This window comes from Mobula hypostoma, chromosome 2, assembly GCF_963921235.1.
Source record: "Mobula hypostoma chromosome 2, sMobHyp1.1, whole genome shotgun sequence".
NCBI classification, from domain to species: Eukaryota; Metazoa; Chordata; class Chondrichthyes; order Myliobatiformes; family Myliobatidae; genus Mobula; species Mobula hypostoma.
Genome location: NC_086098.1, coordinates 133317233 through 133440652, shown reverse-complemented (window position 1 = coordinate 133440652; position 123420 = coordinate 133317233). Strand labels below are relative to the sequence as shown.

The window sequence follows — 123420 nt, the reverse complement described above, 5'->3', positions numbered from 1 at the left end:
CTGGAGGAGAAGGCTCCGAGTCCTCAGCTTTGCTTGTTGCTCGGCGGCTGGGGCAAGGTCGAAGCGTTTGGCAGAGGATGGTTCTCAGGAGGCTGTATCGGAGGGGCTGGTCGGAGGCACAAAGTTTTTGGACGGACTTAGAGTCAGCTGTGGTCGGGTGCTTCTAATGTATCGGCAGTTCTCGGTGCCTGGAGGTTTATGGCAGGGAGAGTTTCTCCCTTTTGCCGCCTGCTATCGGGACTATCAGGAGTCGATCGGAACTTTGAGACTTCTTTTTACCATGCCCATGGTCTGCTCTTTATCAAATTATAGTATTGCTTTGCACTGCTGTACCTATATGTTATAATTATGTGGTCTTGTCAGTATTAGTCTTTGGTTTGTCCCTTTTTTTGTGATATCACTCTGGAGGAACATTGTATCATTTCTTAATGCATGCATTTCTAAATGACAATAAATGAAGACTGAGTGTCCTCATAATCTAATAATTTAATCTAATACTCCGTGAATCTCTGACTCTACATCAAGTTATCCCCAAATGTACTCATCACAGAAAAGCATGTTTCAGGCAGGACTTATAACTGTAATTTGCCTGGACTGGAGAGTTTCAGCTGTGAGTAAAAATAATGGAAACATCAGCGTTGTTTCCCCAAGGTTAGGCTGAAGAGAGTTTTAATGGAAGTTTTCTTCTTAGCCAGTCCGTCCAGGTAGACAATATCCTCTTCCACTCCAGTGTCATAAATTCCCCCGAGATACTCATGATGTTTTTCAACTTTACGAATAAGGAATCTTTTTGGAAATCCCTGAATCATCTCACTGGCCCTCTTCTGAATCTCTTATCACAACAAGGCTTTAAATAGTTACCTGTTAGCAAGCTGATGTTAGTTATGCCAAGCATACCATACCATAGAAAGTCTCCTATATCGATACATCACAATTTATTATGGCAAATGCTCTACTCAAGAGCACAAGTAGTTGCAGAATCTGAATATAGCCCAACATGAAAACCAGCCTCCCCTCCATTGACTCAATTTGCACTCTCTGATGCCTCTGGAAACCATCAAATACATACAAAGGGCCCCTTCACCCTGGCCATTCCCTTTTCTCCCTTTTCCTGTGGGGCAGGAGATATGGAAGCCTTAGAGAACAAACCATCAGACTCAAAAACAGCTTCCATCCCACAACAAGATTTTGAACAGACCTCCATACGCTAAAAAATTTAACTCTTGATCTCTCAATCTACCTCATGCTGGCTATTGCACTTTCTGTGTCTACCTACACCGCCCTTGTTCTGTAACATGATATTCTGCATTGTTTTCTTTTACTCCCTTGATACAAAACAAATCCTTTTCACTGTATGTCTTGAGATATGACAATCGTAAACCAATTCCAATAGCAATGCAACTGACAAACTAGTTGACAATAGAACCATAGAACCATAGAAACATTTCACAATAAAACCATCAAATCCCGTTTTATTCCACTAAGTAACGATACTGTATTTCCAAAGATCTTGGTTCTGGTCTGCTGAGGTACAAGGCGCCAGATCCGTTTGAATCTCATTGCCACAGAAACAGTTCTAACACTTCAGAAATCTAAAGCTGTTACCATTCACTGGTTTGCCATCAATGTATTCATCTGTTCCATCCTTCCCTTGCACATCAGCACATGGCAATAAGTGTAATCCCGAGATTATTACCTGTGAGACCTTCCTTTTCTAACCACTTCCCTGGTTCTCCAAATGGTCCTGCTGCACCTCATTTTACTTTTCTCTGCCCACTTCCCACCTGGCCAGGTTGGCCCCACCCCTTCCTCAGCAGGTTGTCATGGCAGCCCTCCACGCCCACGAGCTTCGGTAGGTGGGGCCAGTGACGTCACTTGCCGCCAGGTGAGCTGGGGCCTCCCGCCCCAGCCGCGCGTCGCGGGGCGGAGTCGTGTGAGACGGGGAATATGGCTGCGGGCGGTTGGTTGGATGTGGAGGAAGGCCGGTGGAGTCCACGGTGGTTGTGGTTGTTCGCGGGTCTGTACTTCCAGGCTGCTTTCTTCTGTGGCTGCGTACAGGCCGTGCCGGAGCCCGGGTTGTGGAAGGGGACGGTGGGGCCGGTGAGTTGCTGGGAGGCGACGGGGGCTGTTGATGCGGTGCGGGTCGGGTCCGGTCGGTGCCGAGCGCTGACGGTGGAAGCGGGCCGTGGGCCGCGCTCAGCCCTCGGAGCTACCGGGTAAAGTAGACAGCTAGACGCAGCCCTCTCGCTCACAGTTTAACCCCAGGCTCCAGAGGCTTTGCTACTTCCATCTGCGTTTAATCACCTAAATCAAGCTCGTTAGGAGGGCTACAACACAGTTTGTTCAATTGGCTCTTTATTAGAACCACGCACTATTTCTACTCCCTCATAGCCTTTCCCCGCCAAATATTTATTTCCCTAAAAACAGCGTTGCAGGGAGAAAAGCGCAGTGAGGTAGGCATTCGGCAAGAAGTTGCCCATCTGTCAGTGCAGAGTACTTAAGTTGGGAGGCGATGTTGCGGCTGTGCAAGATATTGCTGAGACTGCACTTGGAGCACTTTATTCATTTTTGACCACCTTACTGAAGGAAAGGTGCCATTAAACTAGAAGAGAACGGTAGAGCTTTGACAATGTTGCTGGGACTTGAGGCACTGAGTTAGTTATAAGAAGCTGAGCCGGTTATTGAAGCCTCGGCAAATGAGGTGTAATCTGATAGTGATATAAAAGATATGAGGGACATTGGTCGGCTGAGTGCACTAGAATCATGACTAGAGGACATAAATTTAAGGTGAGAGGAGAAAGATTTCATAGGAACGAGGTCCAACATTTTCCACACAGGGTTGTACATGAATATAATATGAGCTGCCAGAGGAAATGATTGAGGTGGGTATAATAGCAGCACCTTTATTTATTTGGCCAGGCAGCATCTATGGAAAAGAGTACAGTCAACATTTTGGGCTGAGACTCTTAAGCAGGACCTGTAAAAATTACTTCCCTGTTCTGCTGTGCGATGGGATCAACTTACCCCTCACTATCTGTCTTCCCTCTTGAATAATTTTTACATGTTCATTTTTCAGAATCTATTTTACCTGGCAAGGTCATCCTTTATTGCCCACCTGCACTCAAAGGCCACTTTATGAGGTACATCTGTACACTGCTCATTAATGCAAATACCTAATCAATCATGTGGCAGCAACTGGATGCATAAAAGCATGCAGACACTGTCAGGAGGTTCAGTTGTTGTTCAGAGCAGCCATCAGAATGGCAAAGAGATGTGATATAAGTGACTGACAAGATGGTTTGAGTTTCTCAGAATTTGCTGATCTGGTATATTAATGCACAACAGTCTCCAGAGTTTCAGAGAGTGGTGTGGGGGAGGGGGGGTATAGTCCAGTGAGTGGCAGTTCTGTGGGCAAAATATGCCTTGTTAATGAGAGAGGTCAGAGGAAAATGGCCAGACTGGTTTAAGTTGACAAGGCGTCAGTGATTAAAATAATTGCCCATTACAACAGCAGAATAGCATCTAACCTTGAAGATGATAAGCTGCAGCAGCAGAAGACTGAACGTATTCAGTGGCCACTTTATTAAGGGTAGAGGTCCCTGATTAGGTGGCCACTGAGTGTGTAATTGTCCATGAAGTTGCTGAGCCACCTTGAGCTGTTGTAGTTGCTTTGGTAAAGGAACTCTCACAGTTGTAGGATTTGGAGCTCCAAGATTTGGATCCAGGAGTAATAACAGAATAGTGATATTTTTCAAAGTGAGGATGGTATGAACATGGAGGGGAGTGCATAATTGCTGGTATACTTGTGTGCCTTCTGCCTATTTGTTAGGTAGAGTTTGAGGGTTTGGGAGTTTAAAGTAACCTAAGTAACTGCAGTGCATTTCGTATTTGATCCTGTGTTCTAATGATAATGGAACAGTGAACAGGGTGCCCATCAAATGACCTACTTTATCCTAGATGGTGCTGAGGTTTTTGCACAGTATTGGAGCTGCACTCTTCCGGGAATGCAGAGTATCACATCGTGCTTCCAGTGTGACTTTAGGATGGTGGAACTGTTCTATGACTTTAGCAGGTGATTCAAATACTGCAAGGTGCATATAGTCTGACCTGCTCTTGTATCTATGTAACTGGTCGAGTTGGTTTCTGGACATTAGAGGTTCTCAGAGTATTAATGTTGGAAACTGAGCAATAGTATTTATTGTTATTGAATTCGAAGGTTAGGTTTTTAGATACTGCCTTGTGGAAGCTGGTCAGTGCCTGGCACATTAGTGAAATCGGTGTTACATGCCTGAATTTTATTTAGGTCATGTTGCATGCAGGTATATGCTATTTCATTTGATGAGAGGCTACAAGTGGTATTAAGCATTTTGCAGTCATCACTGAAATAGATAGATATACTTTATTGATCCCGAGGGAAATTGGGTTTCATTACAGCCGCACTACCCAAGAAGAGAGCATAAATATAGCAATACAAAAACCACAAACAATCAAACAACAATATGCAAACTATGCCAGATGGAAATAAGTCCAGGACCAGCCTATTGGCTCAGGGTGTCTGACCCTCCACGGGAGGAGCTGCAAAGTTCGATAGCAACCTCCCATGACGCCCGGTGTTGTATCTCGGTGGAATATGGCCGGAGTCCAACAGCAAAAAGTTCAGTATCCGGTCTACAAACACGTTCCTCGATCGTAATATGACCAGCATTGCACTATTCCGTTGTTAACCAGAACAGCAAGCCAACTCCTTTACGCTTACCGCTCTCAGTGCACTTCTGGTCAGCCCAAACGGTCTGGAAGCCATCCTTGGAAAAGTTTTGATCGGGTTGGACATTCCATTTCTGGCTTAAAGGAAAGAAGAATATTGATTCAGCAATTGAAGGTGATTTTGCAAGGACACTGTCCCCTGATTGACTACTGCAGAGCAGTCCTGAGAGTGGAATACTTGATTACCGGCATCAACAACAACCTGACTGTTTTGTATTTTAGACCAGTAAACATTTCTGAAGTGCCTTCAATAAATTAGCATTGGTATGGTGTTGTGTACACCCTCTTTCCTCCATAAATTTTTTGGACTGGCTTTTTTTTGGCCATCAGTAGTGATTAAGTGTCATTGGAGACAAGGAAACCATTCAATCCATCATGCCTGCTTCTGCCACTCTGAAAGAGTTATTCATTTATTCTTACTTCTGCTCTTACCCTGGAATTTTTATCTAATTTCCTTTTTGAAGTTGTAGTTAGATTTTTGTGAAAGTGGGATAATGTTGGCTGTGGTTTGTTCACCTGACTGATATAAGTAAAATTGAAATGTTTTTCCATCTAGTTGCCTTGTGCACACATTTTTGTGCTGATTTTTGTATTCATCCATTATCATAGAATTGTTACAACACAGGAGGAGTCTATTCAAACCAGCAAGTAGATATCTGTTGGAGGTTTACATTTTTTTTTAAATACCATGGACCCAAGGTTGGGAACCCCTCCCTGAAATCAAATTGCTGGAAATGTAAAGTAGAAACTGAAAACTAAAAGTAGCTCAGCAGGTTAGACAGCAAATGTGGAAATTTGAAGAATCAATGCTTCATGCTAATGCTGACCTTTATGCAGAACTTGGAAAAGGAAAAAGCAAGTTAATTTTGAACAGCTGAGATTGTGGAGTTAATGTTAATGAAAGAAATCTTGATGATAGAACAAATACCTTGATGCAGCAGTTACGAGCTCTTTGTATTTTGTAATTTGTCATTTCTAACAAGACTGGGGCATGCTGAGCAGGTTAGACTAAACTTGTAGATATAGAAGTCAAAATGATAACACAACTGGCTACTTCTGTGTGATACATGCAGAATTCAATATTGAGGTCAGACAGTGGTTCTCTGATAAATATCTGTGACTTAGAAAATAGAAGTACACTGGCTTGTTCACATTATTAAAGTAAAAATAATGTTTATTGCACCAAGTTTAAAAAAAATTACTGTTGCTCTCAATTATATTTCTGTTCTTGTCCTTGGTAATTTCAAAACATGATTACCTGATCAGCAAGCTTGATTGCATTTCGGCTGATGTTTACCAGGGATCTGTGCTAGTTTCTGAATGAAATGCTGTGGTAGGTTAGCAACACTATTACAGATTGGGGTATTGGAGTGGGAGTGCAGTTCGGGCGTCATCCGTAATGAATGTGTATGTTCTCCCCATGAGTGCATGGGTTTCCTCTGGGTTCTCTAGTTTGCAACCAGAGTCCAAAGAGCTGCTGGTTAATTGGTCATTGTAAATTGTCCTGTGTCTAGACTAGAGTTAAATAGGTGGATTTTTGTGCAGCACGATTTGTTGGGCTGGAAGGGCCGAGTCTGTGTTGTATCTTTAAATTTAAAAAAAAAATGTGTAAAGAAGCAATGTCCACCATGAAAGAGCAGAATTATTTAGGGAATTTTCTTTTGGGGCAATGTCAAGTGTCATCACTTCACTAATGACAGCATACAGTTGCAAAAAAAAAGTTTGAGAACCCTTTGCAATTAGGTGATTTTCTGCATTCATTAGATGTGGTCTGATCTTCATCCAAGTCACATTAATAGAGCAAAACAATATTTCTAAACTAATAATACACAAACAATTTTGCTTCTCAACAATACTGAGTACACCATTTAAACAATCGCAGTCTAGGTTCAAAAAATGTATGTGAACCTCCGGGGTAATGCCTTCTACAAAAGCTATTTGGAGTCAGGTGTTCTAATCAATGAGATGTGATCGACGGTGTGAGTTGTAGAGGAGCCCTGCCATCCCTGTATGTGTGTGTATATATATATATATATATATATATTTAAAAAAAATATATGACACAAAGTCAGATTACTGATAAAGCCTGTTGTTCTCAGGAAAGATCTGTTTATGTGCACCATACTTCAATCAAAACAACTTTCAGAGGATCTTGGAAGTATTGTAGAGATGCATGAGGCTGGAAAAGGCTACAGAAGCATTTCTAAAGATCTGAACGCTCATCAGTCCAAAGTAAGAGAAATTTCCTACAGATAAAGGAAACAGTATTGTTGCTGCTCTCCCAAGGGGTGGGTATTCTGCAAAGATCACACCAAGAGCACAATGTGCAATGCTGAATGAAGTGAAAAAGAACCCAAAGGTAACAGGAAAAGACCTGCAGAAATCTCCAGAACTTGCTAAAGGCTCTGTTCATGTGTCCAATATAAGAAAAGCACTGAATAAGAATGGTGTTCATGGAAGGAAACCACTGCTCTCCAAAAAAGAGCATTGTTGCAAGTTTGCCAAAGACCACTTGGATGTTCTGTAGCACTTCTGGGACAATGTTCTGTGGACAGATGAGAGAAAAGTTGAACTTTTTGGCAGAAATGTACCTTGCTGTGTTTAGAGGAAAAGGTTGCATGGCACAACACCAAAACCTCATCCCAGCTGTGAAGCATGGTGGAAGGAGTGTCAGTGGTGCTGTTTTGCTCTCCCAGGGCCTTGACAGCTTACAATCATTGAGGGAACAATGAATGAAAATTGTATCAAGACATTTTACAGGAGAATGTCAGGATAGCGGTTCGTTACCTGAAGTTTAAAGGATGATGCAACAAGACAATAATCCGAAACAAGTAAATCAACAAGTGAATTGTTTAAAAATAATTTTTTTTGGAATAGTTAAGTCAGAGTCCAGATGTTAACCCAATTGAGATGCTGTTGCATGACCTGAAGAAGGCTGTTCATGCAAGGTATCACAGAAATATTGAACTGAAACAGTTTTGTGTGGAGGAGTAGTCTCAGATTTCTCCTTGCCATTGTGGAAGTCAGATCAGCAGCTACAGGAATGTTTGGTGAAGGTTAAAGGAGGTTTTACCAGTTATTAATTACAGGGGTTCCAGCCTGGACTGTGAATGACTATACAGTTTATTCAATAAAGACATGAAAAGTACAATTGTTAGCGTGTTATTAGTTTGGGCAGATTCTGTTTGTCTATTATTGTGACTTGGATGAAGATCAGACCACATTTTGAGTAATTAATGCAGAAAATTGGGTAATTGCAAGGAGTTCACACTTCTTGCAACTATATGTCTCTATACCCATTGGATGAAATGCATTTACCAAGTTTGCCTTGATTAGCCTCGACTCTCATTCCAGAGTCTGATATGGTTGCAAGTTTTTGTCATAGTTCTGCCAAGATGTAGGACAGCAGTTACTCCTGCATCTTCTTTTGAGTGTTTGCACAATTAAAAATGCTTGGTGAATATCCACAACTGAGGATATCCGTTCACATTGAAATACATCTGAAGGTAATACATTAACGTCAGAAATGTATCCTAATTCTGCTCCTATGTCTCATGGTCTGGGACAGGTTTTAAATTATTTACAAGGGTAAATAATTGTGGTGGGATGGAGATGCATCTCCACCAAAGGAGGTGTAAGGCACTCCTGTCTACCAGCCTGTGGATCACCATTGGGTAGGACATAGCACCTGCTTAGCTCCCCGATCAGAATTGCATGAAGCCATGGGAGCAGGTGGTGTATGCTCTTTTGAGTTGGTGTATATCAAGCAAAATCTCTAAAGGGTGTTGATGATGGCTGGAGTCACTCGGCTTGTAAAGGTGCTGCTTAGAAGATGGCAATAGCAAACCAGTTCTGTAGGAAAAAATTTGCCAAGAACAATCACGGTCATGAAAAGGACATGGTCACCCACGGCATATAGCGATGACAAGATAATGCTGTAAATTTAACTTATTTTAAAATATTGGTAGTAACTTTGATTTCATGTTGCTGAGATTTTGAGATCCACTGTTGCTAGTTTGAAAAAAGCAGGATTATGTGCTGAATGAGATTAGCTGACTGCTGTTTTACTGAGTGTGTGAATTCTGCAGTTGATATTCTACCTTTTTAATGGTGGAATCAATACCTAAAGGGAGGAGTAAAAGTTTGACTAGTTTCATAGTATTGACAGTGCCTTAAGATTGAATGAGCAGTGGACTAGAGGGATATCTGATTCCTAATGAAAAAGTACACAAATATTTGAATTTAAGTCATCACTATACCAAGTTAAGGTTCATGAGAAAAAGCTGAAATATTTAAAGTTCTAAAATGTCTTGGATCCTTGCAGTTGTTGAATAATTGTGTACATCAAAAATATCTTGTGATCAACATGGGTTTGCAATTGTTGGTTTTGTTTTTCAATTTTGTACAAGCTCCAGGCTAAAATGATATGTCTTCAAAGTTATATTATTTTTATAAAGTATTAATGAAGAACTTGCTGGAAAAGGAGCAATCAAAACAATCTCCTTGTGTCAAACAGTATCTTAACCAACAACAGATGGCACCTTTTCCTCTGAGTCAGTAAATTATGGGTTTAAGTGTCAAGGTGGTGCATTTTGGAGAGTGTAGGTATATAGAACAAGCTGCCAGAAGAATTGGTAGAGGTGGGAAAGAATTACAAAGATTGAAAGAAATTTGGACAGATACATGGATAGAAAAGATTTAGAAGGACATGAGCCAAATGCAGGCAAATTGAACTAGCTCAGGGAGGCAATTTGCTTGGCTTGGATAGGTTGAGCTGAAGGGCGTTTTTTTGTACTTAATGACTTTGAGGCATTGAGCATTTAATCTTGGGCTGATTGAGAAGTGCAGCACTATTGGAAGTGTGGTCTTTTGGATGAAATGTATGTCCTTCTCAGGTGCTTATTAAAATATACAATGAAATTATAAAAGCAAAGAGGTTATTTCTTGTTTTGGCCGATAGTTATCCCTCAATTGCCATTGCTAAAGTAAATTATCTCAGTGTAGTTTTGTGGGAGCTGCTGTGCAAATTAACAATTGTTTGGAAATTCTTCATTGGCTGCAGAATGCTTTACATATTCTAAGATCATGAAAGATGGTCTGTAATTCATAATTTTATAAATGCTTAAGGTTCTGAATTTTTAAAACTCATCGAAGTTATAGTTCATAATTTCAGATGGAGGACATAGTTCAATGTAAATTTATTAATGTACATATGTCACAATATACAATCCTGAGATTCATTTTCTTGTGGGTATTTATAGTAAGTACAAAAGCAAGCAAAAAATTCGTAAATAAATATTGAAAATGTGCGATGAAGAGTTGTTGAAAGTGAATCCTTAAGTTGTGGGAACAATTCAGTGTTGTGGTGTGAAGTTATCCCCTCTGGTTCCTCAGCCTGATACTTGAGGGATAATAACTGTTCCAGAAGATTTGGAGTGGGTCCTGAGGTTCTTGTACCTCCTTCCCTGCTGGCAACAGCAAGAGGGCATGACCTAGATGGTGGAGATCTCCTATCACAGCGCTGCATGTAGTAAGTTTGCTCAATGGTAGGGAGGGGTTTACCTATGTTGGACTCTGCTATATCCACTACTTTTTGTATGCTTTTCCTTTCAAGGGCATTGGTATTTCTATACTGAGCTGTGATGCAACTAGTTAACGGCAGTTGTGTGCTGGACCCAGGACAGATCCCCTGAACTGATGAAACTCAGGAATTTAAAGTTAATCACCCTCTCCACCTCTGATCCCCTGATAAGGACTGGCTCATAGACTTGTGGTTTCCTCCTTCTGTTGTTAATAATCAGCTCTTTGATTTTACTGACATAAAGTGAGAAGTTATTTTTTTTTATTTCAAAATATACTTTATTCAAAAATAAATATATACAATAAACCATTCAATAACTTTTCATCCTTTACATACGTTTGCATTATACACAGTACATATCCGTATTTATACCACATCATTTCATTGTTGAGGGGTATACTCCCCGCCCTCCGACCCCTCCCACTCCCACGGGTGGAGAAACCTATACTGTGGTCCTTCCCCACCGGGCCCTTGCGGTGGCTGCACCAAGTTTCAGTGCGTCCCTCAGCACGTACTCCTGCAGTCGAGAATGTGCCAGTCGGCAGCATTCTCCCACGGACATCTCCATGTGCTGGTAGATCATCAAGTTACGGGCCGACCAAATAGCATCTTTCACCGAGTTGATGATCTGCCAGCAGCACCGGACGTTGGTCTCCGTGTGTGTCCCCGGGAACAGCCTGTAGATCAGAGAGTCCTCTGTTACGCAGCTGCTGGGGATAAACTGTGACACTAGCCCATCCATCCTCCTCCACACCCTCTTTGCGAACTGGCAGTGTGCAAAGAGGTGGGTCACAGACTCCTCCTCACTGCAGTCCTCCCGTGGGCAATGGGGTGCGGAGACGACGTTCCGGGCGTACAGGAGGGCTCTGACTGGGAGGGCCCCTCTCACCGCCAGCCAGGCGAGGTCTTGGTGCCTGTTGGTTAGATCTGGCGATGAGGCATTTTGCCAGATGAACTGGACAGTCTGCTCCGGGAACCACCCCACTGTGTCCATCACGTCCTTCTCCTGCAGTGCCTGCAGGACACTACGTGCCGACCACTGCCTGATGGCCCTGTGGTCAAAGGCGTTCTCCTGGAAGAACTTTGCTACGTAGGACAGGTATGCCGGCAACGACCAGCTGACTGGGGCGTTGCGCGGGAGTGGGGCCAGACCCATCCTTCGTAGCCAGGGCGACAAGTAGAACCTGGGCACGTAGCGGTACTTGGTGCCCACATACCTGGGCTCTACACACAACCTGATGCAGCCACATACGAAGCTGGCCATCAGGGTGAGGGCGACATTGGGGACGTTCTTGCCCCCGTTGTCCAGGGACTTGTGCATGGCGGTCCGTCCCACCCGCTCCATCTTGGATCCCCAGACGAATCTGAAGACAGCCCGGGTGATTTCCGAGCTGTAGGAGCGGGGGACGGGCCAGACCTGCGCCAAGTACAGCAGCCCTGAGAGCACCTCACACCTGATGACCAGGTTCTTGCCCGTTATCGACAGGGAGCGCCCTCCCCACAGTCCCAGTTTCTGTTTCACCTTGGCAGTCCGCTCCTGCCAGTTCTTGTTGCACGCCTCCGCCCCTCCGAACCATATCCCCAACACCTTCACGTGGTCAGACCTGATGTTGAAGGGGACGCTGGATCGGTCGGGCCAGTTGCCGAAGAGCATGGCTTCGCTCTTCGTGCGGTTGACCCTGGCCCCCGACGCTAGCTCGAACTGTTCGCAGGTGCCAATCAACCTGCGAACTGACCTCGGATCAGAGCAGAAGACGGTGACGTCGTCCATGTACAGGGAGGTTTTCACTTGGGTCCCTCCACTGCCTGGCAGCGTCACCCCTCTTATGCCCTCATCCCTCCTAATGGCTTCCGCAAAGGGTTCTATGCAGCAGACAAACAAGACAGGGGAGAGGGGACAGCCCTGCCTGACTCCAGACCTGATGGGGAAGCTGTCTGTTTCCCACCCGTTGACCTGGACTGCACTACGGATGTCTGTGTAGAGCAGTCTGATCCAATTCCGGATTCCCTCCCCAAATCCCATTTTGGAGAGCACGTCCGCCATGTACGTGTGCGATATCCTGTCGAAGGCTTTCTCCTGGTCCAAGCTGACCAGGCAGGCGTCCACCCTCCTGTCCTGCACGTAGGCGATGGTGTCCCTCAGCAGCGCGAGGCTGTCTGAGATCTTCCTGCCTGGTACAGCACAGGTTTGGTCTGGGTGGATCACCTGTCCCAGAGCAGACTTGAGTGAGAAGTTATTGTTCCACTCAGCCAAATTTTCAACCTCCCTCCTCTATGCTGATTCATTTGATTTGGCCTATGACAATGGTGTCGCCAGCAGCATTAAATTTGGCATTGGAACTGTGCTTAGCTTCATTGTCATAAGTATAAAGAGAGTAGAGCAGGGGGCTAAGCATAGCAATGGTGCTGATGGTGATTGTGGTAGAGATATTGCCGATATGAACTGACTGGGGTCTGCAAGTGAGGAAATGAAGTTTTCAGTTGTATAAGGAGGTATTGAGGCCAAGGTCTTGGAGCTTATTGATTAGATTTGAGGGGGTAATAGTATTGAATGAAAAGCATCCTGATATCTGCATCTTCACTATCCAGATGTCCAGCTTTGAGAAAAGAGCCAATGAAATGGCATCTGCTGTTGATCTGTTGTGATGGTAGGCAGATGTAAGTCAATTCTTAAGCACGAGTTGATACGTTTCATCACCAACCTCTCAAAGATCTTATCACAGTGAATATAAGTGTTACTGGAAGATGGTGAGAGTGTTGAGTCTGGCAATGGGCCACAGTCTCAAATACGGAGGCTATTTGTGTCTGAAATAAGAGAAATATCTTTAGGCAAAAGGAATTAATCAAACAGGGCTATGAGATTTATCCTTTGTTTACGTCAAAGCCAGCAGTGATAAATTTCGTAAGGAATATTGACCTCAGCACCATTTTTGTGCTCTAAGATCAGGAATGATCTTGCTGAATGACAGTATTTTTGAGGAGCTGAATAGCTTCCTATTTGTCATGCCATGCATATTCTTCAGGTAAGTGAACACCAATTTATTATTACGTCTGAACTTAGATCAATTTTTTTGGCAAGTACTTGTTTGTCATGGAACAATGAACAAATGTTGGCACTACAAAAAAAAACACCAAATATTTTGGCTCTATATATTAGGTTTGTATCTGGACATGGAGGAAAGAAAGTTTTAATGTTTCGTTGTTTTCATTTAGGAAGAACTCACCAAGTTGGAAGTAGGTTGACATGTACAAATGGATCTGTCATATTTTCTTTATCAACACCCAATGTCACACTGCTGCTTGCTTCAACTGGTTATTGAATTGTGGGTAACTGTGAGATAACACTTGTTAAATAATTTTCCTTGAAGATAAATGATAGCAAAATGTTCTTCTATTTATGTGGTTGTTCAGTTGAGTCCAACTCTTACTGATCTCATGGATCATAGGGTCCATAGGGTTTTCATGGCAAGATGTGGAAGTAGTTTGTCAGGCCTTTCTTGCGCGCAGATACTGCTGCTACCCAGGTTGGGACCTGGCTGGGCTTGTACTCGGGATCACCTGCCTTGAAGTTGAATGCTGATGCCACCACACCACCAGTTGGCCTCCTATTTGTACAACTCCTTAAATGCATTTTTGAATCTCTTTTAGAATTGGTAAAATTACCACTCTATTTGTATGTTTTATTGATTTAATAAGAAACAAGAGCAGAAGTAGGCCATTTGGTTTTTCAAGCCTGCTCCATTGTTCAATAAGATCATGGCTGACCTGGCCATGTACTCGGCCCCATTACCCTTAATTCGTCTAATATGCAAAAATTCATCTAACTGTTTTAAACATGTTAAATAATGTGGTTTCTACTGCTTCCTTGGAAAGGGAATTCCATGGATTCACTACTGTCTTGGAGGGGGGAGAGAGCGAGAAGTTCCTCGTGCGTCCCAAATCTGCTCCACTAATCTTGAAGCTTTATCCTCTAGTTCTAGTCTCACCCACCAGTGGAAACAACTTTTGGGTCTCTGTTTTCTGTATCCCTTTTGTAATTTTATGTTTCTATAAGATTTCTTCATTATTCTCAGTTCCAGTGAGTATAATCCCAGGAACTTGATCTCCTGATCTCTCTTCATAGGTTAGCCCCCCCCCACCCCCCCCATTTCTTGAATAAACCTGGTAAACCTGCTTTGCAACACCTCTAATCCCAGAATATCTTTTCTCAAGTAAGAAACCAGAACTACACACAGTACTGCAGATATTGTCTCACCAGTACCCTATACGGTTGCAGCATAACCTCACTGCTCTTAAATTTAATCCTCTGGCAATGAAGGCCAACATTCCATTTACTACTTGACAGATCATTCCACTTGCAAACCAATCTTTTGCGATTCATGCACCAGCATTCCCAAATCTCTTTGCACAATAACAAGCTGCATCCTTTCACTATTTAGACAATCTGATTTTCTCTTTTTCCTTCCAAAGTGAATGGCCTTGTTTATGAATATTATACTCCACCTGACAGGTCTTTGTCCACTCACCTAACCTCTGTTTCTGTCTGAAGACTCTCTGAATACTCTGCACAATTTGCTATTCCAATTAAATTTAGTGTCATCAACAAACTTGAATATGTTACACATGGTCCTCTCTTTCCAATTGTTAATGTATGCTGTGTATATTTGTGGGTTGAGCAGCACTGGCATTAATCATCAATATTAATATTCAAGCAACTCTTGGATTACAAATCAAAATAGTTTGCAACATCAGTGATCCAAGTAATTGACTGTTATTCGATTTTTAAAAAAAAAACAGACGTTAAATCTGGCTACAATGCATTTAGTGATGGAGTCCAAAAAAGTTTGGTTTGGAATGTTAGAACTTGAGTGATTTTAATAAGAAGAGTAATGTCTGCAGGTTTAAGTGCTTGTACGCTTTGGCGTGTTGATAACTACTTGGTTCTTGAATGGGCATACAAATTGTATTTTCTCACCAGTGCTTCTTCATTTCCTTTACAGAACCATAAACCTCTAGTGTTTACAAAAACAATGTTTAACAAAACAGATATAGCACTTCAAGGTAAGTTTGTTTTAAAATACATAGTTAGAAGTTGACCACAGTTAATTATGTCTGATGTTGCAATACTTGTTTTTTCTATTTTAAAAATGAATACCTTGAATTCTGTACAACAGTACAAAACCCACTCTCCAACCCCTTTTAGTTTTCTTCAGTATTTTCAATAGCTCTTATAAACAAATCTTTATAAATTAAATCTTTTATGGAATTAATATTGTATTGCAAAATAATTTTCAATTAGTTTTAATTATCACTTCATTTATCAAAGAAAACAATTACTTTTTTTGATCTAGTGAGTACCCAAAACAAGTCCACACTGAGAAATTTTGGCTCTTTTTAACATAACTTGAAGCTTTTTAACCACTCAGAAGAGTGGTTTCTTTTTTCAAAGTGTTGAGAGATCAGAATGAATATTTATAAGAAATTGTACAGTTCCAAGGCTAATATGGTAGAACAGATATGATGGGCTAAATGACCTAGTCATAGCTACTCTATATAATGCGGGAGCAGTATAAATTCTTAGGTTTTCCATCCTGAACAATGTATTTTGTAATAAATTTTCTATTTTTCCCATCTGGATCTTTATTGAAACAAGCTAGATAGCACAAAAGCAAAATACTTCCGTTGTGAGAAACCTGAAGCAAAAAAAAGGGAATTTTGCCTGATGCTCCATATTCTCGTAGGTAAAGCATTCCAAATATTAACCGCCTTGTCAAAAATATTTTTCTCATCTCAGTTCTGAATGCACAATCCCTTATTTGAGATTGTGATCCTTTATTACAGAAAGATGAGTGAGGGGCATATATTATATCAACAACAACCACCTTATTCTACTTAATTCAACCAGCCCAATTTCTCTTTGGAGGTCAGTTGATTGCCAACCTGCCATCCCAGGAATCAGCCTGATGAGCCTTCATTGCACTACTGTCCATTGCAAGAGAGGGGAAACAGAGCTCCAAAAACTGTGGCTATCTTTGCGAGGGTTTTTTTTTTGCCTCATCTATCTTAAATGGATGACTCTGATTTGTAAACTGTGTTACTCAGTTGTTTCCATACTGGCTGTAAATGTCATTGATATTAAGAAGCCAAAAAGTAAATACTTGGAGACAAAATACAGAGCAGATTACTGTAACCAATTGGTTACCTCTTTCAAAAACTCTTGAGGGATAAATAATCTTTACCATGCTCCAGAAGTCTATAATTGAGCTGTAAATGCTTCTGTCATTGCAGTTTTCTGTTATCTATTCAACTTGGTAAAGCTTGGACTGGCAGTGAAGTCAGTTCTCATCACCAGACAGCAATGGCAGCAAAGCCTTATAGAATTGTCTAGTATTAACTTGTCTATGCATGGGGACCATTAAAAATACTTTTACATATCACAAACTTGCTACCTCAGCTGGTGCCGTCATCTCCCTCATTGATTGTCCTTTCCAACTCGCAACTGGGCTTCAAAATCACCCTAGACCACATCTCCAATTTTCACCTACTATGATGTCAACTTACTAGACTCTTTAATTACTCCAATTTGATTACTCTCTGGCAGTTTTCAGACTGGTCTTTGACCTCTGTTTTCCACCTTTTTTTTTTCTTATTGTTACCAAACCTCAGGTTTGTTTTTGTGAGATTATAAGATAACTCTTTATATGAATGGCTAGAAAACTGTTTTGTTTTATTCCTGTATTAGTCCTGCTGAAGAAATACAAAATGAGAGAACTTCAGTTGCTGGAAAACTGAAATAAAATGTAAAATGCTGGATATGTTTGGCAGGTCAAGCACCATCTGTAGAAAGAAACAGTTGAAGAGCTTCAGAGCTGGGAAGGTGTGCATGTTTCACTTTGCAAGAAGAGGGAGGGGAGGACAGAATTAAGGAAATAAGGAAAGCAAAAGAGGATGAATATTACAGATTTGTGTTGATGTGGAGAAGCTGAAACACTGGCTGATCTGAGGGAATTCTATGTGGCTGAATGAGTTCTAAATTATTTTGACAGGACAGTATCATTTGACCTAGGTGCATATCTCAGTTAGATAATCAGCTAATTCTAACTGAATGCCGATTCATTTTTACACTTATTTCAATTTGGGAATTGATATTAATGTCAGTGTAATTTTCTTGTTTCCTTGTTACTTAATTTCCTGAATATTTGTTTTACTTTGCATACACCTGTAACATTTTAGTTAATCTTTCAGTATTCTCATGTCTTTTTTTTCCAATTTTTTAAAATTATAGTTGTTTCATTCAAGTGTGAAGAAGTATCACTAATTGTTGAATGGTACCTCAGATATTACCCCTGCCACAATGAATTTAATATTAAAGTGAGTATTCTTAGAAAATACTTTTGTATGGACCTGGAGTGTAGTAAACTTTAGGAACTATTGGATAATCTATTACATGCAGCGATGTTAAATTCCAAAGTACAAAATTATACTTTTAATTTAGATATTAAATTTAGAAAAGGAATGTCTGATCTGTGTGAGTTACTAATACATTCATCTGGATCAATATTGCATGAAATATTTTTGATAATTTTTAGAAATTGAAATTAAAACAGGCAGTCTGGCTAAAGGGGCGTGGCCTTTTGTACTTCACCATCTTCACTGGCCTCAGGAATAGTACCAGACAATTGGAGGCTGGCAAAAGTTGTTCAAGAAAGTTAACGGGGATAATCCTAGGAATTGTATTGCAATCAATTTTCCATCAGTGGTGGGAAAACTCAGGGAGAGAATTCTTGGGGACAGGATTTACTAGAATTTGGAGAAGCATAGTCTGATTAGAGATGGTTAGCATAGCTTTGTCAGGGGTAGGTTGTGCCTCATGAACCTGATTGACTTTTAAAGGAAGTGACAAAGAAAGTTCATTGGTTGTGGTGTATATGGATTTTGTAAGGTGTTTGACATGGTTTCCCATGTAGGCTAATGTAGGGTCATGAGGCATTGCATGGAAACTTGGCTGTGTGGATTTAGAATTGGCTTGCCGAGAAAAGACAGAGGGTGGTGGTTAATGGAGGATATTTTGCCTGGAGGTCAGTGACTAGTAGAGTTCTGTTCTGGGACCCCTACTCTGATTTTCTTAAATAATGATTTGAATGATTATGTTTGCAGATGGCACGAATGTTGGTAGTATTGTGGATAGTATAGAAGGTTGTCATAGGTTACAAAGGGGTTTGGGTTGAATGCATAGCTGGGCAGACAAATGGGAGATTGAGTTCAATCTGGAAAAGTGTGAAGCGATAGACCTTGGAAGATCAAACTTGAAGGTAGAGTACATGGTTTATGGAAGGATTCCTAGCAGTATGGAGAACAGATTAATCTTGTGGTTTGAGTCCTCAGTTCCCTTGAAGTTGGTAGGATCGTTCACAAGGCAAATGGTGTGTTGGTCTTCATTACTCAGGGTATTGAGTTCAAGACCCACAATGTAATGTTGCAGATCTATTGAGTCCTAGTCAGACCACATTTGTAGTATTGTGCTTAGTTCTGGTGGCTTCATGATAGGAAGCAAGGAGGTTGAAGAATTGGAGGAGGTGCAGAGGAGATTAACCAAGATGCTGCCTGGATTAGAGAGAATGCCTTGTCATGAGAGGTTGAGCAAGATTGGGCTTTTCTCTTTGGAGTGAGGGAGGATGAGAGGCATAGTGCACAGCTAGCATCTCTATCCCATTGCTGCAATGGCCAATACCAGAGGATAGAAACATGGCTCAACCACCCGAACCCCCCCCACCACCACAAACACACATTCCAAACGCTGTGCTCCAGCCCAAGGGCTTCTAAATCCATTAGATGGTGGCATCAGGGAAAAACTGGTGAGCAAAAGTGGCATTATCTGCTTCATGATAATCTCATCAGGGTGTTTTGACATAGGAGTCTTGTCTAACTCATGTTCTCTCAACCTGGAAACGTCTAATGATAAAGTGCTGACTGTTCTTACTGAGAGTTATCCACTGTGACAGTAACTGCTGTTTATATACCACCAAAGGCAGATGTCAAGCAAGCACTTGATATATTGAGTGCCATGGTTTTTTTTAAAAAAAAGCAATTACCGACCCTGACACCTTTTGCATCCTTACAGGGGTCAGGCTAGCTTGAAAAAATCTGTCCAACTACCAACAGCACATCACCTGTAGCACCAGAAGGCCCAATACCCTTAACCACTGTTGTGATGGATGCTATCATCAAAGATGCCTACCACTTCATACCTGGATGCACTTTGGGAAATAGCACCATCTGGCTGTCTTCCTCCTTCCTGCATCTAGGCAGAGACTGAAGAGCAAAGAACCAAAGGTGAGGTGGTCATGGGAGGCAGAGGAACAGCTGTGGGATGGCTTCAAGTTGGACTCGATCACGTTCAAGCATTCATCAGTGGACCTGAATGGATATGTAATGGCTCTTGCGTACTTTATAAAGATACTTGTGAACAAGTGTATCCCTTAAAATCATTGGCTTCCCCTGGATTGGTGGTGTTCAGGACTGGTAATTCAGGAAAGTATAAGAGGTCAGATATGATCTCTGGAAAGCCATCTCACATTAAAACTATCAATTCTGGATTAAACTTGAATCCCTTATGGATGCTCAACAGCTCCTACAAAGCAAAGCCAAGCGATATAAGTAACAAGGTTTCGATCCCAGATGAACTGGATGCCTTTTGTGGTCACTGTACAATAGAATGTGGAGGTATCTTTACAAACCCCCACAGCCCCTGACAACCCTATGCTTTCAGTCTCTGAGGCTGACATACTGGCATCCTTCAGGAGGTTGAATCTACAGAAAACATCTGACCCAGCTGATATACCTGTGTTAATCAACTGGCTGGAATATTTATGGACATTTCCAACCTTTTGCTTTGACAGTGGGGTACCACCTGCTTCAATCATACAGTTGCTTAAGAAGGACATGCTAACCTGCCTTGATGACTATCGTTCAGTAACACTTACATCCTCTGTGATGAAGTACTTCCAGAGGTTGGTCATGAAGCAGACCATAAGACATGGAGCAGAATTAGGCCGTTCAGCCCATCGAGTCTGCTCCGCCATTCCATCATGGCTGATCCCAGATCCTACTCAACCCCATGCACCTGCCTTAACTCCTGCCTGTGTCATCTACTCCAGTCTGTCTACTGTCACAACAGGTGCCATTTCGTTGGCCATTCAGTCAGCTTTGGAACACATGGACAGTGAAGATGTATGCATTTGGATGCTCATCATAGTGTTCAACTATCATTCCTTCAATTCGTTACTCAGCTTCAAGACCTCTGCCTCAATACCCCCTTGTGCATCTAGATTCCCAATTTCCTCACTTGCAAACCCCAGTTCATACAGATTGGCAAAATCTTCACATCACTGTCAGCACAGGTGCACCACAAAGTTGTGCACTTGGCCCCCTGCTTTCATCACTTTATACCTGTGTGCATAAATTGGGTAAAATCATATGAATACCTATGCATGTATAAGTATAGCTCCAATGCCATATTCAAGTTTGTTGAGGCCATTACTGTTGGGCGAAGCAAAGGTGGTGATGAATCGACGCATAGGAGAGAGATTGAAAATCTGGTTGAGTGGTGCCATAACAAAACTTATCACCCAACATCAGCAAAACCAAGGAGCTGATTATTGACTACAGGAGGAAGATTCCAACAGTCCATGAGCCAATCCTCATTAGGGCATCAGAGGTGGACAAGGATCAGCAGCTTTAAATTCCTGTTGTTATCACGTGTTCTGGGACCAGCATCTAAATGCTATCACAAAAAAGGTACAACTGTACCTTTGCTTTCTTAGAAATTTGTATAGATTTGGCATATCACCAAAAATTTTGAACTTCTGTGGATCTACAGTGGAGAGTGTCCTAAACTGGTTGCATATCACCCTATATGGAAACACTAATGTACAGGAATGGAGAAGTCTACAGAAAGTGGTGGATACACCCCAGTAGAACTCGGGCAAAGCCCTTCCCACCATTGAGCACATTTACATAGTGCTGCCACAAGAAAGCAGAATCCATCATAAAGTATCCGCACCATGCAGGCAGTCCTCACTTCTCACTGCTGCCATCAGACAGGAGAAGCCCTTGGGTCCCACACCATGAGGTCCAGGAATAGTTATTGCCCTACACCATCGGGCTCCTGAACTAGCGTGACCTTCAATCACCACAACTCTAATCTGATTCTACAACCTACAGACTTGCTTTCATGTACTTGACAACTCGTATTCTCCGTTTTGTTTTTTGCACAATTTGTCTTGTTTTGCACAATGGTTGTTTGTCAGTCTTTGTTTTTTAAGCAATATTATATTTCTTTCTGTAAATGCCTGCAATAAAGTGAATCTCAAGGTAGCATATGGTAACACGTGTAATTTGCTGATAAATGTTGCTTGACTTTTGAGGTCTTGAGATGACTGTAGGAAAGTTTAGAGGAGATGTCAGAAGTAGGCTTTTTTAAAAGTGAAATGTGCCTGGAATGCACTGCTGGGAGTGGTGAAGGAGGCTGATACAATAGGAACATCTAAAAGACTCTTGGATATGCAAACAGATTTAAGAAAAATGGAGAATTAGGATGGAAGGGTTAGATTGATCATGGCATAGGTTTGTGTGGTTTGGCACAACATCATAGGCTAAATGGCCAGTGCTGTACTGTTCTGTGTTCAGCTATACAACTGCTTCTGGTCTTCATATTATTTGTTAAACCACTTCAGATCAGTGAAATCTGTGTGTAATGTAAAGTGCTCATATTATAACCAGATTGATAGCTTAACTGTACTTTCTTTTTATCAGGATATATATGACAAAAGATTTTCCGATAATGGTGATACCCATAGCCTTGAGCCTCACCCATTCAGCAGTGGGCAATATATTGAATACAAATCTGATAGCATTGTTTGCGATGAAAAAATTCAAGTCTTCCCTAAGTTTAATGTGAGTATATTGAAGAAATATTAAACTTTATTAATGTACATTGTGTTATGTCCTTCAGTCAGCATTTTACCCTTCTCTTTTAGATGAGCAAAAATCTTCCAAAACCTGTTGTGGTACAGACACCAAATGCAATTAAGGTAACAAATAAAACAACTTTTGTTAACCAATTATTTTCTATTGTTTTCAACTAACTCAAGTACTAAAAAGATGTCATAGTTTGGATTTTTGAATAATTTTGAGTTAACAGACTATTGTCTGTCACTGTTACATCAGTATATTGTCTTCAATTACTGACATTGGCATCTTTTCAGTTAAGTGCAAAAATCCAGAAGATATTTACCAGAAATTTTTTTCTTCCACCTCAGCATCTAATTTTTGTTCAATCTATATTTACATTTACAGTATTTGCATAACTTGAATCTCATAGTTTATATTGAACTGTGTCTTCAGTCTAATTAAGTCTCATTTATTTTGTCTGTTCCAGTATTCCTTGGAAATGTCACTTTGTGACAAAAAATCTGTCCGGTGGGGGGGGGGGGGGGCACGGGGAGATAAATAGTGAGCACTGTACCCATGGTGCCTGAGGCAAGCAGTGTTTTAAACCTTATCTCCCTGCTTATCCTTGGTATCCTCAGTTTATTATCCAGCTTCTATAAAACAGTCAAACTATCTAAAACTCATAAAATGAATTTATATCAAAAGAGGCTGCTGTCCTATAAATAGTACTCAGGTTTGGTTTGCTCTCTGGAGACTCTTGGGACTGTAGATAGTAGAATCTGGAAGAGGAACAAGCCAGGGACTTGCAGGCTAGTTTACCTTGTGTCAGTAGTGGGGAAGTTATTGGAGTGGAGTTCTGAGGGACAGGATCTATCAGCATTGCATTAGACAGTCTGATTAGGAGGAGTCAGCATGGCTTTGTCCATGGGAAGTCATGCTTGATGACCCTTTAAGGTTTTGAAGAAGTAATGAGAAAGGGCAGTGAATGTTGTCTATTTGGACTTCAGCTAGGCCTTTGATAAGGTCCTGCATGGTAGGCTCACCTGGAAGGTGAGATGCCATGGAATCCAGAAGGAGCCAGATAGGTGGGTTTAAAATTGGCTTGGAGGTAGGAAGCAGAGGGTGGTGGTGAAGGTTTTTTTTGCTGAATGAAGGCCAAAAACTGGCGGTATCCCACAAGGGTCAGTGTTTTGACCCTTTTTGACACATTATTTGTATTTATCTGAAAGACTTGGATGTGAAGCACAAGATGTGATCACTATGGATGACACAAACAAGGAAGTTTTGTTGATTATGAAGAATGTTATTCTTGATTAGTTGGGTATATGTTGAGTGGCAAATGGAGTTCAATGAAGATAGGTTTGAAGTGATATATTTTTTACAAAGTCAAACCAGTATAGGAATGAATAGTAAGGAATGTGGTAGTGTATTGGAAGAGGAGTACCTGGGAGTAAAGTTCATAGTTCATTTAAAGCAGCGTCACGGGTAGATGATGAAAAAGGTGTTTAGTATACTGACCTCTATCAATCAGGCTGTTAGGACATTATGTCACAGTTGCATCAGTCATTGGTGATGTTGTGTTTGGAATACTGTGTATACTGTACCCTGTTTATAGGGGAGATGTGCTTAAACAGGTAAGAGTACAGGAAGTGGTTATGACAATATTGCCAGGACTAGAGGGCCTGAGTTATAGGGAGAAATTATCCAGGCTAGGGCTTTATTCCTTGGAAATTAGGAGGATGAGAAGTGACCTTATAGAAATGTTTAAAATTATGAGGCATAAATAAGATGAATTTTTTTTTTCTTCCATAGTAGGGGAGCCCAAAACTCTGTGATAGATTTAAGAAGAGAGGGGTAAAATTTTAAAGGAGCATGTGGGACAACATTTTCATGCAGCAGGTAACGAGTAGCAGGAGGAACAAGCTGCCAGAAGTGGCTGAGGCAGATAAAACAATACGGAGGGGCAGCCTAGAGATGGGCCAAATGCAGGAAATTGTGACCAGCTAGATAGGCATCATGTTTGGCATGTACTCCTTGAGCTGAAGGGCCTGTAACACTGGTGTATTGCTCTAACTCTTTTATTCTAACACAGAGCACTGGAAGAACCTGGCAAGTCAGGTACATCTACGTAAGGAAGTGGGCAGTCAAAGTTTTGGGTCAAGACCCTTCATTTGGACTGCTCTTTTTTACAAGAGGACACTTTTTTTTAGGAAACTAAAAATTGATACTGAAACACTTTTTCTTGCAGGGCTTAACATGTAAATGCAGGGTTTATCTTTCTGCTGGCTAAGGTACCTAGACCAGGGAGTACAGGATAAAAGTAAGGAATCAGTTATTCAGGGGAAGAAATGACCAAGATGGTAGGTAATCTTTGGAATGCTGTACCTGAGGGCTGTGAGGCTCGCTTGCTGAGTATATTCAAGAGAAGTTGTTTTTTGGATTTTAAGGTAATAAAATTGTATGAGGCAGAAAGGTGACACTGAGCCAAAATATGAACCTTGATCTTACAACATGGCAAATGTAAGCCCAGTAAGCTGAATTTCCTACTGCTTACTCTTCTTTAGTTATTGGATTATGTTTTATTAGTCTCTGCTACGCTACTTCACTGAAGCCCTGCTGAAAATTCAAATGGATCACATCAATTGGTTTGACTCATACCTATTCTGCCAGTTGTAACCACAATAACTAATAAAAACAGAATTGTCAGCCAAGGTTCCCCTTTCACAAATCCACGGCAAGTCAACCCATACTATTATTTTCTAACTCATCTAACCACTAAATCCTGAATTCTGAATTCCCTTTGACTGCAGTTAGATTACCTGGTCTATGGTTTTCCTTACCCCCGCCCCCCAAACAGTGGAATAATCTGTTGCCTTCCAGAGCTTGGGAGTAGTTCTTGCAAATGAGCTATTGTTTATTGTCAGAACTTTAACAGCAGTTTGCAGATCTCTGACGGTCACTTCACTCATGCACTCGGTGTCTCTAAAGAAATGTAGTCATAATGAAAAGAAACATAAGGTTTAGTTCAACATGAAATGGTCTTAAATCTGAATAAAAGCAATGAGTGAGATGGTCATCAAAGACTGGCAAACGAAAATAACAATTAGTGCTTTCTCATCATACATTACCAGATCTAAAATAACTTGTTTCCCTCAAATGTTTATTTTGATTAAGTTTCTCATCTTCTATGAATTTATCCTCTTGATGTTTGCATAATTCTAAAAGGAAGTACCACTATAACAGATTTTACACTTGTATTACCCAAGATATTCCGAGGTAGTTTCTTTGTTCCATATACCAATTGACAAAATAAGTCAATTATAGTTATAGTTTTTGATTTTGTTCTGCTGCTCTAGTCTTGAAAAATAAATACATTAAGCACCTTTCATCCAACATCTAGTTGTATCAATTGATCATGAGCTGTATTTCAAGCTAACCAGATAACATTGATATTTTATTTCAAGAATGCAGAGGTAAATACCAACACTGATGTCAAGGTCACTGCAAGTCTTCATTTATCTGAAGGCAAAAAGGTATTGTATTTTTTCTATTTGTTGTACTGTTATAGGATATTGTCTCCTGATTTTAATGTGTCAACAATTTGTTCAATGATTATAGTTACTGATCTATGTGCACAATTCTATCTTAACTGATCAGTTCAAATTAGTTTATTTCAACTTAAACAAAAATATATTTTTCTCTAGGCTATTCGTTCCTTATGGAAAAGAGACATTACAACAAAAAAGGTACAGAACTATTGCTGTTAGTCTTTTCAAATCCTAATGGATGATGACCAAATTCGCACCTACAGTAACAACATATTGCATAAGCTAGGAATATGTAGTAACAGCAGAAACAACCAGAAGTAATGGATGTCTTGAAACAACCTAGATTGAACTGAAACTTTTCTCTTGATTTTTGGCTTCAAACAAATTGAGCCTTTTTTTTATTGTACTTCATGATGAAATTGTCAAACCCTGCAGTTACTAGATAGTATTTACCCTTAAGGTTTTCACTGGGGCATCTGCATGTAAGGAATTCTTGGTGAAATTTGATTGTCATTTATTCGGAGTCTTGAAGCTGAGTCTCATATTCTTTCTCAACATCTACTTGCACTTTGTCATAAGATAATTTTGGATAAAAATTCAACAGAACCTGTGGATTTTCTGACAGCTAGCCAATGATCATTGGTATGGCAAAGATTAGTAAACTGATCTCAATGTATTTCAAGTTGTATTTGGAAATGTTTACTAAAAAGCTAGTCCTACTAACAGATAACTAAACTTTTCTTTTTTTTTTGTTCCGTAGTATGATATTGTGGCGCAGACCTGGAGGGATGGTCCTTATCTATTTATTCTTTCCATCAAACCTCTCAATGAAAGAATTAAAAGTAACTGGAATTTAACAGGTGAATTCCAAACATCTTTTATTTACTAAAAGAATTGGATTTTATAACTTACCAGAATCAGTTTTAATATCACTAGCATATGTCACAAAATGTGTTGTTTTGTAGCAGCGGTACATTGTAGTACATAATAAAAATATAATTTACAATAGTATGTATAAAAATGAAATTAAATAAGTAATGCAATAAGAGGAGAAAAACTGAGGTAGTGTTTCATGGGTTCATTGTCCGTTCAGAAATCTGATGGCAGAGGGAAAGAAGCTGTGCCAGAAATATTGCAGTGGTTTCAGGCTCCTGTGCCAACTCCTTGCTGGTAGCAATGAGAAGAGGGCACATCCTGGGTGATGGGGGTCCTTAATGATGCCTGCTGCCTTACTGAGGCATCTCCTCTTAAAGGTGCCCTCGATGCTGGAAAGGCTATTGTTCAGGATGGGGTTGGCAGACTTTTCAACTTTCTGCAGCATTTTCCCAATCCTGTGCAGTGGCCCCTCCGTACCAAGTGGTGATGTAACCAGTTAGAATATTCTCCACATTATATCTGTCTAAACTTGCAAGTGTCTTTGATAACATACCAATTCTCAAACTCCCAATGAATATAGCCACTGCCATGTTGCCCTTGTAATTACATCAATATGTTGGGCCCAAATAGATTCTCCGATGTTGACACCAGGAACTAGAAACTGCTCACCTTTTCCACTTCTGATTCCTGAGGATTGATGTGTGTTCTCTCTACCTCCCTTCCTGAAGTCCACAATTAATTCCTTGATTTTACTGATGTTGAGTGCAAGACTGTTGCTGCGACACCATTCAACCAGCTGATCTGTCTCTGTCGTGTACACCCCCTTGTTCCCATCTGAAATTGCCAACAATAGCTGTGTCATTGGCAAATTTATAGATTGCGTTTGAGCTGTGCCTAGCTACGCATTTGTGGGCATAGAGAGAGAGGAGAGCAGTGAGCTAAGCGTGCATCTTGAGGTGTGCCTGTGTTGATTGTCAGGGAGGAGGAGATGTTATTTCTAATGTGTACACTTTGATCTACTGGTGGGGAAGTCAAGGACCCAGTTGAGTGGTGTACAGAGGCCAGGTTTTGTAGCTTGTTGATTAGAACTGAATGCTGAGCTGTAATCAATAAACAGCAGCCTGGTGTAGTTAATACTATTATCCAGGTTATCAAAGGCAAAGTGGAGAGCCAGTGAGATCGGCTATAGACCCATTGTGGCAACAGGCAAATGGCAGCAGGTCCAGGTCCTTGGACAGGTGTTGACCAACCCCTCAAAGAATTTGATCACAGGAGATGAGTGCCACTGTGTGATAGTAGTTGAGGCAGGTCTCCCTGCTCTTCATGGGCACTGGTATGATTGTCAGCTTTTTTGAAGCAGGTGGGAACCTCTGACTGTAGCAGTGAGAGATTGAACGTGTCCGCTAGTTGGTTGGCACAGGTTTTCAGGGCCCCACCAGTAACCCCTTCAGGGCCTGATGCTTTGTGATGATTCACTGTCTTGAAAAAAATACTGATGTCGGCCTTCAAGACAGATCACAGGGTCACCATATGCTGCACGGATTTGCACTGTAGTTTTATTCTCCCTTTCAGTGTGCCTAAAAGGCATTGAGTTCATCTGAGAATGAAGTATCACAGCCATTTATGTTAGGTTTCGCTTTATAGGAGGTACTGGCCTGCCAACCCTACCAGGGATGCTGTGCATCCAATTTGTCTCTAACCTCTATCAGAATTATTTTCTATCACCTTTAAAATGGCCTTCTGTAAGTCATACCTGCACTTATGTGTTTCTGGATCACGGACTGGAGTGCCACAAATCTAGCCCTCAGCAGACCATAAATCTGGTTCGTATATAATATACAATTGCAAGAAAAAGTTTGTGAACCCTTTGCAAATATCTGATTTTCTGCATTAGTTACTCAAAATGTGGTCTGATCTTCATTAAGTCACAATAATAGACAAACATAATCTGCCTAAACTGCTATCACAAGAATTCTACTATTTCTTGTCAATACTGAGTACACCATTTAAACAATAATAGTCTAGGTCCAAAAAAATGTGAACCTCTGGGATAATGCCTTCTACAAAAACCTTTTGGAGTCGGGTGTTCCAATCAATGAGATCAGATTGGAGGTGTGGGTTCCAGAGGTGCCCTACCCTGTATATTTAATACTATAAGACACACTAAGTCGGGTTATTGACAGAACCTGTTCTTCTCAAAAAAAAAATTGTGTCCACTATAAGAAAAACACTGAACAAGAATGGTCTTCATAGAAGGACACCATGGAGGAAACCACTGCTCTCCAAAAAGAAAACATTTCTTTACATCTCAAGTTTGCAAAAGACTACCTGGATGTTCCACAATGCTTCTGGGGCAATGAGCTGTGGACAGACGAGACCAAGGTGAACCTTTTTGGCAGAAATGTACACCATTATGTTTGGAGGGAAAAGGGCACTGCACACCAACACCAAAACCTCCTCCCAACTGAAGCATTGGGGAAGGAGCATCATGGTTTAGCACTGCTTTGCTGCCTCATGGCCTGGTGGACAGCTTGCAATTGTTGAGGGAGCAATGAATTCAAAATTGTATCAAGACATTTTACAGGAGAACGTCAGGGTAGTGATCATCACCTGCTTAATGGAAGTTGGATGATGCAACAAGACAATGATCCAAAATATGAGTAAATCAACAACAGAATGGTCTGAAAAGAAAAGTCAAGTCAGATTCAGACCTTAACTCAATTGAGATGCTGTGGTATGAACTGAAGAAGGCTGTTTATGCAAGTTATCCCAGAAATGTGGATGAACTGAAACAGTTTTGTTTGGAGGAATAGTCTAAAATTCCTCCTCACTAAGTCTGATCAGCAACTACAGGAAACGTTCAGAGAAGGTTATTGCTGCTAATGGAGGTTCTACCAGTAATTAAATACAAGGGTTCACCTTTTTTCTAGCCTGTCCTGTGAATGATTAAAAAATGTATTCAATAAAGACATGAAAAGTACAATTGTCTGTGTTATTAGTTAAAGCAGATTGTGTTTATTATTGTGACTCAGAATGAAGATCAGACCACATTTTGAGTACTTAATGCAGAAAACCAGGAAACTGCAAAGGGTTAACAAACTTTTTCTTATAACTATTATAATCTATATATTGTATATGTGCTTGTCATTAATTCCTGCCCCCAGAAGTACCTTTTCTCCTTTTAAAGTGTTTTTTTACCTCTTCAAGCCATTCTCAGTCTTTCTGGGCAACTATCAAGAATTAGGTCATGCTTTTTTAACAGTTTGCCAAACAAAATTAATTTTAAAAAATCACATGTCATGGATTCTCTTTATTGAATAGCAAAAGCCACTTACATTTGCACATTTCCAGTACATTAAACTATGAACCAAATTTTGTACCTTGTGCCAAACTACCTAATAATATTGGCTGTTTATTACGCTTAATGTGTGTTTGTAACTTTATAACCAATCTGGCTGAAGGATTAAAAGTTATTGTCAAAGAAATAAAAAGAAATCACCTGCTAAAGATTGGGTGAATTAAGTATGAAGTCAAAGAAAGAAGAATAGATATGTATCATGAAACTAGGCAATGGCATTTCATCAAAGTTAAGTACCAGAGATACTGCATGTCTGCTGTTGCATTGGAAGGTGTTATGTGAAGCAGTGTCACGGTTTGTGGAGATAAATCAGAACATTCTGGAGATGATTGTCCCTTCAAAATGATCTTACTTGGTGATGCTATTGACTCGTCATGCTAGAGCTTGTGGATGATAATGTTAAGGTGAATACAGTCCTTCTGGTCTGTAGGAGATTGGGTGAATGCTGAAATGTGAAAAGTCAAACAGCTGTGGTTGAGGATTCTGATAACTATAGTGGAGTGAAAACCATGGTTGATTGATAAAAGCCAAAAATCAAAGCAATTAGAATATTGCATTGTAAGAGCAGATGTAATAGAAACTGACAAAATTGAATGGAATTCTTGCAGGAAGCAGGATGTGAGAAGGTCAGAGAAACTGTGGGAATCTAAGGCTAGGAATGCCTACTTTGACCTTTGTTTTCTCACTGGTGTTACATAGAGAACCTACAGCACAATATAGGCCCTTTGGCCCACAATGCTGCGCCGAACATGTACTTACTTTAGAAATTACCTAGGGTTACTCATAGCCCTCTGTTTTTCTAAGCTGCATGTACCTATCCAGGAGCCTGTTAAGAGACCCTCTCATATCCGCCTCCACCACCATCAGCAGCAGCCCATTCCATGCACTCGCCATCCTGTTTTGTTTGTTTTAAAACATTTACCCCTGATATCTCCTCTGTATCTACTTCTAAGCACCTTAAAATTGTTCCCCCTCGTGTTGGCTATTTCAGCCCTGGGGAGTAAGCCTCTGACTATCCACACAATCAATGCCTCTCATCATCTTACATACCTCTATCAGGTCACCTCTCATCCTCTGTTGCTCCAAGGAGAGAAGGTCAAGTTCACTCAACATATTCTTGTAAGGCATACTCCCCAATCCAGGCAACATCCTTGTAAATCTCTGCATCCTGATATTGTATTAAGAAATCAGCCATTCCAGTCTGATATTTCCAACCTTGTGTTGCTTTTTTTTTGCTTCTCTCCTAATAACATCGTATCTTATTCATTTCCTCCTATAATACACCTCATCTATAAACATTATTTGTTATTCACTTGCCTTTGCCACTCTCCTTCAACTAACTTCATGATCACGTTTCATTATATCATTCCCATCCCACCACAGACCTTGTTTGTCCTCTCCCCTACCTTTCCCTTTTGTTGCAATTTGAAGCTTGATTTTGGCTAATTTTCCTGGTTTGTTTGGGTTTTTTTGGGAATGAAATATTAACCCAAAGCACTGTTTGGTAGCTGAGGGACATGTATGAGATACAAAGGTTTGAACTGGATTATCAGTGAGAGCTCAACCCATTACCCGACCCAGTATTTATTAATCATGATTTTAAAAAAATCAGATCTTATTCTCATTTATTTTGAGCTTCTACTAATCATTTCCAATAGTCATACTTTATTGATCCCGGGGGAAATTGGTTTTTGTTACAGTTGCTCCATAAATAGTAGTAATAGAACCATAAATAGTTAAATAATAATATGTAAATTATGCCAGGAAATAAGTCCAGGACCAGCCTATCGGCTCAGGGTGTCTCACCCTCCAAGGGAGGAGTTGTAAAGTTTGATGGCCACAGGCAGGAATGATTTCCTATGACGCTCTGTGCTGCATCTCAGAGGAATGAGTCTCTGGCTGAATGTACTCCTGTGCCCACCCAGTACATTATGTAGTGGATGGGAGACATTGACCAAGATGGCATGCAATGACTGAAATGTTAACAAATCTTGATGAAAAATTTACTCAAGATTCCGGGTGATGAGTTAAATGATCACTTTCTGTATTTTCCCTATCAACATATCTGATCTCAAAATGATCCTATTTAGTTAGTTATTTTGACTTAAATTTTGTAGTTTGAGGTTCAAATCATCTTGCATATTCAGTGTTCAATAATTGAATTATCCTTTGCAGTAATGGTATTGATGCAAGGCTCTCATGGATTCATCTCAGCGACTGAATTTCCACTGATGATTGTAAGTATGAAGTGCCTGTTGTGCTGGTAATTATTGCATGTGCAGGCATTCCATGTTTCCAGTTCTTTTGTGCATTAAGTAATCAGCATACATTTCTGGCATAAAATGCCATTTTGTAATATTATTTTGTAAATGTGGATTTTGGCTTGTTCTGCTGAGTGTAATTTTGGACATTGTGATATTCTTGAACAAAGTAACATATTTCTGCCTGTTATTTTAGACAAACATAATTATGATGCCTGAAACATTAAGAAATCTCAACCTCCGAGCTTTCCACATATGCATTGAATTCTTCTCAATGTTTACAGGCCATTATCTCAATGAAATTGTGATATTACCTATCTATTTCCTTGTGTCTTTTACCTCGCTATGTGCCACTTGATCCCAAGCAAACCCAACTCTTGCTGATGCAATAGATTTATTGTTACAGGAGTCAGAAATGCAATCTCCTCCTTCACTATTTTTTTCCGAATAATGAAAGCATGGTATTTGCTTTCACATAAGCCCCTTCCTTTGGTTGCTAAGTTCTTCCCTATATTATGTTTAGTGTTTGTGTTAAATTTTTGCCTTGTGTTCTTAGTTAATTATTCTGATTTTAATTTCCCCCCACAGTTTTATATGGTAATGTGCATCATATACATAATTTACGGAATCTTTTGGCTTTTCTGGTCTGCGTGTTATTGGAAAGATTTGTTGAGGATCCAGTTCTGGATAGCTGCAGTGATTTTTCTTGGAATGTTGGAAAAAGCTGTATTCTATGCAGAATATCAAAACACAAATATTCGTGGAACATCTGGTACGTTTAGTTCATGATCTGCTTAATAAATGAAAGTGAAGTTTGATGTCATGTTAGGTGTTAAACAGAAGATGTTAACAACTTGAAAGCATAAACAAATAATCATCCAGTTTGAATCTATTTTTGAAATGTGATGCATTCAAACTGAACAGTCTCAAATGCACCTTTGTTAATCTTGATATTCAACAGAATTATATTGGCGTAAGCCATGGCGCTTTTTTTTCATAAATGGGAGAGGTTTATCTAAGTTTCACTTTCAATAATCTGAGTTTTTGTAGGTGGATAAAAGAAGCTAATCTTTACAAAGATTTCTGATTTTTCTGGAGCTCCTTGATTCTCAGTTTCTTCAACAGTGAATATGTCTATGTAAAATTTTCGAATGTAATTAAATATGCTTGATAGCATTTCCATTTTGCAAGAAAAATTGCAAGTATTTTCTATGTCTAAACTCCAGTTTAATTCACATCTTACATTAATGAAATTCTATGCCATTCATGTTTTGTTAAAATGAGATGTGTATTACTCTCAGAACATGAGCGCTGAGCACGTCATTCAATAGGTAAGGTTCATTAAGATTACCATATGCATTCATTCCTTGCTGCTTTCATTGAAACGGAAATTGTATTCCATGACATCTTTTAATTGTTAAAACATTTCATAAGAACACAACAAGACTTTATAAAGCTTGTGACTCACTGCAGAAATTGTGTTCATTTTTAAAATTACATTTGAGTTGGAGGTCAGTCTGATCTAGTAGAACAAATATCATAAAATTAATTTGTTGCAGGATTTACTTGCTAATAATTTTTATTCACATATAATGGAAGAATCAGGGTTCCTTTTTGAAAAATTTGTGTCATGAAGTAGCAAGTTAACTACATCTTGAGGCTTGCTGGTCTATGTATCAGTAGGTGGTTTTGAAAGTATCTCTCTTCCTTCTGTTTATTTCCTCTTGTTTGTTGTGCTGAACCTGACGTCCAGTTACTGTATCCCTACTTCACGGTGCTATGGTATGTTTATGGCATAAAGCCTCAATTTTTGTGTAAACTATTTTTAAATGTCCATAGTAATTTGGTAAGGAAAGTTTAAGATGCCTGATTTTTTTTTTTCTTACAGTGCAAGGTCTTCTAGTCTTTGCAGAACTTATTTCTGCTTTGAAAAGAACATTAGCTCGGCTCCTTGTGATCATTGTAAGCTTGGGATATGGAATAGTTAAGTGAGTATTTACTCAAAACCTTTTATTTGGGGCATGTTATTCTTAGAAAGATCTGTCAGACAGTTTTAGATATTTCAACTGGCATAGATTTCACTTCATTTTTGTGTATGGTGTTCTAGATTGCCATTATCACAGTGAGGAAAAATGCCCTTATTTTTCAGTCCTAAAAGACCCAGCTCTAATTTTAAGATTATACTCTTGTGTTCCCCACCCAAGGGAATATTTTCTCTCTGTTTTAATAATTGAGTCATGGAGTTGTACAACTTAGAAACAGGCCCTTTGGCCCAACTCATCATACTGAAGAAGTTGTCGTCTTGAGCTATTGCAATTTAATAAATATCTTTCCTGAGTCCCTTGGGATTTTTCTTTTTTGTTGATCCTTAAGCTGCATGAGTCATACATTCATGAAAACTGTATCAAATACTTTACCTTATCAGTCCTTCATTTTTCCTCCTCAAAATTTCTAAGTTAAACTTTGCTGTATGCCCTTGAGTAACTTGTTTGGTTCGAAGTGAAAATTTCTACCATTTTCTTGAGAATTTTCTTTCTCCAGTGATTGGAACCATTGCCAGTTACTGGTTTGTAGCTGGGTTGTATCTAGAACTTGCAGCCTGAATCCTGTCTGTACAGTTATGTTTTTTTCTACTACTTTAGCTTTAGGTTGATTTATATAAGCTACAGATATATTAGGTTCAGATCACACGGTTTCCTCCTAGCTGGTATTGCTTTATTATTGCCATATGTACTGTGATAGTGAAGGTTTGTCTTGCATTCTGTTGGTACAGATCAAATCATTACACAACGCAATAAGGTTTTTTAAAAAGATAAAACAATAACGCAGTGTAAAGTGTAATAGCTATAGATTGCACTGCAGGTAAGCGATAAAATGCAAGATCATAGATTGCAAGGTCAAGAGTCTAATTTTTTTGTACTAGGAAACTATTTAATAGTCTTATTACAGCCGGGTAGAAGCTGATCTTGAGCCTGGTGCTATGTGCTTTCAGACTTTTGTATCTTCTCTCTGATGGGAGAGTGGAAAAGATGGTGTGACAGGGTGGATGCTGGCTGCTTTACTGAGGCAGTAAAGTATAGACAGTGTCCATGAAGGGGAAGCAGGTTCCAGTGATGTCCACAACTCTCAGCTTCTTGTGGTCACAGGCAGAGTAGTTGGCAGATAGGATGGCTTTCTTTGGTACATTGATTTAAAGACTGGTAAGGATCATCAGGAATATGCCTAATTTCTTTAGCCTTCTGAGGAAGTAGAGATGTGGTGAGCTTTCTTGACTGTGGCTTCTATGTGGTTGGACCAGTACAGGCTGTAGATGATGTAAGAAATGGAACCCATCAAGCTCTGCACCATTAGTGTAAACAGGAGCACGTGCACCAGCAGCCTTCCTGAAGTCAATGATCAGCTGTCAATGATGGAAAGGTTATAATGTTACCAAGCTCTCCATCTCCTTCTGATACACTGTCGTTTTTCAAGATGCAACCCACTATAGTAGTATCATCTACAAACTTGTCAACGAAGTTGGAGCACAATCTGGCTATGCAATTGTGTGTGTACAGTAGAGTAGGGGGATGATCGGTGTTTAGAAAAATTGTGATAGAGTTGTAGATGTCTAACCTTGCCATTTGTGGGCTCTTGATCAGGAACCCAGGGATCCATCTGTAGAAGGACATGCTGACATGCAGGTCTCCGAGTCTGAGTTTGCTAAGAATTATAGTTTTAAATCAAAGCTGTTTATAAACATTTTCTAACTTGGGTGTCTTCACTGTTCAGAAGCGCCAGAGGTGACTGTAGAGTCAGGGAAATGGTGTTCACTGTAAACCTATTTCAACAGTAGATGAGTTGCAGTGGGTGGAGATTTTGGATTAGTGCAGTTTTGCACCTGAGATTTCAAGAAAAAAATCAGCATGATCTTGAGCAGTGCAGAAATGAAGTGGCTTATTATTCAATTTCATATATTCACATTACCTAAAAATAAATGTTTTCAAGCACACCTCCTCTATCTGTTTGCAGGCCTCGATTAGGCACAGTAATGCACAGAGTGATTGGCTTGGGAGGCCTCTACCTGGCTTTTGCAGCTGTTGAAGGAGTTTTGAGAATTACCGGGGTAAAGTAAAATAATTAAATCTAATTTCAGAACCTTTCATTTAAAGGGTTTGCAGAATTTTTGTTTATGCGCGTTCTCAAAAGTGACTTTTCTTGTTTACGTGGGTCTGTGGTATTTAGTGCATCAAGAAACTAAAGAGAATGCTAAACTGCCTAATTAGTTCAGCAGGCCTTCTATCAGAGGAAGCACATGCCACATTTTTTGTCCATTTTTAGTCTTGATGACAACAATAAAAAAAAGTTAAAAGCCTCCAAGAACCAAACTGATTCATAGCAAGAATATGAATAACAAATTATTAGAATTTGCATCTTCAGCTTTGGAATTGGCCTCAGGGAGCTACTAAATGATGTTAAGCAGAATAGAAATGATGAATGAATTGGTTTGAGAGCGTAAAGGTTGAAAATAGTAAAATCTAAATTTAGGATTGATGTAAGTTCAAGTCATGATTTGCATAGAATGGGCTTGCTTTTGTGAAAACACAATTTTAACAATTGGATACTATTATAGGAATCTAAGTCAGACTTAAGACCATAAGCAGGCCACTTGGCCCATCGAGTCTGCTCCGCCTTTCAATCATGGGCTTATCCAATTCTTCCAGTCATCCCCACTCACCTGCCTTCTCCCCATACCCTTTGATACCCTGGCTAATCAAAAACCTATCTATCTCTGCCTTAAATGCACCCAATGACTTGGCCTTCACAGCTGCTCGTGTCAGCAAATTCCACAGATTTACCACCCTCTCACTAAAGTAATTTCTCTACATCTCTGTTCTAAATGGACATCCTTCGATCCAGAAGTCATGCCCACTTACCCTAGACTCCCCTACCATGGGAAATAATCTGTTTGGGCCTTTTAACATTTGGAATTATGAGATTCTCCCTCATTCTCATGAACTTCAGGGAATACAACCCAAGAGCTGCCAGAAGTTCCTTGTTCGGTATCATTGTGAATTTTCTCTGAACCCTCTCCAATGTCAGTATATCCTTTTAAAATAGGGAGCCCAAAACTGCACACAAAACTCCCAAGTGTGGTCTCACGAGTACCTTTACAGAACCTCAATATCACATCTCTGCTCTTATATTCTATACCTCTAGAAATGAATACCAACATTGCATTCACCACATTCACCAACTCAACCTGAAGGTTAACCTTTAGGATATCCTGTACAAGGACTCCCAAATCCCTTTGCATCTCTGCATTTTGAATTCTCTCCTCATCTGAATAATAGTCTGACCATTTATTTCTTCCACCAAAGTGCATGACCATACACTTTCCAACATCGTATTTCATTTACCACTTCTTTGCCCATTCCCCTAAACTATCTCAGTATCTCTGCAGGCTCTGTTTCCTTACACTACCTACTCCTCTACCTATCTTTGTATTATCAGAAAATTTAGCCACAAATCCATTAATCCCATAGTCCAAATCATTGACATACATCGTAAAAAGCAGCGGTCCCAACACTGACCCCTGTGGAACTCCACTGGTAACCAGCAGCCAGCCAGAATAGGATCCCTTTATTCCCACTCTCTGTTTTCTGCCGATCAGCCAATGCTCCACCCATGCTAGTAACTCCCCTGTAATTCCATGGGCCCTTATCTTGCGAAGCAACTTCATGTGCGGCACCTTGCCAAAGGCCTTCTGAAAATCCAAGTACACTACATCTACTGCATCTCCTTTGTCTACCCTGGTTGTAATTTCCTCAAAATATTGCAGAAGGTTAGTTAGGCAGAATTTTCCTTTCAGGAAACCATTCTGGCTTTGGCCTATCTTGTCATGTGCCTCCAGGTACTCAGTAATCTCATCCCTAACAACCGATTCCAACAACTTCCCAACCACTGATGTCAGGTTAACGGATCTAGTTTTCTTTCTGCTGCCTCCCACCCTTCTTAAATAGTGGAGTAACGTTTGCAATTTTCCAGTCATCCAGTACAATGCCAGAATCTATTGACACTGTGCAGATTGATGCAAAATACGCATTCAGTTCCTCTGCCACCTTTGCGTGTCTCATTACTATTTCTCCAGCGCCATCTTCTATTGGTCCTATATCTACCCTCAACTCTTCTACCCATATATACTTAAAGCTTTTAGTATCTTTAATATTAGTTGCTAGCTTCCTTTCATAATTCATCTTTTCCTTCCTAATGACTTGCTTAGTTTCCTTCAAGTTTTTAATAGCTTCCCAATCCTCTATCTTCACTCCTGCTTTGGCTTCCTTGTATGCCCTCTCTTTTGTTTTTACTTTGGCTCTGACTTCACTTGTCAGCCACGGTAGTGTTCTCCTTCCATTCGAAAAATTCTTTTTATTTAAAATATATCTGTCTTGCACTTCCCTCATTTTTCACAAAAACTCCAGCCATTGCTGCTTTGCTGTCCTTCCTGTTAGTGTCCCTTTCCAGTCAACTTTGGCCAGTTCCCCTCTCATGCTATTGTACAAACGTTTGTAATTTCCTTTATTCCACTGAAATACCAATACGATTGTAAGATGATTCTTGGTGGGATAGTTGGGACCAAGATGTCACTTAGCAGGGTGGTATGTTACATGCCACTGCTCTTGTATATGTTTCTAGTCCTGAAGGGAAAGGAGACGGGGGAAAGAGCTGTTACTGGAAGTTTTTATGGAAGTTGTGCGGCTGCCTGTCTGCTGATTCCTTAATTGGATACTATGGATTAATTTCCATGCAGTATATGCAGAAATTTAATTCCATATTCTGTCTTTTAATATAAAATCTTAATTTGGTCTGCAAGGATTAGTAAATAATCCAACATTTAGACTGATACTAATTGTTACTTTTTCATACCAGTGTAACTAGTTTTCAGAAAAAGTAATATTTCTTTTCTCTAACACTGCAGGATCGAAGAAGTGTTCCAGTCTTGGTCGCTGATATATTTTTAGCATTAATCGATTCCTGTTTTGTCTGGTTCATATCCTTCTCAAGTTCCCTATGTTTTCTCAAAAGATCAAGATATTCAGCTGAAAAATTCTGTATAAGAGAATATAGGCTGAAAATCTATGTTCAGTAACTGTATAGTCAACGTTTTCAGACCTGGTGACCTTTATGGTTGCTGGACAGCAACATTATTTGTGCAAATATATATATTTTTAGATTATGAGGACACTCAGTCCTCGTTTATTGTCATTTCGAAATGCATGCATTAAAAAATGATAGTGTTCCTCCAGAATGGAAACACAAGACAAACCAGGACTAAAACTGACAAAACCACATAATTATAACATATAGTTACAACAGTGCAAAGCAATACCGTATTTTGATAAAGAGCAGACCATGGGCACGGTTAAAAAAAAAAGTCTCAAAGTTCTGATAGCCTCATATCACGCAGATGGTAGAAGGGAGAAACTCTCTGTGCCATGATCCTCCAAGCGCTGCAAACTTGCTGATGCCACACCATTGGAAGCACCTGACCACAGCGGACTCTGAGTCCATCTGAAAACTTCGAGCCTCCGACCAGCCCTCGGACACCACGCACTGAGCACCATCCTCTGCCGAGCGCTTTGACCCCGCCCCGGCCACCGAGCAACGAGCAAAGCCGAGGACTCGGGGCCTTCCCCTCCGGAGATTCTGGATCACACAGTAACAGCAGCAGCGAAGCAGGCATTTCAGAAGTTTCACCAGATGTTCCTCTGTGCTCTCACGTCTATCTTCATCAAATCAGGATTGTGCACGGCACCCTACTTGACAGATAACAGACATCACCACCGGAGTGGCCGCTGCAAGCTGCGTCACGCCACCATCTTCTCCTGCCATTGTATTTAATCTTCAGTTTAAGCTGCTGTTTTTCTATTCTGTTCTCTTTGCTCCTATTCATTTGATTTTTCCCTTAGTAGGATCTGCTCTGCTGATTTGCCATATCGATCAGTTTGCATGTAATTCGCTGCTTTTATCTTGTTTGCTGTCTTCCTCTAACTGGACTTCTTAAACATTTAACAGGAAAGGAAATCTGATTTCAGCTCTTGATCAATATCCCCCTTGGTTTTGCTTGATATAGGCTTGTATTGGTGAATATCCTTTATAAATAGCAGCTTCAGTACAATGTCAGATTCACAAGTCCTACCTATACCACACCGACATCTGACTGCTCACTACTAATTAAATTGATTGCAAAGCATAAGTTATTTAAATTGTATTATAAAATTTTTATTTTTAGCAACCAAAAGTAGAATATAATGCAACTTAATGAGATGCAACATTAGCAAACACAAGGCAGAGTTTTTCCACAAAGTTTGCCTGTGGTTTCGTACATGGATATACATAATTCTTTTGAATGCAAATACTTGATTCTGTTGAATGTAGTATGGTCCAAGTATTTAAACAAACCTAAAATTATCCACGTTCAAAAATGAACAGAATTGGATTAGTAAACTTACACAACGTTGTCACAATATAAAAAGCAGAGCCATTTTAGAGTACTGATGGTTATTTGGTTTATAATGGCAGCTTGAAATATTTTACTGCAGAATTGAATTAACTTGCTATTGGACACAAGCCATATTCAGTTAAGTTCTAATCTCTCAATCCAGAGAGGACAGATTTCTGTGCTGTAGCTTCAGGGATGTTTATAAATTAATTCCTTGCATGAATTCATGTGCAGTGATATCAGACACAAGCTGCTCAGTTATTGCCTAACTTTCCTACTGCATTTTCCTTTATTTATCTTTATAGCAATAAATGTCATGTATTTTAATATTAAAAAGTTGTGCAAAATATTTTCCTCCTTGTATGGTCCTTCAGAATTGAGAATGACTTCCACTCTGATACTGAGGTAACTGATAAGACCAATGTGGGAATTACAAATGGGGCAGGAGGTGAACACAAAATATCAGCAAACAGCAAATGCACGTGTAAGCAGTACAAGTGCTGAGCCACAACTGATGTCTGGCAGCCTCTGCTAGTGCTACCACGTCACACCTGAGTGACATCAGCTGTTGGCAAAAAAAAACCTTCTGTTTTCAGAGCTTTTTGGATTTCAGAATTTCGGATAAGGGATTGTGAACCTGTAGTGATTATATTCCTTTTTTAAAAACCTCTTAATTTGATGTTCTCCTTAACTTTTGCTACATATTTGTCAGCCTGGCTCAAACAATTAAAACATTAAAATTAAGGAAAAATACAGTGAAACTTTCACTATACAGACATTTTACCAATACATTAATTTTGGCAATAATAGGTAAGTCATTTCCAGTACATCCAAGTTATTGAAATGAATAGACTAATTTTCCTTTGTTAATGCGTGTCTTTAATTTACAGCATCAGTTGGGTTTATGATATGGACAACAAAGAAATTCAGGTTGACGCCATGTCAGTCAGTAAGTTGCTAAAATATTTCATTAATACTTTTTGCTGTGGACTGGCTGTTAGCCTTTTAGAAATGCTGTGTTAGATGAAAGTTTTTATCAAGTACAGTTTCAAAATGTTACAGGGTTTACAATACATAATCAAACTGATCTTGATTCCCAGTGTAGATGGTGGTCTTAACTGAGTGATTGTTAATAATCCTGAAACAATGCTGTACTGCTTAGTCCCACTGTGTTAAAGAGCACTAATATTTGATCATAATTCCTTTGGTCTTCAAAATTGTAACACTTTTTCCGCGATTGGCAGTACTTCCAAAATATACATAAGCATCTCTCAAGAACTGGCAGTGTGAAAATACAACTGGTGCCCTAATTTGTCATGGATTCCATAGTAAAGCTGTAGTCTTAAAATGATCTAATTAGCCAATTTTTCATCTTACAGAATCTTGAAAAAATAATATATTGTGACACTCTGGGGGGGGGGGGGTGGGGGGGGGCGCGTCGTTGACTGTCCGTCCCTGCATTTCTAATGAACTATACTGCTTGTTGTTCTGGTGTTAAAATGCTTTTGTGAGATTATGGTGGGAAGTTCCAGTTCACTTACTGTTACATTTACCTTGGGTTATACAGTTATTGGCTTGTGTATTTGTGGGTCACCCTGACTGTAACCGGGGTGTGAGACAGGTTGGGTTCTTTCTCCAGGTCATGGTGCCCAGTCTGATTTCAAAGGGGGCTTTACAGTGCAAAGGTACTTTAGAAGTTTAAAGTCTGCATTAGATGCTGAACATTTCGCAAAATTAAAGTTGCAGTGGCAGCATTAAAATCACTTCGGTAGTGATCTACTTTACTTACTAAAATTTGTTGGTTAGCAGACGTCCACAGACGCTCAAACCTCCTTTCGGTCCTGGAATGCAGCAAATTTTAACTGCATTATAACATTAACAGGATTGGATGGAACTATGGGTTGACGATGCTTTCTGGAGATTGCTCTTCTCTGTCATTCTGTTAGTTATAATGTTCCTCTGGAGACCATCGGCAAATAATCAGAGGTAAGCATTTTTAATAATTGTCATAAATAAGTGAAATATTTATTTCTCCTCTGACTTCCCTTAGCTCTGTCGCCTGTGTCTAGTTGCAGGCAGCCAGTTTGTTCTAAGAACATAGGAAATAGGAGGTCTTTTGCCAGTTGAGTCTTCTGTCATTAACAAAAAAATTATCTGATCCAATCTACCTCGACACTATTTTGTGGCTCTGTCTTCATATCTCTGATTCCTCCAATATTAATCTCTATGTCAGTGACTGAGACTCTATAGCCCTCGGGAATAGAGAATTCCAATAATTTGCCACCTTCTGAGTGAAGAAATTCTCACTTTAATCTTAAATAGCCGCCTTAGTTGTTGACTCCAGCCAGGGATATCATTCTTCTCTGCCTACCAATATCAAGGAGGTCACTTTTCTTTGTTCACCACACTTTACCTCTGTTATATCAGATCCATCGTCCCACCAGTCCAGTGAATCTTTGTACACCATCTGTAGCAAGTATGTTTTTAAAATCTTAACAGCACTCCCTGCATAGGAAATAAATCTTTTTTCATGTTTAAATGACAGCTGGGAAAGATGTGAGGGAATCTGGTCTTCCTCTTCGTTCTTTTGTTGTTAGCTCGGGCACAGAGGAAAGTCAAGCATTTAAATGAAGTTATACAGGCTTCTCGGTCCGATCAGTCTGTACCGAACTCAGTACCTACCCTGCTAGTCCCAATTACCTGCATTCAGCCCACACCCTTCCAACATATTTATCCAACTGCCTGTGCCTGTCTCAACCACTTCCTCTGGCAGCTCGTTCCATATACTCATCATCCTCTGCTTGAAAAATTTGCTCCATGGGTCACTTTTAAATCTTACTGCTTTCACCCTAAATCTTTGTCCCCTAGTTTTGGATTCCTACCTTGGGTAAATACTTAACACCACTTTATGTATGCTTCTCGTGATTTTTAAACACTTACATAAGATCACCCCATCATTCTCTTGCATTCCAAGGAATAAAGACCTAGACTGGCCATCCTCTTCCTATAACTGAACTCCTCCATCCTGATCAAAAAGGTGCCTTTATTTCCTGCGGAGCATCAAGAAAGTTCACCTCTGTCCCAGGATACTGACGGACTTTTACTGCTTTACCATTGAGAGCATACTCACCAACTGCATCTCAGTGTGGTTTGGCAATTGTCCCGTATCGGACCGCAAAGCACTCCAGCGTGTGGTGAAAACTGCCCAGCAGATTATCAGCACCCAATTGCCCACCATTGAGAGCATCTACCATAAACACTGCCTGGACAGGATGAAGAGCATTATCAAAGATGCATCTCACCCTAACCGTGGACTTTTTACTCTCCTCCCATCCGGTAGGTGCTGCAGGTAGAGCCTCTGCTCCCGCACCAGCAGGCACAGGAATAGTTTCTTCCCTGAGGCTGTGACCCTGCTGAACCTCACATCACAGCACTAAGCAGTATTGCACCCATATTGTACTGTCTCAGTACTTTTATATTTGTGTGCTGTAGCATTTTTTATTCACAGTTATTTTGTAAATAGCACTATTCTTTGCATTTCTGCTTAGATGCTAACTGCATTTCATTGGCATTGTATCTGTACTTGGCACAATGACAATAAACTTGAATCTAATCTAACTCAGGTCCTCTAGTCCTGGCAACATCTTCATAATCTTTTGTAAACACTGTTTATAGTCGTGACTGAAATTGTACAGGTACTCCAAGTACAACATCACTAACAACATGAACAATTGCAGCATTAACAGAATCGGGTATATCTCTGGCATACGTTGTAAAATTTGTTGTTTTGCAGCATCAGTACATTGCAATACATAATAAACAATAAATCATGATAAGTATATAAAAATATCTAGTGCAAAAAGGGGGGGGGGAGTAGAGATCGTGCTCATAGGCTCATTATCCATTCAGAAATCTGATAGCAGAGGGGAAGAAGCTGCTTCTGAAACATTTACTGTGTCTTCAACTCTTGTACCTTGCTGGTAGCAGTGAGAAGAGGGGCATCCTGGAATATGGAGGTCCTTAACATTGGATGACACCTTTTCGAGGGACCATCTTTTGAAGGTCTCCTCGATGCTGAGGAAGCTAGTGTTCATGATGGAGCTGGCTGAGTTTATACCTTTCTGCAGCTGTATCCGATCCTGTGCACTGCCTCCTCCATACCCAACAGTGATGCACCCGGTGCAAATGCTCTCCGTGGTACATCTATAGAAATTTGCAAGTGTCCCATCTCCTACACTGATTGCCCTGACTGAAGGCCAATGTGCAAAACAACATCTTTTTCACTATTGTCTACCTGTAGCACTGCTTTCTACAAACTATGCATTTGTGCTCCAAAGTCTCCCTATTCCAAAGCACTCTTAGTGCCCTACCATTCATAGGCACTCCTACGCCTGGTTCCAACAGAAATGATCTAAACTAAATTTCTTTAATAACTTGGCTGCCAAAATTAATAACTCTGGCAATTGGCTTTAATTAATATATTGATTTTTATCACAGTACAGTGTTAGTTTTGGTAATTGAATTCATGTATGAACTACCTTAGGAGTTCTGTGTTAGTTAATGCTACTCATGGGTGTTATAAACCCTCAGTGCATAATTCATTAGTTTTTTTATTTGAAAATGAGTTATACTATTCATGTTTGAGTGGGAAAAAGCTTGACAAGAATATTACTTCGTAAGTCATGTCTAATGGAAACCTGCTTTTTAGATTATTAGATTAGATTATGAGGACACTCAGTCCTCGTTTATTGTCATTTAGAAATGCATGTATTAAGAAATGATACAATGTTCCTCCAGAGTGATATCACCAAAAAAAAAGCAGGACAAACCAAAGACTGACACTGACAAGACCACATAATTATAACATATAGTTGCAGCAGTGCAAAGCAATACCATAATTTGATAAAGAGCAGACCATAGGCATGGTTAAAAAAAAAAGTCTCAAAGTTCCGATCGAGTCCCGATAGCAAGCGGCAAAAGGGAGAAACTCCCTGCCATAAACCTCCAGGCGCCGACAACTGCTGATGCATTGGAAGCACCCGACCACAGCCAACTGAGTCCATCCGAAAACTTCGAGCCTCTGACCAGCCCTCTGACACCGAACACCATCCTCTGCCGAGTGCTTCGACCCCGCCCCGGCCGCCGAGCAACAAGCAAAGCTGAGGTCTCGGGGCCTTCTCCGGAGATTCTGGATCACACAGTAGCAGCGGCAGTGAAGAAGGCACTTCAGAAGTTTCTCCAGATGTTCCTCCATGCTCTTACGTCTGTCTCCATCAAATCAGGATTGTGCACGGCACCCTACTTGACAGATTACAGATATCATTCACTGGAGTGGCCGCTGCATGCTGTGTCGCGTCGCCATCTTCTCCTCCTCCAGATTTAAATTACCTTCTGTAATACTCATTTAAAAATAAGATATTAATTTGGGCTTTGGAGAATGAGACACAAAGTTCCTATTTTTTTTTGATGCAATAACCACAGTAACATGGTGTAAAGGTTGCAAACTTGCATTTCTATCTTGCTAGTTTTAGTGGTCACTCCTTATAAAAGTGAGTGCTCACCCCAATACTGTAACTTTGTAGTGTTGAAGCTGCTGGTAGCCATGTGAACATACTTTTTTTTGGCGTTTCAGATAACTTTATTTACATCTAACTTTTCTACTTATATTTCCTGACTTTGGGTTTTCCTTTTGTTTAACTTCAGATATGCGTTTACCCCTCTTATTGATGACCCAGATGATGAAGCGAATGAACTGATTGCAGAAAACTTAGGTAAGTATGTACCTATACTTTGAGGATCTTGTCTTTTATTCCGTGTGCTCAGTGACCAGAAACTGTTTTAATTGTTGCCAATTACGGCCTCCATTCTTTACATGACACAATTCCGCAAACTGTCTCTAAAATTTTAGTCAAGGTTGCTCTTAAATTGGTTTGTTGCCAAAATTATTATATAGAAATTAACTATCTCAGTGGATTTTGAAGATGTGCAAGTTGACTACATTCTGACAGTATTAAAATATAAACTGGCTTGTTTATATTTTGTCCTATTTTAAACACTGACACCAATAATTACTTTGTTTATTGATAATCAGTATTTTTTGTGTCCTGTATGGTTTAGCTGATGGGATAAAGATGCGAGCAACCAAAACAGGGGCTAATGGATTAGCGATACAGTCTTCAAATTTGGTAAGTATTTTTCATTAAGGACACAACACTTGTCTGCATCTCATTATCTAACCTCCTCCAGCTCTGCACATCCTTTCATGTGTACTAATTCCTGTAGCTCCAGTCTTTTGTGCCCCACTTCACTTATCCACTGATGGTCATCCATTTAGCCATGCAGGATCAAAGCTCTGGAATTCTGTTCCATATCTTCCCAGTCTGTAACTCTGCTCAATTAAGTGCACCTTAAGATCTTGAAATCTGGCTCTGTTAATTTTAGTCTGATCTATGTACAGTCCTCTGAGGCATCTTCAGAATTTTAATTGTATTTGTGCTAAAGGAAGGATTTTTCTTTCAACTTCCCCACTGATTTTTCTTCTAAGTGCCCTATAACAAAGGTCTAAACAATCTTCAGGACTTAAAATTCATATTTTTCAGGGCATAGCATTCAGTTTGCTTTAAAAATTTTGATGATGAATAGTTTGGGCATGATGAGAGATTAGATTATGTCATAATGATGGTTGAACGGGAGATCTGCATCTTGCAAGCGAAGATTTGAGAGGGAAGTAAGTGAAGCATCCCTACAGAAATAGTCTTTAAAATAGAGGGGGAAGGCAGGGGTTCCCAACCTGGGGCCCATGACCTAAAGATTAGGAAACCAAATTGAGATTAGCTGAGAGGAGATAGTCTTGTTACTTGCTGTTGATTTATCTGGAGGAACTATAAATAGGAGATAAGTGAGAAAAGAATTGATGCTGGAACTGAGATATACAACACTACACTTGTTGGAAATCTTCAGTAAAAGAATGCTGGAAATAACCAGAAAGCCAAGCAGTTTCAGTAGTGAAAGTAACATCTGAATTGATGTAGGTTTAATATGGAAGTGTGTTTCTGTTGGAATGAATCCCAGTGTAAGCTTGAGGAACATCATCTCATCTTCGGTGGAGGCAGGCTATAGCAGTGGTCCCCAACCTCCGGGCCGCGAAGCATACATGGGTGCAGCGGTAGCCGGCATGCATCCAGCACATCTTTAAGAAAGCCGAAATAAACAAGCTAATTAATTAGGTGCCGCCTGCCACGTAATTAGTTTGTTTATTTCAGCTTTTTTCTTAAAGATGTGCTGGATGCATGCCGGCTACCGCTGCACCCCTGTATGCTTCGCGGCCCGGAGGTTGGGGACCACTGGGTTATAGGACTTGATATTGAATTAAATTATGCCGGGGTTCTCAACCTGAGGTCCATGGCATTTTAAAAAGAAGACTGGGAGCCCCTGATTTAAGATGACTTGTGGTTACAGTTTGTGTTAGAACAGTTCAGTCCTGATAAGGCCAGCAATCTGTAACATTTAATCAGCTTTTCTTTCCATGGTTCTTGTTTGACTTGCTGGATATTTCCAGCACTTTGTCAGATTTCCAGCAACTGTATCTTGCAGTTTCAGTAATTTTTTTTTTATTCTCCTCTCTACTTAGACCTCCAAATAGCTCAGCAACATTTAATCAAGTCACCACTGCCTCTGACTTTCTTTGTCTCCCCTCTTATCTCAGATGATCCTTTTATTCTCTCCACTCCTTCCCCTGCTCTGCAATTTAAAACATGCTTGTTTTGTACTTTTGAAAGGTCAGCTAGCTGAATTGGTAACTGTTTCCCTCTCCACAAATGGTCTTTAATGTGCTGTTTATTTCCAGCATTTTCTGAGTTTAATTTCAGATTTCTAGCATCTTTTCTTTCTATTGACTTCACGATTTATTTTTTAATACATAATAAGGATGAAGATTTAAAGTGGGTAGAAGACAACATCCCTTCTATAACAGATGTGTAAGTATCAGCATTTTATTATCTCTGCAGTTTGTTATCTGTAATAATATAATCTTTTGAATGTTTCTATTCTATTAAACATTTTGTACTTTGCCTCAGCGTACCATGCACTGTGCAATTTCCTTGTGACAGCCATAAAAATTTCCTCTGCCTCACCTGCTAGTTCTCAATGCGTTAACTAAACAAAAGTGCAATTGCGACCAAAGATAGCATGTTTTATTGAACTGAATTATTTATTGTAATTCTACAGCATATTGAATGAACAGTTTAATTGTTAATTTGATTCTCCATGACTGCTCCCTCGGTTCAGTTTGATCTTTGTATCTTCTGTTGTTTATCAGAAGACCAACTTGGGTACTGGTCGTCTTCTCCCCACCCTATACAAGCAAAAAAAGGACCAGTTTCTTACAGTTTATTTCAATGCACAAATACAGTTGTATATATTTGTATTTTTCTTTGTCCTAAATTTAACTAAGCATTAAAGGCTAAATTCTTCCAATTAGTGCTTGCTGATTAGTTGCAATCCATTTGAGATGTACTGCTAATCCAGTACCCCACCCTCCCAACATAGTTAAATTCTTTTTATTGTTTTAAATGCTATGTATTATTATCTTATGAGTTTAAAGGCAATGCAGAAACTGGGCCAGGGTAAGTATCAGGGGAGCAAAAGGAATTTGCACCTGTGAATCAGCTGTGGAACTATCAGGATTTCTGAAGACACTTGGCAGATTATCAGAATTTTACTGTTTTCTCATTTTCATTGAGTGTGTTTGTAACAGGGTTATTGGCGATGGCTAATAGAACTTTTTGTGTTGCAGTGCACTTCCTATGTTACTGGATTCAGATGAAGTAAGTATGCACCTCCTTGAGGATTCACTAAATCTGATTCACAACTCAACCAGTTTCAGAGTCTGTTCACTCTCACCTGCTTTGTCATTAAGTTGGCTATATTGTCATGTGTGTTTGTTTATCTGCACAGTGCAACAGATGGCAAATGCTCAGCTGCAGCTGTCTTGATAATTACTGTATGTCAATACACAAATCATTTGAACTTGCTGCTGGAATACATCAGGTTGAACCATATTTGGCAATCTTTTCTGCAAACCATTCACTGCACTGAGTGTGTATAGTGTAGGACAAATACTTTCCTGTGCTTGTAGAATTATGTGGAGACTTTATAAAGCACTGGTGAGGCTTCACTTATGAGCATTGTTGGGCCCCTTAGAAAGAATGTGCTGAAACTGGAGGGGGTTCAAAGGAGCTTCATGAAATTGATTCCAGGATTGAACAGTTTGTCTCATAGAGCGTTTGATGGCTCTGGGCCTGTATTCACTAGAATTCAGAAGAATGAGAAATGACCTCATGGAAGCCTGTCGAATGGTGGAAGGCCTTGATAGAGTGGATGTGGAGAAGATGTTTCCTCTGGTGGGAGAGTCTAAGACCAGAGGACACAGCCTCAGAATACAGGGGTGTCTTTTAGAATGGAGATGAGAAATTTCTTTAGCCAGAGAGTGGTAAGTCCATGGAATTCTTTGCCACAGGCAGTTGTGGAGGCCAGGTCTTTATATTTAAGGCAGAGGTTGATAGGTTCTTGATTGGTCAAGGCATGAAGGGATACGGGAAGAAGGGAGGAGATTGGGGTTGAGAGGAAATTGGATCAGCCATGATGAAATGGCGGAGCAGACTCGATGGGCCAAATGGTCTAATTCTGCTCCGATATCTTTTGGTTATGAGGAAATGTTCTGCATAGAATCAAGAGCCTGGGTGAATTTTTTTTGGCTGACTGATGTGCGTCAGGGATTCAGAGTTATTCTCAAATGAGAGAATCTGCAGATGCTGGAAATCCAAGCAACACACAAAATGCTAGAGGAACTCAGCAGGCCAGGCAGCATCTATTGCCAATGTTTCAGGCCAAGACCCTTCAGCAGAACTGGAGGGGGAAAAGATGAGTCAGAGTTAGGTGCGGGGAGGGAGAAACACATGATGATAGGTGAAATGGGGAAGGATGAAGTAAAGAGCTGGGAAGTAGATTGGTGACAGTGATACAGGGCTGGAGAAGAGAGAATCTAATAGAGAACAAGCCATGGAAGAAGAAGGGAGAGGAGCACCAGAGGGAGGCAATGGGCAGGCAAGGAAATAAGGTGAGAGAGGGAAAACGGGATGGGGAATGGTGGGGGGGAGGGTATTACCGGAAGTTCAAGAAATCGATGTTCATGCCACCAGGTTGGAGGCTACCCAGACTGAATATAAGGGGTTGCTCCTCCAGCCTGAGTGTGGCCTCATCGTGACAGTAGAGGAGGCCAAGGATTGACATGTCGGAATAAGAAGTGGAATTAAAGTGAGTGGCCATCTGGAGATCCAGCTTTTTCTGGTGGACGGAGCATAGGTGCTCGGCGAAGCGGTCTCCCAATCTATGTTGGGTCTCACCAATATACAGAAGGCCACACAAGGTGCACCAGATTCAGTAGATAACCCCAACAGGCTCACAGTTTGGGGCCCTGAATGGTAGTGAGGAAGGAAGTCACTCTGTCTTGCTGTTATGTGCTAGGCTGGTTGTGATTATAGATTAAAAAGCAAATTGTAGTGATGACATAAGTACATTAATTGTTCTCTCTTTTCAAATTAGGAAATAATGACAATCAAATATGAAATGTCCAAGATGGAGTGAAGATTGTGTGGAATTTGAATGTATTTTACTGACAAACTCGCTTTGCAGTGCTGTGACTAAACTTCTGTGCAGCGCGTGCACAAAGGACAATGAAGGAAGAAGTGACACAGATTGCTGGAGCACTGGGCACCACACGGGCACTAGGTGCTTGTTTACTTCATGTGCAATTCTCACAGCTGACTTATAAACTTGCTTTGAAATAAAGGTGGAAGATCATGCAACAGAAAATTCAGGATATGGGACTGCAAATGAGCTTTGCTTCAATTTTCTATCATAGTAGTAGAAGAGTTTAGTTTTCCATAATTCATCCTTCCCCTTTCTCCCATCCTGTAATAGAAAATAGTGTGATTTAATGCAGATTTAGAATTTTGTCCTAGAATGTGTTCCATTTAAACCAGCGTATGTCTAGTGCTGGAAGTTTCCCTCTACAATTCTATGAGAGTTTTAATTTCATAGACCGACTTTTGGCATTGTCTATTCCTAAGAATGTTTGCACACAGCATACTGTATGAATCAATTTGAAATACAGTTGCCTTTTTATTTTAATTGTAGAGGTGATATTATGAATATAATATATTGCTGTAGGAGCACTAGTCTTTTATTTTGGTAAAAAAATGATATTGTTACACAGTTGACCAAATCTAGACTACAGAGTGCACTTGAAAAGCGATTCTCTATATTATATTGACTGTGTACTCCATTTAATACAGTGATCATATATTGAAATATTTGTATCATAAATATCCAAGTTGGTAAATCTAAATGTTCGATGTGAATTAGAGGGAGCACTAGGACCCTTAAATGATGACAAAACTATTTTGTGAATTATGATTTATAACACTGTACCTTTGATATGTTTTTATTTATTAAATTCCTTGTGAACTTTTTAAAGTCATTTTTTAAAAATCTATTAGAATTGCACACTTGCATCAATGTGGTTAAAGAGCACAAAATAAGTGATCATTTGATCTGAGGGCATGCAAATACCTTGTTACCTTTGTTGAAATAAAAGCAATAGCACTTGTCACAGTTTTCTTTTTGACACCTTTTAAACAAGGATGTTAGAAATATATTTAAGTTCCATCTCGTGTACAAATATTGTGAGCTGTCAACAGGATCTGGGAATACAGATCCATAATTCCTTGAGAGTAGCATCATAGGGTTGATAGGGTCATAAAGAGAGCTTTTGGCCTTCATAAATCAGGGCATTGAGTATAAGATTTGGTATGTTATGAAGTTTTATAAGATGGTGAAGCTGAATTTGGAGTATTGTGTGTAGTTCTGGTCATATATCTACAGGAAAGATTTTAATTTGGCAGAAAAAAATTATAAGGTTGTTGCTGGGACTTGAGTATGTGAGTTAGAGGAAAAGTTCAATATGTGAGTATTCCCTGGCACATAAGAGAATTGGAAATCTTCTAACGAGCTCTACAGAATTGAGGGTTTATAGATAGGGTAAATACATAGGCTTTTTCTAAGGTTGGGTGAGACTAATAGTTATAGGTTTAGGGTGAAAGATGAAATATTTAAGGGGAAGCAGGGGGGTATCTTCACTCAGGGAGTGTGGAATGAGCTAACAGCAAAACTGGTGGATTCAGGTTTAACTGCAAATTTTGAGAAACTTTGTTATGTACATGAGAAGGATATGGAGGGCTTTAGTCTGGGTGTAAGATGAGATGGGTTGAAAGGCCTGTTGGCTTTCGTGCCTTATGACTCTACACTTCAATTTGGCCAGGATATCATGACATCACATGGGAAATTGATGCCTTGACTTTAAACGTAATTGCTCTATTCTTGCATTGAATTCATTCCATTATCCATGTTTGGAATAAGGCATATAATGTGAACCTTGCAGAACTTAAGCTGATTGGTCAACATGTTCTTGGTGAGTAATTGCCCTTGTTAGCAACTTTGATAATACACAAGAGGACATAATTTTAAAGAATTGCCCCTATACTTTCCAACAATGTTGAAAGTAGTATTTTTTACAGTGATGGGTGTGTGGAACATGCTGCCAGAGATGGTGGTAAAGAAAGATACATTAGGAACATTTAAGAGACTGTTAAGCACATGGTTGAAAGAAAATTGAAGGGCTGTACAGAGGAAGGTGTTAGATTGATCTTGGAGGAGGTTAAAAGGTCAGCACACATCTGGGCGGTAGGGTTTGTACTGTTTGGTGAATAGCCTGAATTTATTTTTTGTCTTGTTGGGATGAGCAATTTTCCATATTGTTGGGGAGAAGTTGGTGTGACTGTATGAGGATGATATGGCAAGAAGTGTGGCTAGTATTTCCTTTACATCTTTACCACAGTCTCTGATACTGTGTCCAACAACATGCTGCGGTAAACATGTATAGCATTATCTGGTGTGTCTAGCAATTCCTTGATATGACTTGGCTTGAAGCTGTTTTCTGCAGTGGTGGGATTTTATGTCAAGGCCAAGATTTATCATCTATTTGATTCAACATGGTTGAAAATGCCTTGATCCTCTTTTTGTATTTTCATACTGCTCTTCACATGGCTGAGGAGAGGAGTGTCCTCAAGATGCCATCAAAAACTATTCACTCTGCAGAAAGGGGATGCAATCTGGTTCTTCTGGGATTATCTAACTCAGCATTTGTACATCTGCCTAGCTTGCACTTAGTCTTTTTTTTAAGCTTCATTCTGGTATCCTTCCCCCATCCCCACTACTTCCCTTTTTTTTGTTTTAAACTGATCTTTGCAGCATGGTCTTACCCGAAGCATTTCAATTCAGTGAACGGAATATAATTTCCTCTACACTCATTTAACTCTAGTTTGAGGTCTGATTTTTTTTTCCTCCCTGTGGTTGTTAACTGGGGAACTGATCTGTGAAAGTGCATCACAGTGCTGTGCACATCGATCATTTGTGTCCTTGCTGTGAAACCTGCACTTTGTCTCCTGACGCACTACATATTAGGACTGATGTGGACATGACCAGATTTCTCTCTGCCTTAAACCTTATTTAAATAATTGTACCGTTTGGTGAATAATGATGCAACCAGGCAACTCTTAGTGACGGACATTCAAGTTTACCACTTCAAGGTGAAGGAGAAACAGGAAACATAAGAGACTGCAAGATGCTTGAATCTGCACCAACAAAACATCTGCCTGAAGAACTCAGTGGGTTGACCAGCATCTGAGGGTTCAGGGAGGAAAGGATTGTTGACAACTCGGGTTGAAATTTTTTTTTTTTTTATCAGATTTGATGACCAAAACTTCCTCCAGCAGATAGTTTGCTGATGGGGAGGAAGTTTTAACTGAAGACCAAAGACTCAGAGACAAAGTCATTGGCTGTATTTAAAGTGGGTTGATAGCACTTGATTAGTAAGGACACCAAAGGTTATGGGGAGAATGAGGTTGAGAGGGGAAAATAAATTGGCCATGATTTTAAAAACTGGAGCAGACTCGATGGCTGAAGAGCTCCTATGTTTAGTCATCAGATTCATTCCATTATATCCTGATGTATAACTAGTCTGTGAGATATGTAATTCTAACACATCCAAAGCAGTTAATAAGGAGGACTTTGCATGATGAATTGGACTGAATGTGGCATTTTTTTTGCTTTCATTAATTTGATTCCATCCATTTTTATCTTGTAGCAATGTGATACAGCTGAGTAGTTTGCTAGTGCTAGACTATTTCACAAAACCATCGGATACCCACTGTAATTGAATAGCTTTGAGGGTTGTATGGATGGGACTTGTACATTATATTAAACAACTTGCTGTTTTGTGTAAAATTAAATATTCTGGTAACTATATCAACAACCATATGCTTTAACTGATCATAAGCAAGGATTTTTTTTTGTTTCAGATGTACATTTTCAGAACTTTCCCTTCAAGAAAAGCATTGTTAAAGATCAAAGTACACATGCAGAATGTCTCTTGTATTTGCTGTACTGGAATCAAATAATATAATTTTCATTCCTACCTCTACAGTTAAATATAATGGCTCAGTTTAAAACATGTAAGAAGAAATGTTTAATTCCATTAAATAAAAAAAGCAATTCTGTTTTTTTCCCCCCTCCTAACTTGGGAAATGTAGCCTACATGTTTGGGTTTTAAGCACTAAAGCACATTCAAGGTTCCATTTAATATCGAAGAATGTATCCAATATACTTGAATTTCACACTCCACAGACGTCCTCGAAACAAAAAAAAAACAAAGAATGACAGAAAAATACAAGAACCCCAAAGCCCCCTGCCCCCCACACAAACAGCATCAACACTTTCCCCTCCCCATTCCAGCATAAAGCATCAGCTCCACACCCACCATGCAAGCAAAAGCAAAGCCCCCCGCCTCCCCACAGAGAGTCCATGGTCTACAGTACATCAAAAACTAACTGTTCATTCCAATTTTTTGACATCCCCAGGCTTTCTCTAACAAGAGAGATATCATCACCCTTCCACAGCAAGAGGGGAGACTAATAGTAACTGTTTCGATGTTGTAGTCACAGTCTGAAGTGTTGCTTTTATTTCAAGCTATCCGACTGGAGAATTGGCAGCAAACTCTCACCAGCAAGATCGATCAGAGTGCTTTCAGGCCTTGTGTGATGACCACCAGATGTCACTAGATGTTCAAGCAATTTGTGTGTGTTTAATCCAATCACGGGCATGTGCATGAACAGTGGAAACAATTTGCCACAAGAGGACTGTGGCTTCGAGGAAAAGTGCAGAACCGGGAAGAAATCTTGACTTCCTTCCATTTCCAATATTGAAAAGTGCAATGCACCAGATTAAAATACAAGAAAGCACAGAACTGAAGGTCACTGTCCAGAAATTCACCCCACTACTACAAAGGAGAGCTTGTACCCAAAATAGAAAATTTCATTTTGAATGTCACATTCTATAGCTTAGTAGCTATTTTAAAGATCTAAAATGATTATAAAACTTTCCAAAGCCCAGGGTTTAATTTTAAACACTAAATGTATATTTTATTGATAAACTTGTCCATTGAAAAGCTTTTCCTTTTCACAGGCTCACTCAAAAGCATAGCTTTGGCCTAAAGAACTGCTCAATAAATAGGGCTAACAGTATGAACATGCAGTTGGATGTAATATTCCAGAGCAGATCAACTGAGTTAAAGTGGGCAAAACAATTTAATGCTTTCCTTTCTCTCTGTTACCTACTAAATCTGTTTGACCTTTTTTCAAATTATAGCAAGAAATAATAGGAGATTTTGGAAATGTGAGGTAAGATTTGTATTCAGCTTATTTTTTTTTAAAGTGGAGCTATGTGTTTGTATTTCTTTCTGTATGTGGTGTTGGAAATGATCACTGGCTGCTGCTTTTGTGTCACAAATCTTCCTTGCCACTAATCAGCTCACTGAATTTTGTGCAACACACATAGAAGTTGCTGGTGAATGCAGCAGGCCAGGCAGCATCTCTAGGAAGAGGTACAGTCGACGTTTTGGGCCGAGACCCTTCGTCAGGACTAACTGAAGGAAGAGCTAGTAAGAGATTGGGGAGGGGGAGATCTGAAATGATAGGAGAAGACAGGAGGGGGAGGGATGGAGCTAAGAGCTGGACAGTTGATAGCTGGACTGAATTTTGTCTAGGTTTTGTGACATGCAGGCATTTATTTGAGTAATTTGCTAAGATGTAAATAGAATTGACCATTATGCAATCATTAGATATCATTCTTTTGTTGATGTTATTAGGAAAGGATGACGTCATTGAAGATTGTTGGATTGAATGCAGCCCTGAGGGACTGTTGTGTGATATCCTGAGGGTGAGATGATTAGCAGTAAACCAGTAGCACAGGTATTAACAGCCCTGGTGATCACAGTTCGGTCTCAACTTTCACGCTGTCTGTGTGGAGCTTGTGCATTCTCCTTCTGATCACATGGGGTTTTTGCAGCTGCTCTGAAACATCTGTTCATTCGAAAACATGATTTGGAACACCTCTGCTCAAAGGAAAACCAACCCAGACTTTTCAACTTTAGTTATCCCTGGGTATGTCATCACATTTTTTGACCTTGCTGAGGGCTTGACTTTCTTGTTTAAAATCAATTTCCTGGTATTGGTTTATCATTGTCACATATACCAAGAAACAATGAAAAGTATTATGTGTGCTATCCAGTCACATTCATAAATACAACAAAATGGTAAAAAGAAAACAAAGCATAGGATATAGTGTAGCTACATCGGAAGTGTAAGGACCATGACTTGGGTGTTTCTGGCTGGCATATCAAGAATTCATCTTTGGCTTGTGAGAACTGTTCAAGAGTCTGATTACAATGGAATAGAAGCTGTACTTATGACAGATGGTGATCGTTTTCAAGCCTTGTACTTTCTATCTAATGATGTGGGGGAGGGAAAGAGACATGACCATGGTGGAAAGAGTCCGTTAATATCAAGGTAGGATCTGAGAGGTGATATCTTCTGTTCATGACAGAGCTCATTAATTTATACTCTATTCTTGGTTGGGCAACTGTAACAAAACCCAATTTCCCTCGGGATCAATAAAGTATGTCTGTCTATCTATCTATCTATCTGTCTAATTGCCAAGGATATTATGTGTAGTTAGCTTGGAAACAGCCCCCTGTGTATTACCAAGCAGGATCAGCAGCCGATGGGTAAGTCTGTCTGTAGAACTAACTGCCTATGTCGGCAATATGAGGTTGCAGTGCTGGAACAAATGTCAGATTTGTTTACGTGTCCTTCTGGATATAGGCATCCAAGAAGGTGGTTGTAATCAATGATTGATAGAACTATCTGGAGCCAGAAAGAAAGAGAAATGAACTAAAGAGACAAGAAGTTGAAAAATGGGCCCTTTGCCCTAGCAAGTCTGTGCCAGCCATCAGCTACCCACTTACCCATATCAATGCCATGAGTTATTCTTCATGTTCTCATTGGGTTCCCCTCAAGATTCGACCACATCTACAAACCAGGAGCAATTCACTGGCCAATTAACCAACCCAACCCAAACTTTTTTTTGTTTTTAGGAGGAAACCTCTGTACATGGTCACAGGGAAAATATATAAACTCCACAAGGACAGTGCCAGAGTTCAGGATTGAACATGGGGCTCTGGTACTGTGAAGCAGTGGCTCTACTAGTTACTTTGCCACTCTGAAGCAAACCAGTTGTTTCATTCTTGAGACATAAATGTGGAAGGAGCACAGAGAATGCCTGTTCAGCCTTCATAGAAGTATGTGTGACTTGTAGTTCATGCAGCCAATGTGATTTTTCTAGTTTTGTAGGTTTACCTTGAGTTCACCAACAGTGAAATGGAACAGATGATTGAACCCATACCTTGATGAATTAAGAATAGTAGCCTAGCCTTTTCATTTGGCCAAGGATCCAATGTGCTTTTTTTCAACAGTATATTTGTACACATTTCACAACTTCTGTTACATTCTTTGCAAAGATTTATGAGAATTCTGCTAAAACACTGAAGGTCTGCATGTAAGGAAATAATGAATACACTGTTTCTTTTCCCTTGAGAAAGGAAAGTGATGAAAATTGGTTTGGTCGGTAAACACAATGCTTGGGAAGCGGGGTTGTGAGAGAAGATAGAATGCTTCTACCTATGGGAAGAACACAACTAGGAGTCACCCAATAAAAAGTATTCAACAAACAGTATGCAGGAGGGTCCAGATGACAACTACCTTACTCAAAGGGTGGTGAAAATGTGGACTTGCTGCCAGATAGAGTAGCTGAGATAAATGGTACAGAGGCATTTCAGAGGCAGCTGGGCAAGGATTGAAGGGGAAGGGAGTAAACAGATGAAGGTGAGGAAAGATGTGGGAGGAAGTTCAAATGGACCATAGATGCTGGCATGGATAACTTCGGCTGAAAGGCTTGTTTCAATGCTGTATTTTCTACGTAATCTCATTTAAAATTGTACTACACTGTCTACTCTCTTTAAATGGAACACCACTGCAGATGAATTTCTTGCAGTTACTGATCCTGGACCATTTCCCTTGTAACTTGTGATCAAGTACGACTCATGAAGCTACAGTGAGCATCTTTGAAATGTGTTGCTGATTTCACACCAGACTCGTCAAACCTGCCCCTCCATTCAACATAAACATGGCTGATCAGAATAAAGTGCATATGCCGGTGGTATTAAAGTGAAATTTATTGTTTTGCAGCGGCAGTACATAACGATATACGATAAGTGTATAAATAAAGTAGTGCAAAAAGTTAGAATGTTCTCCTCAGTAGATCTTTAGAAATTTGTGAAAGTCTTTGGTGACACATCAATTATTCTTAAACTAATGAAATATAGCCATTGTCATGCCTTCTTTGTAATTGCTTCAATATGTTGGGCCCAGAATATGATGACTGCTGTGTGGTCCTTTGACTTCCTCTCCTGAAGTCTGCAATCAGTTCCTTGGTCATACTGACTTTGAGTGCAAGGTTATTGTTGTGACACCACTCAATCAGCTGATCTATCTTGCTCCTGTATGCCTTCTCATCACCATCTGAAATTCTGCCAACAATTATTGTTATTGGTAAATTTATAGATGGCATTTGAGTTGTGCCTAGCCACAGTTGTGGGTGTAGAGAGAGTAGAGCAGTGGGCTAAGTGCCTATGTTCTCGGTGTGCCAATTGTTGATTGTCAGTGAGGAGAAGATGCTATTTCCAATCCACACAGAGTGGAATTGACTCCTCTGTTTGTTTCCCATAGCCCTTACTTTCTCAGTCTTTCAGATATTTGTCAGTCTCTACTTAAATCCATCTAATGATGTGGCCTTCACCAGCCTTGGGGCTGGGGTTAGAAAATTCCAGAGATTCACTACTGACTGAAAGTAAAAATTTCTATGCACCTTCAGTTTTAAATGACCAATCCCTTATTTCGTAGCTATGTTCCCTTGTCCATGACATCCCTGTTAATGAGGTGCTCCGGAGGTCAGGCAGCATCTATAGAGGGAAATGAACAGATGACATTTCTGGTCCAGACTCTTCTTCTGGACTAAAAAGAGGGGAGATAGCTAGCATAAAAGATGGGGAGAAGGGATGAAGCTGGCAGATGATTGGTCGATCCATATGAGGAAGGACAGAGTGGGAATGATTCAGAATCTGGGAAGGTGGGGGGGGGGTGGCGGTATTCTGCTATTTATCATTTCTATTGTCTCTAACCACCAGTGGGCTGTCACTTACTGTGTTTCCAAAGTTGATTAGTCAGTGTAGAGATCTTCCAGAAGAGAGTCAGTGGGGAAGAGGGGCACTGCTCTTTGATCGCATATGGTCAATGTAAAGACTGGTCTTCAAACTGACCTCTTTGTCCTGCATTATCCATCTTCTCTCAAGCAAAAGATGAATGGTTGTGATGTCATTCTACCCACTATGAATCATAATGGTAACCTAATGTATCAGTCTGGTCTTCACACATAAAATGCTAGAGGACCTTAGGTCAGGCAGCAGCTATGGAAATGAATAAACAGTCAACATTTCAGGCTGAGACCCTTCTACAGGTTTCATATGGTTTCTGCTGCATACGGATAGGCCAATACCTCATACATCTCTGTTCCTCTGCCCACCATCACCACCTTAATTATTACTTTTTTGAAATATATTGAGTGTATCTTTTGGCAAACAAAATTGTGGAAGTGATATGCCCTCGAATGATCTTAGAAAAATTAATTGAAATTGATGTCTATTATGTTTTGGTGAACTCTGGTAACTCTGGAATGGCCAGAGATCCTCCGGTTTCTCTCTCCCTCTGAGCTAGTACAGAGAATGAACCAATTTTCTCCTGAAGCCACTTGCATAGACTTAATGGGCTGAATGACCTTTTCCATATTTATGGAATAGAAATTCATCCTCAGTCGTTTGCAATAAGTGCATTTTGCAGATGTGGCTTAGGCCTGTGAAGTGTAGTTGTTGCCCCACTGCATTCTTAGCTTGCTAATGGAAGGTTAAGCTAGCACCAATAGCTTGTTATGGTACGGCCAAGAAAGCACACCAACCCCTCTGTTTCCTCAGAAGTCAAAGAAAATCCTCGCCAATTTTTACAGATACACCATAGTAAACATTCTATCTAGATGCATCACGGCTTAATGTGGCAGCTACTCTGCACAAGATCGCAGAGTTGTGAACACAGTCCAGTCCATCATAAAAGCAGTCAATATAATCAAGGTCCTACCTGTCAGGGTTATTCCCTCTTCCTCCTTCCATCGCACAGTGTAACAAAAATTTGAAACAATCACCTTCAGGAGAGATTTCGTTAGGGGAATGAACAAACTTCTATTCATCGGAGGTGATTATTTAGACACGGATTTTGACAATGTCAGTCAGGACGCCAGGCAGAATTGTTCAAGGCAAATTTTAGGGGAAATATGACCTCACATGTCTCAAGTACCTTTGGACACATGCACGAATCATGTCTAACAACAAGAGGTTGTAAACGGACTAAACTACCCAAACCCGCCCCCTTCCCAACCCCATCCCGAGTGACATGGGTCGGGAGTTCTTTGATAAACATATTACCTCGACCAAAATCACACTCAGGAAAACTTCCACTCATTTGGCACGTAGAATCTTGCCGTGTACAGCAATGACAAAGTATTTTAATATTCATCATAATATCTGCATATGATAATTTCTGCATGCATCGATGTACTAATTCTTTCTAATATTTACATGTAATTGGTATTCAAAACATCGAGGAAAAAATGGCATTTCACGTTTAAAAATATCCCAAATATTTTTAACCTCCATTGACACTAGGAAGACCCATCACCAGTTTTTTTGTTAATACTTTCCTTTGTTTAATCCGAGATTATTTAAAACTTTTTCACCAATTTCATCCATTTTTTGCGTTCAGATTTCTTATTACATTCGACTTTGATCCATTCGTATATGTAAATATTTGTTCAACGATTAGTTATTTTTGAGTAATTTTTTTTAAATCCATCTCTTAGGACCCTCGCCTTATGGGACCTGCCCTCTTCTCGTTAGCAGCATCAGCGAGGAGGTACAGGGAACCTGAAGATCTCACTCAACGACTTAGGAACAGTATCTGCAGAAACTCTTGTGTTTAGGAACAGCTTCTTCCGCTCCATCGTCAGTTTTCTGACGGTCCATGAACACTACTTCGACCCCCTGGATCCCCTCCTCCTCCTCTAGCTGCTATGGTCCACTCTCCTCTCCAATCAGATTCCTGGGCTTCGCCTACCACCTTCTACCGAGCCTTCTTCCCCTCACCCACCGTTTTATTCCGGCGTTTTCCCCCTTCCTTCTCAGTCCTGAAGAAGGGTCACGAACCGAAACGTCGACTCTTTACTCTTATCCATAGATGCTGCCTGGCCTGCCGAGTTCCTCCAGCATTCTGCGTGTGTTGCTTTGGATTTCCAGCATCTGCAGATTTTCTCGTGTTTGTAATTTACTACGTTGTTATTACTTTTTTGCACTATTTATTTATTTTTGTGGTTTATCGTGACTCTTATTGTCTTGTGCAGAGCTGCTGCCGCAAAACAAGATATTTCCGGGCACGTTAGTGCTAATAAACCTGCCTTTGTATTCGCGGCGTGTTTTTAAAGGGTGACGCATTATTTGAGGACAATATTATGATCGAAGCCATGCTCTTGTTTTAAATTCCTCTGCCGTCCATCTCCGTGAAGTAGGCGGGACACTGTCACTCTGCCGGGAACCTGAGACAGCAGCAGCAAGCTTATGAGTCGGCTGTGAGAGGTAAAGGAACTCCCTCGAAAAGTGTTTCGCAGCTCCTCAGTTAGCAGCCTGCAGACCCGACCGACTCGGTCTGAATGCACCTGCCATTGAATGCCGGCAGTTTCTCCGCGCCTGGGGTTGGAAGAAAGCTCGCACCTAACAGAGTAAAGGAGCGGAGGAGATATGGTTCCTGGAGTTCCGTGCTGTCTTCTCCTGTACCTGCTGCTCTCCAGCTTCTGCCCGTCACAGGCTGCACAGGCAAGTCCGCGCCGTTACTGTTGTTGTGAAACAGTTTATCCGCGAGAAGCGTGAGCAAACACGGAACAAGTAATGTACCGCAGAGTCGACATCGGAGAAGCTTCGTGCTTACTGATGGACGTGTCTGCCGGTACAACTTCTTGCCCTGTGTAACTGATCTATTTGCGTGGTTGAACTAATCTTCCAAGCCTTCCAACACCTACTGCTCAGTAGACATTGGAATGTGTTGATTTGATATGCTCATCACCCGAAATTATATACGCAATATTAACCAATTTTTCAACGTTTGGCAAGGGTATAGTGTACACGACTATGAAATTGCCCTCAGTTACAATATAATACCGGACGACAGGAAAAGGTCCGAGCATTACCGTGAACACGGTGGTAACACAGTCTCCAGCCTCTCGGTTACAGTGGCAAGCGAGGGCGGACACGCCACTGTTCAACCAGGTTCTCGTTCCCTGTTCGACCAGTGCCTGGTCCTTATCCTACTGACGCCAGGTCCTCTATCTCATGCGTATTGGTTACCTATTCACCTGCTGCGCTGTGTTCTTGCACTTCATGAAGCACTTCTCTATGCCGGGTGTTTTGGTCCTCAGTGTTCTGCAGTCCTCCGCCATGCCCTGTTCCTCTGCCCACTGCTCCTGTCCATTGGATTTCAACTCAGTTCTGGTCCTTATTCCAGCTGTACTAGTTCCAGTCTCCTGACCCACTGGATTTGGATCCCCTTTTCCAAATGTTTTGGTCCTCCTCATCTTCCAGCTCTGTTTCTCTAGTCCACTGGAGACTAGAGAATCAGACATTCTCCAAAAGATTTAAGAATTGCAGCTCCTCTTATTCTCATTCATCATTGGTCCCCATTCCATTAGACCACAGGTTCCCAACCTTCCTAATGCTGTGGACCTCTGTCATTAACTGAGGGATCTGTAGACCCCAGGTCGGGAACTCCTGCATTAAACTATTCCATTTCGCTCAGCTTGCCCGTCCTTTATCCTATTGCACTGGTCCTCTGTCCCGTGTGTTCCCATCTCCCCTAACACCGGCCTTCTGTCCAGTGTGTCCATCATGATTTTGTCCTCTGTTCCAGTGGGAAATGATTTATTGCACTCGAGGTCCCTCTTGTTCACGGAGCCCTGTTTGTCGTTCATGGGTCTATTCCTTATTGCACTGATTACTTTCTTCCAGTCCAGATAGGTTAGCACGCTATCCCACTGGCTTCTTTCTAACTGCATGCGTGCTCCATAATCAACTGAGCTCTATTCCATGAGGTGCAGGTGCATTATTCCATGGGTCCATTCATTGTGGTCTGTTTTCCTCTGGGCTCCAGCTCCTGTTACAATGACCTCTTGTCTGATTTCTACTGGATTCTCTTTGCATCAGATTCAAGATCTCTATTGCAATGGGTTCTGGCCCTTTATTGCACTGGATTACAGACTCAGTTCCACTTTAGTGTGTGGAATTGTGCCTCTGTCTCAGCCTTTGATCAGAAAAATGCCGCACATGTATTATCATTTTTAAATTTTATTTAGAGATACACCACAGTAACAGGCCCTACTGGCCCACTGAATCTGGGCTGCCAATTACACCTATGTGACCAATTGCCCTACTAACCCATACATCTTTGGAATGTGGGGGGAATTCCACACAGTCTTGGGGAGAACATACAAACTCCTTACAGGCAATGGCAGAATTGAATCCGGGTCTCTGGTGATCTAAAAGCATTACACCAACCGCTACCCGTATTCCGCTGAAGCTGGAAATGTGAAATGAAACAGAAAATGCCGTGAGGACTCTGCAGGCCACGCAGCAGCAGTGGAGAGAAACAAACTGTTTTGAGTTCTTCACACCCGTGCGGGGCGCCGGAGAGCATTGGGCTCCAAGGTTTTTAGAGCACCTGAACTGGTAACTTGTTATTTAACGAAAGTCATCAATCGTTTACAGCTGCTCGTGTTTTTCTTGAGCGGCTCGCACATTGTAATGCAGTCTTCTGCTTCAGCTTGTTAAGTTTATTTTGATATGCTCAGAGAATTCGTGTTGCTTGTATTATTTAAGTAGATGCCCGATTAGTGCTAATTGGGGGGTCCTAGTTTTGAGAATGTTACTTCTCGTGGTGTTGTTCGGCCAAGCCACCGATGTTCTTTAGGAATTATTATGAATAAACTTTCATCATCATCTCTACATTAGAGTCCTGCCTTTCCTCTGCACTTGGGTTCCGATATTGTCAACCCACACCGTGACACAGATGACCTGAAACTTTCTGTTCCCCCTCCATAGGTGCTGCATGACCTACTGTGCATTCAAGAATTTTCTGGTTTTGTTTCAACTAGGCACATGACTTATCCCCGGAAGCCAATCACCATTTCCCCCCTTTTTATGCACCCCATATTTATTTTGTAATTTACTGTATAACAATTTTATCTTAGCACTGTAGTGCTGCCGCAGAAACACAAATTTCATGTCATATAAGACAATGATGACAAACTATATTCTGCATTTGAATATCTTAATGATAAGAAGGTATTTGGTAGGTTGATTCTTCCAGCCTAACATCTTGCTTTCAGCACAATTTCCACAAACCCTACATCACTGCTCACATTTTCTCTATCTCAATGTCTGTCTCCTCAGCTTCAGTAGTCGTCATGTTGTCAACTTCCACATTCCATTGAAGTTCCTCCATAAACCCTATTGTCATAGAGGCCTGGAGCACAAGACCACCACATTCTCACCAACCATTATTTTCATCTGGAATAAATTTCAGATCAAGACCCCATCAGTCCAGATGAAGGCCCTTTATCAGTTCGTTTTGGGTTTCGACCCAAAATGCCAACTGTCCATTTTCCTCTAAAGATGCTCCCAGTTCTGGTTCTTCCAGCAGTTCTATGTGTCGCTGCAGATTCCAGCATCTTCAGTGCCTTGTGTCTCCTTGGAAAATTCAGTGTTCATACAATTACGTTGCAAGAGAACCAAGCGTAATATGAGATATTTTCCTTTCCATTTGCGTTCCATCTGCTCATCATTCTTCCACATCCATCTGCTTCCACCCATCACCTGCCATCCCCTGTCCTACCTTCAACACATCTGCCATCCCCTGTCCAACCTTCAACACATCTGCCATCCCCTGTCCAACCTTCAAAACACCTGCCATCACCTGTCCTACCTTTAACACATCTGCCACCCCCTGTTCTACCTTCAATACACCTGCCACCCCCTGTCCTACCTTCAACACACCTACCATCCCCTGTCCTACCTTCAACACACCTACCACCCCCGTCCTACCTTCAACACACCTGCCATCTCCTGTCCTACCTTCAACACACCTGCCATCCCCTGTCCTACCTTCAACACACCTGTCATCCCCTGTCCTACCTTCAACACACCTGTCACCACCTGTCTACCTTCAACACACCTGGCATCCCTGTCCTACCTTCCCATGCTGCAACGCAGTGGCAACCATCCCTCTGCTCTCTCAGTTCTGAGGCAGGACCTTGACCCCATCTGGCAACTTACTCCTTTTGCACTCACAGATTCTATTTGACCCACTGAGTTCTTCTAGTGCTCTGCATTTTTTATAACCTGTTGTTGGTGCTAGTTGAGGGAAAAGTGCACTTTAATAGCAACTTTCATGTCCTTTTCAGAAAGATGTAGAGTTATACAGAACAGAATGAGGCCATTCAGCCCACTGTTCGTGCCAGCCAACAAGTATCTACAAATGTGTACTGATCCCATTTTCCCAAATTCAGTCTGCTGCCTTTTATCTTGTGGTGTTTTTATTATCATGAGACTTCAGTGGCTGTTTTCCCAAGATGGGTTAAGCAGTCTGAGTATGCATGAGGTGTCCAAAGCCAGGTACCATGTTCTACTTATTCTGCAGGCTTTTTAAAAGCAATTAATTTGTTTATGATTGCCACATGTACTGAATTTAAGTGAAAAGCATTGTTTGAATTCCATCTAGACAGATCATTCCATACACTGAGTTGTACAAAAGGGGAGGGGTGGGAAATCGGAATACAGAACATAGAGTTACCATTACAGGGAAAAAGAAGAGCAGTGTAGGCAAATGAATAGAGTGGAAGGAGCACAACAAGGTAGATTTGGAGATCAGGAGTTCAACTTGATTGCACAAGAGGTTCATTCCAGAGTCTCTCAATAGTGAGATCCATCTGTTCCAGAGCCTGGGGGTATATGTTCTCAACCTTTTGTATCTTCTGCCTGGTGGAACAGGGAAGAAGAGAGAATGACCAGGATAGCGGGAGTTCATGATTACATTAGCTGCTTTCCTGAGGGAGCCAGAAGTGTAGACGGGATAAATGGTTTTCATGATGGACTGGGCTATATTCACAACTCTGCAATTTCTTGTGATCTTGGGCAGAGCAGCCGCTACACCAAGCTGTGCTTCATCCAGATCTGCTGCTTTCTGGTGGTAACTCTAAAAACTGGTGCGGGCCTTTACAGGTGTGCTGAATTTCCTTAGACTTCTGAGCATAAACTTTCACCATCTTCCCTGAACTGACCGGCTTATTGTTTTTTTTCCAATGTACAGGACTGTCTGAGCAGACAAAAGGTGTTAACTGCAATCCGACAAATGCAACAGTTGCTGAAAGGGCAAGAAAACCGTTTTACTGATGGAATCCGCACCATGAAAGCCAAACTCTCGGCCTTGCAGCTCTCTGTGACCAAACCAACTGCAAACCAGCAATCAGGTACACTTCCAGATTTTTGTCTAACATTAATGTTTCAGATCACTGGCAAGGCCAACGTGAAGAGCCCTTGAGAAGTGGAGCCAGCTTCAGGAGCCACAGCAGGCCTGCTGGCAATGGTACTCCCATTGTGCTGTTGGGCAAGGAGTTATAGAATCAAATATCACAGAAACAGGCCCTTCGGTCCAACTGGTCCATGTTGCCCATGATTCTCATCTGAGATAGTCCCATTTACCCGTGCTTAGGCCATATCCCTCTAAGCTAGGGTTCACAACCTTTTTTATGCCATGGACTCTACTATTAACTGAAGGGTCCATGGACCCATTGGAAGCTCCTGCTCTAAACCTTTCCTAGACACCACAGTAGTGTTGTAGTCAGTGCAATGTTATTGTATCTTGGGGTATCAGAATTCGGAGTTTAATTTTGGAGTCTGTACGTCCTCCTTGTGGGATGTGCGGGTTTCCTCTGGGTACTCTGCTTTCCTCCACAGTCCAAAGACACACTGAAAAGGTTAATTGGTCATTGTAAATTGCCCCGAGATTTGGTTAGGGTTAATCTGTCGACCTGGCTTGAAGGGCTGAAAGGGCCCGCTCCATGCTCGATTGCTAAATTTTAAAAATAGTAAAATCCATGCATTAAAAGTACCTTTTAAGAGTTATGAATGTACCTGAACCTGCCCGAACCACATTCTCCAAACACTCGTTCCATATTCTGACCACCCTCTGGATGCAAGAGGTGCCCACCTGATCCCACCCTCTGGATGTAGAAGTTCCCCTCTCACCTCAAACCTGTGCCCTCTAGTTCTTGTTTCTCCAGCCCTGGGGAAAAAGCCTGTGATTTCACTACCTACTCCCGCCCAGTGGTACTGATGCCTATCATCATGAAGTGCTTTGAATGGCTGACAATGACACACTTCACAATCTCCATTCCTGCCATACTGGACACTCGCCAATATGCTTACCGACAGAACCACTCCAGGACAGGTGGCACTGCACCTGTCTCTCAGCTGGCCCCGACACATCCAGAAAACAAGCACACTTACGGCAAAATGCTGATTCTGGATTTTGGCTTAGCACTTAACACTATTGTCCCACAGGCTTTGTTCGACAAACTCCTACTCTTCAGTCTAAATACAGCTTGGTAGGGCAAATGAGAGAGCAAGAAAGAGACAGTCCAGTCCAGAAAATTACTTGCTGTGCCAGAATCCACCAGGGCCTCCTGTGTGCATAGAGCCGTTGGGGTGTGGAAGGGGACAGAGAGAATGAGCCAGGTTATGGTGCTGGAACAAGGGGCTGGTGGTAGCTTACCAGACGGAAGGCCCCTCGTCTCTATCTAGTATTGCTGTTTTCCCCAGGTGCAGTGGGTGATCAGTGGCTCTGCAGTGAGCACCCACGTTGTTTTTCCACCGATGCACACGCTCCTGAGGTTCTAAGGGAGCTCTCCCTAACTGCGTGAGTGCCAGAGGCTTTGACAAAGAGGATCCTGCTGCCGGAAGTGGTTCTGGGATTTGGCTGATGATTTGGAGGGTAGTTCCATAAGACGCTTTTCAATTCAAGGGCCAGCATGATGAAGCTTTTGAGGTTGGTGGGCATCTCCTGGGCAGACAGATCATTTTGATTTTGCTCAGAGAGACCATGATGGCAATGGACAGGCAGCATTTCCACATTCCAGCTGCAGTCAGCAGGAGGGTCCCGAATTCCACAGTGTAATCCAGCACTGAGAGTGAGCCTTGACTGCAGACAATGTATCCACCGCTACACCCCCTTCCGCTTCCAGGATGGTTGAAAAACCAGAGCATCCCAGCAGTGAAATCATATTGATTACAAATAGTGTTTTTTTATTGTCCCAGTTGGCAGCAGCCCAGGTCAGAGCTCGCCCAGTCAGGAGACAAATAACAAAGGCAATCCTGGCTCGGTCTGTAGAATACAGACATGGTTGTAACTCTAAGTGTAATATGCACTGGGACAGGAAGTTGTGGTATTGGACTGGGGATCCAAGGCATTTGAGCGCTGGAATCCATGGCTCTGAGGGAGGAGATTGACTGGCATGGGATTGCTCTATCGAGACGGAGAGTTTGTTGAGAGTGGCGAGCCGACGGTTTTTCTGCTGCTTCTGGATCGCGCACTCCTGTCGACAGATGATTTCCTTTAGGCAACGGTACTCTGCTGGGTCAATTGTTGGTTCCCCCATCATGTAGCAGAGGCCTAACCCAAAAGCAGAGCAGTGGAGATATTTTTAGCAATAAATGATACCTTACTAATAAGCTGAAAAATAACAAGCCACAAGGGGCCACAAAACAAGAGAGAACAAAAACTAAACACCACAGGCAACAAGGTAACTGAAGGCTAGGAGCAACTGGTTGAGGCTGGTTCGTTTGATGAGTGAGCAAAAGACTGTGGCTGAGAGCTGGGTTTAAATAGGCTGCAGGTGACTCCAGTTAGCTGGGTGGAGACTGGGAGGTGCCTGCCTGTGCAGACCTGACAATTTGGTCCAATGAGTCAGTACCAACCATCATCCACTTATTAGTACCAATCTTACAGTTATCCTATTTTATTCTCTCCAAATTCCCATCAACACCTCCCAGCCAAAAAGTATCTTCAAGATGATATGGGGAAGCTGAATGAGCGGGTGAGACCATGGCAGATGGAAAAAAAATTTTTTTAAAAACATAGTGTTGTACACTGTACTGCATATTATAAAAAACTGAATGATATGTTAAATAGTGAGGAACTGGATAGTGTTGATGAACAAAGGGACCTCAGCAACCTCCTATACTATACAAGCCACTGAAATTTTAAACTCTGGTTCGATGAGCAACATGGAGAATAAATACCGTGTTGCCTTTTCTGGCAAGAGGACTGAGTAGAGAGGAAGATACAATGATTGAATCATGAGACTACACTTGCGCATTGCTTCAGTCTCCTTACCGGAAAACGAGTATACTCAGCACAGAAAGAGTACAGCAAAGATTAATTAGACTGGTTACATATTTAGCATTTGAGGCAAGACTGAGCAGATGTTCTGCAGAATTTAGAAGAAAGAGAGGAAACTTAGAAGCACAACCAGCTGGATGCAGGGATGATGTTTTTCATGACCAAGGAGTTGAAAACTAGGCCTACAATCTTAGAATAAAGAGCAGGTCTTTTAGAACCGAGACCAAGATGACAGGGAATTCTCCAAGCCCCAGGGCTATGCTCAATCACTGAGATCAATACAGATCAATAAATCCCTAGATAGTAGTTGATGGGGTAGTTGTGGACAATGGTGCTAGGCAGAAGATCAGCTGTGAATTTGATAAATACGGGAGCAGGCTCAAAGGGCTGAATGGCCTGCTCCTGTTCCTATTTCTATGTTCGTTCAACCTTGTGTACTCATAGAGCCATGGCTATAAAGCAGAGAAACAAACCCTTCTACTCAACTTGTCCATGCTGGCCAAGGATCCTGTTTCAGCTAATCCCATTTACCTGCGTTTAGCACATACCCTATCCACATATCTGTCCAAATCTCTTAAACCTTGTAATAGTTCTGCCTCTGCACTTCTTCTGGTGCCCCATTCCAGAAACCCAACCTGTGATAAGTTTGCCCCTCAAGTCCCCTTTAAACCTTTTTCATCTATTTTTCCCTTATCCTAGGAAAAGGACTGTGACCATCCAATGTATCTATGCCCCTCATTATTTTATGTACTGACATTCACCCTTCAGTCTCCTACACTCCAAGGAAAATAACCCAACCTCTCCAATTTCTCCTTATAATTCAGAATCAGGTTTATTATCACCGGCATGTGATGTGAAATTTGTTAACTTAGCAGCAGCAGTTCTATGCAATAAGTAATACAGAAGAGAAAAAAATAAAAATAGTAATAATAAATAAATAAATCAATTACTGATTATATATTGAATAGATTAAAAAACATGCAAACACAGAAATACTGTATATTTTAAAAAGTGAGGTAGTGTCCAAGGGTTCAATGTCCATTTAGGAATCAGATGGCAGAGGGGAAGAAGCTGTTCCTGAATCGCTGAGTGTGTGCCTTCAGGCTTCTGTATCTCCTACCTGATGGCAACAGTCAGAAAAGGATGTGCCCTGGGTGCTGGATGTCCTTAATAATGGACGCTGCCTTTCTGAGACACTGCTCCCTGAAGATGTCCGGTGTACTTTCTAGGCTAGTACCCAAGATGGAGCTGACTAAATTTATAACCTTCTGCAGCTTCTTTCGGTCCTGTGGAGTAGCCCCTCCTCCCCCATACCAGACAGTGATGCAGTCTGTCAGAATGCTCTCTATGGTACATCTATAGAAGAAATTCAAACCATCCAGTCCAGGCAACATCTTTCTAGACAGTCTCTAGCTTAAAAACACCTTTCCTACAGCTGGGCAACTTGAACTGTACACAATACTTCAAGTTCAGTTTCACCAACGTCAGCTGGAACATGTCATCTCAGTTCTTGTACTCAGTGCCATAACAATGGAAGGCAAGCATGCCAAATGTTTTCCTCACCAACTGAATGCGCTTCAGTGCTAAAGTATCAGCTTAAGATAAAATCTGTGGGTATAGTACATCAACAACATTTTAAATATAACATAGAGTCCTAATCAAATGTTCCTGAATTTTTTGCCTTGGTTTAAAAATGCTCCCAACCAGGACCATCCCTCCCTAATTGCACTCATTTGGACAGAGATTGAGCTAAAAAACTATATAGAAGTTAAAATACTGTTAAAATCCAGGTTGGCCTTAATTCTGATTGAAGGTCATCAACCTGTTTCATTACCTATGTTTCACTCTCCATTGATGCTGCCTGGCTTGCCAAGTGATTTTTTAAAATTGTGGAACTGCCTTTTTTCTCATTTTAAATATTAAACAATAGATTGAGTTTATTGCAAAACTGACACTGCTGAAACTAGTGAATGATTTTATCTAGTTTAATCTGTTTAAACTCAGGCAGTGGACAAAATGTTTATTTCTTTGGGACAAGCTCAATTAGTTAGAGTTACATTAATAACTTTGGACCAGATTGGCACTCAGAAACTAATTTTCAAGGATTTATTGAAAATTAGTTTAGATTCTGTAACACTGTGCATGATTATGTTAAGAATCAAAAATTTAAAACACAACCTCACCTTGAGGAAAAACATGAACTTTGAATGCAATTTAAACACAGATTGCCAATTGCAATCAAAACATAGAAATCAGAATCAGGTTTATTATCACCGGCATGTGACGTAAAATCCGTTAACTTAGCAGCAACAATTCAATGGAATACATAATCTAGCAGAGGAAAAGAATAAAATAAAACATAATAATAAATAAGTAGTTTTAAATGTTTCAGAAAGGACAGGGAGGGAGGCAAAAGAGGTGGGGGTGTGGCACTGTTGATCAAAGATAGTGTCATGTCTGCAGAAAGGGTGGACATCATGGAGGGATTGTCTACAGAGTCTCTGTGGGTGGGGGTTAGGAACAGGAAGGGGTCAATAACTCTACTGGGTGTTTTTTATAGGCCGCCCAATAGTAACAGGGATATCAGGGAGCAGATAGAGAAACAGACCCTAGAAAGGTGTAATAATAACAGAGTTGTCGTGGTGGGAGATCATCAATAGGGACAGGAGAGGTTCCAGAGGATTGGAGGGTTGGAGATGTTGTTCCCTTATTCAAGAAAGGGAGTAGAGATAGCCCAGGAAATTATAGACCAGTGAGTCTTACCTCAGTGGTTGGTAAGTTGATGGAGAAGATCCTTAGAGGCAGGATTTACGAACATTTGGAGAGGTATAATATGATTAGGAATAGTTAGTGTGGCTTTGTCAAGGGCAGGTCGTGCCTTACAAGACTGATTGAATTTTTTGAGGATGTGACTAAACGTGTTGATGAAGGTAGAGCAGTAGATGTAATTTATATGGATTTCAGCAAGGCATTTGATAAGATACCCCATGCAAACTTTTTGAAAAAGTAAGGAGGCATGGGATCCAAGGGGACATTGCTTTGTGGATCCAGAAATGGCTTGCCCATTGAAGGCAAAGAGTGGTTGTAGATGGGTCATATTCTGCATGGAGGTCGGTGACCAGTGGTGTGCCTCAGGGATCTGTTCTGGGACCCTTACTCTTTGTGATTTTTATAAATGACCTCGATGAGGAAGTGGAGGGATGGGTTAGTAAGTTTGCTGATAACACAAAGGTTCGGGGTGTCGTGGATAGTGTGGAGGGCTGTCAGAGGTTGCAGCGGGACATTGATAGGATGCAAAACTGGGCTGAGAAGTGGCAGTTGGAGTTCAACCCAGATAAGTGTGAAGTGGTTGATTTTGGAGGTCAAATATGATGGCAGAATATAGTATTAATGGTAAGACTCTTGGCCGTGTGGAGGATCAGAGGGATGTTGGGGTCCGAGTCCACAGGACACTCAAAGCAGCTGCGCAGGTTGACTCTGTGGTTAAGAAGGCATACAGTGTATTGGCCTTCATCAATCGTGGAATTGAATTTAGGAGCCAAGAGGTAATGTTGCAGCTATATAGGACCCTGGTCAGACCCCACTTGGAGTACTGTGCTCAGTTCTGGTCGCCTCACTACAGGAAGGATGTGGGAACCATAGAAAAGGTGCAGAGGAGATTTACAAGGATATTGCCTGGATTGGGGGGGGGGGTCATGCCTTATGAAAACAGGTTGAGCGAACTCGGCCTTTACTCCTTGGAGCGACAGAGGATGAGAGGTGACCTGATAGAGGTGTATAAGATGATGAGAGGCATTGATCATGTGGATAGTCAGAGGCTTTTTCCCAGGGCTGAATTGGTTGCCACAAGGGGGTACAGGTTTAAGGTGCTGGGGAGTAGGTACAGAGGAGATGTCAGGGGTAAGTTTTTGACTCAGAGAGTGGTGAGTGTGTGGAATGGACTGCCGGCAATGGTGGTGGACACGGATACGATAGGGTTTTTTAAGAGATTTTTGGATAGGTACATGGAGCTTAGGAAAATAGAGGGCTATGGGTAACCCTAGTAATTTCTAAGGTAGGTACATTTTCAGTATAACTTTGTGGGCTGAAAGGCCTGTATTGTGCTGTAGATTTTCTATGTTTTCCAAGTAAATCAATTATGTATATTGAAGAGATTAAAAATGTGCAAAAACAGAAATAGTGTATATAAAAAAGCAAGGTAGTGCCAAAGCTTCAATGTCTATTTAGGAATCGGATGGCAGAGAGGAAGAAGCTGTTCCTGAATCGCTGAGTCTGTACCTCCTACCTGATGGTAACAGTGAGAAAGGGGCATGCCCTGGGTGCTGGAGGTCCTCAATAATGACCACTGCCTTTCTGAGACACCGCTCCCTAAAAATGTCCTGGGTACTTTGTAAGCTCGAGACCAAAATGGAGCTGACTAGATTAACAACCCTCTGCAGCTTCTTTCAGTCCTGTGCAGTAGCCCCTCCATACCAGACAGTGATGCAGCCTGTCAGAATGCTCTCCATGGTACAACTATAGAAGTTTTTGAGTGTATTTGTTGACACGCCAAATCTCTTCAAACTCCAAGTAAAGTATATGTTGACGATAGGAGCAGAACAGGGCAGGTTTGGGTCTATTCTACATTCAACGTGATTGTGGCATAGCAGAACTTGATTGTGTGCTGCAGAGAAATGGTAGAAAGCAGGTGCAAGGCATTAACAGGGAGATGGGAATTCAAATCCCACCATGGTAGCTATGATTAGGCAAATTCAAAAATTTAAATAAAACTAGATTTTATTTGAAAAGAAAGCTGGTCTCAGTAACAAAAACCATGAAACTATGGGATTGTTGTTATAAACCCATCTATTCTACACATGATGTCACTCTCTCTTGTATCATTGATTCCTAAATGCCTCTTCAATTCAGACAGTTAATGCAACAACTGCCAGCAATTTTGACGACATCCCCTGGAACTATTCTAGTCAACCGTTTCCACCTCTTCTCTCAGCCTTTCACATCCTTCCCAAAACGTAGAGACCCAATTGGATGCAACACACCAATCAATTCAAAAATGGAGGAGGAAGAGCAAGGGCAACATATTCCACCTCATTTTCATCCACAACATTAAAAATAAACGTTCTGGAATGGAGCTGAAATCCAAAATCTGTTCCACGATGTCATCATGGCTGATCCATTTTCCCTGTCAGCCCCAGTCTCCTGCCTTCTCCCCATATCCCTCATGCCCTGACTAATCGAGAACCTATGGAAGAACATGTTAGATAAAGCAAGAATGCTATGTTCTATAAAAATGGAAGGCTATGTGGGAGAGAAGGGTTGGGTTGATCTTCGGTTAAAAGGTTGTTGGCAAAGTGTCTCCACTGTGTTGTGATGGTCTATCTTCTCCTAACGATAACGATAATATTCCAGGACATTGGTACTGGGGCTTTCTCCTTCATGTGCCGCTCTTTCTATCTACTTACTAAATGAACACAAAAGGTGCTGAGTTAAGCCATTGACTCCATGCTAGCTCACAGGAAAGCAATCCCACTTCCATTCCTCTCCCCACGTTTTAGCTCTCTCTCCATCCCCCCGTCATGGTGGCTGCTGTCACAGACTCAACCCAGATGCATAGGACGGCAGACTCTGTAACGGTGAGCACCGGCACAAACTCAATCCGGGTGTGGATGACCGGCAGACTCCCCACGAATTGACGGAAAGGAGAGGTTAGACATAGAAATATCAACAGAGATCGGAGACAAATCATTCTCCCGAACACACAGTATGACTCCGCACCTGAGCTTACTGAGAATCCAATTAGACCGAAAGCACTTGGGCTTAATGGCGATTAGTAGATACAGGTGAAAGAGAAACACTGAAGTACAACGCGTTATAGTAAAGGCTAATTTATACTTGTGCGTCAAATTGACACTGTAGGTACGGCGTAGCCGCATACCCTATGCCATACCCTAGGCCGTACCCTACGCCGCAGCCTGACGCGGAACCTCCCCAAAAATGTAACTACTCGTCACGGCGACACAGACCGCAACAACTGTGATTGGTCCACTTGGTAGCATCGCATTTCCTCCTACGCTGCGATAGCTTGCCATTGGGTGACTGAAGGGCAGGGAAGGAACTCTGGCTGCAATGCTTTCCATAAAACTTTACAGACCTCCGAAATTATGGAGGACCCTGTGCTTGTCACCAGTTTGCAGCTAGCTGCTGCAGCCTGTTGACTTCCACAATAGTGATTGCCAGTCTCTGAGTATACTGTGCGTACATTGGTACAAAATAAATGGTTGGAGACGATGAACCAAATCGTCAAATCTACCTGCCGACATCCGAAAATATTTGAAATCCATTTCCTCGTCCATGTCTCTCAGTGGCCGGACAAGCACAGAAAATTCACCCTCCTTCAGTTTCAGTCGCCATTGTTTGAAGTTTGAGTTTCTTCATGTTGAGTTTCAACACGAAGAAACCCAACACAGTGGCATAGAAACCCCACCACCAACTAGCGTTTTGGCGGTGAATTGCAGAGTGACACAGACACACCAACACACAAGTATAAATGCTCACAGTGGCGTAGGCCACTTGCGTAGGCTACTACGCAGAAGTATAAATCAGCCTTTAGCCGCAGGGCTAATGTGACACGTCTGTCAATTCCCCTTTGTTATCTTTTGCTGTTGACTTACAATAAGGAGTAATCGACCTACCACCACAATGTCAGCGTGCAGCAGGAATTCCACACGTTTCCAGAGAATGTACAAACTCCATAAAGGTATTATCTGAGGTTGGGATTGAATCCGGGTTGAGGAGTTGGGAGGTAGCAGTCTACAATGAAACTGCCCCCCAGTGGCAACAACGTGATGACTGTTGCCTCGTTGGGCAGGTCTGTACCAAATACACTGACACCTGTGAATGTAAGAGACTGTTTAAATCCACCAGTGGTTATTTGATCATGGAATGGCTATTTTAAAATAACTAATATTTCCCAAACAGGTGTGAAAATATAGAGTTCTGTGAACTGTGAGGTTTTCTCAGCTGTTTGTAAGCGCAATTCCCATTGGCATACACAACAAAATAAACACAGCCCCATAACCTTCAAATGGGTCTGCAATCCACCTTGCATTTCCAAGCTGAATTATAACTCAATGATTTGAGGCAATTCTCAAAGCCTGGGAGTCACTTTTGTACAGAATCATAGAATTTTTACAGCACGGGAGGCCATTCAGCTATTAAAACCATGACAGCCCCTTGTAGAGCTGCTTACTCACGGCCAAATCCATTTTATTCCCATTGTCCTGCAAGTTGCTTTCTTTCGAGTGCCAGTCCAATTCCCTCTTGGAAGCCATTTGATCAGTTTCCAACTCTCTGACAGTGTTCCACATTATAATTTCCCTGCACACAAATGCTTTACCTCATTTTCTGCAATGTTTTTGCCCATAATGTTGCCTCTTTGTTCTTAAACCATTTGTTAATGGGGAAAACTTCTCTCTTATCTTAATATCCAAAAATTCTTGTGCCTGCCTCATGTTTGGCTGTGCTGTGTCCCAGTTAAAGTGCATTGTGTCTCTGTACCACCAGTTCGTGTTCCTGTATACGAATTCAGAGTTTACGTCCTGTCTGGCTGACGTAGTTCTTGTTGCAGTCTCCACAGGTGAACCCGTACACCAAATTACTTTTGTCGGTTGTCTTTACTGGTACCTCGGTTCTTGAGACAAGCTTCCTTAAAGTCGCTGTTGGTTTGTGAGCGATTGTGATTCCGTGAAGTTCGAACTGTTGAGATCTCATTTCTGATACATTCTTGATGTAGTGCAGGTCGTTCTGGAGCAAGCACGGCAGTGCCAGGGAAGAGGAGCACTTATTCAAAGTGCTCCAGAACAACGGTTACCCACAGAACTTCATCAGGAGATGCTTACTAAGGAGGGAAGATCGCACAGGCCTTCCTCAACACGCATTGAAACAGCTTGACTGCTCGAGCCTCACGGAAACACAATCACTCACAAACCAACAGCCATTTTTAGAAGCACGATTCTCTTCTGATAACTCCGTAAACTAACATTGGAATAGATGACATCTATAAACCTCTAAGGGCCAAAGAAACGGGAGCCAATAGAACTCAAAGGTCAAATGAAGGGTAGCCAAACGGGATCGAGGCAAGAGAATGGGGCTATAAACGCGAGCACTCCCAGCGGGAAACACTACCAATTGCCACTGAGGATGTCACCGTGACTGATGATGAAATGTCTGCAAGCTAATTGCCAAGATTGGAAAGCCCCACAGTATCAAACGCCTCAACCCGAGCTGCCAGTAGTCACCACCATCCTAAAGAACAGCCCCAACTTCTCTAGTTTGATCTTGTAACTAAAATGCCTCATCCTTGAAGCCATTCTGCCCCATCATTTTTGCATCTTCTCAAGGGCTCTGACATCCTTCCTAACACAGAGACTGGAACTGGGCACAAAACTCCAAAAGCAGTGGAGAAGGGAGGGGAAAAGTATTGCTGATTATGCCATCGATAGCTTTATTCCTAACAGCCCTGTAGCTGATAGAAGTATCAATAAAACGGTTTCCTTGCCTGTAAATTGCTAAGGAGTCTGTATTCTTCTGTAATCTGTCTAACTGTTCAGAAAGCCATACATCTTAGATTATCCATTAGCATTTTCCCCAGAGGCGACCTTGCTTTGGTTATAAGCTTTTATTTTGCCGAGTAGAGCTAAATTCTGCACTGTATATTTGAATAAAATTATTCTGAGTGTAAGCAATGACTCCTGGTTCAGATAAAAGTGCATCATATTTTTAAAAAATGTATCGTCCGGCAACAGATGTTCCTGAGTCCGGCAAACCACAGATGTCTCCCATCAATTTCTGGAGAGGTTGATTCCAATCAAAAGTGGAGATGTTTTTGTAACAGCATACTCTGCACATCTCTCTGAAAGTATTTTGTAAATGTTAAGATTCTTTGTAGAAAAATGGACACCAAAATGTATCTGGTACCATTGAACAAGAGAGAATTGTGACTTACTGAATGGTAGATCTGCTTGGATGTTAGCCGAAACCTGATGCTTTCTCATCCATCTCTGCTCATTGTTATCACTTGTGGCTGGTCTTCCCTCTTTCACCCAAAATAGATTTCAGCTCATCCAAAGTTCTGCTGCCCTTAATCCTAATTTGCAAAAATCGTATTCATTCACCACCACTGGGCACGTTCGTTCCCTTTCACAGCTGACGAACATCAAACAAGAGAGATGTTGAATGTATGAAATAAAAACAAAATATGCAGGAACCACTCAGTAGGTCAGATAATATCTGAGGGGTTCCTTAAAGTTATCATAGCCTAGTGAGAAGGTCGTGGGGGTAAGCTCCCACTACCTATTAAGTGTTCCCAGTAGCGTGCATCTCAGATATCTCTGACAACCAAGTCCAGCTCCTGGCTTTCACGTGTGGCTCAGCTACTAAACCTGGTGGAACCGTTTTTACTGACGGGAGAAGGGACAAAGGTGGGTTACCTGTGCTTTAAAACCAGTCGCTACAGGCAGATGGGGCTCATCAGCTCGTCCAGGAAAAGGAAAACTCTGATCTCAAACTCCCGCTGCCTTGCGACTATACTTACTCATGGGGAAGGCTTCGGGAGAAAACCCTGAGGGGAAAAATCTGGAGCTGGAGTCCCTGAGGCAGTGCTATGTTGAGCTCAGCGCTGACTGGCAATTCCTGCGAAGCTGCTGGTACCAAACTGTGTCGGTCTCTGCCATACCTTTGGGCTCATCAGATGCTTGGAGAAGGGGAGCCTGTTACATGGGCAACAGCTTGCTCTCTGTGTTGTACTGCCCGGGCCTGCGTATCTTGGCAGCCAGGATACAACGTCCATGGTCAACCCGACTAGTGGAGGCCTCTCTAATCTGCAGAGGGAGAGTTGATGTCTCAGTTTGATGTTTAAATCTGTCCCTGGCTTCAAGCTCTTACTGCCTCTTTAACCTATAGTTAGTCAGTTTCTCGCTCTCTTCCTCTTTTAAACGGTGACAACATTCAGCCTTCCAGTCCTGCACCACTCCTCTGGCGAGAGATGGCTGACAAACAATATTCAGAGCCTACGTTGTTTCCTCCCTTGCTTCTTTTAAGAGCCTGGGATACATTTCATCTGGGCCTGTGGGCCTGATGATTACTTGACCCCTTCTATGTCCACTCTCTCTGTTTCTCATCTCTAAAACCTCATGTCAATTTTATACCTTGCGTCTCTTACAGGGTGGCACAGCCTTTAGAGCAGCTCCCTCACTGTTCCAGGTTCGATCCTGACCTCAGTATTGCCTCTCTGATGTTTACATGTTATTCTGGAGACCATGTCGGTTTCATCAGGAAGTTCTGCTGTCCACTGCATTCCAGAGACATGCAGGTTTTACGTTAATTGGCCACTGTAACTTTCTCCTGGTCTGTAGGTGAGTGGTAGAACCCATAAGACCATAAGATGTAGGAGCAGAAGTAGGCCATTTGGCCCATTGAGTCTGCTCTGCTATTTCATCATGGCTGATCCAATTTTCCTCTCAGCCCCAATCTCCTGCCTTCTCCCCATATCCCTTCATGCCCTGAACAATCAAGAATCTATCAACCTGTGCCTTAAATATACATAAAGTCTTGGCCTCCACAGCTGCCTGTGGTGACGAATTTCACAGATTCACCACTCTCTGGCTAAAGAAATTCTTCCTCATCCCCATCCTAAAAGGGTGCCCCTCTATTCTGAAGCTGTGACCTCCGGTCTTTGACTCTCCCACTTCTTCTCCACATCCTCTCTATTGAGGCCTTTCATCGTTTGATAGGTTTCAATGAAGTCACTCCTCATTCTTCTGAATTCTAGTGAATACAGGCCCAGAACCATCAAAAACACTTCATACCACAAGCCATTCAATCCCGGAATCATTTGTGACCTTCCTTTGATCCCTCTCCAGTTTTAGTACATCCTTGCCCAAAACTGCTCACAATACTCCAAGTGAGGCCTCACCAGTGTTTTTTTTAGATCTCAACATTACATCCTTGCTTTTATATTCTAGTCCTCTTGAAATGAATGCTAACATTGCATTTGCCTTCCTCACTACAGACTCAACCTGCAAATTAACCTTTAGGGAATCCAGCACAAGGACTCCCAAGACCTTTTGCACCTCAGTTTTTCTGTAATTTCTCTCCATTTAGAAAATAGTCAACCCTTTAATTTCTTCTACCAAAGCGCATACACTTCTCGACACTGTATCCTATCTGCCATTTCTTTGCCCATTTTCCTAATCTGTCTAAGTCCTTCTGTAGCCTCTCTATTTCTTCAAAACTACCTGCCCCTCCACCTAGTGTGGAGTGACATTTACAATTTTCCAGTCTTCTGGAACCATACCAGAATCTAGTGATTCTTAAAAGATCATTATTAATGCCTCCACAATCTTTTCGGCACCTCTTTCAGAACCCTTGGATGTACACCACCTGGTCCAGGTGACTATCTACCTTCAGACCTTTCAGTTTCCCATGAACCTTCTCTCCACCCATGGGAATGTGGGAAAATAGAATGGGATGGGTGTAGGATTAGCACAAATAGGTGGTTGATGGTAGGTGCAGACTTGATGGGCTGAAAGGCCAGTCTCCATGTTGTCTGTTTCCATGGAGATGTACTGTACATCTTCCGCTTCCACACTCAGACAGCCGCTTTGGCCTCTGAAGAAACCTGCCCAAGATAGTGGCATGTCCAGTGGCAGTGGCCACTTCGGTTCCTATTAACGGTGTAGTTGTTCATCTTTTGTCTTTCTTGTGATCTTAAGACACTACTGGATATTAAGAACACCAAGTACTGCAAGTCTTAACTTATTTGTTTGGTTATTTACGGTAATATTAATTTATGAGTTACGTGTACTGTGTTGTGCGCATTGGTCCAGAGGAACATTGTTTCCTTTGGTGGAACATATGTGTGCTGTTGAATGGCGATAAACATGGACTTAAATTTGAACTTGAACCTCCTGCTTTAGTTACTCTCTTCCCTTCATGGACTTGTATCACGCATTGACTTCACCTGCCAATGCTCTTTCATGCACCATCTTTTCCTCCCACCCTCGGCACCTTACGGACTCCTGCACTTTCACAGAGTCGGAGAGTTGCATGCCACCGAGTAAGGCCCTTCAGCCCATCACGTTCATGCAACCCTTTCTCCCATTTGCTTACTTTAGGGCTATATCCTGCTTCGTCTTGCCTGTCTACGTGCACTATAATTGTAACAGATTCTGCCGTTTCCTGTGGCAGCGTGTTCAATCATTCTGTATTAAAAAGAAGGAACCCATCCAAACCCCCTTATAAATCCATTCTCTCACCTTAAACCCATGCCCCTCCTGCTTCTCGTCCACCCATTATGGTCTGTGCTGTCAGTCTTTCATGAGCTGTTTAGCTCATGAAGGGAGGGAATGGAGGAGCGATGAGACGCAGTAAGGGTTACTCTCATCAGCACCAAAGAATGTTCATTGTAATTGTGCAGCTGTCAGCTCTGGTTCATTGGGGAACACTCGATTCAAAAGTTAGTCCTCCCCATAGGTCTGTTGTCTCCAGTGCCTCCAACAGCACTGACGATGAGTTATCTTCATACAATTAGTTTCAGCCACTTTAGGCTAGTTCATAATTTCACAGAAACTCAGGAGACTGCAGGAGCTGTAACCTGGAGTAAAACACATGCTACTGTACTGGAGGAACTTGGCAGGTCAGGCATCATCTATGGAGGCAGAGCAATGGTAGATGCCCTGAAGCAGGGTCCTGGCCCGAACACTAACCATCCCTCCGCCTCCCCAGATGATGCTTGACCAGCTGGCTTCCTCCAGCAGGTTTATTTTTCTTTTGCTTCACAAACAGCTACTGGATCTTCAAGTGTTTGTGTGTTTACTGTATGAAACCCTCTGGTTTCCTTGGCTGTGTAAGTCCAGGGAAAACAACCTCCAGTCCCGCCAAACTCGTGAGATTGAGGTGTGCTTGATCCCACTCCAGACCCCGGTTTGTGTGGATGCTGTGTCATTCGCTACCCCATTACAAATTAATGCCACGTAATAACAGACGGTACACTGCATACGATTAAAGGAATTATATTTGTGAATCTTAACTGAAGGGTTAGTAAAGAATAACAAAAAGAAAAGGGCCCATTCTAATTAAACAGTCAAATGTGCACAAGTTGGAGCTCAAAGTTTCTCCATAATCACCAATCCTCAATTGATCTTGCCCCTGGCTTCGTCGAATCATGGACCCGCTCCGGGTCGAATCCTACAACCTCTTCTCTCCTGCGTCTTCCCTTTTCATCTCCTCTTGAACAAAAGCCCCAAGCCCAACCTTAGTGCCCCTCACCAGAGAAACCTCCGCTTAATTCGACCATCCTGGTTGGATGGCACACATTTCTCCTCATCTCTTATCTTGAACAATTATCCAAACAAGCTGAAAACAGTAGAGACTGCTCTGACAGAGCTGCTAAACGAAATACATACAGCATAACGGTGAAATAATGAACCAGGCCATTACATGTATGATTTGTAGTAAATGATAGTCACCAGAGGTTCCTCGTTAATTGGGTGTTATGGTGTGAAAAATGTGAGTTCTGCTGAGACCTTGTTCTCTCTGTCTGTTTCAGTAATATCATGCCCTTCTCTGGAGGCACCCAGGCATGGCAAGAAGTTTGGCTCCAAGTATAGAACGGACCACGAAGTGCACTTTGTCTGCCAGCCCGGATATCAGCTGAGTGGCTCGAGTACGAGAGTGTGTCAGCCCAACGGTCGGTGGACAGGGCAGAGAGCTAACTGCACAGGTAACTCTCCTTGCCCTTTCACCGTAGGTTGACACGGCGACCAAGATCTCCAATCATTTGCGTAAAACGAGGAAACAGGAATCCAGAAACTAAAAATGAGACATTACTCTCAGCTTCTGGATCAAACGAGCAGCAGCAGTGATGAGCTATCCTGTCGGAGTGGGCGGCATTCTCTAAAATGTGATTGGTGGAGCAGTGGTGCTGGGCTGGGACCGACGGTAATGGTGCACTGCTGATGATGTAGGGCTGGCTGACAGTGGTGGATGATTATTGTGTGAGGGTTATGGTAATGGTAGGCTGGAATGGGGTGATGGTGCTAGGGTGAGGAAGATGGTGCGAGTCTTAGTGTTGGGCTGGAGAGATGGTGGAGGTGATGGTAATGGGGTCAGGAAGATTATGGGGGGCGTTAGTGGTGGGCTGATTGGGGTGATGGTGAGGAAGTGTTGGGGCTGGGGTGGATGGTGTGGGGGTGATTGAAGGGCATGGTGGGGTGGGGCAGGGCAGAGCAGGGATGATGGAGAAAGAGGTTGGGGGTGGGATGATGGTAGAGCTGGTGTGTTGGAGCGGTGATGGGGTATGTCTTGGATAATGGCGTTGGCGGTGGGGATTGAAATTCAGAAGAGATGCTAATCTCTTCATTTCTAGTTGAATACATCTCCCAGTCCTCTAGGAATGAAGTGTGATTTCCTGCTACCTCTCTCCCCACTTGGTCAGTGAATTGCCGTTTCTAAAGACTCAACATATTTCACTTCAATGGAGTTAGGAAGAGGGCTCTCACCGAAAGTGCTGTCCTTCAGGACAGGCTTTTTCCTCAGAAGGATGTCGAAGACATGACAGCCTTACTTCGAAGAAGAATATATGAGTTCCTCTGAGGTCCGAGCTGATTATTTAGCGTGCAGGACCATTGTAAAGAACAAATGTTATTTCTCCAAAAGAAGATATTGGTATCCTCGCTATCTTTATCCTGAAAGCCTCTCGTGTCCTTTGCAATGATCTACCTCCACAACTATATTTGTGTTCCATCTAATTTTGCAACAAAAGCCAGCTTTCCATTTGCCTTAATTACTGCATCTGCTTACTACCTTCCTGTGATAAATGTACAATTCCCCTGTACTGCAGCTTCCTGTAATTTCAGAATCGGAATCTGAACCAACATTCTGATTCTTTTTTCCCCACCAAAGTAAGTTAATCCACAGATTGTCTCCCATCCGCCAATTTTTTTGCCCCTTCACTTAATTTATTTCTAACCATTGCAGAAACTATTATCCTGCCTACCTTTGCATCAATGTTTTTCTGTACAATACACTTGGTTCCTTCATCACCAAGTCATTATTGTACATAGTTGAAATTCCAGATCTGATTCCTGTAGTATTCCATTAGTTCAACATTATTGTGTGCCCTGTCATATGATGTAGGCAATGTCGGTCTTCCATCTGTCCATGACCATGATTGTTCTTGGGAAACTTTTCTACAGAAGTGGTTTGCCATTGCCGCCTTCTGGGCAGTGTCTTTACAAGACAGTGACCCTAGCCATTATCAATACTCTTCAGAAATTGTCTGCCTGGCACCTGTGGTCACTGAACCAGGTCTTGTGGTATGCACCAGCTGCTGATATGACCATCCACCACCCACTCCCATGGCTGATTGAGGGGTGGGGGCGGTGGGGCTAAGCAGGTGCTACACCTTGCTCCAGGGTGACCTGCAGGCTTGCAGAGGGAAGGAGAACCTTACACCTTCTTTGATAGAGATGTATCTCCACCCTGCCACCCAATTCCATTAGTTACAGGTTGGAAACATGAAAGTGACTGAGTTAACCTGGCTCTGTGTCTTCTGTCAGTAAGACTATACTCTATCAATGATGATACCAGAGACGGCAGATGCTAGAACCTGGAGCAACACAACATCTGCTGAGGATCTCAACGGGTGAAGCAGCATGTATGGGGCCTGGAGGGAGAATGTAATTCCTGATGCAGGGTTTTGACTGGTTGTCGACAGTTCCTTTCCTTCCACAGATTCTGCTCAACATGCTGAGCTCCCCCAGCAAATTGTTTGTTTCTCCTCTACTGATGAATTGTATCAGCACTCTTGTAAAGTTCCATCAGGCACCAGATTCTTGACATTGAAAATATACAACGTTAATCTTCCCCTCTCCTCTTCTCCCCACCGCACCATCCCACCCCATTTGTTGTATCCTCAAAGAACATGTAGATTACTTACTTACTGCCCATTATGCCACTGGCTTTTAGGGTAGCGAGAAGATCCTCCAGCTCTGTGGTGGTCCAGAACTTCCTTCATCATGTCAGTAGCTTCCTCTCGGTTTTCACTACTGTCGGGCATGCAAGTCCCCAGGTGGAGACTTAGGGATACCATCACACTCAGCTGTAGAAGGGTTCTTCATTGCTGTTTCGGTAACAATTTTATTTTACCAGTCAGGGTTGTTAGCCCTGAGCTGAACCCCAAACCTGGGGGTTCGCTCTTAGTCTGGCCTCTGCCCTTTCGCCTGTTTAGCATGGGTGACCCTACCTAGAGCCAAAGCATAAAGCCCTGACTCGGTACAGCATAGCTCTCTGTGTCATTGAGGCACACATACCTCTAAACCATGACAAGGTGCAGAATCAGAATCAGGTTTAACATCACTGGGTGATGTCATGAAATATGTTAACCTTGCAGCGGCAGCTCAATGCAATACATGATAAATATAGAAAAGATGAATTACAGTAAGTATGTATGTGTGTGTACTTACACACATATATAAGACAGCAACTATACAGTACTTCATTAGAAGTTTGAAGAGATTTGGTGAGTGAACGAAAACACTCAAAAACTTTGATAGATGTTATTTATATATTTAAATTAAAATAGCAAGTACAAAAACAGAAACAAAAAAAGTAGTGAGGTAGTGTTCATGGGTTCAATGTCTATTCAGGAATCAAACGGCAGAGGGGAAGAAGCTGTTTCTGAATCGTTGAGTGTGTGCCTTCAGGCTTCTGTACCTCCTTCCTGACAATAACAATGAGAAGAGGGCCTTGTGGGGGAGGTGGGGGGGCCTTAATAGTGGACGCTGCTTTTCTGAGGCATTGCTCCTTGAAGATTTCGTCAATACTACAGAGGCTAGCCTAGTGCCCATGATGGAGCTGACTAAGCGTACAACTCTCTGCGGCTTCTTTCGGTCCTGTGCAGTAGCCCCTCCATACCAGACAGTGATGCAGCCTGTCAGAATGCTCTCCACTGTCCATCTGTGGAAAAAGAGATTGTGGTCCCCATTCAGGTCAGTTCAGGCTTTATTTTAATTATTTCTTCTACAAACTCTTAAATCTCTTTCATCTGTTCTCCCCCACCCCCCCCCATTATACTTCAGCATCTATTCTTCCAACCTTTTTCTTCTTATCTCTGTCATCTATTAGCTCAATGAGTGTTCAGAAAGCCTGGCCTGGCACACTGAAAGCAGTGACTGGAAATGTAGATTCTGCCTGATTGACACTTAGAGTTTATTAGGAAAATAAAATAATTTTCCAGGTAGGCCATTTTTTTATAAATCTTATCAATCAAAAACAAAATAATTAACCTTAAACATACATTTTTTAAAAACCCTAGGTGACTCTACACCACATTAGAGCAGAAACAATGAACATAAGCATTCTATCCACTTTTTAACATAAGATGTAATGAATGAGTTAATGTTGCCATTACTATATATTAATAATACTATATATTAAATGCTTGCTCATGAATATGCATATGGTTAGTTCATGGAGTCAACTTCCTTTCTTTGATAGCTAAAGAGCAAACTGTGAATGGGAGCTCTTCTCTTGCATTGACCCCGTAAGTAAAACTGCAAATGAAGTTTAACAATAACCCCTAGATTTCTGAAGATTTGAATAATGAAGTTTTTCTGGTGTTGCTAGTCACAGAAAACCGCTCTGATCAAAGCTAGCTTAAAGATCACACGCTTAAAGTAAACCCGCTTTGCATTCCCCACGTGGGAACACCCGCTTGTCTCTCCTCAGTGTAACGATAAACGCATTCTTTCACATTCCAGACGGAGCTTCCCCATCAGGCAGCCTCCGCCATTGTGAGGCTACCTGCGCTCACTTGCAAAGCAAGCCAGCCACCAACCTTGATGGATTTCGGAAGTCACATTGGGCTAATGGCTTCAGACATTTCATTCCAATAACTTCATGGTCTAACAGTCCGGAGCTATTCCAGGCATGCTATTGATGGCTTCTGCGCCTCGTCTGCAGGGGCGGAGTGACTGTGCGGATGCTGCACAGATGGTTGGCTTCAGAGAGCTCTGTGTAGCAGTTTGTGCAGGGTTCAGCTCGTCTGTCTGAGTGTTATTGTGGAGCCCATTCTGTTGTGAACTAAATCCCTTGAGAAGCAGTAAAGGAGCTGCCATCCAAGATCGCAGATGGACAGTTATCCCAAAATAACTTTGAGAGGACTGGGTTAATCAGCCCCTTTAGGCGCTTGCTTCATTCAATTAGGTCAAGGCTGATTGTATTTGCTTAGCCACGACTACTCCTGTCCTCTAACATAACCGCATACAAGTCAACCTTTAACTTTCAATCTCTGGCTTTAACAGGGAAGAGAGTTCCAGGCAATGCCCTGCTTTTACTTGAAGTTACCCTGAAATATTTTTCTTTAAATCTTTTTACATTGCCTGTTTCCTAATCCACCTTTTGGGGAAAGTAGTCTTGTTAGTTACCCCACTAAATCCATTTGCAGTCTCTTAGGTCATCCTCTTAGTCTTCTGAATTCAAAGAAATGCAGTGCTGGTCTTTGGAACTTCATGACATTACCCTTCATACATTCTAGATATGGGTCATTTTGGTGCGTTTTTGCAATGTCCATTCTGAGCCTAATCTATCCTTTCTGTAGCTCATATCTACTTGTACTCCAGCTTCAACATAACCAAAACTTTATACAAGTAAACAGTGGTGGCATAACCTGATGAATCAATATCAACACCCACTACCTTCCTAATGTTACTCTGCTGGGTAGAAATTCCTTCCTGATTCTTAAGGAAAAAGGGCAGTTTGATGGCAGCTGCCCGAATTGTTGAAGTGCACATGCTCAGTAAACCAGACTTTGCTGCAAGGGTTCCTAACTCTTCTTTTTAATGCCCTGGACACCTACCGTTAACTGAGGGGTCTGTGGACTCCTCCTTTCCTGTATACCCAGCACAAACAATCTCACATTTTGCAGAGGTTTCCTGAGAGGACCTCTGCCACTGTTCCCGGTAAATCTTTGGACCAGTTTATTACCCTCCCTTTTCCTCACTGTTTAAATGAAGCATTTGTATTTTACTTTGTGACTCAATAACCTGTTCCCAACCAAGCACTAAATCTCAGCTGCTACAGTTCCAATATCTTGGGTCTCACCATTCTCATTTAGTCCATTTAAAAACCACAGTATTAAAACTAGAGTGTGAAATATTTAAACATTACTAATAATTGTTTTGAAAATGTTTTCTAATAACTAAAATTATGTAAATGACTGCAAAAGTTAGACTGAAGCAAAATGCCTTGCAGAAATACAATCCTCATTCGCATCAAAGAGATCTCAGATCAGAATAAAAGCCGAGAATTTGAACAAGAGTCTGAATGGATTAAACCTAATTTCAGTCCCCTGAGTGGATCAGTGACCCTAGGACATTGCACGTGTCATGGCACGTGAGGAAGTGGCTGATTCACTGGGTGCATGGTGGCTCTGCAGGTAGCTCCAGAAACCCGGGTTTGCTTCTGAGGTAGGAGCTGCCTGCATGTTTGTCCCGTGACCATGCGGATTCCCCCATGTGCTCCGATTTCCTCCCACAGCCCAAAGTTGTGGAGGTCAGTCAATTGATCTACCAGCGTAGGTGTGGCAGAATAATCAGGGGGCACTAATGGGCTGGTGTACATTAGTGGAAAAAGAATCAAAGGGGGAATGATGGAGCTGTGTGAAAGGGGTGAGGGGGAGTGGCATCTCCTGACTATATGTTGGCATTTCTGCCCAGTTAGCATCTCGCCATTTGTACAGCTCCTGAACTTATTAGAGTCACTATATGAGTGGCTCGTTTTTTCTCTTCTCCTTAGAAAGAGGTTACCCACCTCGTACTACCTCCCTATTAAATCCCACCCCCTCACTTACTCTCATTCGTTCTCCTGCCACACATTTATGCCGGGGGGAATTCATGGTGGCCAGTTTACCTGGAAATCTTTAGGATTAGGGGAGGAAACCAGGACACCCAGAAGAAGCCCACACAGACTTGGGGAGAACATGCAAAATCCATACAGACAGCAGGATTAGACTGGGTTGCTGGAGTTGAGGGAGCAGGGTTACTTGCCGAGCCACTGTGTTGATGGTGTTTATAAAGCCTCCTTTCCAAAAGCAGCAAAGGTCAACTAAGTTTGTCGACATGGTAGGACTTGAATGAACAGAATTAAATTTATATTAGGAGAAATATTCATCACAATCTATCCCTTTACTTGGACTACTTCTAGACTGGTAGCTGATTAGCAATGTAGTGACAGTATCAGAATCAGATTTAATATCACCAGCATATATCGTGAAATTTGTTAACTTGGCAGCAGCAGTACAGTGCAGTACATGATAATAGAGGGAAAAGATCCCTCTGCAATTGGATATGGTGGTCAGCATTTCCCACTTGAGGTCTCTTCTGGGTTTCATTGTTTCTAATTGTGGCCTCTTGGACACGAGTCTTGAAGACATGTAAATCCCATCCACACACAATACAGTTGATTCTTAATGGGCTGATGCCAACCAGGAATGGAAGATAAGAGGAATTCTGCAGATGACTAAGATTCCTTAGTCCTGACGAAGGGTCTTGGCCTGAAACATCGACTGTACCTCTTCCTAGAGATGCTGCCTGGCCTGCTGCGTTCACCAGCAACTTTGAGGAATGGAAGATATGCTGACTTACCTTTGCCTAGAACTGTAAATGGAATGGACAGATTAATAATTTCTGCAGGGGAATGAAGTGTTGATGGTCTGATTCCAGTGCTACTGCCGTATTTACTTGCCATGTGGTAGGGCTGGTTTAATATGTATTACCATTTCAGACAAGCTGGTGCAGGACAGATGGTGTATGACACAATCACCATCAGCACAGGTACACCACCAGGAGGCATGCTTAGTCCCCTGCTAAGCACAGGTCCACTGCCATATTTGAATTTGCTTTTGACTCCACCGCCACTGGCCGAATGAAACGTGGTGACGAATCAGCACACAGGAGGGAGAATGAAAATTTGGGTGGGTGGTGCCACAACAACGACCTCACACTCGTCATCAGCAAACCCAGAGAGCTGATCAGCAACTCCAGGAGGAAGAAACCGGAGGTTCTTGATCAAATAAAATCTTTATTTGGGGATCGGTGGTGAAGAGGGTCAGTAGTTTTAAATTCCTTAGTATTTTCATATCAGAGGATCTGTCCTGGGCCAACATGTAGGTGCCATTACGAAGAAGGCATGAGAGTACCTCTACTTTTTTTTAGAATTTTCCATAGATTCGGCCTGTCACCAAAACTTTGGCAAACTTCTATAGATGTACAGTGCAGGGTAACCTAACTGGTTGCATCATGATGTGATATAGAAATGCCAATGCGCAGGAACAGAAAGTTGGAGTCAGGCAAAGCCCTCCCCACCATTGAGCGCGTTTACGTGGAGCGCTGCCACAAGAAAGGATCCATCATCAACGTTCTCCCTCCATACAGGCCATGCTCTCTCTTCTTCCTGCTGTCATTGGACAGGAGCCACAGAAGCCTTGGGTCCCACGTCACCAGGTTCGGGAACAGTTATTACCCTACAGTATGAAGCTCCTACACCAGCATGGATAACACCACTCACCAAAACTCTGAACTAATTCCACAACGTACAGGCTCACTTCCAAGCACTCTACAACTCATGTTCTCTGTATTATTTATTGTTTGTTTGTATATTTTATCTTCTTTTGCACACTGCTTGTTTGTCTGTCCTTGCTTATCTATAGTTTTCATAAATTCTGGTGTAATTCCTGTGAATGCCTGCAAGAAAATGAATTTCAAGGTAGGATATGGTAACATATATGTACTTTGATGATAAACTTACTTTGACTTTGGCCTTAACCTTATGCCACTCTCAACTGGATCTACTACAGCTTGTGCCAATGTGTTTCCCTGGCTCTGTACCCTTTCTCTATGGTTCTCTTTGCCTCTCTCCCTTTCTCTGCATCTTAAAGCTTGTTTTATTTCAGAGTCTTCCCACCTTTAATAAAAGGACATTGAACAGAAGCATTAAGCATTAACTCAGTCTCTCCTTTCACAGAGGCCGTCTGGTTTATTGATCGTTTCCAGATTCTCTTTTTATTTCAGATTTTCAGCATCTGCAGGACTTTGGCCTTGGATACAAAGGGGGCATTGTATCAAAACCTGATCCTGGTATAATGACGAGGTCCCAAAGCAGTACAGCATACTGTGTACTTGTGCACTTAACTGTTCTGGCTACGAACTCCAGGATCCTATTCAGAAACTTCATTAACACCTCACTGCAGGACTGATCTTGTACTCAGTCACTGAAGTGACAATTTTCATGATGACACTGTGAAACTGTTGCTCAACTGGTGTTTTGTATCAATGCGAAATTAAAAACTACAAGTGCAATGATGCAGATCCCTGCAGTGCAGTGTCATTTCGCTATACACTCAGTGATGGGCTCTCTGCTGTACAAGTGGAGGTGGCCACTTTATTAGGTACACCTGTCGATCTGCTTGTTAATGCAAATATCTAATCAGCCAATCATGTGGCAGCAACAATGCATAAAAGCATCAAGGCATAGTCAAGCGGTTCAGTTGTTCAGACCAAACATCAGAACGGGGAAGAAATTTGATCTAATTGACTTTGACTGAAAGACCTACATGGAGAGGTCTTTCAGGAGAGGTGAGAGGTAGCCATGTTAGTCAACATTGGACATCTTCACTGGTGGAGTATTCTTCAAAATCATATTTTATGTTCGTTCAACCACAGCCTTCAAAAAAATATGAACAACTAAAGGCAGCAGATTTGCAAACTTTGGGGAAAGAGCAAATGGAGTTAATTGTACAATGTTTTCAATGTCACTGTCCAAATAATCTCCATGTGCTACACAGTTCTATGGTTCAGGAACATCTCTGGAACTCCATCTTTTATTCCAACCCAGAAATATTTTTAAAAATCTGAATGAATCCTCACCTGAGCAGTGGATTCATTGTGTCTTTTCATCAGACTTTTGAGTGGAACTCTCATATACAAAAAAGATAAACTTTTAATTACTTGATCGCTCCGTCTCCCTCATTGTGGCTTTTGCATTTGAGTTGTCTCCCTGCACCGCACTTTCCCTGTAATTGTAATACTTATTTTAGTACTACCTTAATGGACTTGGGTATGGATGATATGAAAACAAAAACTTTTCGTTGCATTTCAATTCACTTGTTCGTTCGTTATGTGTCGTGTCATATGACATGGTCTTTCTGTGACCGTGATTGCTCCTGGCAAATTTTTCTACAGAAGTGGTTTGCTATTGCCTTCTTGGGCAATGTCTTTACAAGATGGGTGACCCCAGCCACATAACCAGGGCTTATGATATACACCAGCCGCTCGTACAACCATCCACCACCTGCTCCCATAACTTCACATGACTGCATCTCAGTAATAAGGCAATTACCAACACTGTTTAGTTTCTCTTACAGAAATTAATGAGTGCACTAGCAACCCGTGCCAGAATGGAGGGACCTGTGTGGACGCTGTGAACCGCTACACATGTATCTGTCCAAGCCTCTGGACAGGGAGCCACTGCAAGTATCCAGTGCAGACAGGTTGGTCACATCTGAGCATCAACTGAATTTGGGGATATGAACACTGAAAGACTTGTTCCAGTAAAAGTAATGAAGGAAATATCAATGCTTTTCTCCAAAAATATCCAGCTGCCATGTCCTGAAAGGGATTTTACAAAGTCATACATTTTGAAACTTTGGCCCAATTGTTATATTTGTTTTAAAAAATAATGTGATAATTGTTGGTTATGGAGTTGCCACAATACGTAATATCACAGAAATGTTTTTTTGACCCAAGGAATCCATGCTGACAAAGGAATATTAATAGACTTTTCCCTGCTGAATTGCAAGCCGGCTATGTTTTTATTTATTTGTAATGGCTGTAATCTGGCCCAGACTTTTCTCTTTGAAGTAGAGTTTTGATCTTGCCTATGCACGCACATTCCACTGAGGGGATGTGGTCATGCTTTTAAATATTCAATAACATTTTAAATTGTTTTTAAGATATAAAGACACATATTAGAGAGCAGGAGAAGAAGACTGAGTGACAAGCTGTCAGCCAGGGCTCCCAAACTGGGATCCACAGACACCTTTCTTAATGGTATTGGTCTATGGCATAAAAAAGTTGGGAACCCCTGTTTTTAGCACTGCACCACTGTTTGAGATTATAGGTATAAATGTATGCTGCTCTACTTGGCAGCCAGGAGAGGTATGAATTACATACCAGCTCTGACACCAACATTTCTGCTACCAATAAATTCTTAGATAAATATGTAGCTGAGAGCCTGGTGCAGGGGCCAGGGTTTCAGGTTCTTGCATCATGGGAATCTCTTCTGGGGGAGGTATGACCTGTACAAAAGGAACGGGTTGTGTGTTGGGGAGGGTTGCAACTAATTTGGCAGGGGGATGGGAACTGGAGTGAAGGGACTCAGGATAGGATGGATGGTATAAAAAAAAGCAAAGATAGCGTGCAGTCAGACTGTCGGGAAGTGCAGACCGGCAATAGGACAAAATTGCAGCCTGCAGGGTGAGTATCAGTGCATTAGGGATGCAGAATTGAAAAGGGTAGCAAATACAGTACTCAAAGAGTTATATCTCAATGCACCGAGTGTAAGAAATGAGGTGGATGATCTTGTTGTGCTTTTACAGATTGTCTGGTATGATGCTGAGGCCATCACTGATTCACGGCTGAAGGATGGTTGTAGTTGGGAGCTTAATGTCCAAGCTGGTATTGGAGGGATAGGAAGGTAGGCAGAGGGGGTGATGTGACTCTGCTGGTAAAGAATGGCAACAGATCAGTAGAAAAATGTGACATAGGATCAGAAATTGTGGGTTGAGTTAAGAAACTGCAAGGGTAAAAGGACCCTGATGGCAGTTATATACGGGCCTCCTAACAGTAGCTGCAATGGGGACTGCAGATTACAACGGAAATAGAAAAGGCATGTCAAAAAGGAAAAGTCATGGGATATTTTAACATGCAAGTCGATTCGGAAAATCAAGTTGGTAATGGATCCCAAGAGAGTGAGTTTGTTGAATGCCTATGAGAAGGCTTTATAGAGCAGTTTGTCGTTGAGCCTACTAGGGAATCAGCTATACTGGATTGGGTGATATGTAATAAACCAGAGGCAATTAAAGAGTTTAAGGGAAAAGAGCCCTTAGGAGACAGTGATCACAATATGGTTGAGGTCAACTTGAAATTTGATAGAGAGAAAGTCAAATCTGATGTAACAGTATTTCAGTGGAGTAAAGGAAATTAGTAGCATGAGAGAGGAGTTGGCCAAAGTAAATTGGAAGGAGCTGCTGGCAGGGATGACAGCAGAGCAGCAATGGCATGAGTTTCTGGGAAAAATGAAGAAGATGCAGGACAGATGTATTCCAAAAAAGAATGAATACTCAAATGGCACAACAGTACAACCGTGACTGACAAGGAAAGTCAAAGCTAATGTACAGGCAAATGAGAGGGCATACAATAAAGCAAAAATTGGCAGGAAGATAGAGGATTGGGAAGTTTTTAGAAACTTAACAGAAAGCAACTATAGGAATCATGAGGAGGGAAAAGATTAAATATGAAAGCAAACAATATCAAAGTCAATACAAAAAGCTTTCTCAAGTATATAAAAATAAAAGGAAGATGAGAGTGGATATAGGACCGCTTGAAAATGAGGCTGGAGCAATAATGGGGGACAAGGAGGTGGCAGATAAACTAAACTAGTATTTTGTATCAGTCTTCACTGTGGAAGACGCTATCAGTGTGCCAGGTGTTGAAGGGTTTGAGGGAAGAGAAGTGAGTGCAGTTACAATTACAAGGGAGAAGGTGCTCAAAAAGCTGAAAGACCTAAAGGTACATAAATCACCTGTACCAGGTGAACTGCACCCCAGGGTTCTGAAAGAGGTAGCAGTAGAGATCGTGGAGGCAATAGTAATGACCTTTCAAGAATCTGGCATGGTTTTGGAGAACTGGAAAATTGCAAATGTCACTCCACTGTTTAAGAAAGGAGGAAGGCAGCAAAAAGGAAATTATAGACCAGTTAGCCTGACCTCAGTAGTTGGGAAGAAGTTGGAGTCGATTGTTAAGGATGAGGTTATGGAGTAGCTGGTGACACAGGACAAGACAGAACAAAGTCAGCATGGTTTCCTTAAGGGAATCTTGCCTGACAAACCTATTGGAATTCTTTGAGGAGTTTACAAGAAGGGTAGATAAAGGGGGTGTAGTGGATGTTGTATATTTGGATTTTCAGAAGGCCTTTGACAAGGTGCCACACATGAGGCTGCTTACCAAGTTAAGAGCCCATGGTATTACAGGAAAGTTACTGGCAATAAAATAATCCTTTTCTGGTTGGCTGCCAGTGACTAGTGATTTTCCGCAGGGGTCAGGGTTGGGACCACTTCTTTTTATGCTGTATGTAAATGATTTAAATGATGAGCACCACTCCTTGATGTCTCAGACACTACGGAGGCTTGTACCCATGTATGGTGGAGCACTGGGGAGTTGTAGTGGAACAGAGAGGCCCAGGATCACCAGTGTATAGTTTGTTGAAAATAGTATCACAGGTAGTGAAAAAGATGTTTGGAGTGCTGGCCTCCACGAGTCAAGGTACTGAGTGAGAGTTGGGACGTTATGCTGAGGTTGCTTAAACTGTTTTTTTTTGTTTGAGGTCACACTCGGAGGAGTACTATGCACAGTTATGGTCACTCTGTTTTAGGAGGGAGATTGGAAAACTGGAAAGAGTGCAGAGATTTATGAGGATGTTGCTAGGATTAGAGGGCGCGAGTTGTAGGCAGATGACCAAGCTAAGCCATTATTCCTTGAGACATAGAAGTATGAGGTTAAGCTTGGAGAAATGTACATTAAGTCATGAGTGGCAGAGATAAAGTGAATGGTCAGTCTTTTCCCCAGGGTAGGGGAATACAGAACTGGTGGGGTTGGATAGTTTTAGGGTGAGAGGGGATATAATTGAAAGGGTCCTGAGGAGCAACATTTCCACACTGAGGATGTTGAAAGAAGAACTGCCAGAGGAGGTGTTTGAGGCCGGTGTAATGGCATCATTTAAGAAGGATGTGGATAGGTACATGGAGGGATGGGGCTTAGAGAGATGTGGACTGACTGCAGGAAATTAGGACTGGCAAGGCAGGCATCATGGTCCACATGGACTGATTGGCCCAAGGGGCCTGTATCAATGCGGTCTTGCTCTTCGACTCTGACCAGCTGCACATCTTTGGGATGTGGGCGGAAACCCACATGGTCACAGGGAGAATGTGCAAACTCCACCAAGACAGCATTTGAGGTCTAGATTGAACCTGTGTCTCTGATGCTCTGGTTATCACTGTAGTTCTCCCAAAAGTCAACTTTGGCTGCAATAAGGTGTCCAATACCAGAATTGAAATGCTGATGCACAATTTATAGATGGTGCACTGTCAAACTATCAAGAATGAGATGATGGACCTAAATCTATGTTGGAAACCAGTTGTCTTTATAAAAAAAAGAATAATTTCTGAAGCCTTAAGAAAGAAAGTGAAAAGCATGCACAACCGGCAGGCATTGTTCCCTCATAGCACCAGTGACCTGGGTTCAAACCCAGCTTCGGGTGCTGCCCATGAGGTGTTTGTGCGTTCTCCCTGTAATTGTGCCAGAGGTTTTGGGAATTCTCTTCCACATCCCAAAGGTGGTTCTGGTAGGTTAATTAGCTACATGTAGGCAAGCGAATGGGCAGTTTATGGATATGGAGTTGCAGCAGACAGCAGATACTGGAATTAGGAGTAGCACACAAAGGAGATGTAGGAACTCAGTGGGTCAGGCAGCATCTATGGAGGGAAATGGATAGTTGATGTTTCAGTTCAAGACCCTTCATCTGGACTAGGGAGAAAAGAGAGGGGACAGCAAGATAGAGGGAGCCCACCTGGTTTCAACTATCCCCTCCCAGCTAGCTTTCTTCCCCTCTTCCCACCTTTTTATTCTGGCATCTTCCCCCTTCCTTCTTAGACCTGAATAAGGGTCTCAGCCCGAAACATTGACTGTCTGTTCCTTTCTATCGATGCTGCCCGGCCTGCTGAGTCCCTCCAGCATTTTGTGTGTGTTGCTCTGGATTTCCAGCTTCTGCAGACTTTCTCGTGTTTAGCATGGAGGGAAAGGTTGGACCAAGAGCTGGTGCCTGACGGGTGGATCCAGTCGAGGGGTGGGTGATAGGCAGATTAGGGAGAGGTGGAGAGTGGGGATGATGTCAGAAGCTGGAGGGGGGCGATGGGTGGGATGAAGATGATGGAATCTGATAAAAGAGGAAGGTAGAGCATAGAATAAAGGGAGGGAGGTGCAGAGGGTGAAGATAGTGGTGAGGCCAGATGAATCAGGTGGAGATTAAGAATGAAATTAGGAGAGCCAGAAGGGGCCATGTGGAGGCCTTGGCAGACAGGATTAAGGAAAACCCCAAGGCAAACGACAAGTATGTGAAGAGCAAGAGGATAAGACGTCAGAGAATGAGACCAATCAAGTGTGACAATGGGAAAGTGTTATATGGAACTGGAGGAGATAGCAGAGGTACTTAATGAATACTTTGCTTCAGTATTCACTACGGAAAAGGATCTTGGTGATTGTAGGGATGACTTGCAGCGGACTGCAAAGCTTGAGCATGTAGATATTAAGGAAGAGGATGTGCTGGAGCTTTTGGAAAGCATCAAGTTGGATAAATCACTGGGACCGGATGGGATGTACCCCAGGCTACTGTGGGAAGTGAAGGGGGAGATTGCTGAGCCTCTGGCAATGATCTTTGCAGCATCAATGAGGATGGGAGAGGGTCTGGAGGATTGGAGGGTTGCGGAATTTGTTCCATTATTCAAGAAAGGGAGTAAGGATGGCCCAGGAAATTATGGACCAGTGAGTCTTACTTCAGTGGTTGGTAAGTTGATGGAGAAGATCCTGAAAGGCAGGATTTATGAACATCTGAGAGAGGAATAGAAAAAGGGGGAATGGATAGAAGGGAAGCAGCTACTGGAAGTTTGAGAACTTGATGTTTCTGGCACTAAGTAATCTGCTTTAATGTTATTGCTGGGAGGATACTGTTGGCACAGTATCTCCTTCTCTTTACTGAAGTAGTGTCATAAGTAGGTTTAACAAAAGAAAGATGTCACCAGTACTGCACTGAACTGAGACTGAGTCTGCGACTAATGGGCTACTGGATTGGCTGTAGTGATAACTGGCTTTGTGGCTGTGGATTCACCTTCATGAACTTCAGCTGCTTGCTTGCTTTCGTTGTTTGCGCAATTCTTTTTCTGCACATTGGGTGTTTGACAGTTTTTTTTAATGGGTTCTATTGGGTTTCTATGTTTTGTGGCTGCCTGTAAGGAGACAAAGCTCAAGGTTGTATGTAGTATACTTACTTTGACTTTTTCCCTTATCGCTGAGCTGAGTTATTAGCTTAAGTCACTAAAGTCAGACTGGAACTGACCAGCTCAGGAGTGAGAACGTCATAGAATCATGGAACCATAATTACAAACAACAAAGAAACCAGCACTTTGTTGAAACATCAAACACTAGAGGACACCTATTTAAGGTGAGAGTGGAAAAGATTAAAGGAGATGTGTGGGGGCATGTATTTTACCCGGAGGGTGGTAGGGCCCAGAATGGGCTACTGGGAGCATGGGCGAAGCAGGTGCAGTAGAGGTGTTTAAGGGACCATTAGATGTGCTCATAAATTTACATAGAATGGAGAGACCTGGATCAAGTACAGGCACAAGAAAATTAGATTAATTCTGCGTTGAGCACAGATGTTGTAGGCTGAAGGGCCTGTTCCTGTGCTGTTCGATGTTCCTGGAATCCATGATCAACCCCTTTACATTAATCCTAGATTAATCCAATTTTTTTGTCCTCTCCACACCCTCATCAACTCCTCCCAGATTCTGTCATATTGGGAACCACTTGTGGAAATGTTCACGCGATTGGAAGTAGAAAAATCACCAGGCCTTAATATGAACCGTTCTCAGAGAACTCTGTCTTCCTCCAGCTCTGCCTCTTGCCCATCAGCACTCTCTTCACCTTACTCACAGTCATCCAAACCAATCTCAGGAATTCCCTCCCTAAAATCAACCATTCTCTATCCTCCTTCATTCTCTATCCTCACTTTTAGGAGCCTATCCAAACGATCCTTCTTTGGCTCTGTTGGCCATGTTTGATGGCCATGTAAAGCACTGTAGAAGTTCTGCTATGTTAGGGGCTCAACGTAGGTCTTGTCATCCTAAATGAAATTAATTTTAGTTCTTTCACAGTCTCTTCCCTTCAAATTCTCGAAGGGACAATTCAAAGAGAAAGCCAAAAAAAATTATGCTCATAAAGCCTTAAAAATGGTAAATATTGTATGTTTCTCTTTTTTTTTTCTCAACCGTGATTAATGTATCATAAGATGCTGGGTCTCTGCCCAACAACACCTCATTGCAACATGATTCTGATGGAGAACTAATGCACCATCCAAACAAAACAAATGTCAAACTATAAATAAAAGTGCATGGGTAGGGAGACTATTACACTTAGGTATAGCCTTTATAGTCAAGCCAACCTTATAATCGCAGTGGGAAAATTACTGGCAAGGTGTCTTTCCATCAGTTGCAGCCGCCTTCTGCTCATTGTGTTAGTCAAAACAGAGACTAGTACAAGAATAAACTCTTTCTGATTTGTCATTTCTACCACCCTCCCCCCACCCATACCACAAAGAGGCCGCTGCACCAGACTGGTCCTTCAGTCGCAAGCCCCGCTGTGCAAAGATCGAGAGGACCCAACACTGCACCTGTGATGCCGGCTTCCATATGAGTGGGACTAATGAAAATAGTCTCTGCCAAGGTATGTGTAATTATTCATAACCACTGGAGACCCGCAATGACCTCAGCATTATTTTAAGTTATTGGCTGTGCTAAAGCAAATTCCAAATTCCCATGAAGGGTCATTGACCCTGAAACATTCCCTCTGTTTCTCTTTCTGTCGATGCTGCCTGACCTGCTGAGTATTTTCTGGTGTTTTCTGTCTTCATTTGGAAATGTCACGCCCATCTTTTCCTCTTGAAAATAAAATCATCTTCTGCTATTGTTGGGTCAGAGACAGTACCTTGGTTCAGTGGTTAAGTTCTGAATTAAGCCAAAGAGTTGAGGACCATTAATTCCAAGACCTGTCTGAAGCCCACTGAAGCAGCTGGGGAAATTAATTCATGTAATTTACCTAAACTGGGGAATAAAGCTGGCTCTGTTACTGTAAAGCTACTAAATTATTATTTAAAAAGAATAAAAAAATGGATTGGATGTTCTAACATCCTTCTGGGAAAGAAATATGCCACCTATTCCTCGTCTGGTATGTATTTGACTCAATACTCATCAGTGAGGGTGACTTGTCAATGCCTCTCCAATATCAATAATTAGGGCTGGATCATGAATGTTGACAATACCAACGTCCATTCAAAGAAAGTGCAGGAGTCTTGGGATCCATGTTACCAGGATTGATTGGCAAGGCTGTAAACTTGTGCTGGGGGACTTTGCGGTTCACGGTGCATGTGTTCCTGGATTCTGATCACTCTTTTTTTTTTGCTGTTTTTGAGCGGTTTGATCGGGACGATCAACGCGGACTGGGGCGCTTCGGCGGAGAATGGCCCTGCAACCTGCATTAGCTCGCGGTGTGGCGCCGAACCGAACTGAGCTCAATACCACTGGTTTGATGTTTGATATTCTATGTGCTGTTTGCTCGCTTTTTGCCGACTGCGCAATTTGTTCTCTTTTTTCCGCGCATCTGGTGTTCGGTGTTTTCTTGAACAGGTCCCACGGTGTTTCTTCGCTTCATGGATGCCCACGGAAGGAGGAATCTCCGAACTGTTTTCTGTTTGCATACTTTGATAATAAATATACTTTGAATCTTTGAATCAAACATATTCATGATATCTTCGTTTGATTATCCAAATTCTGCACCCCATGAACTGGTCCTTTCAAAGCTGCACTGATCCATTTTGTCTGAGTGAATGGAAAGAATTCCACATCAATCTGTGCTCCACGTCACATCAAGCCAGAGCACCAATGGCACTCTTTTTCTTCGTAATTCTTCCAAATGGTAGAAGTAAAGAATCAGACAACCACAAAGCACAGAAACAGGTGCCTTCAGTCACTGCGTTTGCGCCAAACATTAATCACCTTTTATGTAATCTCACTTTATTCTCCTCACATCCCCTTTAAACAAGCCACACCCCCTCCCCATCCCACCCAACCAACCCACCACTTCCAACCCTCCAAACCTGCATGAGGAGCAATGTATCTCAGCCAATTCACCTACAAGCTGCACAAGTTTGGCATGTGAAGAAAACTGGAGCCCCCCCCTCCCCAAAGGAAACACGCGTGGTGACAGGGAGAAATTGGCAACTTGGTTCATTGCTGTCACGTGTACCGACATACAGTGAAAAACTTGTCTTGCATGCTGTCTATACAGATTAGTACTTCAAGGTAGAACAAGGGAAAACAATAACATAATACAGAATACCTGATGGTGTAAATATCAATTTACCCCTCCGCCCCTTTCCTCTGTCTCCCACTCTGAATTTTTAACCTCTTCTCAACTGCCTATCACCTCCTCTGGGCCCTCTCCTCCTTCCCTTTCCCCTATGGTCCACTCTCCTGTCCTATCAGAATCCTCCTTCTCCAGCCCTTGACCTTTCCCGCTCCACCTGGCTTCACCTATCACCTTCCAGATAGCCTCCTTCCCTTCCCCCGCCCCACCTCTTTATTCTGGAATCTTCCCCCTTCCTTCTCAGTCCTGAGGAAGAGGTTCGGCCTGAAATGTTGACTGGTAATTCATTTCCATGGATGCTGCCTGACCTGCTGAGTTCCTCCAGCATTTTGGGTGCGTTCATAAAGGACAAAGTGTTACAGTTGCAGAGAAGATGCAGAGCAGCAGACAATAACATGCAAAGTCATAATGAGGTAGTGTGTGACTTCAAAAGTTTATCTTGAACTAGAACTTGGACTAGAGGCTGTTCAGTAGTCTTATAGAAGCTGTTCTTGAGCAAATTCCAGAAAGACAGCACTGGAGGTCAGAATCGAACCTGGGTCATCAGTACTATAAGGTAGTAGCTCTACTAGATGGTGGTGAATCTGTGGAATTCATTGCCATAGACGGCAGTGGAGGCCAAGTCAGTGAGTATAATTAAAGCTGATGTAGACAGATAGGTAGGCAGAGGAGAAAGAATGGCTCTGCTGGTAAAAAAGTAAAATAAAATCTTTAGAAGAGATGACATAGGATTGGAAAATGTAGAATTCTTGTGGGTAGAATTAAGAAACTGCAAGAGTAAAAAGATCCTGATGGAAGTTATATATACAGGCCTCCTAACAGTAGCCAGGATGTGATCTACAAGTTAAAGTAGGAGATAGAAAAAGCACGTCAAAAAGACAATGTTGTGTTAGTCATGGGGGATTTCAATTTACAGATAGATTGGGAAAATCAAGTTGATGCTGGATCCCTAGAAAGAGAATTTGTGGAATGCCTCCAAGATGGCTTTTTGGAGCAGCTTTTACTTGAGCCTCCAAGGGGATCAACAATTCTGGATAGGATGTTGTGCAATGAACCAGATATGATTTAGGAACTTAAGGTAAAGAATCACTTGGGTGATCACAAAATGATAGAATTCACCCTGCAATTTGAGAGGGAAAAGCTAAAGTCAGATGTTCAGTATTATAATGAACTAAAGGGAATTACAGGGAGGAGCTGGCCAAAGTTGATTGGAAGGGGACACTAGCAGGGAGGACAACAAAGTAGCAATGGCTGGTGCTTCTAGGAGCAATTCAGAAGGCGCAGGGTAGCTACATGCCAAAGAAGAGGAAATATTTTCAGGGCAGGAAGACACAACTGTGGCTGACAAGGGAAGCCAAGGCCAATATAAAAGCAAAAGAGATTGCATGTAATAGAGCAAAAATTAGTTGGAAATTAGAGGATTGGCAAGCTTTTAAATACCAATAGAAGGCAACTAAAAAGTCATTTAGAAGTAAAAGATGGAATATGAAAGTAAGCTAGCCAATAACATTAAAGAGGAAACGAAAAGTTTCTTCAGATACATAAAGTGTAAAAGAGAGGTGAGAGTAGATATTGGACTGCTGGAAAATTATGCTGGAGAAATAGTAATGGGGGAGAAGGAAATGGTGGACGAACTGAATAAGTATTTTGTATCAGTCTTCACTGTGGAAGACACTAATATTATACAGGAGGTTCAAGAGTGGCAAGGGGCGGAAGTGAGTATTACTAGGGAAACAGTGCTTGGGAAACTCAAAGGTCTGAAGGTACACGAGTCATCTGGACCAGATGGACTACACCTCAGGGTTCTAAAAGAGGAAGTTGAAGAGATTGTGGAGTTATTAGTAATGATCCTTCAAGAACCACTAGATTCTGGAAAGGTTCCGGAGGACTGGAAAATTGCAAATGTCACTCTACTTTTCAAGAAGGGAGAGAGGCAGAAGAAAGGAAATTATGGACCACTTAGTTTTTTCACATCAGTGGCTGGGAAGATGTCACAGTCGACTCTTAAGGATGTGGTTTCGGTGTACTTGGAAGCAAATGATAAAATAGGCCATGGTCAGTATGGTTTCCTTAAGGGAAAATCTTGCCTGACGAATCTGTTGAAATTCTTTGAAGAAATAACAAGCAGGATAGACAAAGGAGAATCAGTGGAGGTTGTGTACTTAGATTTTCAAAAGGCCTTAGACAAGGTGCCACACATGAGGCTGCCAAACAAGATAAGAGGTATTACAGGAAAGATACTAGCATGGAGACAGCAATGGCAGATTGGCTGGAGACAAAGAATGGGAATAAAGGGATCCTTTTCGGATTGGCTGCTGGTAACTAGTGGTGTTCCACAGGGGTGTGTGTTGGGCCCGCTTCTTTTTATATGTCAATGATTTGGATGATGAAATTGATGGCTTTGTGGCCAAGTTTGTGGATGACATTAAGATAGGTGAAGGAGTAGCTAGTGTTAAGAAATCAGAGGCACTGCAACAGGCCTCAGGCAGATTAGGAGAATGGGCAAAGAGGTGTCAGATGGAATATAGGGTCAAGAAGTGTATGGTCATGCACTTTGGTAAAAGGAATAAAAGCATCGAATATTTTCTAAACAGAGAGAAAATTCAAAAATCCTAGATGCAAAGGGATTTGGGAGTCCTCATGCAGGGTTCCCTAAAGGTTGATTTGCAGGTGGAATCAGTGGTGGGGAAGACAAATGTAGTGTTAGCATTCACTTCAAGAGGACTAGAATATAAAAGCAGGGATATAATGCTGAGGCTGATTAAGGCACTGGTGAGGCCTCCCTTGGAATATTGTGAACAGTTTTGGGCCCCTTATTTAAGAAAGGATATGCTGACATTGGAGAGGGTCCAGTGGAGGTTCATGAGAATAATTCGAGAATGAAAGGTTTATTATGTGACTAGCAATTGAAAGCTTTGGACCTGTACTTGCTGGTATTTAGAAAAATGAGGGGGGAATCTCACTGAAAACTATCAGATGTTGAAATGTCTAGACAGAGTGGATGTGAAGAGGATGTTTCCAATAGTGTGGGAGCCTTAGAATGGAGGGCACAACTCAAAATAGAGGGATGAGGAGGAATTTCTTTAGCGAGAGGATGGTGAATCTTTGAAATTTGTTGCCACAGGCAGCTGTGGAGGCAAAATCCTTACGTAGGTTGATAGATTCTTGATTGGTCAGGGCATGAAGGGATACTAGGAGAAGACAGGAGATTGGGGCTGAGAAGGAGAATAGATCAGCCATGATGAAATGGTGGAGCAGACTCGATGGGCCAAATGGCTTGATTCTGTTCCTTTGTCTTAGGGTCTTGTCTTGGGGTCCACGTCCATAGATCCCTCAAAGCTGCTGCGCATCTTGATAGGATTGCTAAGAAGGCCTATAGAGCGTGGCCCTTCATTATTTGGGGGTTTGATTTCAAGAGCCGTGAGGTAAGCCGTGAGGCAGCTCTATAAAACCCTGGTTAGATCACACTGGGCATGTTGTGTTCAGCTCTGGTCATCTCATTATAGAAAGGATGTGGAACATTGGAAAGTTTTTGACAAAAACAGGCCATTCAGCCCAACAAAGCTTGTCAAATTCCTATTCACATAGTGTGTTGAAATAACTATCGAGTTTAGATTTAAAAGTTTCTAAGTTACTACTGTCAACTACACAACTAGGTAGTTAGTTCCATGTGTCCACAACTCAGTGTGTAAAGAAATCCTTCCTGATGTTAGTTTGAAATCTCCCTTCATCCAGTCTCCACCTATGGCCCCATGTCCTTGATGATGGATTAGTTTTGAAGTTGCAACTGGCATCCACTTTACTTATACCCTTAATGATTTTGAACACCTCTATCATTATCTCCTCTCATTCTACATCTACTTAGGCTAAAAAGATTTAATTCTTTCAATCTTTCTTCATAGCTCATACCCTGCAGACCTGGAATGAGTCTTGTTGCCCTTCATTGAACTCTTTCTAGTGCCTTCACATCCCTCACAAAATATGCAGACCAAAACTGTACACAGTACTCAAGGTGTGGCCTCACAAGCACATTATACAGCTTAAGGAGAATGTCTCTAGGCTTGAACTCCACTGAGCGCATTATATAGCCCTACATAATATTAGCCTTCCTAATCGCTTCTCTACATTGTCTAGACGTTGACGTAGAGGTTTAGAGAGAGTGCAGAGAGGAGATTTACCAGAATTCTACCTGGATTAGAGAACTCGTCTTATGAAAAAAAGGTTGAGTGAGGAAGGGGCTTTCTCTGTGGACTGAAGGATACTCAGAGGAGGCTTGAGAGAGGCGCATAAAATCGTAAAAGGCATAGATTGAGTGGCCTTTTTCTCCAAGATGGCAATGACCTAAACAAAAACCTATAATTTAAAAGTGATTGGGGAAATATATTGGGGGGGGGGGTTTGGCATCAGGGGTAGTTTTTGTTTACATAAAGTGCATGGAACGCATAGCTGGGGTTGCTGGTAGAGGCAGAGACATTAAGCACATTTAAGAGACTCTTAGATATACACATGGATGCAAGAAAAATGGAGAGCTATGTGGGTGGGTTCCAGCAATAAAATAGTTTTCGTGCCCTTTCAGGAATGTTGAAAAAAATAAAAGATAACACAATGACATTAGTGCAAGTTGTGGAGGGGGTAAAAGAGACCAAGATGGTGTTAGGGTTTTTCAGGTAGGATCAAGAACTTGACAGCAGATTTTGTTGAATTTTGAGGTGTGGGTCCTCGTGCTCTGATACCACCTGCCTGATGGCAGGATCGAGAAGGTGGCAGGGCCCAGATGGCAGGGTCCAGGGGCATCACTTCTCGTAGTTGCCATCAGTGATGTGGAGAGTTGGACCTGTGAGTCCTTGAGCAGGGAAGACAAATGCTCAATGTCATGAAAACTAATGCTTAATGGCAGTGCAGAGGAGGTTCACCAGGTTGATTCCAGAGATGAGGGGGTTAGACTATGAGGAGAGATTGAGTTGCCTGGGACTGTACTTGTTGGAATTCAGAAGAATGAGAGGAGATCTTATAGAAACATTTAAAATTATGAAAGGAATAGATAAGATAGTAGCAGGAAAGTTGTTTCCACTGGTAGGTGAGACTAGAACTAGGGGACATAGCCTCAAGAAGCAGTTGAGGCTACCTCAGATATATTTAAGACAAGGTTGGATACATTTTTGCATAGTAGGGGCATTAAGGGTTATGTGGAAAAAGCAGGTAGGTGGAGGTGAGTCTATGGCCAGATCAGCCATGATCTTATTGAATGGTGGAGCAGGCTCGATGGGACAGATGGCCGACTCCTGCTCCTATTTCATATGATTGTTTTAAATGATGGAAAACTGCTTCCAGGAGCAGAAATTAGTTCAAGATCATTGATAGAAGAATCAAAGGTATGAGAAGTTCTTTTGTGCAGAAAATTATTCTGATCTGCAGTGCATTGCCTGACTTTACTTGCATGTTTATGTATCATTATTGACTACCCCCTGAACTGAGCTAGGGGGCAAATTAAGAGTAAACAGAGTATGCTGAGTCTCACATATGCCAGAACAAGGTATACTTATAAAACACAAAGTGGTTATGTTCACTGTGGTGTATTACTGAGCAAAATCTTCATTCTGTTGCACAGATGTGGACGAGTGTGAGGTTTTCCAATTGAAGGGAGTTTCCAGACTCTGCATACACAACTGTGTCAACATCCCGGGCTCCTACCGCTGTACCTGCCCAGCTGCGTACAGACTTCTCAGTGATGGCAGAAGCTGTGGGGGTAAGTCCTCGCCTCTGGGAGCAATTGGACTATTTTCCCTTTTTTTCTACTGATGAGACATTAGACTGTGATTAAGGTTGGCAGTTCACTATCCACCCACGAACGCCAATAATAGCTGTCTTCTCAGACTGCCCCTGTCCACAAGGTGAAGGGTTACTTTCACTTGTTCAGAGAGTGATATAGTTGTAAAGCATCGAGAAAGGCACTTCATCCCACCTCATCCATGTCAACAGGGGTTCCCAGCCCGGTGTGCACAAACCCCCTGGTTAATGGTAGGGGTCCATGACATTAAAAAGGTTGGGAACTCCTAATTTATACTAATCCCATTTCTCTGCATCAGGACTTTATCCTCCTTAAACAGGCCTTGTCTGTTTAAGTGTTTATCTGATTGCTTCTTCATCGTAATAATTGTTTCTGAATCCACCATCTCCTCTATCAGCACTCACAGACATCAACCATTACCCCTCAGAATATCTTTAAATCCTCCTCCTTCTCACCTTAAACCTATGTCCTCTTGATCCTGATGCTATCGCCATGGGAAAAAAGATTTTATCTACGGTATCATGATCTTAAACACTTCTTTTAGCTCTCTCGTTTCCGGAAAAATAAACCCAGTCCACTCAATCTCTCTCATTGCTATTCCCCAATCAAAGCAATAATCCAGGTTGTTGGGAGGGAAACCTGACCCAACTATAGTCATCTCTGGGATCAATCAGCAAATAGCAGCCAGCTTAAAGCACATCAGGGGTCACTGGCTCGGAATGAACAAGATTAATTATCACTGTATCATTTCAAATAGAGATGAGGAGAAAATTCTTCACCCAGAGGGTGGTGAATGTTTGGAATTCTCTGCCCTGAACTGTTATGGAGGCTAGGTCACTGAGTTCTTTCAGAGCTGAAATTGATAGTTTTATGGATATCGAGTGATATGGAAGCATGCAGTAACGTGGTGCTGAGGTAGAACAGTTGTAATCTTGAAGAATGATGAGCAGGTTAGAAAGGGCAAGTGACCTATTTCTGTTCTTAATTCTACTGTTCCTATGCCTGCACAAAATTTACTGTATATTATCAGCTGAGCTCAATTCAAATGGTTATTGGTGCTAAACAGAAATTGCTTTGGGGTATCCAAGCCCGTTTACCCTCTGGCTGACGTTTCCAGAACTGAATTTGGGCCCACATGTATTGTGCATAAAAATAGCATTTAAGAGACAGTCTTGAGATCAAAGCGTTTCCTTAGAAAGACAAAGACATTTCCAACTAGCTGACTCAGACAATCTTTGGTTCAGTGCCCGGACAGACTTTTCCTGCCAAGTGTATGCAGTGGTACAGTTCATAGCGTGGCTGCCTCGTGTCTCTAGTGAGTTAGATTCACTCCTGACCTTGTGTGATGTTTGTGTGGAATTTGCATGCTCTCTCTCTGTCTGAATGAGTTTCCTCCAGATGTTTCAGTTTCCTCTTGCCTCCCACAGCCCAAAGATCAACAGGGTTGTAGTTTAATTGACTACTGTATGTTGACCTAATTGGGTAGCTAAATGGGAGAGTCTAGGGGGAGTTGGTATTGTCACATTGTGAAGAAAGCTTTTGGTACATTGGCCTTCATTGGACAAACAACTGAATACAGAAGATGAGATGTTATGTTGCAGATGCACAAGATGTGAGGCCACATTTGGAATATTGTGTCCAGCTTTCACTGCCCAGCTGTAGGAAACAGCGGGTGGCAAGGTGGAGATACATCTCTACCAGAGGAGGTGTAAAGTGCTCCTTCCCCTCACCAGTCTGAAGGCAATCCTTGGTCAAGGTGTAGCACCTGTTTAGCCCCCAATCAGGGTCATGTGAGGCCATGGGAGCAGGTGGCGGATAGTTGTGTGAGCAGCTGGTGCGTATCACAACTCCTGGTTATGTGATCACTGACGCCAGGCAGACAATCCCTGAAGAGTATTGATAATAGCTGGGGTCACCCATCTTGTATAGACACTGCCCAGAAGAAGGAAATAGCAAACAGGTTCTGTAGAAAAATTTGCCAACAACAATCATGGACGTAGACAGATGGAAAACCATGATCACTCAAGTCAGACAAATCGGGACATGACAATGATGATGGGGAAATGATGAACTCGAGGACATAGTTTACTTACTGCCCGTTACACCACTGTGCAGCATTGAAGGTCCTCCATCCTGGTGGTGTTCACGGCTTCCTTCATCATGTCAACAGCTCGGTTTTCACTACTGTCAGTCATGCAAGTCCCAGGTGGAGACTCAGGAATACCATTGCACTAAGATGTAGAAGGAATCGTCATTGCTTTTTCCATAACAATTTTGTTTTACCTGTCAGAGTTGTTAGCCTGAGCTGAACCCCCAAACCTATAGGACTGGTGGACCACTCTTGCCCTGTCCTCTATCCTTTGACCTGTTTTAGTATGGGTGACACTACCAAGCATAGAGCCCCGAATCCAGCCAACATAGCTCTCCGGGTCATTGAGGCTTGCAAGCCTCCAAACCCTACGGCAAGGTTGTGGTCCTTTTGGAGGTTGGGTGAGATGTGGGAGATTTAATAGAAACCTGCGGCGTGGTCACCTAGAGTATGGTCAGTATATGGAACGAGCTGCCCGATGAAGTAGTTGAGGCAGGTACACTAACAACATTTAAAAGGCACTTGGACAGGTACATAGGTAGGAAGGTTAGTCATAGTCATACTTTATTGATCCCAGGGGAAACTGGTTTTCATTACAGTTGGACCATAAATAATTAAATAGTAATAAAACCATAAATAATTAAATAGTAATATGTAAATTATGCCAGGAAATAAGTCCAGGACCAGCCTATTGGCTCAGAGTGTCTGACCCTCCAAGGGAGGAGTTGTAAAGTTTGATGGCCACAGGCAGGAATGACTTCCTATGATGCTCTGTGCTGCATCTCGGTGGAATGAGTCTCTGGCTGAATGTACTCCTGTGCCCAACCAGTACATTATGTAGTGGATAGGAGACATTGACCAAGATGGCATGCAACTTAGACAGCATCCTCATTTCAGACACCACCGTGAGAGAGTCCAGTTCCATCCCCACAACATCACTGGCCTTACGAATGAGTTTGTTGATTCTGTTGGTGTCTGCTACCCTCAGCCTGCTGCCCCAGCACACAACAGCAAACATGATCGCACTGGCCACCATAGACTCGTAGAACATCCTCAGCATCGTCCGGCAGATGTTAAAGGACCTCAGTCTCCTCAGAAAATAGAGACGGCTCTGACCCTTCTTGTAGACAGCCTCAGTGTTCTTTGACCAGTCCAGTTTATTGTCAATTTGTATCCCCAGGTATTTGTAATCCTCCACCATGTCCACACTGACCCCCTGGATGGAAACAGGGGTCACCGGTACCTTAGCTCTCCTCAGGTCTACCACCAGCTCCTTAGTCTTTTTCACATTAAGCCGCAGAAAATTCTGCTCACACCATGTGACAAAGTTTCCTACCGTAGCCCTGTACTCAGCCTCATCTCCCTTGCTGATGCATCCAACTATGGCAGAGTCATCAGAAAACTTCTGAAGATGACAAGACTCTGTGCAGTAGTTGAAGTTCGAGGTGTAAATGGTGAAGAGAAAGGGAGACAAGACAGTCCCCTGTGGAGCCCCAGTGCTGCTGATCACTCTGTCGGACACACAGTGTTGCAAGCACACGTACTGTGGTCCGCCAGTCAGGTAATCAAGAATCCATGACACCAGGAAAGCATCCACCTGCATTGCTGTCAGCCTCTCCCCCAGCAGGGCAGGGCAAATGGTGTTGAACGCACTGGAGAAGTCAAAAAACATGACCCTCACGGTGCTCGCTGGCTTATCCAGATGGGCGTAGACATGGTTCAGCAGGTAGACGACCGGTTTTAGGAGGATTTGGGCCAAATGGGGCAAATGGGATAAGTTCAGATGAGAATCTTGGTTGTCATGAACCATTTGGACAAAGTGCCTGCTTCTATGCTGTATGATACTGTGATTCCATATACCAAGAATCAGTGGAAGTCATTTGCAGGTGTGCTTAGAGAGAATAAAATGAGATCATTGCATAAATGGGTACTTGATGACCAGTGTGGACTCGATCAGTTAAAGGACTTCAGCCCATCAGCTGTATGACTTTATCAGAATCAGATTTAATATCACTGGCATATGTCGTGAAATGTGTTATCGTTAAGGCAGCAGTACAATGAAATACATGATGAATAATTATAGAGAAAAAAACTGAGTTACATTAAGTATATATATGTCTATTAAATAGTTAAGTTAAAATAAGTAGTGGAAAATAACAGAAATAAAGTTCAGTGTCCGCTTAAACATCAGGTGGCAGAGGGGAAGAACCTGAATCACTGAGTGTGTGCCTTCAGGCTCCTGTGCCTCCCCCTCGATGGTTATGGTGTGAAGATGGCGTGTCCTGGGCGGTGGGGATCCTTAATGATGGACGCCACTTTCCTAAGGCACTGCTCCTTGAAGATGTTTTGGTTACTACAGCATCTGGTACCCATGATAGAGCTGACTAATTTTACAACTTTCTGCAACTTCTATTTCAATCTTGTGCAGAAGCCCACCCCCTCCTTGCCATCAGATGGTGATACAGCCAGTCAGAATGCTCTCCATAGTACATTTATAGAATTTTCAAAGTATTTTAGTTGACAAACCAAATTTCCTCAACTCCAGATGAAATACAGCTGCTGTCTTGCCTTCTTTATAGTTGCATCCAGGTTAGGTTCTCGGAGACATTGACACTCAGGAACTTGAAATTGCACACTCTCCCCGCTTCTGATCCCTAAGGATTGGTTTGTGTTCCCTCACCTTACCCTTCCTGAAGTCCACAATCAGCCCTTTGGCCTTGCTGACGTTGAGTGCCAGGTTGTTGCTGCGACAGCTCTCCACTAAGTGGCATATCTTGCTCTTGTACACCTTTCGTTGCCATCTGAAATTCTGCCAACATTGGTTGAATCATTAGCAAATTTATAGATGGCATTTGAGCTATGCCTAGCTACACGTATAACAGCCAAAATGGGTAATAGTGCATGTCATGTGCAAAGGAAAACTCTCCAAAGATTATAGTAAGATTCTAGTAATTTTGTTGATTTATCTAGTAAGTTAAACAATCTTAAGACTGAAATTCTAATTTAATAGCACTGCATTGAAACAAAGGTTTTACAGCCTTGTGGATGTTCTGAACCTGCACTGATTTGTTAACCTTCTGCCCTTGTTCTTCCCAGACGTAGATGAGTGTGCAACGTCACAGCACAACTGCACAAGAGAAGCTACTTGCATCAACACGGGTGGAGGATTTCAGTGCGTTAATCCGCAGTGTCCGCAGCCTCGTGGGAACGTCAGCTATATTAAAACCTCACCATTGTGAGTCAATCTGTTGATGAAATTGTGCATGTCGGCCTCTACTGGAAGGTGGTGTGTTGGAGGTCCACTCCAGCAGCCAGGGCTCTTAATCAGGGCTAATCTTCCATGGAGTTATTGTCACACAGCATGCAAATCAGCCCTGCAGACAATCATCCCCATGCCTTCATCAAGAAGCTTTCTCTACTAAACTCGCTTTCCAGATTCGGCCTGTAGCCTCCCAAGCCATGGAACCTCTGAGTTTCAGACTGAGCTGCTCGTCAAAATAAATGTAAAAATACTATGAGAGTACCTGCCTCCACCACCCCCTTAGGCAGGGCCTTCCAGATTTGAACGTTCTCTCTCTGAAGAGAATTTGTCTCATTATTGAAGCCCCTCCAAAGTATATATATTGTATATACCTCTTTATGATCCTCCCTCAATCTCCTCCAATCCATGGAAAACAAACCCGATTTGTAACTGAAATATTCCACCTGAGCCATCATTCTAATGGATTTCCTCTGCCCTGTAATAAAGTCTTCCTGTAGTGTAGAACCTAGGAAGGCTGGAACCTCATTAGTATTACTGATGCAGCCTAACCAATGCTTCATAAAGTTACACTATAGAGTCATAGAGTTTTAGAGTCATGTAGCATGGAAACAAGCCCTCTTGCCCAACTCATCCATGCCAACCAAGATGCCCATCAATGCTCATCCAATTTACCCGCATTTGACCCATATCCCTGTAGAGTATGGGTTCCCATCCTTTTTATGCCATGGACCCCTACCATTAACCGAGGGATCCATGGAACCCAGACTGCTCTAAACCATTCCTATTCATGCACTTGTCAAAGTGTGTTTTAAATGTGATTATTGTACCAGCCTCAACCACTTCCACTGGCAGCTCATTTCATACATGTAGTGAAGGCAATATCCCATATGCGTGTGTGTTAGTAACACTAACTCCTGCACCAATATGACACCTCAAGTTCAAACATAATCAAGAGATGGAGAATTCAGTAGGAGAGTGGACAATGAGGAGATCAGTCAAGCTGATGGACCAAGCCTTTGCTTGGTAAGCCTCTGTTAAAGGGGTTGTGGCTTCAGGACCTAGTCTAGACAGATGTCCACAAAAATCTCCAATACGCTAATGAGGCAGCGTTAAAATGTTTGAGCCGCTGACTTTCAGGTGATATCTTAGAATAAGGGTCAACCTTTTCACTCACGTGGGTGTAAGTGACCCTGTGCCACCATATGGAAAAGACCAGGGAAATTACCCCTGAGGTATTGATCAATATATTTTTCTTACGTAGTGTCACTAAGATTGCTGTTTGTTGGAGCTTGCCGGTGGGTTTTCTACATTGCAAAAAAAAGACTACACTATAAAATAATTCTAATGCAAAGTGCTTTTGGACATCTGGAAGACATGTGAAAGGTTATTGCACTTTATGTGTCTTCCTGCAGTGCACTTTCTCTGTAATTGTAATACCACGCTCTGTGGCCACTTTATTAGGTACACCTCATTAATGCAAATATCTAACCAGCCAGCATCTCAGAGCATAAAAGCATGCGGAGATGGTCAAGAGGTTCAGTTGTTGTTCAGACCGAACATCAGGATGGCAAAGAAATGTGACTTTGACCATGGAATTATTGTTGGTGCCAAACGGGGTGGTTTGAGTATCTCAGAAACTGCTGATCTTCCTGGATTTTAATGAACAATAGTTTCTAGAGTTTACAGAGAATAATGAGGAAAAACAAAATAAAAATCCAGTGAGCAGCAGTTCTGTGAGTGGAAGTGCCTTGTTAATGAAACAGGTCAGAGGGTAATAGCCAGAATGGTTCCAGCAGGCAGGAAGGCATCACTAAATTAAATAACCACATGTACAACTGTGGTGTGCAGAAGAGCATCTCTGAATGCATGATACATTGAACCTTGAAGAGGATGGTCTACAGCAGCAGAAGACCACACCAGGTTCCAATCCTGTACCTAATAACATGGCCACAGAGTGTAAATGTGAGTCTTTGCTGCAGGGATCAGAGTAGGACAGCCGGAAATGTGTGGAACATCTACAAAGGTCCACCCTTACAGCATCAGCAACTTGGGTTCAATACTAATCTCAACTGCCGTCTGCGTGGAGTTTGCAAGTTCTCTCTGTGACTGTATACATTTCCTTTCCGAGTTATGCTTTCCTCCTGGACCCCAAAGGCACGTGGTTAATTGGCCACAGTAAATTGTCCCCTAGTATGTCGTTATGACAGAATCTGGGGGAGTTAATAGGAAGGTGGGGAGAATGAAATGGGGTTGGTGTAAACGGGTTCTTAATGATCAGCACGGACTCTGGGTTAAGAGCCTGTTCCGGTGTTGTATGATTTTATGCATAGAACATTTAAATAAATGTTTTGTTGAACTATATTTCTAAAAGCATCACTGGAATGTATTTGTTTTCCTTTTTGTGCAGTCACTGTGAGCGCCATCCTTGCCCTATGAATAACAAGTCATGCCACCGTGCTGCGAAGACCATCTCCTTCCATTACCTCTCGATACCCTCCAAAGTGAAGACTCCAGCCACCTTGTTCCGCATTGCCACAGCCGCTGTCCCTGGCAGGCCTGGAGCTGACAGTCTGCGTTTTGGCATTGTGGGAGGCAGCAGCCGAGGGCAGTTTGTGGTCCAGCGATCTGACCGGCGGACAGGAGAGCTCATCCTTGTTCAACCTTTGGTAGGACCTTGCACCGTGGAGGTTGACGTGGACATGTCTGAATATCGTAATCACACTTTTCAGGCCAAGCATTTGTCAAAGGTTACGCTCTTTGTCTCAGCCAATGGATTTTAAGGCAGTGGTTAGAGACTACTTATGTTAACTCTGGATTAGATGAAATTGTGCCCATTATTGTGAGGTGACTTCCGCAGTTCAAGAGATCCCCCGAGTGCCACAGTATGAGAATCAAGACTGGCCTCTATGCCTTGACTGTGTATAATTGATTGTGTGTGAGACTTTGAGCTGTGCATTCTCTGTAGTGACATAAAGGCTGGGAGACTGGCTGAATTCCTACCCTATGTGGCTTAAACAAAACCTTGGATTTCTTGGAATTGCTGCTTACTGAATGCTGAGTTGCCCACCTTCATGTTCCTGGTTCAGCAGAGGATGCTGGTTTTCCTGCCAGCACGTATTTCACACTGGTAGTCGTCATAGTTAGCGCAATGCTTTACAGTAGCAGGGGTCCGGCTTCAATTCCTGTCGCTGCCTGTAAGGAGTTTGTACATTTTCCCCGTGGCCACATGGATTTCATCCGGGTGCTCCGGTTTCCTGCCACAGTCCAAAGATGTACCCGTTAGTAGGTTAATTGGTCATTGTAAATTGTCCTGTGATTAGGCTAGGATTAAAATGGGGGTTGCTGGGCAACATGGCTCGAAGAGCCTGCTCAGCACTGAATCTCAATAAGTAAATCAATAATATTTGTTGTCCATCTCACATTTGTCATTAGTCTCCGGTTCCACTACTTACCATCCATTCCTGATTCAGCATTCCCTTTCCAACCACCATTTCCCATTCATCTCCAGTTGAGCACCCAGCTGATCATAACCGTACATCCTGAATATTATCCATCTCCTTTAACCATGATTTATCTGCTCTTTTGTTTAATATCTGTCTCCTGTTTATAATTCATCTCCAGTGAGCCATTCATCTCCTCTTTCTCATCCATCCCCCGATCACCTCCCCCTTTCCATCCATCTCCCATTCTCCTCTCCCATTTCTCCATTATCTTCCATTTCCCATCCAGGTCCCATTAACCACCTATCACCCGTTTCCCATCTGCTTCCCATCCATCCTGTTTCTCTGCTATCTCCTCTTCACCATCCATCTTCAATTTCCTCTCCACCTCTTGCTTCCCCTCCATCTCCCATTAACCATCTTTCTGCTTATCTTCCAGCCTGAATTAATCACTCATTCTCTGCTGAGCATCTATTTATCAGTAACCACTCATACCCTGTTTACCGTTCATCCCTCATTTGCCTAAGTACCTAAGAAAATAGGAGCAGAATTAGGCCACTCTGTCCCACAGTAAATTCATGACTGATCATCTACAGCAGGGGCTCTCAACCTGGACCCCACGGACCCTTTGTTTAATGGGATTGGTCCATAGCATAAAAAAGGTTGGGAACCCTTGAGCTACAGGATTCATCTGTTCAAAAGTGCCAGTTCCCTGATCTTCTCTGTAATTAAAAACCCCAGTGAGTTGAGGTCCGGTGTTTCTCCACTCTCTGAGGAGTTCCTCAGTTTCACATCCATTCAGCCTCAGTTTCTTATCCATTCCTTTCTGCCATTCAAGTCCAGCTTATCACTGGTCTCCTCCTTTCCATGAATCCACTGTTCATAATATGTGGACAGACTTCAGTTAGTAGTCGACCGCACTGGTCTGCGTGGAACCACCCATAGGCCAAATCTGTTAAGGAGGACAGATTTCTGTCCCTGAAGGTCTTCAGTGAACTAAAATGTTTTCTACAACAGTCTAGATGGTTTAACTCATTTCCAGGATGACACCCATCACCTGTTTTTCATTAATCCTTTGTTCAACGTCCATTCCTAATCAGTCACCAATCCGCGGTTTATTTCCCCTTTGTTTGTGATCCACGTTTCATTCACCATCTGTCTCCTAATTACTGTCACGATGTATCGGAACCCAAGCGCAGCAGAAAGACAGACTCTGTTGTAGAAACGGCCACCAAAGTTTATTCATAATAATTCCAAAAGAACATCAGTGGTTCTGCTGAGCGACACCACGAGAAGTAACATTCTCACAACTTGGACCCCGCTATTAGTGCTAATCAGGCGTCTACTTAAATAATGCAAGTACACAGAATCCCTGAACCTATCAAAATAAATGTAACAAGTCTAAATAGAAAGCACCAGGAGACCCGCATTATAATGAGCAAGTTGCTCAAGGAGGAACTCTAAACAATTAATGACTCTCATTAGACTAATAACCAATCAGCTGCTCTTTAAAAACCTTGGTCCACAACATTCTCTGGCGCCCCACACAGGCCTGAAGAGCTCATTACAATTAGTTCATAAAATCATGAGGATCTTGGATAAGGTGGATGATCACAGTATTTTTTCAGGTTTGGGGGAGTCTAAAGCTAACGGGTATAAGTTTAAGGTGAGAAGGGAACGATTTAAAAGTCACTTTTTTCCACATGGACAGTGGTGGGTATATTGAACGAGCTGCTAGAGAAAGTGGTCGAAGTGGATACAATTATATTTAAAAGACGTTTGGATGGGTTCGTGGATAGGAAACATTTTGAGTAATAATGGGGCCAAATGGGAAATGGGACCAGTTCAAAAATACACCTTGGTAGGCATGAATGAGTTGGGGCGAAGGGCTTGTTTCTATGCTGTGCAATCTCTGTGACTCTGCAACACCTCATATACCGTCTAGGTAGTCTCCAGCCCCTTGGTATGAACATAGAATCCTCCAACTTCTGGTAAATCCCTCCCCCTCCCTTCCCTTATCCCTATGTCACTCTGCCCCCTCCCCCAGCTGCCTACCACCTCCCTCTTGGTTCCGCCTCCTTCTACTACCCATTGTGTTTTCCCCTATTCCTTCTTCACCTTTCCTGCTTATCACCTCCCTGCCTCCCTTCCCCCACCCCTTTATCTTTTCCCTTACTGGTTTTTCACCTGAAACCTGCCAGCCTTCTCCTTCCCACCCTCCCCCCACCTTCTTTATAGGGCCTCTGCCCCTTCCCTCTTCAGCCCTGACGAAGGGTTCCGGCCCGAAACATCGACCGATCTTTTCCACGGATGCTGCCTGACCTGCTGAGATCCTCCAGCGTGTTGTGAGTGTTGCTTTGACCCCAGCATCTGCAGATTATTTTGTGTTTAGGGGACAGATGCTTCTGCACTTTGTAGATTAGCAAAGAAGAGGTCAGACTGGCTTATCTTTCTTGCTTGTTCGCACATGGGTTGCCATGGATGCAGCTCAGCAACCACGTCCTTCAGGACTTGGCCAGCTCCGTCACTCGTGATCTTACCAAGCCACTGTGGATGGCGGACTTTGAAGTCCCCACTGAAATGCATCTTCCAAGTCACAGTCATAGAGACATACAGAATGAAAACAGTGCCTTCGACCTACCGGGTCCATTCTGACCATTTACACTAATCCTCTATTAATTCCCGTTTTTAATCTCCCCACATTCCCATGAACTCTCCCCGTATTCTTTTACCACCAACCTTTAGCATAGCAACCAGCTCCAGATTACAATTCACTTCCAGTTTGCCATCCATTGGTTGTTGACCCCTCTCCTTGGCCTACAGTCCAAATTTTCTCTTTCCATAGATCCTGTGTGTACAATCTACACTTGTATACCATCCATATCCTTTCTTATTCATCCATTGTTCCTCATCATCTGTTGTTTAAGATCCATTTGCTGTATACCATAATCTCTTCCTCTCCTAGCACCATCTCATCAGCCAACTATAATTTATCATCTTCCTTCTATTTACCATCCCTACACACTTACCCTTCCATCTCCAGTCAATCATCTAATGATTGTCATCTAATCCTAGTGTCATCCACTCTTTACCACATATCCTGAGTTTATCCTCCATTTTTTTTACTATCTATCCACTGTTTATCATTAATTTTCCCTTGAACATCAAGTTTTCCAATTTTAAGTAATCTTCCTTGTGTGTTTCCCCCTTTCCCCACCCATTTCTCTCTGCATATCTCTTTGTCTGATCCTCCTCCAGCCTTATTTTCAATTTCAAAAGAAGATCTGCAGATGTTGGAAATCAAAGCAACACACACAAAATGCTGGAGGAACTCAGCGGGCCAGGCAGCATCTATGGAAAAGAGTAAACAATCAACGTCCCATGAGTCTTGATGAAATGTCGACTGTATATTCTTTTCCATAGATGCTGCCTGGACTGCTGAGTTCCTCCAGCATTTTGTGAGTGTTGAGGTGATAGGTGGATTCAGGTGAGAGGGGAAGATAGGCACCCCCCACGTCCTTTTATACTGGCTTCTCCCCACTATCTTCCCAGTCCTGATGAAGGGTGAAGATCAACTGTTTATTATCCTCCTTAGCTGGTGCCTGACTCTGAGTTCCTCCAGCATTTTGTGTATTGCTCTGATTTCCAACATCTGCAGTCTCCCTTGTGTTTCCGATTACCATCCATTTCCTGTTTACCTTCATTCCTCTCTTTAGAATTCATTACTTTTTTGTCATATGTTTTGTTTGTACATTTATTCCTGTTTACTGGTTTGACATCATTCATCCTAGTGATCCATTGGAAAATATCCCAGAATTCTTTGAGGATTATTTTCTGACAGCCACTTAAAGAAATTAAACCTAGCTTTGATTTTTATCCTGCTTCTTACAGTTAACTTCTCTTTCTCTGCCTATCTGCCGCAAATGTTAACCAGCCAGTATCTCCTGAATGTTACCATGCCTTGTTTAATCTTATAGGCAATTAGTAAATACAATGAGGTATCACAAGTATAATCCTGCTTTTTAACAAGATAATCTCAATGCAAAATCAGAATTGAGCCATTAACCGTTAAGGAGTAGCTTCACTTTTTAAGAGATGCATAACTATGTATACGATCTGATGCTTTGAAGGGCTGGAAGCTAAATGTTATTAATGAATACATGCTACAAGCTCTAAAGCTGTTTCATGAAGCAGGTCTGTACTTTTGCCTTGGATATTGACTATTATAATTATTTTAATTAAAACATTTTATACAACCCTCGGTACTGTGTCATACTTCTTGGCTGTCCAGTGAACTACTTCAGTCACAATCAAATTTACATCTTGGCATTGTAGAAACTTAAAGAGGAGAAAGGAAGCCATTAGGCCATACAGCACTGTGTATACTAGACCAGCACTGGGAATTTCCACTGGTATCCTCATCAATCAGCACAACTCCTGTAGGAAAATCAGGCATTGATATGGTCACCAGCTGGAAGTTGCCAGTGACACACATTAAATATTCAGGTGTTATGATGTTGAGATTTCATTTCTAGAGTCAATAAGAAACATTAAGCAGGAGAAAACAGTTGTTAAAAATCGATGGGCAGGGAAGTGGCAGATGGAGTTTAATCCAGGCAAGTGTGAGGTGTTACATTTAGGAAGTCAAATGAAGGAGGAAGTATCCAGTAAACAATAGACCCCTTAGTAGCATTGAGGTATGGAGTGAGCTTGCAGTCCAGGTCCATAGTCCACTGAAAGTGGATGAGGTAATAAAGAGAACACAACCCATTCTTGCCTACATTGGTGGGAAAGTTAAGTGTAAGGAAGTCGTATTGTAGCTAAATAAAACTTCAGGCAGACCACATTCAGAATATTGCATGCAGTTTTAGGAAAGATGTGGAAACTGTGGAGAGAACGCAGAAGAGTTTTACCAGGATGCTGTCTAGATTAGAGGGTCTGCACAATAAGGAGAGTTGGATGAACTTGGGTAGTTCTCCCTGAAGCTTCTTGGGCTAAGGGGAGACCTGATAGATGTTTTTAACATTATGAGAGGCAGAGATAAGACAATTTGAATCCTTTCCTGAAAGTAGATATACTGTATAAACACCAGAGGGCGTACTCTTAAGATTAGAAGGGCAACATGATGGGCAAGTTTTCTTTTACAAAGAAAGTAGTGGCTGCCTGGAATTGGTTAGCAGGGTAGAAGTGGAAACAGACAGTTGCTGGAATTAGGAGGCCTTTAAATAGGCACAACAATATGACATGAATGAAGGGATATGATTGAT

The 123420-nt window shown here is 42.0% G+C and overlaps 2 protein-coding genes across 7 annotated transcripts; both read left to right on the top strand.

The window, feature by feature from the left end:
- Positions 1-1891: 1891 nt before the first annotated feature.
- tmem87b (transmembrane protein 87B) lies at positions 1892-52512 on the top strand. 6 transcript variants are annotated; one of them, XM_063040697.1, is made up of 22 exons: positions 1892-2100; positions 6864-6996; positions 15346-15406; positions 17631-17716; positions 22160-22300; positions 22384-22437; positions 25762-25830; positions 26002-26043; positions 26606-26705; positions 32255-32316; positions 32929-33112; positions 34229-34328; positions 36349-36442; positions 39296-39371; positions 41525-41629; positions 41710-41768; positions 42702-42805; positions 46523-46590; positions 46937-47004; positions 48746-48795; positions 49614-49644; positions 51422-52512. In XM_063040697.1, exons 1-22 carry the CDS (start codon positions 1970-1972, stop codon positions 51461-51463), a joined length of 1860 nt encoding a protein of 619 aa, XP_062896767.1. In that variant the 5' UTR covers positions 1892-1969; the 3' UTR covers positions 51464-52512. The 6 variants fall into 6 exon arrangements, 4 of the variants coding, with proteins under 4 accessions (XP_062896767.1, XP_062896768.1, XP_062896769.1 ...); XM_063040698.1 differs by lacking the exon at positions 6864-6996 and adding an exon at positions 3077-3140; XM_063040699.1 differs by lacking the exon at positions 6864-6996 and having other exon boundaries at positions 51422-52511.
- A 9882-nt stretch (positions 52513-62394) lies between these two features.
- On the top strand, positions 62395-122405 carry LOC134342494 (fibulin-7). The gene is made up of 8 exons (XM_063040696.1): positions 62395-63359; positions 67900-68059; positions 84596-84769; positions 94469-94594; positions 101751-101876; positions 109183-109320; positions 114548-114686; positions 117121-122405. Exons 1-8 carry the CDS (start codon positions 63285-63287, stop codon positions 117491-117493), a joined length of 1311 nt encoding a protein of 436 aa, XP_062896766.1. The 5' UTR covers positions 62395-63284; the 3' UTR covers positions 117494-122405.
- Positions 122406-123420: the final 1015 nt, after the last annotated feature.

Bases quoted from the DNA above. Each gene is read 5' to 3' on its own strand.
- tmem87b (XM_063040697.1), top strand. From the start codon at position 1,970: ATGTGGAGGAAGGCCGGTGGAGTCCACGGTGGTTGTGGTTGTTCGCGG. The intron at 33,113-34,228 runs GTACGTTTAGTT...TTTTTCTTACAG, and splicing joins AAATATTCGTGGAACATCTG to TGCAAGGTCTTCTAGTCTTT. The intron at 48,796-49,613 runs GTAAGTATCAGC...TTTGTGTTGCAG, and splicing joins ATCCCTTCTATAACAGATGT to TGCACTTCCTATGTTACTGG.
- LOC134342494 (XM_063040696.1), top strand. From the start codon at position 63,285: ATGGTTCCTGGAGTTCCGTGCTGTCTTCTCCTGTACCTGCTGCTCTCC. The intron at 68,060-84,595 runs GTACACTTCCAG...TGTCTGTTTCAG, and splicing joins AACTGCAAACCAGCAATCAG to TAATATCATGCCCTTCTCTG. The intron at 109,321-114,547 runs GTAAGTCCTCGC...TGTTCTTCCCAG, and splicing joins TGATGGCAGAAGCTGTGGGG to ACGTAGATGAGTGTGCAACG.